At 34.4% G+C, this 144,179-nt stretch overlaps 1 long non-coding RNA gene across 4 annotated transcripts; it reads left to right on the top strand.

Moving 5' to 3' along the window:
• The first annotated feature begins 71,571 nt into the window (after window positions 1-71,571).
• LOC145671209 (uncharacterized) lies at window positions 71,572-135,422 on the top strand. 4 transcript variants are annotated; one of them, XR_014128470.1, is made up of 4 exons: window positions 71,572-71,886; window positions 96,069-96,378; window positions 99,104-99,167; window positions 133,990-135,422. It is a non-coding gene; the product is annotated as an uncharacterized LOC145671209 (long non-coding RNA). The 4 variants fall into 4 exon arrangements; XR_014128469.1 differs by lacking the exon at window positions 133,990-135,422 and having other exon boundaries at window positions 99,104-99,235; XR_014128471.1 differs by lacking the exons at window positions 96,069-96,378; window positions 99,104-99,167.
• Window positions 135,423-144,179: the final 8,757 nt, after the last annotated feature.

Genomic DNA, 144,179 nt, shown 5'->3' with positions numbered 1-144,179 from the left:
CACCACACATACACCGCAGGTGAACAGTCTACCACTGAGCTCCGCGGTCAATGAAGGTTGGAGGTGGCCGCAGAAGCAGGTCCGTATCCAGCGAGTCTAGGGAATCCAGGGAGCCGAGCCCTCCTAAATTTTTACTGCCCCCCCCCCTAAAATTTTCACGGTAAGTTTGCAAATGAACTATAGTATGGTGATGAACTATAATATGGTTGGATCGGGGCCCCCTAGCTTCTACCTCCCCCCATAAATTTTTGGGCTGGCCACCGGGATGCGCAGAAGATACTAACCTCCTTGGCCACCACCTAGCCATAAGCCTGCTCTACAGGTTATTGATGTTCATAGCTAAAGTTATCTACCTTATGAAACTCTTCTTTGGAAGAATAATACAATTTAAGATGTAAAGATAGGTTTACATTACGCCACCTGAACGTCTATTCTATCAAATACTTGAAGTCTGTACGCCATCGTTCAAAAAGGCATTGTACATCTGGGTTTCTTCTGCTTCTAGCCGTGATAGAAATTTACGATACCAGTATATGAATATGTGATGCTCTTAGTTCTAATTATCAAAGAATTTATTCAATTCACCTCCCTAATTTCCATTTCTTCATACACCCTTCTGAACCTCAGTTGTATCAAACGATTCTGAAAATCACACTCTTTTTGATCTAAGATGCTTAATAACATGTTATTTTTCAAACTGTTATCTTAATAAACAGCACAGGACATCTCACTAAACTTTCTGGCTCCCAATTCTTATATTTAATTGAGAAACAAATACGATATTAATGAAATATGAAATTCAGAAGTTTTCGAAGTGCATTATGCTAAGAAAAAATCACTCCAAGATTAAACTACTTCCTGCAGAGTCTTTCATGATTACTAAATTACATCATGTTATAGTGTTATAGAAAAAAATTTTTTTTGAAACATGAACCAAATTGCCTGAGTCATTTTGAAATCACTCAAAATGAACTCACCTCTAAGGTAAACTCTTCCTTCTGAATTTTTAAAAACGACTTATACCTTATTAGCCTACAGGGTTGTCAATAAAATGTTAATTTATGAGCTCCCTCGTGGCTAAGCGGTTAGCGTACTCGCCTTTCACGTGCGAGACCCGCGTTCGAATGTCGGCGGAAGTTCATGTGGTTGGGATTCCACATTAAGCTGTAACACTAAACTGAAAACCAAATCAAATCAAGTACTAGTTTATAAAACATTAAAAAAAACGTTAAAACCGTCTCCGAAAAGTTCATATTTTTTATTTTCAAATTTCAATACACAATTTTAGAGAACAGCATAAAAATTCGAAAAAATATCTGGAAAATCATTTAGAAAACTTATGTTTAAAATTTGGTGAACATGTTGTGCTTTAAAGAGGTATAGCCTCTGTGTATGTGTACATACATTGTGACGAATGAACGAGCAGACAAACAGACATTCAAAAATTACTTTCTCGGAATGAAAGGTCATGAAATACGAGTATATTAATCGACTGAAATTCGATTTTGAATTAAATTTGTTTAAACAATTACGATATTACTTTCTTCTCTGCTGAAGTCACTCAAAAGTAAAATAAATATTCGCAGACTTCCGGCAGCTTATATTTTTATAATGGTGAAGTTTTCTCCTTCTTAAGCACGATGCTAGAACTTTTCATGTGTTTAGTGTTTCACGTCATTTTTCAGCACCGATTTTATCTGAGACTTTAATATACAGTTTAAAGTTGAAATCACATGTACTCACACCGGGAATTGAGGTTGTGTCTCCCGCACAGAAGGCATAATGACGCAAACCATTTAAATATGAAAAAGATTTCACAAAAAAATGACCTTGCTTTGCATTGTATTGTATACACTAACCTCATAGTTGGAGATACTGCCTTCTGACCAGTTTTTGAAAAAAAAGATGGAGAAAGGGGGAGAAAAAAGAAAAACAGTTTAACTCATAGAGCAAGAAAGCATTATCAAAAGAAGAAAAACGAAAGAAAGTAATACTGGAAACAACTTTATGACTCTTTCTTCTTGCATAACAAAAATTTCTTTAGAGGACATTTTCTAAATACTTTCCGTTAAGCTTAGCATATTAAGCATAGAGTCGGAAATGAAGACTTTTCCGAAATATTTCCATATCGCTGAAGACAATATTAATATGGAAATTTTAAGCAAAATAAATGGCCTGGAAAGAGAATGAAAAGAATAGGAAATAAAGAGATGGCTTAATAGGGAAAAAGGATACAGAGGAAGGGGACATCAAAAATCATTTTTCAAAAGTACGATATTCAAAACAACAGTATTTCTCGCTACATTTGTAAGCGATATATATTTAACGTATTAAAGGCAACTGCATATGCATAAATGTATTTTTCCAAAATGTAGCATAATGTGAAAGAAGCAGTTGTTTTGTCAAAGTAAAACAGAAAAATTGGTACAACTAACACGATAGTTAGTACATTACATTAAAACATGTTTTAAGATTCTCGCAAGACACTATTCAGAAAAACACCATTTTCTGCCATATTCAATTCTTGTCGTTTGTCGAGCTGAGTGAAGAGAAACTCTATGGAATCACATTATACGATGCATTGCTAGTTTTATTCGAAATGTGAATGAAATGAAATCTTCAACGTCCCATGGTATATCGTTTAATAGATTAATGGAAAGAGAATGATCATGAAAAAATGCTAAAATGAAAATATGAGAGAAAACGGGGAAATCTCAAGAATACTCCCGGAGTTCACCTCTAACTCACATTTCCTAGGGTCGAACTAGAGGTCCCTCGTACCGGAAATGGGCGCTCTATCACTTTTTAAACGGAGTTTGTTCAATCCTAGACTCTTTCCACTGAAATATTTCTAAACGCATTTCAATTCTAAATTCTACGTAATCCAATCCAACAGGGACATGACACAAAAACTTTGAGGAGCGTTAACTAACCCCACGTTGTCCAGACGGACTCGAACTCTCGATGGGTTTCGCCTTATGATTGTCAGCTTAGCGCCTCAGACCGCTCCCGACCATACCATACCGGCTTACCAGTGAGTCACCGTGCCCCATGATTATAATGATAAAACTGATAGGACCCTTTCCTTCTTTTACCAAGATCGTGAAGATTTATTAGAAGATATAAGATATTTCTAATGAATGGCACATTTTTAATAAAGACATTTCTAATTAGACCTGATATTAAGGATTAGAGGACCAAAACTTCATTTACTTGACACTGAAATAGTATTACTCGTAGTATTTAGTTTTAGAACTTGTCAGTTGATGACTGAAGTTGTGCATAGTGGTGTCAGAGTACAAAGAAATTGTACGAGTAACCATAATCCAATCTGTAGTTGAGAATGGAATGACCAATGAAGAACACTAAAACAGACAATTATCCAATCAAGATGACCGAAACAATTTCCAGAACCTCCCAAAATGTTATTACTCGTATAACTTCCATTTACTCCAGGTAACATGGCAGTCTGTCAAAGTGCGGAAAGTTGTTGATATCAGCTGGAACTACAGAGGTTGATTCAGTTATATTGAGACGAATTCAATGTGAAACTGTACCGCGGATACTCAACCCATCGCTGTGAGGTTACCACGAGACAAGCAACAGTATCTCTTTAGTCACGTACTAGAGCAGTGTGGTTGAGCATAGTCTGATACGGCCGAAACTGAAGGGTTTATTGTGGCCCTTTCTGACGCTATATTCACAGCGTCGCGCATCATAGAAATGTGAGAAGTGCGCAATTTTCGTGTAAGTCTTGCCACTGAGAATCGTATTAAAGGGAAATATGCCGCACAGAGTCCTTGGATCACCACACCGACCCGAGCAGCTAGAAACCTGCCTCCCGTAAAGAGAACCCTGCCGCTATTGTGTGGTTCGGCGTATAGCGACATCCGAAAATCTCCATATACAGCGTGCGATGACCAGCAAATGCCGTACATTGGAGGCAACAATTATCCGCGTCATTCACAAGGATTTACAGTCCTTTACAAGAGCAGCGCGCACGCCCTGAAACCGTTTCATGTGACTGAGCGAAGAAATGAACTGCAAGAGTCTGTGTGAATGTCGGGTGATGTCGGGAAATTTGTTGTTACCCTTGATGAGATTTAGATTTACCTCACAGACTGTAGTAAAGATCGTGCCATTATGTAGAGAATTTCCCAAAAGGGTTCATGACTGTGGACGATTTCTCGTACAAGGGTAAACTGCATCTCCGAAAGAAGGAGCAAAACGTCAAAGCTAATATTGCGTACTACAAGACTCATGTCCTGACTGAAAAGCAATATGAAATCCCAGCATTATACGAACAAGACGTGAACCAGATTGAACTGTACCAAGACAATACATCCAGCCACAAGACCAAAACATCACTGAATTCTATGAACGTATGTAACAAGAAACTGGAATTGCGGCTATGCCCTTCTTTGACATTGCAGTCAAGAGTCCAGATGGTAGCCCCATGAACTATTTGCTTTCGGACTCCTCAAGCGGCGCCTGTCCCATCGTCTAGTCCGCACCGTCTCCGGCCTGTGGAAAGCCTGTAGAGAGGAGTGGGATGTAATACCCACCATCCAGCTGTAACGCAGTATCCTGCAATGGAAACTTCGATGGGAGGCAATAGTCAGTAGAGATGACCTGCAGATCGAACAACAACCAGTGGTGCTAACACGGCATTAACTAAGTGACACATTCAAATTCGGGTCAATATAAGTGTATCAGCCTCTGTATTCTTGTATATTACGATTCAATATTCAGATCTCTAACATTCTTATTCGGCCTCGAATGAGTATAAATGTGATGATTCGCATATGTGACATTCTGTATTAACATTACTTTTTGAATGTATTGCAATTTTCAGTAAATATATGATAATCAACCTAATGCTGTATATTAGTGCGACGATGACTTAAAAGCAATTGCACATAACTAGCTCTTTCTTCATATGGAGCGTTTAGTATACGAAGAAACCAAGTGCATTTTTAGTCATTTTAGATATAGTTCATCTTTAAGATGTCTATATGAAGCTAATTTCAAGCTTAAAAGATCTTATAAATAAGTCTTTATAAAGCAAAAAATAGTGATAATTTTCCCATGTACTTGATCATACCGTACAAACTTTGTCTCCTTTTATGTCACAACTTTCGTATTTGGACTTGACTACCTTGTGCTCTCAAGCTCAACTCTCCATAATAGAAACTCACTAGAGCTTATTGAGCTTAGAAACCATATATTAGTTGTGAAGGCTAAAATAACCTACAGCTTATATCTAGCTATAATTTTTATGCGAAATGCTACAGTAGTATATTGTATTAATAAGTTACTCAAAAACTCATTTATTTTCTTATGTAGACTCTACATGTACAATATTATTGCCAACATTTAGAAATATTGTCAATATTATTAAAAGTAGAACTACGATATCGAGGGATTGACGTGCGATGTTGAAGAAAATCTAGAAATCCTAAAATCCAACTATCAATACTGTGATTTAGGGGGAATATTGACAATAATAGTGGAAGTGAGGTCGCGTCAATATTATTGTTAATACTTGGCTTTCCTTTCAGTTGTTTGCTGTTTTCGCCATGGACAACATGTCTGATGTCAGTGAAGATGCTTTTAGTGAGGAAGTTGGTGAAATTAACAGTGGTTGCGATAAGAAGGAACAGTTAATCAAATTTATAGAGACACAACCAGTGTGTGAATTCAATATTTGTCCCATGGAAGATGAATTTCACCCATATACGCATCCACCATTCTCTCTCTCTCTCTCTCTCTCTCTCTCTCTCTCTCTAATATTCTCTAACATCAAGTATTTCTACAGTATCATTATTATTACTACTACTCCTTTCTTTGTAATACAAATACTGCACATGAATGTTTCTAACTGAAACTAGTTTATCATCCTGATGAACGTGACACTGACGTGGCAAACGAGGTTGATTTTCTAGGAATTGTAGACGTAAACATTTGGTAACTTTCCATCCTCTTCAAGACATTTTAGCTTGCTTCTGGCAAAAAGAAAGTAGTTTCCTTATGAATACATACACATTGAGAAAAAGATTGTATGTGGCGTACGAAAAATCGTATGTTATTTTTGTAAATCCTGTAGTTTTTGGACTTAACGTACAGCAAATGTATAACTGAAAACGCATGTTTTATAATACTTTCTGTACAAGTGTTCCATCTGTACGTACTTTCCGTATGAAACAATATAAGCGGTCAGGATCTCACATACCAATGGACGTATATAACATAGCTGACGAAGGTAATATACATAAATGTATGTAATATAAGGAAGACTGTTAGATATCAGACATCCTGCAACGGCATGATGTAATATCTAAGGGCAGTGCCTTAACCAACGGATAACGTATGCTCCATACTGATTTCTTTACTAAGCAAGAGAATTCCGTATATTTGTACAATATACCGCTGTCCGGAGAACGGATTTTTCTCAGTGCAGCAGCGAATCCAGGATATGATCAAGGGAGGGTCTAAACCATAGTTTGCCGCTTTATCCTGTATAAATAGATTGAAGCCTATTTTATCCAATGTATATCTGAGTGTTAAGGGGAGCTTTAGCCCCTATAGCCCTTCCCTTGGATCCGCGCCTGAATAGATACATATTTCAAGAAACAAAAGTGTGTGATTCTAATAACTACAAGTGGCCAGGCATAGTATGGTCGCTAGCGCGAGCCTTTGGTGCGAGCAGTCCCGGTGGGGACACTCGGTCGGAAAAATGTAAAAGCCTTATCAGGTCAGCCATCCTGAGTGAGTATTTTTTGGGTTTTCCTCATTCACACCAGGCAAATGCCGAGATGGTATGTACTGTTATGTTGTCACTTTACATGAATCTTATACCTGTTATTAAAAAAATCTTAAAACTCTATAATATTTCTCAATGTAAACATAGTCTTGAAAGGGACATACAACATTTTATTTCATCTTGCAAGGAGTCCAACTATGTGCAACTTTCTGGCTTGTCTTGCTTGCTACCTGCTATCGCCCTCCGGCTGACATAAAGGAAAAAACAGTTTCACCGCTTCCGAAACAACGGATTCTTTTGGATAGGGAGAGGAAGCGCGCCAAAATACACGTTTTTAGTGAGGAGGTTCACTATTTGTCCACTAGAGCGCAGTGCTGCATGAGTGGAAGTAGCTTTCTTGCTTTCAGAATGTTGTAATGTATAGACAGTAAATAGAAAGATCGAGTCGCAAGATGTTTTAATGGCAGCTACAAGATTCATGTAAAGTGCAACCTACCTTAAGATAAAGGTCCCAGACCGCTTCTTTTCTTATCCACTTTCCCAGGTAGTGACCGCCAAGGAATGTCATCCCTCATACATGATGGGCTAAAATGGCTATAGATGCTGATAGCCCAGAAATATAATTTCTAATTCCCTAAACTGTTTTCAAAAGTTCAACTACACAGAATAAAAGTATTTTCCTGTTTCTATATTATTTATAACCATTTGAAAAATTCTAGTGGGGGGAAAAGTTATCCATGCCAGAAATGAAAAATTTCTTTTCCAAGACATCAATTTTTGTCAGATGGACATTCTTGGCACACACACACCTCCTCAATTTGGCACACACACCCACTAACTATAACTGTGAGACTGGCTACTAGCACAGACAACAATTAAAATAATAAGTGTTGTCTAGTCAGTCTTTTTTTTTTTTAGCGAATCATAATTTTAATTCCAATTTGTTGTTGGATTTTTTTTGTATTTTATGGTATTAAAATGAAAAAGAACGGCTATTGTGATTACATTTTATAAATTTGATCAATTTTGGTACTAAGCACTCCTGTATTAAATAGAGAATATTGACGAAAATATTGACAGTCTGGATTGTCAATAATGTTGTCAATAATATTGAATGTATAGGGTCTGTGTTACAGTAGTTGGTTGAAGTTAAGCCTCCCGTTCGGCTGAAGGTTATATAGACATGGAAAGTTATATAGAGCCAGGTACACATCCAGAAAGTTTCGTTGGAAGGGGTACGAAGTTTTCTGTGGGGGGGAAGTGGGTTCCAATACTACAAGACACAATCTCTATAGTACTGAACCGGTGTTATTCTGCACCGAAAGAGACGATACTTAAATGTCAAGTACTGGCACCTATATTCTTAGAAATAAATGATAGAAATAATTTTTTCAAAGGTACAATTCGAGTGTTAAGATCAAATCTTTAGGGTACATCATTTCTCTGCTACACAAGAATAGTTTTATGAAGAAGGTGTACAAATGTATGTCGAGTAACTGCAGTTTTAGGAGGATGCGCCCCTGTATACACCTTAAAGTGGGAACCGAATCAAATGAGCTCCCACCGAGAATCGGTCTCCTGTGTCGAAGGTGCAAACGTTACCCACATGGAAGTTCTGTTTATTTATAGACTATTAAAAACTATTCGTTTGTAACAACAATATGCCGTCATTACTTTTAATTTTATAAGACAATACGGCATGTAGTTTGCAGTAGCAACTACGGTATCTCATATTACACTTGAAAACGAGGTTACTGTTCTGTGTTATTTTGTTATAACGAAACTTCTCAATCCTTCGTAATAGCCAAGAAGTAATTAAGAACAACAATTTATCATTCGTTAGAATTAATTTATGTCATTTGTCCTATCTAAAAATATCTTTATTCTTCGTACTTCTGTAACATGTATTCATACTAACACCTCACTATAATATTTTATATATTTTATAATATTCTACTTCTTATTTATACATAATCCTTCTCAAAGAATGTCTTTGGTTCTAAATTTTACTATTTACTTTAAAAATGTAGTTCAATCTAGAATGCATTTCTAGACTCAATATTACCTGGGCTATCTATGATTACTTCACCCTGTATAACATAAAACTTTCTACTACTCTTTAACCTTCTCCTAACAATTACATATTCAACTTTATAATTTCGTATCAAATTTATATTACAAATTAGAATGATACAAATCATGTCACTGCATTTAGTTAAGCCGGCTTCTTCGTGCAACAAGTTTGTTCTCCAGCTTTTTTTTCGGGGGAGGGGGGGAATTGTGGGCTCTTTTTAAACACTTCAATTTTAATAAAGGCGCTCCACCTTTCTTTTTCCATATAGCAAGAAAAAAACATTAGATTATTGTGTCTTGAAAGGAATCAATAGAAAATCATTCGTTCGACAGGAAAGAAAAAGGGCAGTTCTGTACGCACAGTAGATTTTCTTTTTCCAAAAAGTTTAATAGTGTTAGCAGTAACTACAATGTATTTTAAACAACTTTAAGAGGAAACACTTTGCCATATCTCGTATCGCTTGGCAGGTACCTACATCAGTTCATTAATAAGTCAATGAGAGGGTTTCCGCATGCTGCAGCTCAAAAGGAATACCTCTATTGTGGAGCGGCCATCTTGAAAATGTCAAATAGAAACGAGTCGATTTTGCCTGAGTTGAAAGGAGCGCTAAATATTGAACCATGTTCATAGGCAATAATTCATTATAGTTGGTACCATATGGGTGGGTTGTTGAAAAAAAATTAGATGTAATGGGCCTAAAGCAAGACATAGCTACTGTGGTATGCATCAGCAGTTCATGTTGACGTCGAGACATATGGCAAGAAGTGCATGACAAAAGTGAATTCAGAGACAGTGTCGGTTGCAGTGTTTCTTCCGGACATGTTTTTAGGGGGTCCTCTGAGAGTGGCCCCCGGAGGAGACCAAAATAATACGTCTATAATATAATAATAAATAGAATAGTACCAGCAGTGCCCCCGGAATGCGAAGTGTGCCCTCCCCGGAACATAGTTTTTGAAAGAAACATTGGTCGGTTGCTAAACGTTGGCAGGATATTATGAAAAGTAGGGATGCGCTCGAGTCGAGACATGTCTCAAATCTCGACTCGACTCGACTCGAATTCGAGTCGAGACACACTTTGTAAAATTCGAGACGAGTCGAGACAAACGTATTTCTCGACTCGAATTTTCGAGTCGAGACACGAGTCGAGTCGAGACGGCTCTTAAAAATCTCGACTCGACTCGAATGTCTCGAAAATCTTTCTATAATTTTTAATATTATTTTGAAGAAAGTATTCACTCAGAAACAGCCTTGAAACCAATTCCAGCTTTTATTTCTTTAGAAAGGTACAGAACGCATAAAATTAATAGTTAATCTTTAAAGATCAAGATTTAATTTTCAGCTCAATTCAGTTAATTAGAACTAATAGTTAATGTCGTTGTATTTGGTTGTACTGTAAATATAATGATAATAATAATAATAATTGATTATCTAGTTTGTATAAAACTATTATCCGTAGTCTAAATCTAGTTTGTATAAAACTATTGCGATAGAGTGAACTTCATAAATTCTCTGAATGAGCAGTTGGTAGTCTATAGTAATTTAGCATAGTTATAATTATTGTGTTTTCGTTTCCATGAACACAATAGGGTTACGTAACTTCTCGATTATTTGCTTGCCCAACTATTCTCAGGCTTTAATATGTTGCAGCATATCACGAGCTACGGATAATATGAAATGAATGGTGATACTTCCACAGTTGTTGACTTCCAAATACAGCCCCCATGCGAAGAATGGGTATATTAAGCTAGTATTACAATAAATGGACTGCTTGGATGCCAAGAACTAGTACAGATAAGTACCATCCACTTCTATGAATAGGTATTTTTTAAAAGGATTTTTGTAAACACTAAGTTAAAAAACAATGAACTACATACAGTAGTTATGGTTTTGGTTCCCAACATAAAAGAAATAGGGATTGTTCATGAGATATTGAACTTCAACTTTCACTTCTGGAAAATTTCAATTTTGGAGTTAGGCCCCTTGGCATCAAAGCAGTTCACTGTAAGATAAATACATTCCGCACATTAGTAACATAGTTGTTTAGGGGCCTTCGATTTCCATCCTCTCAAATGAAAGCTGAATGATTGCTTGATACATGCTGACTATATAGGAGAAATAGTGTATTAAGTTTTCGAGCTTTGGTGCGTATCCGTATTTACACTCTGATATAACTTTAAGTTCACACTCAAATCGAGCTAATTGTTTAATGCATTTCGAAAGCTTTTGTTTTTATGCAGCTCATTAAGGAAAATCTATTTCATAATCGTAACATTTATGTACTAAGAAACTATGAACGTAAAGTGGACTCGACCTAGCCCCGTGGCCGCTGACTCAGTGGCACAGCTCTCACCTTTGGTGTGTGAGGACTCTGATTCTGTGTGTGTGTGTGTGTGAACTCCGCGGCTAGTGTATGCGTACAGAGTCGGAAGCGGTATGTATTGTTTATACTACTTACAACGTTACCCCCCACATAAAATATAAATTCACCCTTTCTCCCTTCTCTTTTTCGAATACAATGAACCGACTCTTTTGCTGAAGAACGATGCTAAAAGAAAATTGAAACATCTGTGTCTAAACTTTCTTTGAAGCGCAGTCTTTTGTATTTGTAAGGTTTTGCGAGTGTTTTCGAGATAGCCAAATTTTTACCATGGACTCCTGCTGCGAACTGACCGTGAGTAAACACCCGATCTCGCTGTGCTCAATTTCTCTCGCACATGTGAAATGGGTTTGTTGTTTCCAAAATAAATAGGAAGTTACCTTGTGCTTTTGCATTTCTGCACGCACACAGGTACCATTGTTGTTTTAATGATCAGAAGAAATATCAAAACCATCCGATATATATGATACAAAACAGCTAACAGAGGGAGGCAAAGATAAAAGTAGGCCTATACCAAGTTTTCCGCGTAGTACCGTTATGGAGAATAAATATTTGATAAAGTCACGTAGATGCGCTTAAACCTATTCCATCTGTCCTTATAATTTTTCTGGTCTCATCAATTTCTCAGGAGAATACGTACAACATATGCCCAAATTCCATATATACTCTTTCTAAACTAATGAGTAAACTCATTAAGAACACCAACTGATATCAATAAACAGGAAAGAAAACAATACTTTATACTTCTATCATTTGGTACACATCTCTATGAAGCACAGCTTGTTTCTTTTTGAAATAGCTCCTTCGTGTCACAGCTGTGGTTAGTTTTGTTTTGTGTTAGGATGAAAGAGAGAAATGCAACATTTGCTTCGAGGTGAAGTTATACATATTATTAAGATGAGCGGTGATAAGCGAGGTTTAACAAAGAGTGCCTTTCGGATGCACAATTTAACAGGTAGTTGCAGTCCGTGTTGAGAATCGAACCAAAGCTATGTAAGACATGTTAATATTGAGCTCTTTTGTGGTAAAAGTGAACTTCAGAAACACACAAAAGACTTGAAACATCAAGCTAATGTAAAGCAATTGAAAAATAGCCTACCTATCGCTGCATCTTTTCTGTGGCTAGAAACATGCAGTGTGTAGCAACAACATTCCCTTCCACACCATAAAAGACAATATAATGTTTGTTAAAAGAAAGTGCACATAATATTTTTAAATTTTGTTTGTGATCCTATCATGCATAATTATAAATAATGCCTTTCATACTACGAGAATGAGTTCAACTATACGTCATGGCCCCTCTAAAGCGGGGCCGCGGTGGCTCAGTGGTAGATCGTTCACCTCTGGTGCTTGGGGACCCTGGTTCGATCCCAGCTCGTACCAAGTGAACTTTGTGGTGGACAAACACCGTGTGCGTGGGTTTCCTCGGGGTTCTTCCGTTCCTCCCACTTTCTTCATTCCACGATTTCACTAATTTCTCATCATCACCCCTCTCCTTTAGCCTAACCGGCATAACCGTGGGACGTAAAACTCAAAGATTTCACTTCATTTTTTCCCTCGAAAGCGATATCTTTCAAAATTATTTATTGTTAGATATTGTAAATTTACGGTATCTATTTTAGTGGACGGGAAATTTTGCATCTAATCGAATAATTTCATGGCTTCTAACAGGAATTCGCAATTACGAAATTTGCATCACTGTCTTTTGAAAGGATGCCTAGAAAAAAATACTACTAGAAAATAACTGAAAACACAAAATGGATTTGATAGCCAAATTCACGTCATCTTGGTGCGTCATCATTTTTCTTTAAATATTTGTATTTAGTATTAGATTAGAGTTTAGTGTCCCTTTCAGCATCAAGGCTATATGAGACGTGAACTTACAAATTAACGTGGGTTCAGAACCACAGGAGTTCCCATCGGAAATCGAACCTAGGTCTCCCGCACCAAAGACGCGTACGCTAATCATATGGACAAGGGTGTTCAATATTTATTAATGTGTACATAAAGTTGTGAATTTGCGCTTGTATAATGGAATGCAATTCCTTCTACTGACATAAACCTTCACAATACTTAGCTGGACAAAGTATCTTTAAAAAGAAAATGTCACTCTTTATGTTTCAGTTCCTGGTTCGACTGAAGGATGGAACAAATTGCAATGAGCGTTTTTGGATCCTACTTCGTGTAGTTGATTCATCATAAACTTGGTATTTGATACGGATATGAACTATTACACTTATTTGGTGTTTATTTCTAAATAATAAGTCCTAATACAATTTCATAAAGTTGTAATTCTTCTTTAGTTTGTATCACTTTACACAATGACAAATCCAAAAGGTGTGTTGTATCGGTGCAGTACCAGTTTTTCACGTTTTTCAAAATGTTCCAAAACCCAAAGAATAATCTTTAATTTCTGATATTTTAGTCGTCACAAATTACGATTTTATAAAGTAGTCAATATTTATATAATTACTGGGCAGTTGGGCGTTTAAACTAATGACATCATAATAAAGTCAAAACCCTAATTTTGAGTTGAATTGATTCTGATTTTAACGTCCCGTTCAGCAGCGAGGCTATGTGAGACGTGGACCTACTGATTAACGTGGAATCCGAACCTCATGAACTCCCACCGGGAATCAAGCCCAGGTTTCCCACGCCAAAGGCAAGTATGCTAACCGTTAGCCACGAAGGAGCTCCACCATAATTTTAGTAGGCGATAAGAAATATCTCGCCAGTGCTTTTACAATAAATAAAATTTTATAAGTATTAAAGAATAGTGGTAAGAGATTTTATAATAGCTCTTTTATTTATGAGATATAAGTATTAAAAAAAAACAACTAAAGAATAGTTTGGCGGAACCACAAACGACTCGTAAAATAAACTTTCTTATAAATACATACGCACCTTACTCACCTTTTATAATTGCTATGCTTACGTTCTCCATAAAAACAGAAATTCTCTTTTAGTGATACTTTACACAAGATCATGAAGTGGATTCAAATAATTAAAGGCAAAATACAATACAATAATCCACAAATATTGCCTCAAGTGAGTTTAAAGATTTCTAAACACTAGTGCGAAACCGGGCTCTGCCGTTGCGATCGATTTACAGGTCTTGAGACGAAAGTAAGAAGGGTCTTACGCACACAGTAAGTAAAAACAATTAATATGCCGGTAACTTTCCCCCAAATGGGTGTATCTTAAAACTAATCTCACCATTATTTTTCTAATTAAATTCTAGCCCGAAATTATGTATCATATTACCCTATTCCCATTTTGAAAACTTGACCTTAATTCAAAATGGCGGATTTCAAGATGGCTGCCATCAAGGTCATATCTACCATACGACTTCCCCCCAGGACTTATATGTATCCACATGTTTTTTCTTCACTTTTCTTCATTAACGCTCCGTTTACAAAGAGTAGTAAGGGACTTCTGTGGTAATCTCTAATAACCACATCACAACTCTTAAAAGTTATTAAAAAAAATAGAAAACATGCACCATGGCAAAAATTTGTCATCACAAGTAATGATGCATACATGCCTTCTATCAGCAAAAAAAGTTTCATTGAAATTGGAACCGGACATTTGAGTGATGTCCCTTGTGGGATGTGATTGAACGTGACGTCAGAACACATCGCCCCCCTTCCCGGAATTTACGGGAATTAGGTGACTGAGTGAGCACATGTGGTGCCAGCTCTCTCCAGCGACCTATCAAGGATCATTGCGTGTATGCCAAGGCGTGTTGCCGTTTTTATCCATGCCACATACTGACAATTAGGTAGGTAGTAATGATGGTCTGGCTGATGTGTGCGTATATTTTAACTCGTACATTTTGTCTCGACTCGAATTTCGAGACGTCTCGACTCGAATTCGAGTCGAGTCGAGACAGAGACTGTCGAGTCGAGACACGAGTCGAGACAGAAACATATTTTCGAGTCGAGACACGAGTCGAGACAACATTTTCTCGAGACGAGTCGAGACAGGCTTAAATCTCGACTCGACTCGACTCGAATGCATCCCTAATGAAAAGGAAGGGAAATGCACAGACTGGCGCGTTTGTGGATGAAGCAGAGAACTTCGAAGTAACGAAGTTACGGATAAGGGATGGAAGCGTCCAGGAAACTTTACAGCTACCATCCCAGTAATTACTTGGCCTCAATGAGGGAAAAACTGGGAAACCCAGGAGACGAGTTCGAGTGGCTGGGATCAATCCTACCGGTTGACCATCCCAGTGATGTTTGTCCGGGGATTACGCGATCATACCAGACGAATGCTGGGAGGTACCTTGTAAACATTCCGTGGCAAACATCTTCCCCAGGTTGCCCCAGGCTGGGTGGACTTCAGAGGTGCATTGAAACGAAGTTAGAACGAGAAAATTTCCCCTACCCAACGGGAATCGAACCCATACCGCCGAGTTAGCCGGTAGTCAAACACCTTACCGACTACTAACAAGGTAAATTAGGCTGTTTGCAATTCGAATGGTATTTTAAGATTGAATCATTATCGTTGTACTGAGCTTTCAACTGAGAATATGAATAATACAATATAAATTATAATAATACTAAATTTTGTGATCGTGAAAGATATTGAGCCCTGTCTCAAAAATCCAGAAATTGTCTCAGAGATCGAGAGATTTTCAATTCCGGAGAAGATGGCAAGCCTTAACCGTCGTCCTTACTAGGAAGGGAAAAAAGGTGGTCAGGGATTATTTGCTGTGTACGTTTTTTCCTTCCACACGTCTCCTCTCTGTGAGTTCCATATTTGAGCAGCAGAGGGAAGCACCAACTGTGTTATTCCGAAAGAAGCGATTCTGGAGTCCTCTGTACGAGCTTCTGCAAACTACGTCGATATCAAAACTCAACTTCCTCCCCTTCCATGAGTTTTTCTTCAACTTGAAAAGCATAGCAGAGCAATATACCTGTTCCCGCTAGATTGCTATTGTTTTATTGCACGTTTCGCATGTGTCACACTGATAATCTCTACACATAATTCATTCTAGATTTACAATCTTTTTCGTAGTTGTAAATCCAACTTTCTGTGGGGAATTCGTTATTTTTTGCACGAAAGGCACATTTTAAAAGGGAACTTCCCTTTTACAATTTCGCTGATTAGTGAATGAAACCAATAACCCTCATCTACGCACAACTTATTTTCTTGTACATATATATGCATATATTCTTTCTTGACTAAAGCTACCAGAAGAAAGTTAACACATTAAAGGACCTGACTTTAAGTGGAAACCAAAGATGCTTTGGAAAGACAATATAATGCTAAGCATTTCAGAATAAAATAGGATTGGAAAGGATTTAGAAAACTAGCACTAAAAAGGAAAATATAAAGCCGAAGGAGATGAAAAAATAGAGTAATTTATCTTCCTTAATTGCCGTTATTTCGAAAGGTAAAATCTTTTTAGCTACATCTGGACGGGATTCCCTCATTTGAATTTAAAAGAGATTGTCTTCTTTTCTCTCTCTCTCTCTCTCTCTATCTCTTTCTTTCTTTCCTTAAGTTTCTACTTTAATTCTCTCGCCCAACTTTTTTTTCTTGAATTTCTCCTATCTGAAGAATTAAAATGTTATAAGAAAAGTACACGACAAAAAGACACAGGATTATCGCTGAGTAGATTTCAACACTTCACTGCAATCAAACGGTCTACATATGTTGTAGCTTTAAATGGTGTGGAATACCTGCACCGTATTCTTTTAAAATCTATTAATTTACATGAAAACTATTTATCCGTTTTCTGTGAAATGAAATAGAATTTTAATGGAGCCATTTTAATAACTTGTTCTCCAAATATACTTAGATGTTCCGTATTTGTGACAATGGTGCTCACAGGAGTATAGCTACCGGGAGGCTCATCAGGGCCAGGCCACCCTATATGATTCCTGGACCCCCAAATGACCACCTTTTAAAACATCATCGTCAGATTACCCCGCTTCAGTCGTTTAAAAATAACAAAGTTTACATATAATTGTTAATTTACGGTAAATTATTTACCGATCCTTACCGATCGAAAAATAGTACGGCTATGGCATCTCTTCGTGTAAGGAATGACCAAATGCACAGCTTGCTACCACATTCGATTGATCTGGTGCTTCTGTGCGGACCATATGCAATATGAAGCATGAAGGTCTAATCTAAAATAATTGCCAATCTATGTCAATACGAGAATTTGTATCGTGAACGGAAACGTGACCACTGAAGTTACTTTTGAAACAGGGATATACCAAGTTCTTTTGACATGGGAAAACTACTGTTGTTTGCAACAGTGACTTCTCAGTAATCCATGTCGAAAGAGAAAGAAAAAAGCTTTAAAAAACAGTGTTTTTAGTTTTCCGTATGGAAACCAAAATTTTCCGGTCATTTCAGGCCTCGAAATCACTAGCTGTAACACATTATTTCAAAAATGACGGACCTCTTCTAGGCAAGCCTGCTGGCTACACTTTAGGGTGCTCACAAGGAGATTAAATGGCGCGGATTGTGTATATAGATTTTATTTGGAGGGAAGGAACATAATTTTTCATTGAAAAATGACACAATAGCACTTTATTTATATGATAAAGATACTTTTGAGGATTTAGTCTACAAATCAAGGTATCTTGGTTTTCTCAGAACCAACTTCAGTCTCTTCTACCATTTTCTTAAAGGAGAGGGGAAGAACGGTAAAATTGTAGCTTGGAGAGCACTACTCCTTCCCCAAATTAAAATTTGAGTATCCTGCTCACAGTAGTTAAGAAAATATTTCATTGTATTCTTAAACAGAACTGACCAAAGTACCCATTATATTAATAATACTTGTGTGTAACAGTTTCGGCAATGTAGAAATATATTATAATTATTATATATTGGGTGCTTTGGTGGGCAGTTTTGTTTTATTAATAAATTTTTGATATATAATTTTAATATCTAATAATCAAATTTAATTTAAGTTATATTAAATTGATATTGGAAAAGTAAGGAACATTTTACTAGATTTAAAGAAGATATCAGTAAAATAACATCATTAAAAGTCCAGGTTACTTCAAGTACTTTCCCCTATAAATCAATGAGAAATAAAAGTACTGACGGCATTAACTTAGTTGGTCACCACTTCAGCATTCTAGGAGACAACACCATGTTAGTAGGTTTTTTCGGAGTACTCCCGTTTCCTCCGACATTCTCATTCTACCAACTATTCTATCATCATTCACTTGTCTCAATCATCCGTTTCCCTTCGCCAAACGGGCATAAACATGGGACGGCTTAAACGAAAAGATTTCATTTCAATCAATTTGTGATTGCCAAAAGTCACAATGTGCAGTTTTACCAAAACAACACCTTCGGATGAAAGAGACAAACTTCTTAGTCGATGATCAACTTCGACGTCCCTTTTCACACTGTTTAGAGTTGAATCCGAACCACTATTTAGGTTTGTATCCGAGGCAAGTATCACCACGGGGAATCAAACCAGAGTCAGCTAGTCATCTACAAGGACACAGTGGAATACGTGAAAGTTGCAAAGAAAATTTGTTGAAAAGCCGAAAAGAAAAGAGAACCTTCTGTTAGACTGTGAAGGAAATAGGATATTGAAAGTAAAATCATCAGAGGAAACTAAGCTGTAACAATTCTGAATGCACTGGATTAGCATTGAATAAGATTCAACGGTAGGGTTTTGATTCTGCGGCGTTGAATTTGTAATTTCTTAATCTGTAAAGTAAATTTACTTCTAAGGGTACTCAAAAAATATATATTGGAAATTTTTAATTTTAACGTTTCACGATTATACTCTATGGCCACGGAAGACTGTGATGACGATAATGAATTAAATAGTGGAATGAAGAGTGGAAGGAAACGAAAGTACCTTGAAAAAAATCATGCACACGGTGTTTGTCCATCACAGCTCATTTGGGATCGAATCAGAACCCCACGTACCAAAGGTGAGCTCTATTATCATACTACTGCAGCCCCCTATTGGAAATTTAGTATGAACGAAATCATCTTCGTAAATGGAGAGAGTTTTACCATTCAACCTCTTCTAAGAATGAAGTCTAGTTGCATATCCTTGTGCCTATTGTTTAACTTAACAAAACTTATTCTTATATGTTTCAGTTCATTTTTATTTGGTTCTCCAGATTAACCAATGCAACATATTCTTCTCCTAACACAAGCAATAAAAATAATAAATTATGAATATTAAAATAGACACAATGATAAAATAGATGAAGAAATCTACGTTATTCAACGCATTATTATTGTAATAAGTCTATTGGGTTATTTTTCTTGTTTGCTAATCAAATCTTACAACTTAAATTTCAGTGACCTCCATACTATCAGTACTGAAAAGTTGTACAAATGCCCGATGTGAACACAATACTTTCAGACAAGTTTTGGTGTAGCTTACTTTTTCACTGTAAAATTAATTATTTAGAAATAATTTTCAAGCGCCTCTTGCTTATACAACCCAACTCTCAAGGCAGTTTGGTTGGTTGCAGATGACTTCTGTTATCTTCACAACATGTCCCAGATTTCCATTTCCTAGTAAGAGGGCACCTACAATGCCTTTCGCAATGCAATTACAAATATTGAATAAAAACTAAAATAACAGTCTTTACAAACTTTTAAAACAATATTTTTATAAAATGTTCTAAAAAGAAGGAAATAATTTTAATGAGGTAATTTTGTGTTACAGTCTTATTACACTGAAAAAGAAAACTTTCCTTGTGGGATAAAATAAATAAAAAAGATTAAAACTAAAAGCATTGCGTGAGAGCTAATCATTTCCCTACTAGTTAAAAAAAAAAAAATAGTTCTGAACCTTACGAGAAGCACCCAATGATTCTATTCTTAGTTCAAGCTCTTTATTTTACCTTCACTCAAAATATCACTTTCTACTTTTACTGCATTTTTCTAAGTTTTTGATATTAAGCACTAACACTGTATCGCTCCACTTTAAGAAATTTCCTTTTTACTATTTTTTATAAAATGCATTGTTATTAAAAGCTCTTGGGGGATTAATTTCATTTTTAAAAAAGTGAAGGATTGAACGAAAATAAAACATTCCCTTCTAACTGTTGTCGCCCAACACTAAAGTAAGTAAATAGACAGTTGGGCACTTCGTAAATAAAATGCTCTTTCAACAGAAGTTACCATATATACGAATGCCACCAACCTAATCAAGTCTCCTCAGTTTTCGATGAAGCAAACGAAACACCAAGTTGTGCATACAAATTACCATGCGAGATTATAGTAATAGTGGCCAATTTGTAGCAGAATACATACACATTCAAACCGAAAGCGAAGCACAAGTATCGATTTCTCTGTTGAATGGATCTGAAGAGCAGAAAGGGATGAAGAGAGGGAACGTGACATCTTCAAATAAAGCTCATTTGTTAAAGTCCGGAAGTGTAAGCACCGTGGATCTAAATACTACTTTTCCTTTCCCCTCTTCCCGTCTGCTACGAATAGAATGCTTTCTCTATACAAGGAAAATGAAACCAACGTATGCGGCATTCGCATCAGAGACATCCTTTCTCTGTCTCTTATATGTCGAGTAATGTGCACTCACCTGGTAAGACACACACTCTACCTACTCACCCTTTTTCACATACACACGCTCTCAATCACTAACAAATTAGTGAGCACAGAAAAATAAATCTAAGAAAACAAACTATGATTCCTTTGATCCCAACTATTCCTTAAAATAACATTCAGGTTCGAAGTAGATGGACAATAATAGAATATCACTAATTACGATGTTCCTTCTGATCAGTCCTATAAAATAAGTGATTAACAAACAGTTATAACCTAAGATATTTGTACAGTTGTTATTGTCACAATATTGTATTGTATAGAAAAATAAATACTTCTTTTATAGTATTTTATTTATTTATGCATTCATAGACATAATGACAACGACGACGTTTTATGTAACATAGTAGATACAAGTTCCTTAAAAGCCCTCCTAATTAAAAAAAAATAGTTTTACACGCTGCACTGTTTAAGGACAAGATAAAATTTCACGTACGTAAATTCTTACTAATACTTGTGATACAAGCGGTTAGTGTTCTGACAAGTCAGCATATTAGCGTTGCCCACGAGACGACAAGAGATGTATTTTCCTGATGAGAAATCCAAAAACTAGTAGAAACAGATACACTTCTGCGACGAGAAATTACTTTCATCACATCTTTTTGGAACTGGTTAGGGACAACTTTTGTCTCGTAGAAAGTCCAATAGCCTATTTTTAATATGCTGACAAGTATATTATTACATTATAGGTTTTACATACGTTATACGCAATAATTAAGATTATCTTAAAAACATCGAATGTATTTTGATAAAGGAGAAACGTCCCGAACAAAACAACAGTATTACTTCTAGATATATATATATAAAAAATAGCGATTATCAAAAATGAACAAATTTCATATCGCATTCCAGTTCTAGTAAGTTAAAGTAGCTGTATTGTAATATGATGTGCTGGATACTTTTCAGATAGAATGGAGCAAGTAAATTGATGCTTATTTTAAAATAAATACCTTACCTCTTGAAATACCTCTCGTATAAGCTTTTGTATTAAAGGACAATAGTGTTTCAAGCCAGTCGTCGACACAAGAATTAAAAGTTACAGAATATTTGAAAGACAAGATAATTTCTGAAAGGCAAGAAAACCCGTCAGCATCTTGAGGGCCTGTAATAGTAGAATAAATCTCACTAGCGTTTTAATACTGTCGACAATAACCGCTTTCATTTCTTTTACATTTATTTCCTCATTATCTTCTGGGATATAAATAAAACCTCTTTGCCGCTGGTGTTTATACTGATAATGCAAAACTGCCACTTTAATCTCTTCCATCCTTTAACACAAGATGAGGGGATGGCGCCTTTTCCGTAGCACACTAAAATATTCCTCCATTTCCCATCTTTTTCTAAGATTTCGACCCCTTATCATTAGGCTATGTTCTTTTTCTTTTAATGACGTTGGAGAAAGGAAAGGGCGATAAAAATGGAGAGCGTCTTCTCTCTGTACAAGAGGGTAGTTTCTGTTACTTCTTTGCTTCCTCTATTCCAAGACAGTTCCATTTTTTCCCATCTTTGTTTCTTTCATTATTTCTTTCAGCTTTTTGGTGTTTTCTCCATTTTTGCGCCCAAGAGAACAGTTACAAAACGTAATGGAAAAAGAGGTGAAAAAGAAAGAAGTAAAGAAAAGAGTACATGTTTGTTCCTTTAATTTCTTTCTCACATATATGTAAAGTACATAGATCCACACATTCATACGTACAACAATATCTCTAGCTTTTTACGAGGAGTTTTATCACTTTTAAAACTTTACCACTCGTAAGGCAGAGAATTGCCTAAATTCTTGGGGAAAAGAGGGCCTTATCGCATACGATTATTCCTACAGGATACATTACTCAAAGATAGTCGCCCCTCAAAATGATTTCCATCAGCGAAAAGAAGAAAGAGAGGTTTAGAAAGAAAGATAGAAAGAAAAAGAAAAGAAAGAAAGAAAGAAAAAATAAAAACGAAAAGGGCTTCATAAAACAACATGGCTCCTTCTTCTTCTCTGGTTGCTATGGTAACCTGGCCTCCCCCCACACCTTGCCCTCAACTGCCCCCCGTTTTCCATCTCGAGACGGCCTTCTCCGCTCCAATAAAAGCCTCAGGGCTGCGTTTAGCCGGAAGGCTACACTTTTTGACGTAAGCTGAATGTTAATTTGTTCAAACTTTGCAAATTTGAATCTACCAAGAGGTCTTTCCTTATATCTTTTCATCTTTTTCTCCTCAGGTGGACATTGTTGTTTCTTGCAGAACTTGTATTGTTACGTACAGACGTATGAAGCACATGACCCACAAAATGGATTTCAATCCTAGATGGTTATTTTATTACCTCTAATTTCCCTTTTGTTGTTGCCTGAATAAATTACATATATTGAAAGTTTGATACAGCAGTAAAGAGAAATATCCAGCATTACTATTTAGCATTATTTCTACTAGCTCCATTTAATATTAAACTCTTTACAATATCGCCAATAGGAAACATGGGTCCTAGAGGCCTGCACGGGCTTGGTACGAGCCCGCGGGCGTAAGCTCCGCCCGGCCCGTGACCCGAACTCGGGCCGGGCTTGGGCCGTAAATTTTTAAATTTACAACCATATTTCTCGGGCCTTTTCGGGTCTAACTTTAAATAGACTGTACAATAATATTTATGGGAGCGTTCTTTCTGGAAGATTGTTAAAGCACAACTGAAAAATTAAACCTCAAATTGCTGCAAATAAAAATACAATTTTGTGTTAGTTATTAAGTTTCTGTAATTCGGGCTTATTTCGGGCTCATTTGATTATGACACGCGCTCAGGCCGGGCTCGAGCCTAAAGGCTAAAACATATTTCGGACTCGGGTCGCGCTTCACATTATAAATTCACGGGCCGGGACGGGCTCGGGATGAAAATTCCGGCCCGTGCAGACCTCTAATGGGTCTCCAGGAAATATAAATAAATAAATAATATTGACTCCATTCCTAGCTAGCCTCTTACATGTTTTCCTTTTTTCTATTATGGTAACTTATACTTATCTGTACCAATGTGTTTATTATTATTATTATTACTATTATTATTATTATTATTATTATTAGTAGTAGTAGTAGTAGTAGTAGTAGTAGTAGTAGTAGTAGTAGTAGTAGTAATAGTAGTAGCAGTAGTAGTAGTATATGCACAGAAGGAGTTAATTCGATTAGTTACCTCTCAGGTTGGTCGTGTCATTTGGATTTGGTATCGGAGCAATACCGTCCACGACGGGATTTTGTGGAATGCCCCGTTTCTTGCCAATTCTTCGTTACGTCATTTCATTCATCATTACTCACCTGTGTTACTGATTTCTCTACATTTGCTTATACAAACGTTGAATTCTGAAATAAAGTTTCCTTTTCATAATCACAGAATAATATCGTGTACCAAGTAAGAGTGCGTAGATCCAACAGGGGCTATAGTGGCTAAGGCTCCCCCCCTCTGGCGCTCAAGTATAAATCCTGCTTTACACTGGATAAAGCTGCAAACTATGGTTTAGCCCCTTTCTTGATCAAATCCTGGATCCGACACTATATATATATATGTGTGTGTGTGTGTGTGTGTGTGTGTGTTCTGAAAACTGAAATATACGATACCGGAGTATGCTTATATAAATATAGAAGTATATATGTGGAAGGTATACTTCTTAAATTACTATTCAGTTCTTAAAAAAAAACTTTCAGTTATCGCTTCTTATCAATCATTCGCTGATCGCTGTCCTACTCACTTCAAATAAAATATTCATTCATTCTCATTCAATCTAAAAATATTTGTTGTAGCGTCCCATTGCCCAAGTCGAAGTCCTGGGGTTGTGACTGTTGAGAAATACTATTGATCTTTATCTGATATGAAAAGAATTACAATGGAACATAGGTCTGTTCACATTATCATAAACTTCTGCTTACTTTTCATTATAATAATAATAATAATAGTTATTATTATTATTATTATTATTATTATTATTATTATTATTATTATTATTATTATTATTATATTTCAGTATAATATCACTTTTAAGTTTATTGTATGTTAAATGTTACGATTTTGACTACATTTGCAACTTATGTATTGCAATTATAATTTATCTATTTACAAAACATATTCCATGACAATGTTTTGTGAGTTTGATTGCATGTACTGACTATATATAGCATGTATCGCATACTTACTACCCAGTCGCAACTGTGGCTATAAATGCTGTTTCCTGCTTAATAAATAAGTAATTAATATTATTTATTTATTTATTGATATTCAAATATTATATTTCAAACATAGAATAAATTCATCGAACATTTAAAATGAATGTCATCAAATGAGTGGTAATGAACTATTTGAAAATAAAAGAAATGAGGATAATGAAAGATATAAAACGCTATTAAATATTAACCATTTTAATAATAAAAGATATTGACGTGTTACATTATTGTATTTAACCCTATAGAAGAAGGAGGGTAAAAATACTGAAAAGAACAGTTGATTTATTTCCTATTAAAGTAAGAAGCTCCGCATAGATGAGTGTTTTCAAAAGATACACAGATAAACAATTGGGGTGACACTCAAATACCAAAATGATGTCAACATCTATTCATTATTTTTTCAAAACACTGTATGTCAATGGAAAGAAGGCTTCCCTTTTCTACATTGTCCTTCCTGTATATACATGAACCATATTTTATCTGTCTTCATATCGTAAGTTTCTTATATTTTATTCATCAATTCATAAACTTCATTACTTTCAGCAGACATTTAGGAAATACAAAACAAAGACCAGCACATCAGTTTTGCCTTTGGTGTGGAAAAATAAAAGATCTTTGCAAAAGAAATGTGTATTTGGAGAACGAAGAAGAATTATCTAGCATGGAATCTCTTTCCTTTTCAAATTGTCTAAAATATTGATATTTTTAAACAGTTACGTACATCTTTGTTCTTAATATCGTTATATATACTCGAATATAAGCGTCCTCCTAAAAACTTGTCTCGGTTTTGAGGATCAGTTATTATGCAGATACAATCATCTCCTATCAGTTCACTACAGAAAGCTGATGTAACTATCAAACCAGCGTCTTATCACAGGCTGCAAAACCAGTTATTTGTATACGAATCATGTACATTTATCGTAAAAATAAAATGCTAAAACAAACAGTAGGAAGAATAAAACAACCGTAACAAAAGGCAATCAGAAAGCATTTACTACTATTTATATCATTCGTCCAAAAATGTGTTAAGATGAGATCATAAGAGCCCCTCAAGTATTTCAATCCTATACAGTATTTAGAGAAAAAGGAAAAAGGAGGGCGCTCATATTCGAATAAGTACGATATTACAGTTCTGCTTTTAGTCCTTATGCAACACCGAGGTTATAAAGGACAGGATCAACTATTAGCGTGGGCTTCGAACCACAACCCGGGTTTGAATCCGGTGCAGTTGGTACGTGAACAGACCATCATGCAAAATCAATTCTAACAGTATATGTCCTTCCTCACCACACTATTCCACATCCAAGAGAGCTAGATTATATGATCATACATTTTATATTGTCAAGATCTACGTTAAACTTGTAAAAGTTTTGCTTGTGATTGTACTTTTAGTTCATTACTCTTCAATATGATTTGCAAAAAGTAGTGAAGAAAAAGCTTTGGATATTTCAAAACTCATTTTATGATTAACTTAAAATTTCTTTATATGTAAAAAGAAAAACTGCTTTGTAATACAGTCTTTGAATATGTTTCCACGTATCGAAGTCAATTACATTACACGAGCAATCGTGTAAGTTCATGCATTGACAAACACGATGATAGAAGTATATTCTCGTTGGCACTCATACCTCCTATTTCACCACGAGTACAGCAAGTGCATAATCTCAGCATTAGTCAAAAAATAAAATGACTTGGATTTCCTAAGTCGTGGCACTGCGACGGCAAACTCAAAAAAAAAAAAAAAAAAAACTCAGTATCCAACCGTGGATCTGGCCTGACATTATAGTTATACTACAGTGTACCATGGGCCAGTGGTGCCCACCCCCCCTCATGACCATGACGCACCCCCTCAATTGCCTATCCGTAGGTGTTCTTTCATGAAAAAATATCTTTTCGATTATTTTTGACACCCTCTCAAACATATTTATATAGATTTTTAACCCCCCCAAATATTTCAATGACGCAGTTTGCGTCATAGCCCCCCCTAGTGGGCACCCCTGCCATGGGACTTCTATTAGACCAACATCTATAAGTATAAAGTATGTATTCACTCCATGCTTGAATAGTCATGATACGGTGCTTGGAACAATTCAACAGAACAAATAAACATAAATTACACGCATTAAAGGCATTCCCCTGAAACTCTATTTTTTCGTTTCATCATTGGTGTAGAAATTATCGATGTCTACAGTATTAAGAAAAACTTGGTTATTGCTATGACTACAATAGCTCCAGCGTACAGCCCATTATGTTAATCATAGATAACTCATAGTATAAGCGCAATATTATTATTGTTATCATTATTATTATTATTGTTATCATTATTATTATTATTAACAACAACAACGGAAGGAGCCGTCTCCTTTAGCCTAACCGGCATAACCGTGGGACGCAAAACTCAAAAATTTCATTTCAACAACGGAAAAATACAGAAAGTTACATAATACTGAATAGCTGTAAATCGCCAAATATTGACTAGGTGATTAATAAGCTGAAAACGTCTAAAATTTTAAGATGGGCGAGGTTTGTCGCGAGTATAACTGCGCATGTTACCTACGTACTTGTAATTGGAAAAAAAGTGGAAAAGAGATTTTTGGGTAAAGCACGAAGAAGACAAGAAGATAATTTAAGGTACCATGAAATACCATTACATACTATCGCACGAAATAGATGCACCATTACATCATTTTTTTTCTTCTTTCTTCCTTTTTTGTTTTAGAATGTATATTCAACATTCTAAAAATTGCCTAATTTATAAATTTACAAATCAGTACAGCCCATGAATGACACAAGCTGACTGGAATAACACTACAGTTAAACTTTGACTTTTAAATACGTAGGCCTATTTTTGTTACTTTTGCAATATTATAAGACCATAGGTCATAAACAGCAGGAAGTCAGAAGATATGCAGGAAATAGATCCCCAACAAGACATCTCAGTAATTTCCAGATTTTAATTTTAGCGGAATATTTGCTCAAAGAACTGAAGGCAAAGCAATCGGAGGTTTAGTAAATGAAAACTAGATGTATATGTCGCGATTCCTCATTCTTTCCATTTTCTTTCCCTCCTTAGTACTTCATGTTACAAAGTCTGTTTTAAATTTCCGCTTGCGTTTCCCTTATCTCTGGTCTTGCAACCAAAATCTAAAACGAAAATAATTTCCTGTGAAGTAGGTCAAACGGGAAACGTAGCTAACAACATACAACTTTATCAATATTAATTTGTCTAACAACCGATAGAAGCAATAATCAATATCTTAATGTGTCATTTGCTAATCATTCTCGTACTTTCATTTGCAATCTCCAGGCCTCAGGAATGTAAAAATGACGAACGTCATTACAAACAGTCTACTTAGTATTCTCACAGACCAGATGGTTATAGTATGTGGGTGATAAGTGGTCAGCTCTTTGCCTCCCATCATGGTTTCCGCAAATGCCCCACGGTTTTGCATCGGAACAGAAACTCTATGCCTTACCCAATTAATACTACAATATTGAAACAAGAGTTGTGTGCTAACTTTGGTATTTAGCTATGCAGAAATAAAGGTGTCAACAATTTAAATATCAGTGTTTTTTCTTTTCTTTTTTCTTATTTCAAGTTCTAGCTCATCAAGGATGTGTGAGACGTTAGCATAAAATTTAATGTGAAATCCTAATCAAATCTGCTCCCGATTGGAGTCATATACTTAATGCATTTTGAACAAACAAATTATAAAGACTGAAGCATTCAGTTTTTTTATTTGTGGTGTATGTGTGCACACTTAGTTTCATATACTATTATTTCATTACATTCAGTTATATTGTACTAATATTAATCTCACAATGTTGATAGCTACGGATCAAAAGTGATTTCTTTGAAAGAAGAGGGTGAGGAAACAGGCGGATGTTAGTACTCACGTTTTAATTTTGTTTTCTGGAATATGGAGTTAATATCTAAGACAAATTTGAACCACATTTTTTTCATTTCAATAGTTCAGATATACTATTTACTAATACGAATACTAAAAAACATTTCCTGCCTATCTTATTATTGTATGTCAAAACTGTAAAATCAAAAACGAAGATCTCGATACATGGTTCATATGTGAGATGGGGAAAAAGCAGGGTTTGTAACTCATAACCCTGAGCAAGAAGATTATGGATGTATCATAGAGAAAGTGGAAAGAAATCACGATAATAACGACGGGAATGACTTGACAAATGACAAATCCATTTGTTGCTTTGGTTTTGCGGTGGGGAAAAATCTTTCTGTTCGTTAAACCACACAATTAAATAAGACATATTCATTTATTTTCCCATTACCACACACAACACAAAAGCCATTAAGCTGATTTTACTCATCAAACAGATGCATTAATTGACACATAGTTTCGCGTAAAAATCATTTTCTGAATTGATGAAACTGATTTGTGATTTTCTTATTCCGTAGAACCTATCTCAAAATACAACACACGCGTCATTTTAAGTGAACACATTATGAAGGATCTGTTACTTAATAAACAACATTAGTGCACATTACTAGGTATATAACTCGATAGATTTGTATCTATACCTTAAGAACTCAAATTCGAATCTACATAATATCTTTATCGATGAAAAATTCGATTAACCATCTGTACCTATGAGGAATAATATAGGATATTACTTGCGTGTAATGTTTGCAATATTTGTGTGTATCTAGTCAGTGGTGCATGTTGGACTTCATCGGAAGGGATTTCAGGTACTCAATTTCATATACTTTCAGAACAAGTATATGAAATTCGTATATATATCTTCATAGTATATGTTTATTTTTCCATAATATCTTGATCAATGGGGCTATCCCCGAAACCCCCTCTTGCGTACGGCACTGTATCTTGTGATATTAACTTTTATTATGTCAAAGAGACTACTCTCAGACTGACTTGAAACTTCTTGTAATTCAACACAAATTTCCGTTATGCGTACGTTTAAGCTTCTATTTACTTGGCAAAGAACGATCACTCCAGAAGTTAAAAGTTTAAGTTGCGTAATTGGTGGGGGGAATAAGAAATGGAAAAGTAACTTTCTTTGAAAACTATAGTCTCACATTTTTATTCCTTTTTTTATTTATTCTATTTTCTTTATTACTAGCAGAATACCCATTCTTCGCACGGGAAGAATACATTTCATTTTGGACATAAAGGGCTGACTTTGGATTTAAATGGCATTGGAAATATCACTGTTTATCTCAGCGACCTAGAAAACTATGGATTCGGCACTAATATCGGTTATTTTCCTGAGTTGCAGGGCTCAATTTTGATTTAAACGGCATCGAAAGTGTCACTGTTCATCTCAGCGACGCCAAAAACTATAGATTCAATACAAATATCGGTCATTTTTGATCCTTTTAAAATATCTCCCCCTCCTCTAAGTTGCACCGTCAAAGTGAACCTCATCTATATAGCAAATTTGATTGAGAACGGTCGCGTGGTTCAAGAGTTACCAAGTCACAAGCATAGTGACTTTCATTTTTATACGTATAGTCTATATAGATGTAGATGTATTATTCCTTTTTACAATTTTCTAATTTGTTAGATGTAATAGTCAAGTACTTATAAAGCATGATGAAACAAATAATTACCATCTTTCTCTGAGATTGTTTCTTCAACTTCATTGAATTAACACAGTGCATACACACAAGCAGTGTTGGCTCTTATGGGAAGTCATATCGGTAAAAATTAAAATTTTATCGCTAGAAGCTGAAGAAATATGTCTTATCTAATGTTCTAACGGTTCTTGCCTTAGCATGTAGCGATCAATTTAATTGCACTCTACAGCCGTCATGGTACAAATGCTGTATTTTTATGCAATTTTTGCGAGTTCCAATGGTTATTATGCGTGTCCTCGGTACGTGTGACACTTGCGTGGTCTTGGGTTCGATTTCACTGGGGATGCAAAAGTTTTGATGTTCATATCGTGATCAATTAGACAGTTATTTGAATTAAAGGGTATCAATCTTCGCTCTAGAATGCCAGAAATAACGGGGAAGCGATGTAATGATCATAAATCATCCCAAGTAATAGGAGTCTAGTCAGCGAAAGCCCTCGGTGACCTAAAATATCATGCGTTTGGTTTTCTGAGTATTTTAAGAAAGATACTATTTTAAACGTGTGTCACTGGAATCAAAAATTTCATGCATTATTTTAAACGTTTTCAGTGCTTGATATATATAACTAAAGACGCAAATATTATTCCCTGGCTAACTGGTTCATATCAGCTTTGCTATCTTTAATAACTGAACTTAGACATATAAATCACTGAACAAAAAAGCACCGTTTATTTTAAAATAATAACTATGTAACTGTTTCGCCAACTAACTGTACTGATAAAGCCAATTATGTTCAGTTAATTGGTGAAACTGTTAAACACGTATTATTTTAAAATAAACGTTGCTTTGTTCAGTGATTTGTGTTTCTAGTTTATTTCCTGAATGTTTGTATAGGAGAGATACAATGCAAACATTCAGGAAATAAACTAGAAACACAAATCACTGAACAAAGCAACGTTTATTTTAAAATAATAACTATGTAACTGTTTCGCCAACTAACTCTACTGATAAAACCAATTATGTTCAGTTAATTGGCGAAACTGTTACACACTTATTATTTTAAAATAAACGTTGCTTTGTTCAGTGATTTGTGTTTCTAGTTTATTTCCTGAATGTTTGTATAGGAGAGATACATGACACCATTAACCTGTTATCGTATAAAATAATCACCATTGTCACTCATGTGGATTGGTTATCGAATTCAAATTAATTCCTAGGTAAAAACTGTCTATTGTCGATAGCATAGCAGCAATCAGCTTGTCTGGAATTTTTCGGAAGAAATAATTGTATATAGCTAATGATGACAAAATTTATTTATGAAATATTAATGCAATCTTTTTAGATACTTTTTCATATTTTTAGTTTTATTTTTTACTTTCTCTATTTATTTATTTGTTTATTAGGATTATTTAGTCAGACAAATATTGTGTTATTAATACGCCCGTCCATCCCTTACTCCACACGATATCTCTTGAATGAATGCAATTTTTTAGTTCTTGCAATAGATAGTTAATGATTATCTCGGCCAAGTTCGTTAACGGAGTCATTCGTTAACGGATTAACGGATAACGACAGTTTTAAAACGGTGCCTATTTATAATCCGTATCCCATACACGTAAGCGAATTTTTAAGTTCTGTTTTTGGTTACGAATTGCTAGAGCGATTTTCTAGGTCGAGTTCGTTAATAGAATAAATCTCTAACGTATTAATGGATAACAGTAACGTTAACGGCGAGTATCTGTATTCCATATTATATATAAGTAAGCAAATTTTTTAACTTCTTTTTGCAACACATAGATAGATCAATTGCCTCGACCGAGTTCAATCCGTTAATATATTAACGGATAACGGCGACTTTATTGGTGGCTATCTCTAGCCTATATACCGTACATTTAGGAGAACTTATTAATTATACTTTCGCAATAGACAACTAGTGCGATTATATCGGTCAATCTTGTTAGTCAAATCAATTCTTTAAATATTAACGGATAACGAAACTTTAACAGTTGGGGCATGGATAACTAGAGTGATTATCTCGACCGAATTCATTAATGGAGCAAATTCTAACGGATATCGGGACTTTAATGGTGGCACTCTGTAGCCCACATTCCACACATGTAAGCGAATCTTTTATTTCTGTCGTTTTCAACAAATAGCTAGAATTCTTGTATCGGCCTAGTTCCTCAGTGAAGTCAATCCATTAATATTATTGGATAACGGCGACTTTAACGGTGGTTATCTATAGCCTATAACTAAGAATTTCCCAACCTTTTCCACACTGCGGCACCCTTTAAAGTCTACAATACATGTGAAGGATCCCTTGCAATAAATACGTTAGTATTTATATTTCTTCTCCATATATGTTAGATTTGCTGTCATCTGTCTTTTCTCAATGTCTGATGAAGAGGGCGTTAGGTCCTTGAAACTGTAACAAAAATAGTATAGTTATGAAATAATTCATTTTGTTCTGGTCAGAAAAATGTTTTAAAATATATATATATATATATATATATATATATATATATATATATATATATATATATATATATATATATATATGGGGGGGTTGTTTTTCTTTGCAGAGGTAAAATCATGTTAGAATGGTACGAGTATGATGCCTACTCCGTAATCGGGTGGTCCTAGGTTTCAAACCTAAGGCCGGACACCTTAACTAAGATGTTGCAAATAACTTATATAAATAAATCCAGTACGTAAACAAAGCTAAACCACAAGAACGCACCCATCAGATACAGAAAAAGTATAATTTTTCTGAAAAAAAAATAGAATGTAGACAAATGAAAGAATTCCGAAAAATAATTTCTCGTTCCCTCTTCTCTTTTCACCGAGTCACCTATTTTCTCAAAGATTTTTGTTTAAAGATATTTAGAAACACGCATATCAATCTCTACACATTTTTTGACTCTGCCAGGAAAAGAAAATGATTGGAGTATAGGCAAATTCTTGTAGGTCAAATATCACTTCTTACGCACATTGACTTGTCATTATTAATTCGATAATTTAACTTAAAATATTGTATTTCTCACCAAATGGGTGCCTTTCTCAGATTGTCTTGCGCCTCGGACTCCCTGAGATTGTCTTGTGGATCCGTAGGGATCCGCGGACCCCAGGTTGGGAAAGACTGGAATAACCCACACATGTAAGCAAGTTTCTGAAATATATTTTTTGCCATAGATAGCCAGAGCAGTATTTTTGCGAAATTCGTTAATTGATCCAATCCCTTAACATCTTCACGGATAACGGTGACTAATGTTGTCTATCTATATATCATACATAGAAATAAATCGTGTAACCCTCTTTACTGTATTTACAAAGTTTCTCATAATTCGCTTTTATTTAACGGGAAAAGGTTTCTAGTATTGTTTCCGGTTAGTATTTGTAAGTACTTATTCTTCTATCAATTCCTATTTCTTGACGTGATTTGACGTTTCTCTCCTATTCAGTTTGTGTCATAATTATTGCCTATCGACTTGTGATACTTTTATTGTTCCTGGATAGAACATCTTTTGGATTTGTCATTGTGTGTTATATGTGTTTTCTGTAGTGTTTCGTATTTATTACTTGCTCTCGTATTTTTTCCATGAAGCCTTCTGTTTCTGGATATGAATCCCCCATTCCCATCAACTGAAATGTTGAGTTTCTGTCCACTATTATTATTATTATTTCTTTGAAGACAAAGAAAGTGAGATCGAGTCGATACTTCTAAACGCATGATAAAAAGAAGTGTGTGTGTGTGTGTGTGTGTGTTGTATATGCATGTGTATATGTTCTATAAAATGTTCTACGATCTGATCCTCCCTTCCATTAGGTGAAACCGGTTCTAATATGCTGTACATGACCAAGGGTTAGCTTGATAACCTTTTACTTACTACTTTTCAAGTACAGACAACCGACCCTCCGATCCTTTTCTTTTCTTCTATCTCGGAAGAAGAAAACAAAACAACCCCTTCACTAAACCCCTCTGGTCATATAGGAAACAAAAAGCAATTTTCCAAATGGCACACTCACACATATATGTTCTATAGAGAGAAAAAAGAAAGAAGAAAAGAGATCTTATAGAGTAGGTCATTTTAATGTTGTGGACGCAAAAGACCATTTGGCACGTTGATACTCACCTTTTGGTGGATGCATATGATGTATGACTATGACTGTGTAGAATATTGTATAAAAGGAAAAATCGCGGGATTAAAGAATGTAATGAAAAAAACTTTAGGTGCGTACACACAACAGCCGGTAAACGACATAACATCTTGCTTTTTGTTTTTCGTTTACTACACCCACCTAGAAACTCTGTCACGTAATTAAAGGAATAACCACAGATGCAGTGGAGTTCAACTAATACAAAAAAATCTCCTGATCTGTCTGACACACAGACATTTCTAAATTCTAATGGCAGCACCAGCATGATGTCTTACAAATTGTTTCTGTACCTCTTCAAGATGTTCACGGTGTATATATTTTTTTTCGCTGCAACTGCTTCTTCTATACTAGTTTTAAGACTTCACAACAAAAGAGTAGTTTTTTGCTACATTAGTTTGGTCAAAATACCTCAGCCAAAAAAGTCAAAATTGTGGCGACCCATTTGTTCCATTCATTATGCACAACGTAATTGATACCAACGAAAGGTTTGAAAAGCAACTGAAGAACAAAAAATACATGGATATTTCCCGTCATCAAACATTCTTCAATATAGCCATATCCCCCTCCACCTTTTCTAAAAATTATATTTCACACGGTTTTCACTTAGAGGTGCTAGTTGTGATGAAAAATAGTCTTATGTAGCGCCTACCTCCATTATTTGTTATATATATCCGACCTTTTCAAAAAGCGGAAAATATAATATACTGTTCGATATGGAGAAAAATGTGACAAAGAATTCTATTCTTGGAGGAGTTCAAACCCAACCACCTACCAATATAAGGAAACAAGCACTTTTCCATGGAGGTAAAAAATGAAAGAAATAACCTGAAGCAAAAGGTTCCATGTGTATTTGTTACAAGAGAAAATTGGTTTACATCATGTGTCACACATATAAGAAAAAAATCTATCAATCATCATCACAAAAGATTCTGAAGGCACAAAAAAAACATGGATCAGGTCGTAGCTGTCTCAAGTTATGAACCTAATAAATTTCGCATTACAGAAAAAACGACATAAAACTTATGGCATAACGAACTCACGCAATATTACACTTTTTTTATTTTTTTCTATCCTCGTTAGACATGTTCGTATTGAGAATATTTTTATCTTACTAGTTCTGTGTAACTTAACAAAAATGCTCAACCCGCCAAAATACACTAATTTTGATCTGTTAAACAATATTTTTTTTCTGTTTCCTTCTGTAGAAAACGAATACGTAATAATGTATAAATTTGTTTATCGAATGCGGAACTGACTTGGGCAAATTGTGATGGAAATGATTAAAATCTACTGAACGTAAGATTTTTTTATACCCATTACTAGTATACAATATTTTAGTTGATTGATTTGAAGTTTTCGGTCATATTCAGCAGCGAGGTTGTAAGACGTAGACCTACCGCTTAAGGTGAATCCGAATTACATGAGTACTCACTGGAAATCGTAATATACGAACTTCTATGAAGGAATACTTTGGTACTCTGCAAAATATAGGTTTAATATAATGCCTCGATCCCGTCAATATTTGAGAGTTATATTTATTGTAAATTTTAAATTTTGCTATTTTTCTTACCAAGTAAAGCGACAAGAATTGCATAGAAATTTACGACGACAACTATAGTAAATAGACATGAGAGGAACTGACCAAACGAAAGCATTGATTAAACCATAATTTTTAACTGTGCATATGAAGGAGAAATGAATGCTACACAGAAGGAAGGAAAGAAAACAGAAAGTTTTCGAAATGTGGATGTGGACAGGAGCGAATTAAGTTAGGTCGAGTGGAAAACGAATGAAAAAGTATTGCCAACCGAACAATTTTAAATAAGTATAAAAATAGGAAAAGAAGCTTTTGTGATTCCGACTGAGAAGCTATGTGAGGTATGTGAGATAAAATAGGAAAACTCCGAATGAACCCGAGCAGGGTCTCTATATTTAGAAGTACCATGTCACCACTCTCCTAATTGGACTGAGAAAAATCCTCAGTCAAGGTGGCTGGTTGCGAGCCTGGTTTTCCAATTACTAACCGTTCTTCTCCTTGCTAAATATATATTAATAGTTACCTAGTATGATTTTTATATTAATATTACTACGTGACTGTAGGCCAGTGATTAACAATCTTGTTTTGCAATCGTAAGGTCCTTGGTCGAAATCTGGTGACTGGCCACCCTGACTGAGGTTTCTCCAGGCTTATTCCTAATTTCACAAGGCAAATGACGGGATGGCTCCTCAAAATGTAGGCTCTGACCGACTTCCTTTCATGTCTTTTCTCACTGTTGTAATTGTCAATGATTGGAGTGGTTTTAAAGGTTCTAGTTGGAAATATGATAAATAAATAAATAAAAATACTTTGCCTCATACAAGTAGTCAATAAATGTAAATAATGTATCATTTATAGTTCGAATCTCTCTCCTAATGGTCAATACCTTAAAACTTTAAAAAATCATCTGATTTTATACTTTTTTGATGAACGCTTTTAAATTTGTTCTTTCTAAGTGTTTCTGGTGCTTTTATAAAAGGGGGCCAGACTCGATCAAAGTTGTATTCCCTGACCGGTATCCTAGCAACCATTTGAATGAGCCGGAGCAAAGAATTACCATCTTCTTCCTCCTATCGACATTTCCAACAGTTCCTGTAAGGAGAGCTTGCCTTTTTCCCTTATCTCCATCCTTTCCCTTTTTAAAGAGGCTTCTTTTCTGCTTTTTCTTTACCAACCGTCTTCCACTCCTTCTTATTTGAAATTCGCTTTTATTTTGCTTAATGTTTCTTTAGCTGTGCTCTATGAAATATGGAGAAAAGTGGTTCATTTGATCATTTCCGTCCGTTTTATGTATGCAAAAAAGATGAAAGCTTTCTCAGAAACAAACGTACTATTTTCTATTCTATTAAAAATTAAAGAAATGATGAGATTTCTTGTGAAATAAAGAATCAGAAACAATATTCTTTGCAGAATACTAACATTAAGTCGATCTTCAATTTTTTCGAAAATAAATAAATAAAAATCAATGCAAGAACTATTCGCAAGTGGTACGAATTACAACAACTCGAATTAATTTGCAGTATAAAACCCTGTTGATCTCAGGAAAGTACAGGAAAGTACAAATGGTAGGTGTCATAGGCAGGTTTTTCACAATTAAAGACACTCTTCGATTACATCTGGAGAAATCATGATAACAATTCTGAAATTTTGGTTTAACTACGACAAAAGCTAAATTAACCTAACTATATAGACTTCTCTCGGTTCTCTGAGTCCGAAAAAGTACAGTAAGACCTATTAGCTGACCAACGTGCATAACTTGGCCTCATTGTATATAGCTCTATTTATATAATTTTCCTATATTTTCCCCATAAATTTATACATTATTTATTACTCTCTAAGTTAGCCACCTGCAAATCTTGGACTTGGTCCCATTGAAATAACCCTATTTCAATTCCGAAAGTTCAATGGACCGAAGAAGAAAAGAAGGGAGCTTTAATATTAAGAGTAACCTACGCGAAAATCCAAAAGGAATCGGCGCTCTTTATTGCTTTTTAAGCGTTCTGTCAAAATGTACGAACAGATCGCTGACACTCATATTCTACAGCAATTTCAGAATATTCGTTAGTTCAGTCCAGATGGATTTCAGTAAGTTATGTATGTTCTTAGTTTTCGAAGTACAGTATTGTCTCCGAAATCCGGACAATTAGAACTCGGACAACTTGGAATACGTAATTTTATCTCGGATTACGAACGCTACTTTGGAATCCGAACGCCCAGCACGTATTTCTGTGTACGTTTCCCCTGAACACCAAAGCGTTTTGTACTTCAGTTCGTTGCTTTAATAGAAAATGATGTTTGGCATTTCCAAGTGATCAGTTCAACTCGGTGGACTGACGGATTTAATGATTTTCCGTTAAACTGCACTATAGATCATGACATGTTAAACCTAATTAATATAGTGAAGGGATAGGGGGAAGGGAAGGTGAAACTATGATTCCGTCAATATCTTGGTAAAATTACATCCAAAATGGCTTTGTAATTTATATTTAATCATCAAGCATATAGACCAATATCAGCCTCTAAGGCGAGATTTTATGTTGTGTTTAGAAAAAGCTTGTCCTCGCTTTAGCAGCTAAATTCTTAACCCTTAGGAGATCTTGGCTTTTTGGGCTATTTTTGAGACTTTCAGTCAAGCAGCTACTGCATCATCACTATTTATCCTAGGATCATGGTACATACCTCATTCTCTTCAGAATAGAGCTGGCTTTCAAATGGTTCCACTTGCATGCTCATACCATATACCAGAAGCGGGAAAAAATGTCAAAGTGAAAATTTCGGAGGGGAAATTTTTTTTCTCGAACTTTGCCCCCCCCCCCCTGTTTTAGCACTGACATCGGAACAAAAAATCTGGTAAATACTACTCGGTGGACTGAATGTTTGTGCAAAATTTAAATCTTCTACGTTCAAAAATAAGCCCGCCAAAAAATATATATACCGACAATGAACCCATTTTTCCCTATATAGAAGTATATTTTTCAAAAAATCCCTGAGACATCCCTAATTACCCTAGAATAATAATTCAACCGTCATTCTCTTTAGAATGGAACGGCCTTTCAGACGGTATGACTCACGTGGTCCTATCATGTATGTGAAGCGGGAAAATGACGACAAACGGGATTTTGGGGGTAAAAATATCCCTTTGTTTACCCATTTGCCCCTCTGGTCCCCCCCTGTTTTAGCACTGACATCGGAACAAAAAATCTGGTAAATACTACTCGGTAGACTGAATGTTTGTGCAAAATTTCAATCTTCTACGTTCAAAAATAAGCCCGCCAAAAAAAAATGAACATAGGCTTAAAAAGGGAAAAAATACATTTTAAGATTATGACGTCATCACCTCCCATGTCTGGATGCAGGACGGTCTGAAACCATACGTAATGTCTTCTACAATGTCTCTGGACTTGAAAAACAAAAACAAAAAAAACCGGACGAAAAAGCTCAAATAGAAGAGAAATAACGCAATGTACCATGAAAAACGCGTATGGTACAAAATGTACCATAAGATCCCCTTAAAAAACATTTCACATTCAGACTTCATTTTCATTCGCTTCGCTCAAATGTATAGTCAGAAATATATCGTTCACAGAGCTACTTGACTGTGTCTCTAATTGGTTTAACTTACACTAGGAATGAGAGCTAGAATAGTTACTTCAAAGAGATAAAACACTGAGTTCATTAGAATCTGAAACATTTTGTTTTGTTCATAGTTTATATTCATGTATAACTTGTATTCAGTTGTAACTTGCATTCAACTTTCCTAATTTGTTTATTTTTAGTATGTCTGTGTCTAATTTTGTAATCAAGTTTCATCCTTTGTCAAATAATAATACAAAGGAAATTACTATATTTACTGTATCATTCTACTTAGGTATAAATGGCTGGTTCCAGTGAGTAACCGGCGAAGTCGGGAAAAAGCAAATTTTACAGGAGAGCAGTTTAAAGGTAAATTTTACAGCAGTTACCTGGTTAATTTTGACATAACTAGTTATGCAAAATGCTGTAACTTCCTCAATTTTATGAATTCGCCTTAGCTGCTTCTACACAATGTAGAACTCATCAAAAGAAGTTTATACAGTGAAACCTCAGAATAACGGAAATCAATGTAACATGAATTTTTGTCCGTTATTGAGAGGTGTCCGTTACAGAGAGTTACAGAAATTTAATTTCTCACAACGGTAATTGTGTGCTGTAATATACAGTAAATACATTGTGTATGAACGTAAGTACGTAAAATTCAATATGAAAATACTCTGTTTAGTACGTATTTGAATTACTGGGAGGGATGAAGGAGAAATTAATTTCTGTTAAATAATATTATTGATGGGGGATGTGTTAATATATTCGTATACCGATACTGCAAAAGATAATGCGTGTATGTTAATTTTCTTAAGTACATGTCGTCACCCTGTAAGCGTTTCTCATTTATTTCAAATTCTCAGAACTTTCTCAAAAGATGCGTTAGGAACCAACTAATCGGCTGAACTCTTCTGTTTAGCGAAAAAGGCATACTTTTTCGTGTACAAGGGTAATAAGACTCATTAGCAAGTGTCCTCTGATATTCCTCAGTACGGTTGCGGAAGAAACATGTGTGTATGTGTGTGTGTGTGTGTTTGTGTACTCGCGCGGTATCTTCGTTGGCGGAATGGATGAAAAGGCATTTGGGGGTGCATATTGTTTATTGACCAGTTTCAGAATCCTAAGGTACTTCTGCAACAAGTTTTATAGAGGTAGTTGGGAATACTTCAAATTATATGCCTGTAGCCAAACTCCCTCTATAAAAATTGCTTCGTGAGTACCTTAGGATTCTGAAACTTGGATATTTGGATAGGGCACATATGAGTTCCTATGTGAAGTCTTGACCCGACTTCGGTAGATCCCATAGGTTTGGAGCTATGGACCTTTAAAGTTCAGTTTTTCATGTTTTCGGCAGTCAATAACTCCAAAAGGAAGCATTTGTGTACCCAGGATCTCGGTGTCAGGAATCACCTCCCAAACGTTGTCAGTGTTGTTTCGAAACACCCTGTATATATAAAATGAACCAAAATGACCGATATTAATGTTGAGTCCATAGTTTTCGGGACCACTGAGACGAACAGTGACACTTTCGATGCCCTTTAAATCCAAATTCATCCCTTTTAGTCCAAAATGAAACTTATTCTCCCAGTATGAAGAATGCATATTCTGCTAGCATTATACCGGCATACTTTTACAATCAAATAATTGGTCAGTTGTTGATACCTCCCTTATATTTCCTTTCAGTGAAACGCCGTTGTTAATAATATTCTAAAAATTTCTAAAAAGCATTTCTACTTTGTTTAAAAAAACACACAGGAAAACGAATCTTTTCAAGACAGTAGCTATCTAAGGGTTTTTTCTCTAAAAAGTTGCTGATGGCAGTTGAGTGCTAGTAAAGTTAGGGAGACGGATGAAAAAAAGAGAGAAAAGGAATAAGAAGGGAAAGGAAGAACAAGAATCCGAAAGGGGGTGAAATGAGTGGAAGAAGAGTTTCGGGAGGTGAAAGAGAAAGGGAAGGGAAGTCGCCGATAATTGGCAAACAAATCCTCGCGGTGTCTGCACCAGCCGACATGGTGGAGATCACAGAGAAAAGAAGAGGCGAGTTTTTGGTTGCTGTTTTCTGCATTCTTTGCGGTCTGACGGAATCTAAACAACGATTTAAATATCACACCACACTAAAGACTTTACGTGAAATGATATTGAATAATAAGGAAAATTATTCAACGCGACGAAGAAGAAAAGAAAGAAAATGAAATTTCGTGATCTGCGTTTTATGTATGTTCTCTTGTTAAGTGACTCTTGCCTATTGCACTGAACAATATATAAGTTCAAAAGTTAGAAAATAAAATAAAAAGAGAATTAACGCAAACGCAAATAGCCCCCTCGTTTAAAACTTCGAAAACTCACAGATGAAAATATTGTGATTTAAAATACAGCTGACAAAGGTACTATAAACTACATAAGGCTCTTGAAGTCAGTAATGATTTCATTGAGTGGTATGAGGAAAATCCTCCCTTGGGGCATATCTGCGACTATGCTCAACGTGGATTACCAGTATCTTCGCATGTACTACTTACACTTCCAGTGTATTGAAAGTCCCCTCCTTGGAGGAAATCTGAAATCATCACTATTTTCACTATTCTTGCACTCAACTAACCAAATGTTCTGCATTCATAAATTTGAGAAATTGCAGCCCATGCAGAGTCCTAATCAGCCGTTCAACTGTGTCGTGGGTCAGTGTATTGATTTCCATCATTATTATTTCTGGGTTTATTTGATTTAAATACTTCATATTATTTACATAGAAATTGTTTTATTTTGTAATATTTGTATCTAAATTCATGCTAGTTTAATTCACTAAGGGAAAATTTATTATTATTATTATTATTATTATTATTATTAGTAGTAGTAGTAGTAGTAGTAGTAGTAGTAGTAGTAGTAGTAGTAGCAGTTGTTGTTTTTGTTGTTTTAATAGTAGTAGTAGTAGTAGCAGTTGTTGTTGTTATTTTAATAGTAGTAGTAGTAGTAGTAGTAATTTAATTGCACTGAATTGTCAAGTTCGTTCGTTCTACTTAATAATTTTACGCTCTTGAAATCCTGAACAGTGGTATGTTAACTTTATAAGTATATTGGTATTCCTGGTATTTATTACCTATTAATAACACACACAATTAGAACCTTCCGAGCTGACAATTCAATAATTAAAGTAATCAATTAACGCATGGTAGTATAGTGGTAGAGCAAATAGGATCAACACCTCAATAACCATTGTTATCCATATCTGTCACTCTTTTGGTTACCACTCTCATTCTCCTATTCTCGATTTCTGGGCTTTCCTAGACAAAAAAGGTTGTATTCTGGGATGTTCTTCCAGGAAGTCCGCCTTTCACCGCCGTAACAAAATATGTGTGATAAACGTGTATTTCATCACACACTTGTTTCTACTTTCGGCTTTAACTGATGCCTTTTCATTAACATGTTTACACTTTGTAAAAATAGTTTTCTCCTGTTGCTTCCGTGAATATGCTGATGAAATCTTTGAAAGTAAATTGTGATGTTAACTCCACTAAAAAATTTTGATCGAGTTTAGCCTACAGTTCGCGTAATTTTTAGCTATATCAACACGATCAAATTGCATTAAATAAGACGCACCACCTTGTATCACTATTACCTTTTATTATCCTCAAAACTTCATTAATAATACTTTTCTTTTTCGGTAGTTTTCATAGCAACTCTTAACCCTTTCACTGTGGAAGGTGACGGAAAAAAAAATTCCTAACCTGCGAATGTCGATTATAGTCGACGTGTTAGAATTTGTCTGTATCTTGGTTTTGTCGATTGTAGTCGCCAAAGGTTTTCTGTGTGATTTCTATTGTTTATCGAAAACAATAGAACACACAAAAAAAATGAACGGTACAGCTTTGGCGACTACTCTCGACAAAGCCAAGATACGGACAAACAAATTTTAACACGTCGACTATAGTCGACATTCACATGTTAAGGAAATTTTGTTTCTGTCGACAAAAGTCGACTTCCTCTGTGAAAGGGTTAAATAAAAAAAAACTATTTGCTGTTATGGTAACTAAGAGTGCAGATTATACATATAAAATCAATATATAACTTGAGGCACTAAGATTAAATCTTTTTTCCTATTTAGAATCAACAATATATAAATTATTTTCTTTTGCTTCTTCTACACAACAGATTGTGTACTTTTATGCACCGTTGCCCAAAAAAAAATATATAAAAATAGAAGAAATTACAAAATAGATATACAATATCGTTGTTTATATGGCTCCCGGACGATGACTTCTTGAATTGGTTACAATTTAAGAAAGAATCCTGGACCGTTACCTATTTTTACATATATGGTTACTTTACTTTCCGAATAGCTCTCATATATATATATATATAAATTATAATACATATATATTAATTTTATTTTATCTCATTCTTATATTCATTTAACAATTAATTCCAGTTTATTTCTATAAACTTACTAACAAAGAGGATATATTTAAAACGCGATTAACTTATTTAATTATTCAGGTCCTAAGGCATATTCTTTAGTTCAATATCATTGGAGCTTATTGACGAATCAACTCAGTATATGTTGACATACTATATAACTTATTTCTTCCATTTGAGCAAAAGTACAATACTAATAATCAATATTTGTATCGATGCATACATGTAAATAGCATAGAATTCAGAAGAAGTACGAATTACAAAGAAATTATAACAATGCACTAAACGAAACAAAATAATCAATGTCATAACAAGGATTAATACAAGTAAAGAAATTATCATATTAAGAATCAGTAAAGTTTATGTGGGTTAGGATATGTTTTAATATGTTTTATTTATTTGTGTTAGTCTTGATTCTTTAAAAAAAATGGTACGCCAGGGTAATCTCAGGATTCTTTACTCCAGATAGTGCCAATACTAAGTGAAAGTTGAACGACGTAATGATAATTCTACCCAAAGCATTTCAGTCAGCACGGAATAGTCATTGGGACAACATCGTGCTCTTATCATACAGGAATTTTTCAAAGCAATGAATTTGTTATTGCTTACGGCGACACTTCAGTTTCATCATAATTGGAAAGAAGAAGAAATCTTCGTACATGTTTAGTAAAAATTGTGAAAGACGATGTCTTATGTCATATTCTTGTGACAGACGAAGCATTCTTTTTCTGTATATCAATACACCAAACTGCTCTGTCAGCTGCTTCAGTCCAAAACTTATCGTGTGGTGTAGTGTGGTACGGTGCGGTGTTCCTGGGTTTGATATTATTGATCCATATTTTCTGAACACATTCAGGGTAACCTTCTAACGGTAAATTGTGAACGATACACTAACATGTTAACCAAGTTTGTCAAACCTAATTTGCTCCGACATGATTATGATCTTAGATAATTTATATTCAAGATGGGGCAACGGTCCAAACGTCTATTCAATCCATGACACTACTTCACAGCAAGTCCCCAAATAATGTAATCTCACAACGAGAAGAAATTAAATAGCTCTCAAAATCCCTTGATTTGAACTGTGACTTCTTTTTCTGGAGTTTTTAAACCAGTCTGACAGACATCACACATTGAAAGAAGCCATGCAAAAAACAGAATCTGGGATTCCTCAGGCAATTCTACGCAGCTTTAAACACAACTTTCAAAGCCATCTTCAGGAATGTGTTCGCAGCGATTTTCAAAAGATGAAAACTTCTGTTTAATGACAAACTCCTGCCAAGACGTGGGTGCAAAGACCTGCAATGCTATGTTTCTAAAATGCTTTGAGCTGTAATACAGCATATATTAAATTCGGTTCCTCGTATTTATTATTATTATTATTATTATTTACGTTGAAAAATCATCAGATTTCCCTGCCGCACCCTGTATAGTCCCTAGATTATTCCAATGGCTCCTTAAAATAGACAAAAGTATTAAACAAGGAAACATGTGTATCAAATAGCTTGAGTCAAATGGAGAGTCAAGGAGAAGAACCATGGAAATCTAAAATATTTGAGCTGACAAAACTCATTTTGAAGTTGAAACTCTTTACTATTTGAACTTTTTCAAAGAAAATATCTACAAACATCGTTCCCTTTTGCAATCTCCCTCATTGCTTTAGATTTCCAATATGCATTAATTACCTTACAGACAAACTTACAATATGCACCACAATCGGACGAATTTTGTTCACACAAAAGTAAATAATGGTTACTATTCGTTCCTGTTAGTTCCTTCTCGTGGTAAAGTGCATCAATGTACGAGTATTTGAAGATAGCATTAACTGCCTGGCTAAATAATGAAGCCTTTTGACTCATCACTTATAGGCTATCAGATGTTCGCAGTAGTGATGGTGGCGAAATTGAACATATGAAGAAACTGTGCATACCTATTTATATATTATACTTCTATCTTCCTGTACAGTTTTAACTCGTTTTTGAAATTTGATTTAGAATTTCTCTCTTCAGCCGTATGGCACATAAAGTACCAAATTAATAAAAAAAATAAATAAATAAATAAAATAAACATCTTCGACTCCTACTTCTCTACGAATTCACTCGAAGGAACGGTTCAAATCTCGATATATAAATGCCACATGCACTCAATGAAAGACACAAAATCTTAGCGCACCAATGTCGCCACCAGTTTGCTCGCTAGCGCTTCTTCAACAACATAACACTCGCCTACATGTCATTAATCTTGACCAAAACCGCTATTCAAGAGATCGGTTGAGAAATTCTACCGCGCTCCCGGTATTTTCTGATTTAGCGCCATGAAAAATATAATCATCCTTTCCAGTCGCTATTTAAAAATCTGCGAAGTGTGTTATTTAACGACAATATAGATCTGAAAAACGAAACTCGATGAATTCTTCAATTCAAGACTACGTAATTTCTATCTTCGAGGTATTGACATGGTCTCGAATACTAGAGAAGCAAGAAGTCGTGAAGATTGAAGGAGAATACATTACGTCTGTTTGATTAAAAGTTAAACATCCGAATGAACTTACGTGAGAATCCGATGAGAAATCAAAAATATAAATTGAAAAACAGATTTATTCCAATTAAGCATTTTAAATGATTATTGAAGTTGAAATGAAATGAAATCTGTCAGTTTTACGTCCCACGATTATGCCGGTTAGGCTAAAGGGGACGGTGATGATGAGAAATGAATGAAATGACGAAAGTGGGAGAACCCCGAAAAAACCCACGAGCACGGTGTTTGTCCACCACAAAGTCCACGCGGCGCGAGCTGGGATCAAACCAGGGACCCCAAGCACCGGAGGTGTACGCTCTACCACTGAGCCACCACGTCCCCTTAATTAGTGAAGTTGATAAACAGAATTGTATTTCAGCTCATAAATAGTTCAAAGTAAACCTAATTTGAAGCAGGGCTTTTGTAATTTTCCTTTTCTTCATAAGAAAAAAATTACAGTATTTTAAAGTTGATATTATAGTAATATGCATACCTCGTTTGAAACCTGAATGTGTGATTGTCTGAATCTGGGAGTACGATTTTCCGCGACAGGTGCTGTTCTGATGCACTGAAGGAGCAATATTTTTTATCCTAATAGTACAGTATTACGACATTAATCTTTTAGCTTAGAAAAATTTCTAGTTTTCTGTCTCACCATTATGCCCTTTAAAGTAAACGGATAATTAATGAAAATAAATTGTCACGAAACAAAAAGTGGCATAAGAACGTGGAAGGAAACAGGGAACCCTGAGAAAACAAGCGGACACGATGTTGTCTACAACAAATTCACTTGGCCTGAGATCAAACCGGAGGACTCTAGCATCAGAGATGAGTGCTCTGCGACTGAGCCACTCTGGCACCTTTCTCAGAATAATTAATAATAGCTTGAGAAAACGAATAGTTGTCTTTAATTTGATGGAATTCAAATACTTTATTATTTATTTATTATTTACAAACAATGAAGTTATTTGAATATATCATAAACTGGTACGACACGATCACAGCAAATTGCACAGTGCTTCGGTACATCGCTCACTTCTTGTGTGTAGGATCCGACTCGAGGTAAGGCCATGTAAGTTTGTGGTGACCAACATGATGTATTTGAATGGTGTCCTCCCATCTTGCCTAATCCCATCTCGCCTAAAATGGCAGTAAGATGCAAGAAGGAAATTTCTGCACTAAAGAGGGAATTCCTGTACTAGCATTTTAACCACCAACACTAAGAAATAGTGAAATCATACCCACATTTCAGAAAAGAAATACTCTATGTATTACTTTTTCGTACATAAGAAAATCAATAACCCAGTTTCAGTAAATTTCAATCAATATTGGAAATCTCTGTTATCTATTCTGTTAACTTCCCACCGCGTATACTCTGAAAGTAAGTCACAGCCATGTTTAGAACAATCTGCTACGCTCATATAAATTTTATCAGAAGCACAATTCATTAAAAGTATACAGGATGTTTCGAAACAACACCGACAATGTTGGGAAGCTGATTCCTGACACTAAGATAAGATAAAAATATAGACCAACCTGAGTGCACAAACAGGGGCGTCATTTAGGGGGGCAAGGAGGGGCAAATGCCCCGCTGAGTTTGAGATTTATATAGATTTTATCAATAGAATAGTAGTAAATCAGTGAAAAACGCGAAATTTTACTTATATCAAGGAGCCTTGCCCCCTCAACCACGCAAAATATGAAATCACGCTCCTGGTCACAAATGCTTCCTTTTGCCACTATGACCAGCCGAAAATCTGTTGGAAAAATTTAAAACCAGCCATAACTCGAGAACAAAATTTCGAATCGAACTCTAGTAAAAGGAAAAGTTCATTCTTTCTAGTCGTAGATTCAATTAATGCACATTTCGATGTGGTGCAATAACGAACAAAAATCTTTCTACAATGTCCAAGTTAGAAGAACGCTTTTAGAATTCATAAAGGGAAGAGATACACATATTTGATTAACCTAGTTTGCCTTAGAGCACAAAAAAAAAAATCCGAGAGGGAACTGCCCTTCCGATAGACATATTCCCTGAGTGTATGACTTATCCTTTTTGGAAAATACTGACATATGTATGTTGCATGAGAGAGCGCAGCTTTTGTAAATGTAATTATTAAGAATGCATTGTGCTTTATAACCAATCCATTACTTTAATCTCTCTCCCATCTTTCTTCCTTTTTTCTTTTTCTTTCATTTTTTAAAATTTTAGAATACATCCTTAATGTGTTTACATTCCTTACCTAATTCACTATTGAGCTTACTATCATATGAACTTCTAACTTTATTATATAACTTTATTATGTTACCTGATTGTATTTTTAATCTTACTCCATAAGTTTTCCTAGTAGAAGTTTCATATACACATTTCGTTTGCGACGCCCTTCCACTCTCTATGCCCTAATATGTCTGCGATGCCTCGAATTATGTAAAAAATTAAGAATCAGTGAAACACCAGAGGGGAATATGAGGACTAACGTCCGTCCCCGGTGACGACGCCTGCACCCCGCAAATTGTATTATGATATAGGTGAAGTAATATAAAATTATCCTTTTCGTATACAACAATTTGCTGTCTCCCAATTTTTTCTGTCTCTCCGCTTACCCCCATCTAATTAGAAAAAAACTTGCGTCGCGACTGTTAAGAATCTTTCAGTGAGTTTCTGTATCACTTTCAACGGAATTTAAAATAGTTTTCACTAAATATTTTATAGGTTAAGAAATAGTTACTCAATGAAGCAATCGATGCAATTTAGTTCACTATTGTTGACTACGTAGGTCTTGTAGAAATGACCTTGAAACGCCTATTTAATCGTAAGATGAAATATCCTAATATGAAAGGTGCTCAATACTTAGCCTCACATATTAATGTCTAGACTTTATCAAATATGAATTGAAGTGACCTGTGCTATTTTTTTGGCGCACTAGCCTGCCACTACGTTTTTTTTTTTTTTTTTTCACGTGGTTATGAGCCTCTTAACTCAGTCATTGTAGAATTATTTACCCCGTTCCTCCATCAATAGAGAATTGTCTGAACTATTTATTATCCATAATACAACTAATAATGCTAAAAGACTCACAAATCGAATTTAGTTCGTACCGTTAGCATTTCTTGCAATCAACCTACAACTGTAGTTCTGAGCCTTTCGAAAATTATGAGCCCGATACACTCCTTATTCCTTACAAATAATAGCAACAGTAATACAACATATTAAAAACTATCTTAACGGTGACCCATTAGCAAACTGTAAGCAACCTCTGAAAAATGAAATGAAATATTTCAGTTAAACGATCCATGACTATGCTCTTTAGGCTAAGGGAAACATGATTAAGGCAAGTGAATGATGATGGAAGATATGGTAGAATAACAATGTGAAAAGAAATGGAGTATCCCGAGAAAACCCACAGACACGACACGATGGAGTCCACCACAAAGTTACTTGGCTGGGGATCGAATAAGGGACACCACTTACAAGAGGCAAGCTGTTTACCACTGAATCACCGTGCCCCCCATTCCTGAGAGACATGGGCAACCAGTTAAATATAACTGACGTAGAAAAAGCGTACTTGCCGTTTCCGAATAAAGGAAACTCTACGAATTCCACATTCTGACCGTTTGTACATCTTGTATATTCGTTTATCACACACAATATTTACTAGACAGATACACCTGTCAGAATCATAGTGCTGCCTCCAAAATAGGGACACAGTAGCTTAGTGATAGAACGCTTACTTTTGCTGCGGAATGAACCTCATTCGATCCCAGACTATAAACGTTCGCGGTGGATACCATCGTACCCGTGAGTTTTCTTGGAATTATCCTGTTTTCTTCTACATCCTCATTTCACGAATTATTTCCCAATAATTAGCTTCCATTTGTTATCTGTCTTGGATCGGATTTGAGTTCAGCACCTTTTCGCTAGAAAGTTAAATGAGACATGGAGGTAAGGATTAACGTGAGATCAGATCCGCTTGCGCTCTCGCCGGGAATCAGAGCCGGGTCTCCTATGCCAAAGTCTCGTACGCTACCCACATAGCCATGAGTGATCTCTCTGCCTTCATTAGCCTAAAATACAATATATTAAAACATCATGGATTTCATATAATTTCAGTTCTTCCTCAATAGCCAATTCTGTACTGAAACAACGTAGATCAATCAAATATGTGTATCTCCCCTTTTTCGAATTCTAACGATATTCCTGTGACTTGGACCACATTCTAATACTTTTGTTAGTTGAAATATCGTATTTAATTGTAGTTAATTTGCCTCAGTCAACATTTGATAAAATATTCCAGGAATTCTTCAATTTCGTTAGGGTGGCCCTTGTGCCGCCCCTGTACCACATCGAGTTGTGCATTAATGGAAGCTACGGATAAAAATAATAAACATTCTCTTTCCCCCGACTTCGATCCGACATTTTGTTCTCGAGTTATGGCTTCTTTTTGCATTTTCCCGACAGATTTTCGGTTGGTCATAGTGCTGAAACAAATCATTTGTGCACTCAGTTTGGTCTATACTTTTTGTCTTATCTTGGTGTCACCAATCAGCTCGCAAACTTTGTCGGTGTTGTTTAGAAATTCACTGTATATTTCCATTCTTTTTCTGATCAGCTCTTGTCTGCCAATCACCTTCCAGTATTCCCAGAACAAACCAAAATTGAACTAAATTCACTAAATCGCCTTCCGCCCTGTGCTTTCTTGTTATGTAGTACTTAGACCCTATTATATATTTATATTGTAGTTGACAGAGATAGCCAATATTGATTGAAATATCTGGTTAAAATGCTAGTAGAAGAATTCCCTCTTTAGTGTAAAAGTTCCCTCCTTGCATCATACCGCCTGGCTGACATTCTTATCTTGGAGAAATCAGTGGCTGATAAATCGTTAGGTGAGGTGGGATTAGGCGAGATGGCATGGAATCATTTGAATTTTCACGGGATTTTCTTGTTTCTGTTCACATTCTCAGTCTACTAATTACTGCATAATCATTCACTTCTTATTTACGTTCATCATTTCCTCTTTGAGCTTACTACAAGGGCATAACTTATGAGATTTTTAAAATAAAGACTTCACCTCATATTACTATCAAGCCCACACATCAATTACATATCTAAAACATATCCAAAAATAGTACACAGTAAGAATAATACAGCGCAGAGCATCTTTGAAATTTTCAATTCCCAGTTACAATCAAAGCATAGGCCTATTTCACAAAACTCAATATCTGCATAATTTCCTGACATCCACTTTTAGCTACATATCAACCTGGATACTATTATGAAAGCATATATATCAGAATATGTTATGAAATTATACAAAAGACAGCTCTTTAACCTGAAAAATAAAACCAAAGAAATTGAACAAAAATTCATTTTTTTGTACAGTCCGCAGCAAAAAACCTGCAACATGAGCATGTAAATTTGTTGTGAAACGACAAAGTCTTTTGCTCCGAAATAAGTTTGCAGATGAGGACGCCGAGGTTTCTCCTGGCGTGATTCATGCCACTTAGACGTTATGTTGATTCCTTGCGCTGTTAGCTGTAGTTTCACAATAAATTTACATGCTCATGTTGCAGGTTTTTTGCTGCGGACTATACATTATTGCTACCAGAAATTTCTAAAAACGTGATTGTATCAAACCTGCTATTAAAACAAGCTAAATAATAAATGGACAAAATTACCAATGACAATCATTACCGCCTATAAGAAAAAAATGTCATTACCACCCATAAACTTAGAGCATATTAAACATTAAACTTTTATACGCAATTGTAATATAGGAGAGCGCTGAGCTTACTAAATTCATGTAATTAAAAACAAAAATAACCTTCTTGAACAGGAAGACATTAAATTTTTCTCCCCTTCAAAGTCAGTTCAAATAAATCTTCTTCTAAAAAGGAAGATGCTCTTCTTAAAACTCCTACCCTTAGCAATATTTTTCTCCCCCACTACTGCTGATGCTGTGTGGCGGCGGCCATGATATAGATTTTTTTCTGTACTGCTGTCTGATTGGAGGGGTAGAAAGAAAAGGGGAGATTTTTGCCAAAAGAGAGGGAAGGTGGGAGTACAGAAAGAATTCACTTCTTTAAATTTCATGTCATTCAATTTTCGCGAAAAGGCCTTTTTTACTTCCTTATTTCATTTATTTAGAGACTTAAAACCACGAAAGTATTTTCCTACAGTTGTTAGTCATGTGTTGTTTACATCTCAACATAAAGTACTTTTCAATGGCACTTAGCATTTACATCGTATACACAGTGACAGCCCGAATAAACAAGAGCAAAAGAAAACTGATGAAAAATGAGAGCTCGATGCCTTGAAGAACACAATGTATATAAAAGCACCTATTGACCCATTGGCGTCTTTCTCTCTTTCTCTCTCAGCGTCTATTAGCGTCGAGAGGATGCGCGCGCATTCAACGAATAAAAGTGTCCGCTCCGGTCCACTCGCTCAACTGAAAAATTATAAAAGAGAAAACCCGTGAAATACAATTCTTCACATGGCACGCTTTTGTTACTTATATTTCTTTCTCTGTCCATGTTAGAAAAAAAAAACTCAGAATACATTTAAAACATGTACAAAAAGTTTTTTTTTTCTGATTTTCAAACACTGCACTAATTGTTCCTTTCAAAAGATATATTTATTTCATCGTCAAGATTTTGTCTTCGGAAGTGAGTTATTTCAGTTATTAAATCTGTCTTACTGTTACAGAACATACAATGTAGAAAGCACACTCTTTATTTGATTGTCATTTTTCTAAATGACATGACAACAAAAACTTGATTTGTAACGATCACTATATTAACACTTCAGGTGTTCCGCAAACAGGTCAAGGAAGTTTTTATCCTGCTCTTCAAAAGGTTTTTTCAAAAGCATTGGTTCTTTTAACTTCTAATATTTTTGCAAAAGTCATATTTGAAAACCATATGTTGTCGCTGATAACCTATTACATTTTCTTCTTGACTAGAACCAGAGTCTAATATGAATAACATATAGTTATTCTCCTCTCAGTTAGTCGTTTTGATTAGTCGTAAATTTATATTAGAGATGATACTGAAACTTCTAACTTATAAACGTACTTTCTGCCTTTTATATAATCTAATTTGTAAAGAAAAAAATAGAAAGTACCGAGATTACACTTATTCGATTATTTTTTGTTAATAGTGCCAAACTAGTTCCAAAATCTACTTAAATGGCCCAATTAAAAATAATACACCTGCAATCTTTGGATCAAATCATTTAGTGCATTGTAAGAATATGATTAGACTTATATGAATTCTGTATTGTTAAGATGATAGATTTTTAGTTTATACTATGAAATCCTTATAGTTTGTTTCTTTTTAAAAAGAATCAAAGACGTATTATATATAAGAACATGGTACCCAATACCTTATTCAGTAAAATACCTATTGATAAACGTTGAATCGTTGTAATCTGATAAATACTTTTAAAACAGTGTGGAATCAAATAGATAACTTTATTTAAACACACACACACGTACATACAAACAACATACATACATACATAAGGACATATGCTATTAGAGCAATACCACGAACAAACCTCGTAACATCTATCCAATATTAATATGAAAACTATGCAATCAATTGTCGCAAAGAACTGAGTCTTTTGCGCACAAAATGGTGTTAGGGTTCCAAATCTCACGGTATGTGAGTCGTAGCATATCAAGCCTAACGTCATGCAATTAATAGCAAACCGTTGAAGCTAGTATATGAGTAAAAACTGTTGGAATTCTTGAAATTAGTCATAAGGTATTCATGGAATTCATGGAATCAGACATGAAGATGAGTGAAACTTCCGCAAAAATGTACATTTTACAATTTTATTTCGATAAAGATGCAAGTGCTGTGCAGGCTCGTAAAGAAATCTTTGCTGTTTATGAACAAGATACATTATCAAAAAAAAAACAACCAAAAAAATTACTCAGTTGGTTTCGTTCTAGTAATTTTGTTGTGCAAGATCCTTGCAATAGGCGACCAACCACTCCAAAAGTGGATTATATTCTGGAAAAATCGAGTAAGACCAGCAATCGAGTAAGACCACCATGTAAGCAATCACGACATCACCAATGATCTAAACATCCATCTCCAAGCCATTTGTAGAAGAAAACTGTAAAAAGAACCTCGATGTTTGGGCGCCACAAGATCTGGTTCGAAAATTTCCTCGACCAAATTTCTATCTTTGAATCTCTATTGAAACGAAACAAACTTGAACCATTACTGAAGCGGTTGATCATGAATGATAAAAAGTGGATAACCTGTGAAAACAGTGTGCAAAAAGGAGACGCTCAACAGTCTATGGCAAAATCCACACTGATGCCGAGAGAAGTTATGCTGTGCATTTGGTGGCTTGGAAGGATATCGTGTGTCATGAGCTGCTACTGCAGGGCAAAACGATAAACTTAGACCTGTACTGTAGACAACTAGCGCGAATACACCTAGCAATTCAAATACACCAAGGAATCAAAAGAAATGACCGGAACTGGCCAACAAAAATGGTGTCGTATACCACGCAGACAACATCACACCGCATACATCTTTACTGACCAGCCAGATATTGAAAGAACTTATGTGGGAGATTTTATATTTGCGCCGTATATATAGCCTCGCACCGTCTGACCACCATTTGTCTCGATCTCTGCAGATCTCTCTGGATGGTGTTAAGTTAGTTTCAAAAGAGGCTTGTAGAAACCATATCGTCGCTGCGCCTCGAAAAATCACTATGTGCTAAAACCATAACTTTTCAGGAGAAGCGAAAAACATTCCGAACTTAAAATTTTGCCAAATATACACGCAAACACTTGAAAAATGTAATAATATTGGTTCTACAAATATTATGCAGTGGATATTGTTGTAGCTTGCTTCAACAATATTATATTACTATTTTTGTGTTTAAGTAGCACCTTTTGCGCCTTTATAAGCACATAGAGGATTTGTATACATTAATCAATACGTACGTGATGAGAATCTTAAGCCATAATTTCAGTCTATAATTTTTCATTGTTGTGACGAAACAATTGAATATTCACCTGTCACATTATAAGTTACGCTGTCTGACAGCTTTCAGGTTTATTTGCACGGCATAACTCATTTTCGGCAAAAATGTCACATAGTGGTTCTTCGAGGCGTAGCGCCGATATGTCAGATCTTGTGACAGTCGTTCTATAGCGACAGTATTATGGTTTTGCCGGAAAGTAGGGATGCGCACGAGACAAGACTTGAGACTGTCTCGTCTCGAAAATGCGCTGTAAAAGTGATGTCTCGACTCGAAAAATGTATTCTTCTCTATTGGAATAGCTGTGTCTCGACTCGAATTTTGTCAAGAAAATTCTGTCTCGACTCGTCTCGTGCGCATCCCTACCGGAAAGATGGCAGAAGGTCATCGAAGAAAACGATACATAAAGGGTTTCACAATATTATTTGCAAATAGTAATGAATGCATTCTCAATTTTGACCTCCAAACCGTCAATATTTTTTTTTTTTTTAGATAACCTGATACTATGTTCTTTTTAAGATAATCTGATATTATACACATCATATCATACATATCAAACATGTTTATATTATTGCATTTATGAAAAGAAATATGAATAAATAAACAAGAACTTTACGTACATAAATTATCGATCCGAAGCCATATGTTTATTGCGGACAATATTTCTAGCTCTTGTAACTTAAAGGGGAAAAAGCAATAAAACAACACTCTTCGAAAAAGGAACTAAATCCAAAAACATAGGTTATATTATTATCTTTATTTTAACAAAGCTATATCTGATGGCAAATATATTTTACTGTTGTTAATCTCTTGTAACCTAAAGATTTTCAACACATCTTTGTGTTTCACCGCACGAATAATATTAATTTGAATATTCACTACATAATTCGATTGCACTTTATTAGTGATGATATGAAGTATGAATGTGAAATAAAAGCAAAGATAGGAATGGCGGAAGAAGCCTTTAGGAGGAACAAAATACTATTTTGTTGAGAAAAAGACTCATAAAGTGTTTCTATTGGAGTATTGTGCTGTAAAGGGGTCAGAAACATTAATATTACGCAAAATGATGGAAAACGACTGGAAGCTTTCGAAATGTGGATGTGGAGAAGAATGGGGAAAATTACCTGGTCGAGCGGAAAACGAATGAGAGAGTGTTAGAAATGGTGAGGAAAAAAAACAATTTTAGATATTATTACGAAGAGGAAGATACACTAGTTGGGACATTGGATAACAAGAAACTATATCATGAGGGACGTTTTAGAGGGTATGGTGGCAGTAAAGAGACGGTGAGGGCGAAGACGAAGAGGTTAGCGGAAAACTGTGGAGCATGGAAACTAGGGATGGGCACGAGCGAGTTCGAGAGAGTTTTCTTTAAAACTCGACTCGACTCGAAACAGTCATCTTTGAGCTCGACTCGAGAACTCAGCTCGAAAAATTTCCTCCAACTCGACTCGAATTCGGGTCGTGTTTCGAGTCGAGTCGAGCCAAAACGAGCTAATTCGAGCTAAATCCTATGTGTAGTTCCACGTACTCTCTCCAAGTATCCTACATAGACAATATAATTATCGATGATACTACTACTACTACTACTAAACTTTATTATTATTATTATTATTATTATTATTATTATTATTATTATTATTATTATTATTATTATTATTATTATTATTATTATTACTATTATTATTATTATTATTATTATTATTATTATTATTATTATTATTATTATTATTATTATTATTATTATTATTATTATTATTATTATTATAACAACAACACCGTGTATAACCATGAAAGGTAGGCGGTTTTTATCTGAATACTGAAAACTAATTGATTGTCGATCTCGGTCGTTCGAGCCATCGAATCAGTTGAGCTGCGTCGAACAGAGCCGATGAACTTGTCTCAATGGAGGTGGCTCGAGCCGATGGCTCATATAAGCCGAGTCGGTGGCTCATTCCAACCAAGTAGGATCGAGCCATCGGCTCAATTGATCCGAGTTGATGGTTTGTCCCAAGCGAGCCGATGGTTCATCCCAATCGAGCCGGCTAGAGCAGTTCGCCCCGTTGAACCGAGCCGTGCCGCTTGACATTACTACCCTGGTTGGGCCCAAAAATTCGACCTGCAAGTCTCAGTCTTGATGGTAAGAACTACATTGGTATATACTTGTATTAGTGCTCACGATATTTGAGGCTGTCTCATAAAAATGTATTGTCATCTCGTTATCTAGACGAGACGAGACACATTAAAAGTACCCCACACGATGCAATAAAAGTACGAGACGAGATGCACCCTTGTTGTGAGCAACACTAAAAGTATTCGACATTACTGCTTACATTTCTCATGGTTTTCGCTTTCCAGTCTAATCAGACCATTATTTCAAAACGAGTTAAAACGAACTGAACGAGCGAGCCATTTAACTCAATTCGACTCGACTCGAAACTCGACCTCAAAACAGTGACTCGACTCGAGTCGAATTCAACTCGAGTTTCGCGAGTTTTAGCTCGACTTGTGCCAATTCCTAATGGAAAGTTCTCAATTGTAGCAAGTGACCTACGAGATGATGATGATGATATTATCATTATCATTATTATTATTATTATTATTATTATTATTATTATTATTATTATTATTATTATTATTATTATTATTATTATTATTATTAAAATTTACAGCTCTTACTTTATTCTAAAGTTGTCGTTTGTCGTGTCCGAGTAAAGTTGTTGCCGGTAAACTTCCAATAGTCTAACATGGGTGAGCTTCATTTAAGAGTAAACCTTATGGTTATTGTATAGTATTAGAAGACTTACGTAAAACAATGAATGGAACGATGGATCTGAATGGCAAAAATATAACTACCAAATTTCTCAATGCTGATTTACTTCTTATTTTATAAGTAGTAAACAATACTATAATGGCATTTAAAATTTGTCTTCGTTTACAGTGGTAAGAGATTGCTTGTTTTAATAAAGGCTATATCTTCACAAACGAACAAAATTTCACCACCATATATATTTTATTTCCTTAGATTTATGTTACAGTGAGTTAATATGGGAATTCTAATACTATAATATGTAACGTATGGACATGTAATTATCGTGTCAAAAAGGCAAATTACCCTTTGGTTGTAATATTTTAATCTTATTTTTTACATTGTTACATCATTTACAAGGATTTCACATATGTAATGCTCATCTTTGGTTTCCTTACTAGTTCCAATTGCCAAGATATAATAACAGAAAAGAAGGAGAATTTCAATAGAAGACACTAATGATTCAGAAATCTCCATAGCATTATAGAAAACAGAAGTCTGATTTTTTTTCCCTTCGTATACTTGGCTATGTCCAACAACTAAAGTAGTTCCAGGCGCTTACGAAAATCACATTATGTATTCTCTAGGGTTTAATCATGCACTCGTAGCCCCTTGCAACAATTAACTATACTCTTGCAACGGAAAGCTTTCGTAGGAATAGGGAATGGTGATGGTAAGAGGGGCAAAAGAAGAGGGAAAAGACCAAGGGCGGAGTGAGAGGGTGAAGGAATAAGATTTTTTCCTTTTCTGCATACGAGGAAAACTAGGAACCTCGGGCGCTGCTCCCGAATACCCAAACCCTTTTATAAAAGAGTATTTGCTCCTCGAAGCTTATTGCGAAGTACAGAAGGAACGTCGACCAAGCAAACTATCTTCAGCATACTAATGACCCATTCTTGATGCACCCTCTTTTTCCTTTTAAGCCGTTTCCTAATTTCGATTCTCCCTACCACAATAACGAAATATATATTTATACAGAATACAACACAGAATGGAAGAGTTGTCTTTTTTTACATTCTTTTGACCTCTTTCTCTCTCTCTCTCTCTCTCTCTCTCTCTCTCTCTCTCTCTCTCTCTCTCTCGTTCACTATATGTTCCTCTATTCTTTACGGGTGGACAAAGAATGGACGTCGATACTACCAGTTTTAAGCATGCGCCTCGGCAATTTTAATTTTGTTTCTTGTCCTTTTCTCTCTTTATTACTATGTGTTTTATTTCAGTTTTCGGTATCCTTTTGCTTTCCTTCTTTTTTGTATTGTTTGCAATTCTCCAGTCTTTTTTATCATTGCTCCTCCTTCTTCGCTCTTCCTCAGCCTGCTTCACATCTTGCCTGTTCACAATCTCCCCACAACTGCACGCAAATTCATAACGAATTTTCGTCGAAAAAGGCTATCTTAACCAAAGAAACCCATTGGATCTATTATTCATGCTTTACAATGAGATTGTGTTGTTTCTTTTCTTATAGTTTGCTTTATCCGTGTGTACTTTATTTTTACCGCTTACTATTCAGAAATATCACAAATGAAATAAAGAATACATTGTAGTTTTAATTATACACATCGCTATATTCTTTCATTGAATTATTACTTTGTGAATTTCTTCCCAGGCTAAATTCACTTGATTCCACGAAAATAATATGTTATTCAATATTTTCTAAGAGACACACTTGACAAGAATCGTACTCATATTAGACCCTATTTATTATGTGAATAAGTAATGTTATAATATGACAGTTGCGACCGTGTTGTCGGTAAGGTGTTAATTTCGGTAACTGAATGGTCCGGGTACAATCTTCGGTGAGCGAAGGAAATTGTTTTCATTCTACGCACATTCCAATCCTGGTCTGAGATTAATCCATTCTTTAAAATGAGTATCTACGCAAGTAAGGGGACTAAGCCGTGATGATTACATCATCTCCGTGAGTGTCGAAATTGACAAAGTGTGGGTCGTCCAGAAAGGAAAGAGGGTCAACCTTTGCTTTAATGTTATAATATGCAGTTTACGTTAAATATAGAGGTGCCAAACAGACACATTAGGAGCCTTGCATGGATTGTTGTTTGTTTCTTGAAGCTTAACGTCCCATTTCAGTCCCTAGATTATATGAGACGTGGATTCAGTTTAGTAGATCCACGTTTAAGGTGGAATCCGAACTATCGTAATGCTTTCATTTAATGCTCATCCATCGGGGATCGAGCCCGAAACCCCGTGCACCAAGAGCTTTGCGTGGAGGACGTGGGTCTAGCTCTCAGAATTGATCAGAAACCATATCACTTTGAAGAACAAACAGGAGAAGAATACTGAGCATACCATAAATATCAGAAAGGAGAAATAACATAAGTAAACATGATAGAGAAAAGAAGGAATAGCATTTATTTCTAATTTAATTGGTCATTCGGATTAGATCTGAAAGGAAAGATAAAGAAAATAGCTGATTTAGGAAAGAAAATAAGAAGTGTGTGTCTAATATAAAAAAGGACGACCAAATTAAGGATCTTCCTTCAGTCTCATCAGAAAAATGCTAAATGGTTTCTGCATATTGGGCAATGAAAACCAGTGAATTTAGGCTAAAGATTCTAGCCAAATTATTTGCAAATATTTCTTCCCACCTTTCACTTACTCTGATTCCTAGTGTAAAATTTTCCACACTTCCGTAAAGAAATAAATCTAATACTATGGATTAGGAAACACGAAGGTTTATTCTCACAGAAACAAAACAAGAAGTCAATAAATCTCATTTTGCATCAAGTCAAACCTTGATGTTAAGTCCCATATTAAGTCCTAAGACCCATCTTGATATTAAGTTTGTTCGAAAAATCACTCAATTTACCACATTACCTGACAAAGTTATTCAGCGCTTTCCTGTATTTATGGCACATTTTAAAATATAAATACTTCGAAAGTAAAAAAATTGCCAGCCACTATAAAGTAGGGGTTCAAGTTTTATACGGCACTAATCTCTCTTATTTTGCGTCTGTTTGTTTAAAATTTAGAAAATACTAATAATTTTTGTGCTGGCGTAAACTATGCACCATTATATTTTAACTCTTGACTACTTAACATTCAAAAAACTGATCAAAAACAGTTTTCAGGTAGGTTTCTACTTTTTTTCTTGCTTTTAAGAATAGCTTTGTGAATTTACAGTGTGCCGTGTAAAATGAGCATTCACACTTCAGTTTCGATACACGATCTGGGTGGACTCTCTACTTCTTTTCAGTAGTGAGCAAGGAAATTATTCTGCTTACTCTACTGATAAAGAGTTTGCTATTAACATAGACAATCAACTTCTCGTAAAGAAGACTTCGTATCACTAAAATCTTTTGAAAATACGGGAAAAGTTGGCAACTAGACGACTAAGTTGTTCCAAGTCAAAGCAACTTTTGGACAACCCACTTCTCTCTTCGTTCACCTTTATCACCTACTCTTCGTACACTTCCTTATAAGATCTTTCCTTTCTCTCTTACACATTTTTTCTCGGTCTCTTCTCTAAGTTTTCTATCAACCGCACCCCTTCTTTCTTCTCATCACTCTGGGTGGCAGGGAGGATGCTTAGTCTGAAACAGAGAAGAGGGCTAGTTTTCTTAACACCTATGCTGTCCCGTTCTTCACACTGTACCTTAACTTCCTCTATACATCTTATATCGTTGAGCTGAAGAGAAAATCAACGGCTTTGGAACGCTAGAGAACGCTTCATGACAATTAGCCCCCTTAATTCGTTACTGGGATGGGGGAAAGGGGTGAGGCGGGGCTACTCCCCTCTCCTTAAAGTTTTTCTCCTAAATGAGACTGAAGTATAGAGTTTCCAACACCTCCAGGAGGCTGTCGGGATTAATTAAAGCGAAGAGCGAATAATTAGAAGAGCCTTTGTAACATTTTACTGCTGCAACGTTTTCAGTTTGAAATTTCAACCCACCCATTCCCTCCTCCCGATTCGCCATACCACCCTTCCTTCAAGTATCTTCGCATCTTGTCAGTTTATTTCGCTCACATACGCCAACTGAGTATAGGAAAAAAAGTGAGAAATATTTTCAAAAAGGGGTAAATTGTGTTTTATCTCTTCCTTCTTGTTACACGCTCACACAAACATTCAAACTTAGTGTCAAATTCTTTTTTTCTTTTTTTTTTTTTTTAATCATATTGGCATTGTTATTAGTTTGAAAGGAGCATAAGATCTCATTAAGAAGACAAAGAAAGTGCACCAAACTTCCGAAGAATGAAACTTAACAGAATTCTCAAGAAAGTGACAATATATGTAAAGTACACTGAGATTGAGGCATTAAATGCATGGTACATGAAGCACGCAGAACAAGTTGTAACATAGATCTTTCTGTGAACTTTGCTAAAATTGTATTAGTACATAATTCTCAAAATGACCACCACGATATCTCACGTGCTACTGCTTTCAAATTCTACAATCTTAGGTCTATTAGTGTACGAGGGGGGAGGGGAGTCCAAATTAGATATATACCAAACCATAGACCTCATTTAGCTGAATGGATGTATCTAAATGCGTAGTTTTCGAGAAAACTATTCTTTTAAACATCGAAATCAGAAGTATAGTAAATTTCTACCACTTTTTGGTTTTAGTTGAGATATTAGAGTAAAGATATAATATATTCTTGAGACGTTTAATTGGTTGTAGAAGTGTGTGTTTCTCACGAGAGAGACATAAGATTGGTAGTGTCCTTTTCTACAGGATAATTAGTAGGAAGTTTCAGCTTCAGAACGTTATCCGGCTTTGGACCGTGATAGAGTGAGAATTGGCAAGCGTAAAGATCAGTTCGTAAATCGCGTCGGGGGTAAAGATATAGCGTTTAGCGAATGCAGGCTACGTGATCAAATTGTGCGACTAATTTTAAAAAATGGGTGTTGAGACATGCCATATGATTAAGAAAAACTTTGGGAAAGAAGCCATGTCGCAAGTATTAGAGTGGCACAAGATATTCCAAGAAGATCAAGTGAATATCGAGAATAATCAGTACGTTGGACGTCCGTCAACAACATAAAACTAATGAAAACGTGGAAAAAACGAGAGAGATGTTGAACTTGGGTAGATGTCTCAGTGTCAGAATGATAGTACATGCATCCAATCTCGATTCGTGTACGGAAATTCCTCGCAAATCACAGCATGGCAACACTGTCTCACCCACCGTAGAGCTCGGACTTATCATCGCAGGATCTTTTTCTTTCTTTGTATGTTTGTTTCCAAGAATCAAGAGGACTTTCAAGATACACAACTTTGAAATAGTGGAAGAGCTCAAAGTGGCTTCAACGCGCTATTTGAAGGAAGTTCCCATTGCCGAATTCCAGAAGGGGTACCGACAGTGGAAGCAAAGCTGGAAAACCACGTGTCGATCCAGAAGAGTGCTATTTGAAGAATTTTAGTAGTTTGTGTTTTGATCTGTATAAATCCTCTTTTCTGATTCTCTTTCTCAATACTTTTGGGATAGACCATGAATTATTATTTTTACTTTACAGCGACCAACATTAAAACTAGAAGTGGCTTATTTCTGCCACTTCCAGTTTAAATAGACGGTTAAGAAAGAATATGGTGCCTATTCTTAGAACGCTAAATCGATTTAAAACAAATACTTCTCGCTATCTGTTACCGTTTTTGTTCTACGTAATTGAAACCAGAAGTTGTAGTTAATTTCTATCACTCTCGGTTTTAGTAGAGTTAAGGATGGAAGCGAAATGTATTTATGGGGTGCTTAATCAGTTGTAGGATACCGTTTCTCGCTATCTATTACCGATTTTGCTTTGTACTGAAAACCAGAAATGGTTGATTTCTACAATTTCCGTTAGATGAATTACCTTTATCAACGAACTTGTATCCTAATATTTGATCCTCTACATCGTGGCGAAAGTTGATGAGAATCATTGAAGTAGTTTTTGAGACTTTTTGTCTACCGCACTGAGAATAATCCGTTATCCGGAAAGCTGTATATTGTACAAATATACGGAATCCATATGTTAAGTACGGAAATCTGTACGGAGCATGTGTTATCCATATGCTAAATAGGTACTGCCTGTTTCCCCTTTAGATGTTACATTATGCCGCTGCAGAATGCCTGGCGTCTAACAGTATTCCGTATATTACATACGTCAGCTATATGTTATATACGTCCATCTGTATGTGAGATCCTTATCGCTTATATACAGTTCTTTCTTTCATACGGAAAGTACGTATAGGTCTAGATGGATCATTTATACGGAAAATATTATAAAACATACGCTTTCAGTTATACGTTTACTACAGAATGTTATAGTCGTATGTCAAGTCCAAAAGCTACAGGATTTACGCACATAACTTACGTTTTTACGTACACCACATATGTTTTTCTCTGTGCGGACGAACGGACGCTCGGACAGAGTAAATATGAGGGAGAATTGGTAAGCCAAACTCCTTAAATATTGATGCTGTACGATAACCACACCACCTATTAACATGAAACTCAAGTAAACGGTACAGTACTAATACGGTTGTCCAAAATTACGATTAGCTCTTTAAAGTTTTATTTTTGTTTAATTATAATATTGCTCAGTGATAAGATGTAAATCAATAAATTACAGCGAACTGAACATAATGAGATGCTCGAAAATAAATTTTCATGCATAACTTATGAGAAAATAGAGAAAAACGAATTTTTATTGTACTAAAAGTGTCGTTAGTTATCAAGAACAACATTGGTATTTTGTACTCTATTGGAACAGATTGTTTATGTATTTATGTTGCATATCTAAAAAACACACTGCTAAGAGGATGTTGTATCTGTTGTTTGTCTTCTTCGAAAAGTGACAAACATATAGTTCTAAGAGTGATACACAATATCCTACCAATGACGCAACTTTTATTTGTATTATTAATTTTTTGTTGGTAGATCTCGTAATATGGTATAATAATAATGTAGCAAATTCACATGCTGTTTCTCTTTAATATAGCAATATATGTTTTTAAGTTATATAATAAATTGTGAAACTCTCGATTATCATACGGAGACTGAATAGAGTCGAAGCTCAATAGCCAGGCGAAGAGTTGGGTTAATTTGATACAATGTAAATTATTAAAAAAAAAAAAAAAAAAATTGATGTCGCGTTTTAGTAATTATACATAACAAACAATGTTTACATGTAACTATGAATGAATTATCTTAGTTTTAGTATGTCTCCTTACCCGAAATTAATTGCATTAAAAAAAACTATTTGAGTTTCATAAAAATTTAACAAATAAAAATGTATAAAAATGTTTAAGAGTTTTCGAATACCATATTTTGAGGCAAAGATATAGGATATAGTTGGTGCAAAAATAGATATTTGATAAAGAAATTGATTGCTGCAGAAAGTTACCTAACACTGAGCTACATTACGCACAGATCACATGTCATATGGACAATTGAATCGAGAGGTCTAAGATGTGCAACACTGATAGCACGGGTCACCATTTTTGTTCGAGTCACTGGGTTCGGTCGCTTCCAGATCCGGTTTGACCAGGTTATCCGAACAAATTTGATGATTCGAAGCTACCAAATCCATAACAGCTCCACAGCGTTATTGCAAATTTTTATAGTGGATTAATAATGTCCATAAGTTAACCATGAGGTTAGTAATTAGGAATTATAGTTCTGGGCTTTCAGCGTCTATGGCCATTTTAGCCCGTTATGTATGAGGGATGACGTTCCTCGGCGATCATACTATCCGAGGAAAGGAAAGGAAGGAAGCGGCGTAAGACCTGTATGTTGGATACCATCCCGGCATTTGCCTGGTGTGACAGAGGAAACCCCAAGAAAACCTCATTCAAAATGGCTGGCCTGAAAAAGCTTTTACACTTTTTCGACTAAATGTCCCCACCGGGAATTGAACCCAGGACTCCTCGCACCAAAGTCGAGAGAGTTAGCAACTATGTAGCGCGAAACCACATTAGTCGACCTCGAATAATCATATGTTCGGTTTCCGACGTAACTTTAGTTCTAATTAAAATGTCTTGTATATTTCAAATATAATTTCTTCTTACTGTGGAAAATAAAACAGCGATTTTGAACATAGAATAAACAAGAACGCTTAATGAACTCCTTCGTGGCCAAGCGGTTAGCGTACATGCCTTTGGTGTGAGAGACACAGGTTCAATTCCTGGTAGGAGCTCAGTGGTTCGGATTCTACCTTAATCAGTAGGTCCATGTCTCAAATAGCCTCAATGTTGAAAGGGACGTTGAAATCAAAATCAACTCAAGAAAGCTTAACGAAACATGTTTAAGCTCAGCAAAATCGTTCATATTCTGCACAACAAGGTTTTCTTTGTTTCGTTAGCTTTAGACGTTTGCTTCCTTAGATTTTGTCATCCCTCATAATAAAAATGTATGTTTAGTTTTCTGTAATTTTCACCCATTTGTATTCTGATAACCCTTGTATTTACCTTTCAGTCTAGTTGTTTGACGCTAATGTTGTCCACGAGACAAAATATGAAACTTGCTCCAAAAGGGTGTTCTGAAAGTGTAATGTCGTTTCAAAATGTGTATGTTTTTCTCCTGGAAAGTTCTATCTTGTTTCGTATCACGGCACGAAAGTACTATCTAGCCTCGTCTTGTGACACCTACGTACGTAAAAAAGAAAAGAAATGAAATAGCTAGTTTTTCTTTTCTGTAGCTGTAATTTTGCCTTTGCATTGCAATGTATTTAGATTTTGCACGGAATTGAAATTGTCCGTAGATACATTATTGTGGTTATTTTTCATCGCAAATACTTAAATACGCATAGGAAAAGTAAAAATTACTTGAATAGTGAAAGCTGGAATGAGTCCGAGCTATTTATTTTCAGTAGTGATTTTGTATTACATCATTTGTTTCAGAACTAGTTTGCAAAAATTAAAATTAGTTTAGCTTACACACAAAAAGTAACTGTTCGATTACGTTTATACGTTTCTCCTTACGAGACGACATCGTACATAAATTCAGAACCGGTTCCGGAACCGGATCTCAGGAACTGGTTCTAGACTCGGATCCGAAAACCCGGTTCCATAACCGGATCTTAGGAACCGGTTCCAGACCTGGGTCCGAAAACCCAGTTCCAGACCTGGATCCGGTTCCGGTCATTCCTACATTAGAATAACAAATAAACTCATCTAAAGCCAGTAAATAGAATTACGCAAAATCTACATCTATGGGGTATAGATAGTTGTCGTTAAAGTCACTGTCACCCATTAAAATATAACGAATTTATTCAATTAGCGAACTCAGCCGAGATAGTCGTTCTAGATATCAATTACAAAAAATTGAATTTGCTTTCGTTCAAGTTATCATATGGAATAACAGACGTACTAGCAGGGTTGCTCGAAAAGTTTCTGCAAAATACTACTAACAGTGGTGATAGTGTTCCATTATTATAAAATTCACAAAAATAAACGTGTGTACATTTAAATTGGCTTTGGTCGTTTGTTGAAGCCTATTCGTTCATTTTTCACAGTAGTTTGAAGAAAAATGAAATATTTGAGTTTTATGTCCCACAGTTACGTCGGCTAGGTTAAAGGAGACAGTGATGAGAAACGAATGAAAAGGTGGAATGAAGAAAGTGGGAGGAAACGGGAGAACCCTGAGGAAACCCACGCACACGATGTTTGTCCACCACAAAGTTCACTTGGCGCGAGCTGGGATCAGTAGTAGTTTGAAGTAGTTGTGTCTGAAAAATGGATTTTTTTCGTGATCACTTTCGGACAATAGTTATTTTATGATTTCAAATGTAGTTTATCACCGAAACAACGCGACTTCATTGGCTTTTGGGAGTGAAGCACCATCCAATGGGACTGTGTGCAGTTGGTTTACCGAATTTCAACGTGGTCGCACATTTCTCAGAATAAATTTCGTGGAGGTCATCCTACAGCATCTGTTGTTTGTTGCCAGTAATGTTAATGCTGTACGAGAAATGATTGAGAGAGATCGGTGTGTGACATACCATGAGCTTCAGATATCCTTGAGCATTGACATTAAAGCAATACATACGATTTTGCGTGGTCAGTTGAACGTACGGAAATTTCAAGCCGTTGGATCCTACATAACTTCACCAAAGCTCAAAAATAGGCTCGTGTCTATTGGTATAAAGAAATGCTCAAAAAATTCAATCAAGATAAATCAAATTTTCTGTACTACATTGCCACATGGGACGAAATTTCGATCTATTCATACGAGAGATAAGTAATCCACTGTTTGGGTATTTCAAAGTGAGCCAAAACCAATAAAAATTATACGTTGCTTGTTTCTTTGGTTATACCGGACAGTTTAAACCATTGCTTTTGAAGATCGAAGGATTGTAAATTCTGAGCGCTGAGTGGTATACCTAGGTACAACAATTTGTTTACCAGAGGTCATCAATGAATTGGCATGTCGTAAAACAAATCCAAATCGTCGCATTATTCTTTACCACGACAACACCAGTTCCCACTCAGCACACCTTGCTGTTCAGTTTTTATTCACTAAAAATCTCTACTCATTGTCTGTACTAACCTGATTGATAATTTGATGACTTTATTTTGTTCCCACACGTAAAAAACAAGATATGTTATGAGTAACTTTTGTCGCCTGAAGCAGATGTTGAATTTCGAACAGCGGTCTCTGAAGTAGCAGCCTCAGAGTAGATAGAATGCTTTCAGAATTGGTTTAAGCGCATGCAAAAATGTATGAACCTTAAAGGTGAATAATTTGAAAGATAACAAAGCCATTTCTACAACTTCACGACTTTTTTTTCATGTTCTTTGCAAAAACTTTACCAGCAGCCCTCGTAACTCCACAAGCGTAATCTTAATAAGCAACGGGTGAATAGAGTTATAAGTGCGAATCCTGTGGGAGGGAGATTTTGGATAAAACAGGTAAAAGTCGGAGGATTTACAGAGATCTTATGGAGGTGAGTAACAACAATATCGAATTGATTGGATTGGCAGGGATAGGATCCAATAACGGAAATTTGGCTTTTAAGGCAAAGAATTTTGTGATTCTTATGACAGTTACGTAGTTAGTGATGAATCGAAAAGAACACAACTAGTCACACGTTAAACACCAAGAAAATATCCCAGTGTTTCCTATGTAAATATCAACACAACCCTCACATAGAAAATGTTTTTGACCTCATGCATACGTTCCTCAAAAATGTATGCACTGAAAATATTTCATGGAAGAATTACAAAGTATAACCTCAAACAACTGGGAATGTAGTCACAAGATTACTTTTACTACATTTTTCATAAAGTAATAAATGTGCTTCATTGAGTGATTAATGCAATACTTATTTTATTTTGCATGTATATTTCCGGGCATCACTTCCTAGTCTCCTGCTGTATGTCGCTAGATTCAAAGCTAAAAGGTATATTTTACACAACGAGATGTATCTATTCACACTTATTACTACATTAGATCTTATTTGATGCACCTTGTGATTTATAGTACTTGTGTTAGCACGAAAGTATCAGTAACTATTTTATTCGATTCCTTCGTTAAATCAAGACACGGAACAAACCCAGGTACAACGAATATATGACGCCTTATGACCCTAACCAGAAATCTTACTACAGTACTGAAATTTCGAGAAAGAAATCTGGCTATTTCCTTAACAAATTATTCACTTTTCTTGAGACTATTGTTTAGAACCTCATACTTGAGCATATACGAGGCAATTTTGCAGTAGAAATATTAAAGATGAAAACAAAGAAGACCTTTTTTTTGGGGGGGTGGAAGGAGTCACTTGGCCCTATAATTTCTATTATGCAATTCGCCTGGTGAAACTAAGTAAAAACAAAAGAAAAATGGAAAAACTCGTTTAAATTCGCCGGTTTTGTTGGCATCAGTGCAATTTCGTATGCCGATAAACTGTCACACGTATGTACCCTATAGTTTGCCTTTGTTCCGTGTTTGAGTTGTGGTATAGGCCGGTAATTATTAGTATTAGTACAGGATCATAAGGCAATTGAGTAACTACTTGTATTAATAGACAACGAACTCGGTCTAGAAAGGTACAAAAACAGTGATCTGAGCTGCACGTATACTCTGATCGGAGCTGCACGGAAACTACATACCACCTAACTAAAAGCCATTTGGTCGATCATAACCTTGTATGGACTGTAACGCTATGTTCCAAGCGTGCCATGCAAAGCTATATACTTTTCGCAACTGCCATAATGAAAAGAGAAATGCTGGGAACTATAAATAAATGAACTATCCTGATCACAGTAGCCTTACTCCTTCTAGCCGAACGTTTTCGATGTAGTGCAAAGATTGTTCATTTTCCTGTGTCGTACTTTGAATGCATTGTGTTGGCATGAAGTACCATCTGGCACGTCTGGAGATTACTTTGTGCAATTACCTATAAGAGAAGCGTGAAAGAAAGCGGCATCTGGTGGTAGTCTTGATGCCTTTAGTATAAAGAGCTGACCCTTTCGTATCTCGACTAACAACTTTTTCGTTTTGTTTTGTTTTCTTTCTTTTTTTTATTTCATACATCACATCCTCTTTGCACTTCTTTTCACAGCGCGTCTCCTTTTAAGTTAGGTGTCCACAGTATCCGGCCGACAGACCAAGAGTAAAAACCATTGCCAATTGGCCAACACGGTTTCCACCACGTACGTCGTCCATCTGGATTTTTTTTATATGTATACATAACCATCATACTTCCTCATATTCAAACAGTATATGCGTACACACTGTCCCTTTCCCCTACCATCCCTTACATGAATTTCTTTTCCCTTTATATACATATATATTTCTTTCTCTTCCAACGGTAGATTTTAATCTTTTTTTCTTTTTTACTGGTCATCACTCTTAAGCACTAACAACCCCTTTTGCAGAACCCCTTCACATCTTCTGTACCTAGATCTTGTTTGTCCGGTTATTCAACCAGCTCTCATGCCACCCCTCGCTAACCATCGCCATACCTTGACAAGACCAAGGTCCAGTTTTTGTGTCCATAGTTTCCCTTTCCCCCTTCGCGCACCTTTTTAGTACAACTGGACAAAAACAGCTCTTCAGAGAAAAAGAGAGAAATAACACGTATTGCGTAGATAGAAGAAAGGGAGGAAAGACATAAGAGACTATGATAATTATGACCATAACCATCATTGAATTGTAACTACCTTAAGCATGTAGGTACCCAGATGCGTATGCGTGAGAAACAGCTTTTCCTTCTTCCTTTTTCCTACTTTTTTAAGTCATGACCGGAGGCTAGTTCAAGAGAAGGTGATGTGAAGTTGATATTCAGTCTGGAGAGCCAGTATCCTTTTCTCTTTCGCACTGGGGTCATTCTTACAGCAACATTAGCATTGAGCGCTGGAGTAGTTCTGTCATACTAATCGCCCATAGGAGAAACAGGTAAGACTGTTTTCTAGGTCATAAATATTAAAATAACTAAAAAATAATCTATTAATAACGGAGTAGTTATAGGTAAATATCGATGAGCACATTTTCTAATTAGCAGCATTGCGCTTTTACGATAATATCATTGTACTATGTACATAAGAAATGAATTTAGTTTATTATAAAACATCATTATTCGTTGTTAATGCCGTTACTACTACAGTGTTTTATTTTCCAATTCTATAGAAGTCATTGGTATTAACCGGGTAAGCACTTAAGACTTGTTCTTTTTTTAAGATTTAATTTGAAATTTTCATAGAAGTGTTTTAAGTTTTATTACGTTTCTTGTTCTCAATCATTATCATCTTATATTATTATTATTATTTTATATTTTCTTCAGTCCTTATCTGACCAAGCGGTATAATAATAAATGCGTCGTCTAAGTACACGTATATTACTGTTTTTCTGCTTTTCCCTTTATTCTGGAGTTTCCAGTAATATTATTATTATTTTACAACTTTGCACATATTCAATACACTTTTCAGTATTGTCTATATGACTTCGTTCTTCAATTATTATTATCACATTTTTGGATTTTAATTGTTCTTGTACAGTACTTTTGGGGTAGGTATTTACTCTATTTTCTCTATATATGCTTTCTTCAGGTTTGCTATGTTTGATATTGTCATGTCTATTAAGTGAATCTCATTTTTATTTCTTATTAGAGTGATATTCTGTATATTATTATTATTATTATTATTATTATTATTATTATTATTATTATTATTCAGTAGCGTCATTTCAGGTGTTGCCGAAGGGGGGAATATTGCTCGCCGACATAAAAATTTCACGTTTTTTATTGGTATATTATTATATAATTTATTAAAAAGCATGCGTTTCTCAATCTCAGGGGGATAATTGCCCTCCTGCAGTCCCAAATGATGGCTCTGTTTTTATTATTATTATTATTATTATTATTATTATTATTATTATTATTATTATTATTATTATTATAGTAGTAGTAGTAGTAGTAGTAGTAATAGTATTGTGCTTTCATATAGAAGAATACTTAACAGTCCTGATTTTATTCTTGTTGGGTGAGAGAATTTCTGGTATGAACTTCATTGTAAGGTAATTCAGAAGTTACTTGGATTGCAAAGCAACAAACTCCTGCCTAGAAAGGAGGATAATGGCATTGTAGACTGATGCGTTGTTCACGCCGTACTCAGTTGAAAGTGAGTCAACAAACAATTGTGCTTGCACAACACTCATTCTAGCAACCGTTTGGTGCAATTCTGTTCTTTAAATACGTACTTTTTTATCACTATTGAAAGCAGGACCAAAGAGAATAAAATAGAGGTAGAACAAAGGGTTATTGAATTTATGTTTAATAGTACAAGGTAGTTGTATTACTGTACTATATTAAATGATTCTCAAATTTAGTAACATTATTGATCAACACCTTTCTAAAAGTACAAATTTAGGTAAACAATTGAGATAAGAAGAGTTAGCAGCTTTGTCTTTGATCAATGTATCCTCGCTTTGAATCCTGGTGGAGTACAGATTTTTTTGTTGCTGAATTAACGTTAAGAGCAAATTGGAAAGTTGCTAAGTTAAGAGATAGAGGAACGTGACCTAGAAAGTCAAAATGTGTATAATCGAAGCAGACAAGTCTGCAATGAGCCGGGCACATTACAAGTAACTCAGGTTCTTGCAGTCAGAACTCCTCTCACGGACTTATAACAACAATAATAATTCATGTACTTGTATTCTAAAATAAATGTCAAACACTTCGTATCGAACCTACTATATCGGATATTTTTTTCTTACTATTAAATCTAAATTTTGTAGTCTCAAGACACTGCTTTATCTGAAGCACTTTTTTAATACAAAATTTAGAGAATGAGTTTTTCACCAAAAAATATATTAACATTACATAATAATAGATCTGGTGACACACTAATGAGTAAAATCAAAATTGTCATTAGGAAAATCGTGGTTTGAACGGACAACGTACAACCCTCCAAATCCTCACTTCATACATTTTTGCTCTGTATTTGAAATTTTTTCAAGGAATACTTTTTCAAACTGAAAAAGCTAAGGATATTTTCAGTGAGGAAATAAATGTTCTTTATAAACTTCCAATGAAAACAAAATTTACGATGATTAGTTCGTTAAGCTAAGTCCCTACTTTTTCAAAAAATCCTATAGCTACTACAATTTAATTTCGTTAGATTTACTTCTTTAAAAAAAAAAAATGCTATTTAGTAAAGCAACGTATAATGCTTCCTATTGTCAAGAAATATATTTCCCAATTCATCAACACTTAGAAAACAAACTGCCCAAACAAGAAGGACGTATTAGAAATGCATTATATTCCTTCCGATTTTTTACTGTCAAGGTGATCAAATGGAGTATTAAAACAACCAAACTTCTTTAGAAATTATAATCGAAATTTTGACGATAATCCTTCTTTTAAGCTTTAAAATTTGTGCCGAACTTCTCAAGACCTCTTCACAGAAAACAGATCAAAAAATATCATGTAAAGATTTTGGAGCACTATATTCGTCCAAATTCCCTATTGACTCTTGACTTTACGCATGTTAAGGTGACACTGCAGATATGTCCTTTTAAAAAAATGTGACTCTACGTCAACGTTCAGTGTTTGTTTCCAGGTCAAATGGCTTCTCATCCATAACTGAAACTTTCTTAAATCAATAAACGATTTAAATAATATTATTTGCTTTATAAAATTTCAAGAAAATACACGTATTTCAGAGTAAAATTTCATAATGTAGTTATTAAAATATATTTTTTAAAGTTTGAGAATAGGTTTAAAGAAAACGTTGAAAATCAATTGAAGTGATCATAAAAGTATACATTATCCGGAATGTGATTAATAGCTCTATACTCTAGCAAAATATAGGCGAATCGTGAGTTTCTTATGGTTTATAAATCATTAATCATTATATATATATATATATATATATATATATATATATATATATATATATATATATATATATACGAAGTTATTTATTTATTCGTTTGGATGGATTGAAATTTAGCATCCATTCAGCAGCGAGGCTACCAGACGTAGACCTACAGCTCAACGCGGAATCCGAATCACTTGAGCTCCCGCTGGGAATCGAATTCAAGTCTCCGCGCCGAACATGCGCACAATAATCATACAGCCAAGAGGGAGCTCTATTGTTCAATTATGGTATTATATTCAATCAACGTATTCCTTAAGTTACAGTTTCAGTTACCATGAGTACTTTTGTGTAAGAAATTATAATAGCATAAGGCGAGAGGGGAAATCAGAAGGAATTCGGTCAAAATCTACATATTTAAGGATATTTTTAAGTCTGCTTGTTTGCGCTGAATAGGGTTCCCCACAAGACGAGATGAGACAATTTTCGTGACGAGATACGTGACGAGACAGAGTCCTTTCAATAGAAACAGATACACTTTCCGAGACAAAACAGCCTCAACCCTTTTCTTATACACAACCCCAGAAATGAGAAAATTTCTGTAAAATATCAACCAGAATGGCTCTTTGTGAGGTTCAAATGCGAGAATTCTGAATGACAATGAAACTACCCGGATTCGTTTCCCGGCAGGAGCTCATGTGGTTCGGATTCCACGTTAATCAGTAGGTCCACGTCTCATATAGCCTCGCTGCTGAAAGGGACGCTAAACTAAAATCAACTTAACTCATGTTTAGTTAATTTCATGCATTTGTTCATTTTAGGCCTAACAAGAAAATACCTGACTCTGAAAACTCCGAAAACATGATCAATATCTTTGTTGGGAGGAAAAAAGAGAGGGAAGTAGGCGGAAGACGAACCATATTTATATATTTTTTTTGAAACGTTGTTATGTTTGATTTTAATTTTGATTAGAAAAAAGTAAATCGTACTGTCGATTTTCAGGACATATTCTGTATTTTCCAAGTGTTTCGAGTTAATGATAAGTAGTTAAAATATATTTTAGCGTAAATGAATGGAACGCCTTGTAGTCAGAAGATCTAGGGTATACAATCGCAGCGATGGGCATGGTGATTGGGAATTCTGAGCCCCACCAAGTGAATACATGATCTGTTACGTTAATATAATTCTTTTCCACCTCTCGTAACTGCTGTTTCCAGTGCTAAATGCACTAGACCCACTGGTTTTATCTGCACTGATAAAATGATTTATTCAAAAATCTAACCTAAACACAGATGTTGAGCACAGAAACTTAAGCAAACATTGAGAAATTGAGCAAAAACTACCTCAAATATTAATAACGTTTTATTTATTTTATTTATTTATTTTTTGGATGTGTGTGAGTGTGTGAACAAAAAGAGTGCAAGTACATTTCACATTAGGAGCAGTGTTTCAAATTTCTAGTAACTCTGTAAGTAAAAATACACTTCTATGTTCTTTCAGTCTGTCTACAAAGTATCTGTAATGCTTTTTACTTCGAGAAAGGAAAAAGCTATTAACAAGTGGTCTTTCGATTCACAATCATTACTGTCGAAAAGCCTGGCTGTTTCAATGACGTGACCTGTCTGCCAGTGACGTTGCATGGAATCTATTTGGGGGGAAGAAAGGAGAACTCGAGTGTATTTCGAGAACGAAAATGTTATTGAAACACAAACTTCGAATTCGGAACTAGCATCCTCGATTTACCCGTCAAATTTCAATGTTATGACCTGTCTGTTAATGGCGCCACAAGAAATCTGTTCTGGGGAAGTCTTCAATTAGAGATGATTAACTGCGGTCACCTTTCTGCATATACCTAGGTATATAGGATATGTATATATATATATATATATATATATATATATATATATATATATATATATGTCCGTCTGTAGCCAAACCCATGCTCTGTACTGATGAATTGTGGACGGACGCGGCACCTTTTACCTACAAACTTTAATTATGTATTATTTTATTTTCTCTCATTTTCGAAACGTTTAACCTCAAATTATTACCAGTTGTTTTTTACATACACTTTCCCCTACTTCCTCTAAATACCAATTAGGTCTTTTTTTTTCCCAAAATTTAACGAAGTTCAGATTCCAATTTGATGGTTCATAAGTCGACAATCAAATACATAAACAGAGAAATATGTCAGTCAGATACTAGCAAGTTAAGATCTATCTTCATGTCAAGTTTAGTCAAGATCGCGTACGTTCTTTTAATATATATTCATCTATTTATTTTACATTTTACAAAACTTATTTTGCTTATTTCAAGGTGTCAACATTAAGAGTGTAAAAAACAAACTTGATTTTTCTAAAATTAGGGAAGTGGACAAGAGATGTTTTGGATTTGACCAACTGATATAACTTTATTGGTAACCAACTCATACAACCCAACATCTTAATGAGCTTAAAGAAAAGTGGACGGTGTTATGCATCAATTGACCAAGCGCCAAAATATGGTTCTGAGATATTAAAGGAAATTAAAAAAAAAGTTCACATTATGAACCAGTACTTGGCGCTTGGTCGAATAGTTTTTCCTGAATATTTAAATAAATAGTATGGTTTCAAACCATTCTTTTAAAACATTATTTACATTGTTTGCTTCTCACTGATGTAAAAATCTCGAAAATCGCAAAATGGCACTTGGTCAATTGATGTATAACACCGTCCAATTCTGAATAGGATGTGTTATTACATGAAAAATTTATATGCATTATATTTTAATACATTGAATGGCAATTACTTTTCAGCTCTTTAAAACGGATTTATTAGAATAGAAGTACAATATATATATATATATATATATATATATATATATATATATATATATATATATATATATATATAGTTCTTGTATTTATTAGTAAAATCATCAAATGATAAAAGAAATTGCTGGACGTATATATTGATTGGCAATTCATCAACACTTTAAAAAAATGGAATCATTTATAACATATTGTACTGTGTATTACTTCTATTCTAACAAATACGTTTTAAAGAACTGAAAAGTATTTAAATGTATTGAAATAAAAGGATATAGATTTTCATGTAGACTAATAAAGTTACCCTACTCAGAATCTTTCACATCATTAATAAGTTGGGTTGTCTCCTTCGCCAATAAGGTTAATATGAATTGCCAAATTCAAAATATCTTTTGTCCTAGGGTAATCTAGTTTTCGTTTGTACAATCTTAATTTCGAAACCTTGAAATAAGCAAGAAGTTCTTTTTTTTTTTGTAAAATGTAAAATAATTGGATGAACATATTAAGTTAAATAAATTAGCTGAAATTATATATAGGCATTAACAAATCACAAATAATGAAAAAGCACATTTTAAAAAATGTAGGAGAGACGTTTTGGAATTGGGTGACTCATATAAGACATGGACTAACAGCTTAACGTGAAATCAGAAACACATTCCACAAGGAGTCAAACGACGAGAAACATTGATTTCGAACTTCATTTTTTCTTTAAGTTTGACCAATTATTATATATTCCAAAACTACGTGCGCACTCGTACGATTGCGTGTCGTTTTTAAGAGATCTTTATTTACGTGGTAATTGAAAAATTAAATAATATTCCCACTGCATATATTTTCAGCAACTTAATCATGAAATTAATGTGAATTCAAACAGGATCGTAAATTATAATTGAATACACAAACTTCAAATTCTTTAATTAAGACGTTGCATTTTATTTTGTTCTTGTAACGAATTTTTTATGCAAAAACAAAATGATAAAATTAACGTGATATTTATTTAATGCAATTTTCTTCCCTTTTTAATGATGACCCTTCTCGAACATAAACCATCATATTCCATTACTTTTTTAAAAAACGCTACCTCTCTTGTAAACAAATATAGCTCTCAAAACACACTTTTAAACTTAATTTACTGTCTGGCTATATGGGTTATAACTTTCCCTCTCATAACTGAGACATGCTGCGGCACAGATGACACACGCAAAAGCATAAAAGCAATTTTAATCTCTACAGCGTTTTAAAGAGGACGTACTTGTTCGTACTGCACAAAGTAGCATTTTGAGATGCGTTCAGTAAGCGCTGTTTTCTTTCTCTCTCTTTTTGTGTTTCGGCCCAGTTACGGAAGAAATTGAGGAGGCTTCCCACAGCTAAAGATTAGTTGCAAAAATCTATTACATAAAACGGAAGAAGAAAATTTACGCATTGTTTGCAACGTTTATCATGCATTTTCATAAGTAAACAGTGTTCCACTTGCCAGATAAAAAGTAGAATTAATGAGCAGAGGCCCTTGGGACTTTTAAATTGACAGGAATGCCAGTCATGACTCTTAATACTTGTAGGATAGAGAAAGTAAAACTTTCAATCTTTCCTTGAAATGGAAAAATGAAGATATTTTCTAGCTTCCACAACTTAAAACGGATGCATTAAATAGTGTGATAATTATGAAATATGAAAACTCAAATTTTGTTTACAATAGCACTCACAGTGCATACACAGTACTACATAAATGAATAAGTCGATTATTGTGATTGTTGTTGCCACAAAACATACCACAGTAATCGAATCGGCGATGATCGGGGAAAACATGTTAACATTTTAAACATATTAAGTAAAAATACATATTCATTTAGAGTTTCTTTAATATATATATATATATATATGGATTTTCTACCTCATTTGTATTACTGCTTGTCGGATAAAAACGAAGTGCTACAAGAGCGCTACCTAAAGACTGAAGTCTCAAACTAAATGCAATTTTGGTTGCAGATTTCGCAGCTATATCTCTCAACTACAAAAGTTCGAATTTGAAGCATAACAATTGGAATGTTGATATGACAAATTGCGATAAATCAGGAAACGCGATAATCAAAGTCACTATCAAGCAATATCATTTGTTAGATATGTAATTCTAATATTTGATGCAACCTCTCCCAGTAGCAATTGTACTACCAGGTTTTTTAATTTTACTAAGTTCAGAAAGTGATATTCTATGTCTAGGACGATAAATATCTTGTAATACATCGACTCATGCAAACGATCTTTAAAAGAAATATTCTAACATGAATTATACACTGGTATCACCAGTTGACAGTAAAAGAGCAAATTAACAGCTCTTAAAATAATTTGAGTAACTATTTAAATATTGGTATAATACTTCATTATTCAAATATATTGTTCCGACAATTATTCTAATAATTATTTTGTTCCAATAGCTAATATTTAAAATAATAACTAATATTTATCTTTAGAACAAATGGACCAATCTGAATACAAATAATTGCCTTGTACTACCAGGTTTTTTAATTTTACTAAGTTCAGAAAGTGATATTCTATGTCTAGGACGAAAAAATTCTATGTCTAGGACGATAAAGAAAACAAGAAAATAATCGACTTGTATGGTTGAATATAAATGATATGAGTATATAGTGAAGCTCTAAATAATTACTCAATTTTTGCATACGTGCTACCTACATATCCTAATGCATAACCTACTCCCTCATTTCAGTTCTGGTCTTCCATATATCTTTCCCTACTACCATTGCTCTACTGGCCTACTGACCTCATTTAGCTATTTTGTGATAAGTGGGCACCGAACTGACTTTGGTCAATCATTCAGTTAAACATGAAAGATATTCGGTTCATTCGTTTCAATGCGATTCACAACCTGTTATATGTAAGAGGCAATAAGAAATTTTCTTGAAAATCCTTTATTTTTCTTCATTATCAACATTTTAAAATGCAACATTACATTAATAAATATACGTATTTTTCCACTATGAAAAGGTTAAATTATACATCTATTGTGCACTAATTCTTGAGTTCTAACGGTGAAAATGCAGATCTTTTTCTGAAAATTCTATGTTAAACAGAAGAAATCCATGATTGTTTTGGTTCATTACCTACTACTATATTTGAAAATGAAAAATTAATATACCTATTTGAAAATACGTACAATTTTAACTATAAATATTTCATATTAAAGTTTTACATTATCACAAGTAAAAGCTAGAGATTATAAATAGTGAACATTTACAACTAAGTAGTGCATTCTTTTGCAGTATTACTTTATTTTTAAAGGTGAAGAGAGGTACAAATGAACAAGAACACACACTTATTAGCAAACATTCGTCCAAGCTTTATTTCACATATGTTCTATTCCCCCTTGCGTTCGTTCAAATTAAAAGTGAAGTTTTACACAATGGAAAGGTATGTAAAAAGAGGAAGAGAGCGAATACTACAAACCTCAACATTTAAATATACAAAAAAATGTGGAAAAGAGGGAAAGAAAAGTAGTGGTGATTGCGGTTGAATGCAGTGTTGTAGCTATAGTGCAGAAGGGAAGGGACAAGAGATAAAATAAGCAGCTATATGAGTCTAGTGCACTAGAAACTTGCTGTAATTACCTGGATAAAAACCAACAACGCAAGATAAACAAAATTCCTAAAGAGTCAACATGGAATTAAAGTGCCATATAACAAGAAATGAAAGTCCATATTAAGAAACGTTACGGCTTTTAGCCTTCTTAATATTTAAAGGTGAATCCATTGGAGGTAACATGGAAAAGAACTTAGCTTTCCCATTTGCTTGAAATTAATATTTCTTCTCGGCTAAGTAGCCGACATCTAAAAAGGGAACAGCTTCAACAGTCAAGTTAAAAGAAAAAGCAGCAATGAGCAAAAGAAAGATTAAAAGAAAAGAAAAACGAAAAGGCAGAAAGAGATACGGAAAATAAAAATTAAAATTAAAAAAGTAAGAAGAGAGACTTAAGTACCTTTACGTAGAATAAATCACAAGACACCTGAAGATACTTCTTTATCCGCTCTTTTTGTCTTAAAATGGCAAATGAATAATTCTTTCCTTTATCTTTTTCAAAAACAAGATGTCGGTCTTCATAGGACAGGAAAAGAGAATATGTTTTCAACTTTTTCCTTTTTTTTTTTTTTTTTTGTTTTTTCCTCTTTTCTTTAGTGAAATTTTCTTAAATTACTATTTCTTTACGCAAAAAATAAAAATGCTTCTCTACGTTCCTTTGTGCGAAAATTGGAGATCTTACAGAATATTTCTTTTCTTCTTTCGAATAACGACTAAGAATTCCGTACTGTTTTCAAACAAATGTCAAATACAGTAAAATCTCTGAACTTAGATCTTCTTGGATGTTATATACTTCTTTAGCTAATACATCTTTTTTATTATTGAAGTTAAAATAAAAACAATTATAAAAAACTCAAACTTTTATTTTGAGCTTCTACAAGGAGGCACGGTAGCTCAGTAGTAGAGCGTCCACTTCTGATGCGAGGGTCTCTGGTTAAATTCTAGGTCATGCGAGTTTGCGAGGACAACATCGTATATACGGGTTTTCTCTGGGTTTTCTCATTCCCTCCCACATTCTCATTCCACAAATTATTTCACAATCATTTATTTTCATTAATCATCAGTCTCCTTTAGCATTAATCATTAATTATCAGCATTAATGATTAGCATTATTCATTAATCATCATTAAATGTCAGATATACTACTAATTTCGTCCGCAAATTGAGAGGTTTTTTTACGTTATGAACTTCAGTTAACTGCTTTGCCTTACTTTACAGTCAAGCATTTAATATCGTCCAATAACTGTAGTATTTTTCACTGAATCCCCTAAATACTTTCCATTACATTTTCTAACGTGTATCTCACATATTCTAACTTCTTCCCAAAATTCTTATAAGATTTTTGCTTCCTTGGAACAATCCTTACCTTACCACATCACAAATTTGTTCTTTACGTTTCCGGAGAAGAAAGAAGTTTTCTTCGATGAATAATGATTAGTATAGTGTCCGTACAATACTCTTAAAAATATCGGGCGTCAATGTATAGCTCATTATGAATTGTAGAAACAAATCATGATTTCTAGTAACTTTCATAGTTAAGTGGAGTTGAATGTATAAAGATTATTTCATTTCTGATTTTGCCATTTAGGATTTTAAAGAAAAGAATTGTTAGACTTAACTTTGGGACATTATTATTATTATTATTATTATTATTATTATTATTATTATTATTATTATTATTATTATTATTATTATTATTATTGTGGTGGATACATTAATAATTGGCAGGTCAAATAGTATAAGTGTATAAGGACATCGACTTAAGAATCTCTTGAGTTGCTTAAAAACCAGACTTCCGTGTATACGCACATTGCTCTATAGACGTCGCAACCAGGAAATATGGTAAAAATTCAGAGTCAGATATAAGGAAGTCTTGCTACAAGGAAGTCACCTACGAGGTAATTGCATTGATAGGAATTCAGAGGATTGCAAGAAATACGGAAGGTAGTTTTCGACCTGCAGGTAGAGCTCGAGGAGGACAGTCTCGACTAAACTCCGTTTCGGAAAGATCCCGCGATTCGACATCCAAGTCTGTATATTCTTAGTGATTATAATCTGGACACTTCCATACCAAGACCGAAGTACTTCAACAGCAACCAGGTTAGTAGTTTCTCTTGAGATGTCTAAGTTAAGCAATTAATAATAAAACCGAACGATCTTTAGCTTCAACTAAAGCCAATTAAATTAACTTAAGCTTAAACTATAAATCCAACACTTTACGAATGAAATAGGAAGATAGATAGTAGAAACACTGCCCATGCAAAGCCCTAAGTTGTTTACTAATCTAATTGTCACGATAATCGAGAATAAACTATTTAATGATATATGCTAAGTGTATTTATTTAGCTGGTTGTCTGGTTCGCTATCATCGAACCCAGATTGACCGAATTACGGTAATGCTAGCATTGAATGATTAATTACGATCATAAATCATTAACACCGAACCAGACGCCACATTATTATTATTATTATTATTATTATTATTATTATTATTATTAATAATAATAATAATAATAATAATAATAATAATAATAATAATAATAATAATAATAATAGACTATTAATTTTTAGTTCCTTTAAGATGACTTGCTTCGAAAGGAATCGTAAGAGGGAATTTTGACAGATTTTACTATATTCTTAATAGAGAATGCACATATAAGAATGTACAGAATACACTCATTTATGTTCTCGTAGAATATCCAAAACTATTGTTACGCAAAATATACTAAATATCTCTCAAACGCTCTTTTTTTAAAATAAAATTTCCTCAAAAGGTTAAAGAAATAGTACCTAGTTTTTCTTACAATTTTCAAAATTTCGGCTTAATCAGAAACAGCCTCGAAAATTGAGTATCACTACCTTAATGCGCTATATATATATATATATATATATATATATATATATATATATATATATATATATATATATATATATATAAGAAGTAAATGTCTTTCAGTAAACCCTCTTTGAATATCGTCATAATTGATGAGTCGTCAAATTAGGCTATATAGCAAAAAAATTAAATTAAATTAAATTAAATTAAAAAAATAAAAATAAAAACGAAGATAATGGATCATTTTATTCTGTAATTCTTTTCGAACGCTAGGCATATTGAAAATTTTGTTTGATATTATTGTATGTTTTGCCGTTAGTTCGAAAAGACACAATTAAAAAAATCTTAACTGCGTCTTCTTAAAATATGTATTTTAAAGCATGGTAATAGTTGAACTATAATTGATGTAATGTGTATATGCATTACGTAACCTGCACTTCGAATTACAAAAAATAATAAGATAAAAGTAAGATTTTCACCAGTTTTATTTCTTTTTTTCATCGCTAGGCAGAAAGCAAATGTGGTCGAAAGACGAAGGTTTAGATCGTGGTTCAAAAACTTTAATCTAAATCTATGTTTTTAGCATGCAACTTAACATTAATGCTCCCTCCGCTTCTCGTTCCCATCGTAAGAGAGAATATTTCAAGTAAAATAAGTAAATAATACATAAAAGCTAAACACATATAATAATAGGTTTTGTACATAGAAATTATTCAAAAGCAATAGCTTAAGAATTGTTTTAAGATCTTAAATCCCACATACTTACGTAAACTACCAAAAATTTCAATACAACGGACAAAATTCGCCAACAACACTAGATGCGATCTTATTTGCATAAATAAGACTTTCTAGAGTGTAAATAGTATATCAGTGTATTTATAGATCATAAACTGGAATCGATTAAGTTTGATTAATAATTGCTAGTTTAAAAACAAACTAAATTTATCACTATTTTTTAAGTTCTTAATGATTGAAAAAAATACAAATACACAAAGAAACTAACTAAATGTGCATTTAAAAAAAGAAAAGTTAAGTGTCTCGTAATAGGTTGACGGGACAGCAAATGTCAAACGTTGAGGCTGTAATGTAATGAAGTTTATCATTACAAATACTAAAACATCGAAAGAAATTATACAGAGCTCGGAAGCGGATTCAATAAACAAATATGCAGTTTATTATATTACTGAAATATTGCGAGAAATTTTTAAATAATATAATTAGAACCACCAAATTTGGGACTATAATTTAAAGAGATCTGAGATTATAAATTTTAAAACGTGGAAACAGATTATACAAAACTTTCAAATTACCTAAATAATAAAAGAAAAATATAATTTGATTAGGCTTATTAAATTAAATCACGAGAAGATTTTTTGGCATAGTATTTTTCATTCTTCGAATAACAAAATAACTTTAAAATACTAATTTTGAAACAAAAAAAAACGGAACTATGCTTTTCTTTTAACCTTGCAGTGGGCGCCATATTGGAAAAAAGATCACCGACTACTATTGAAAAGAAGTGCTGAAGAAGATGCGGGATTCGGTGTTTGACGGACTCCCTCCTCCCTCCACTTTCGTTCATTTCTGTTTCCCCCCTCCTATTCTAGCCGCCCTCATTCTCCAGCTCACTCACCCTCCTTTTCTCCCTCCTACTTTCGTTGCCCGTCCAAATCGAAATCTTTTTATTGATTCATGCCCAGCAAAGCTTTTAAGTTCTTACTCCGCTCCCTAGGTGGTAGCACCTACTATACCAAAATTTTTAAGATTGTGAGAGATCACGAAAAAGAAAAGTATGAAGAATCAAAACTAAAAACAAATAGAAGACCGACAAGGAACAGAATCAATGAAACTCTGTTTAAAAAAAAGAAAGAAAGAAAAAGAAATCTTATTAGCATTTACTGCTGTGGTCAGTAGTGTCTTAAGCAATTTAATTTGACATGGTAATATAAGAAAAAAAAGAAGTCCTGCAACGAATTCCAGACTCTGAGAGAAAATTAAACTATTTACAGAATATCGTATTAATTAAACAGAACTAATTTATTATTAGACAGAAATAATAATAATAATAATAATAATAATAATAATAATAATAATAATAATAATAATAATAATAATAATAATAATAAACCCGCGGTGGGCTATGGCTGGCTAGACTGTCTTCCTTGAGTGGTATGTGGTCAGTACATAGGTTTATTAAGCTACTTCTGGCTTTGGTTCGCTATTTCGTAATTGAAGTAGCTTCCCAATTGTCTCAAGTTACTTGATCAACACTGAAAATTCTGTGTACCTTTCAGAAATCGAATCCGTAACCACGCAAAGAAAAGATAGGTAATAGTGTTGTCCATGAGAAGAGATGTATATTTTCAAATTCGAGTGAAGATTAGAAGAGTAACAATTTCTGTCTTGTTTTCGAGACAAAGATCGAGACAAGATTCGAAATGGCTCTTGAGTCTCGTGGGCAACACTAGTTCACGGAAATCTCAAATATCAAACAATGTTTTAGTGTCACATGATTCATAGTATAAAAATGTATAAATTTATAAAGTGATTATACAAGTATAATGAAGAGCATTTGTCAACGTTTAAATAAACACAAGTCATTACACAATATATGGCTTAAATGTTGTTATATCACATCCTTCCTGGACCTCTCGTGATGCGGAAGGATTACGATAGTTTTAGATGAAATTAGGGGGGGGGGGGACTAGGCAAACTTTATACACAAATTTACAAAATAAACGAGAGAGGAAGGCTTTCTCAGAATAGAGAGCAAACTAGAATGAATTCTTCGAAAATCGAGACGGGACTTCCACAAAATTTATGAAACCGAGACGCGAAAATCTTATTTCTCGTCTAGGGACAACACCAGTATGTAGGATAACCATTGTTCTACATGGAAACAGAATAACACTAATAAAATAATAACAAATGTATGATTATGTTGATTTTGTAAAAAATGTAATTCTATGTCGCTTAGTTAGGTAGCTATTCTACAAGATAACAGTCGAGATTAGTAATAAAAATTGGCTAATTATTTAGAGCAGTGATGGTCATTGTATAATGAACTGAGGGTGAATGAGAGCAAGGGCAAAATAAAAACTCCATTTGGAGCCCGGGAAAATTAAAACAAATAGATACATGAAAAATAAACATTCAACGATGAGAACTTAAGAACAAATTATTACTCACAAGGAACGAACCTGTTATCCGGACATCCGAATCAAACCTAGTCTATTCGATACACGTAACAAAGATATGTTCATTAAAATAAAATTAGGTGTCATGGACAATGGAGTAAGTCCCTGGAGCCCATTAACCCTGTTAGTATAAAGAAAATCGTAGACTCACAATGAAATAGCTATTGCATCAACACTGTTCATTGAAAAGTCATGGTTTATAGTTCATTCTCTTCAGTATAAAACAAGCTTTCCAGAGGTGATATATATTGGGGCCTATAACGTACTTGAACAGGGAAAATTGGGAAAATTTGTCTCCATATATATTCTGAGAGCCTTATATTGAAAAATGAAATGAAATCTTTAAGTTTTACGTCCCACGGTTATGCCGGTTAGGCTAAAGAAGACGGTGATGATCAGAGATGAATAAAATGGTGGAATGAAGAAAGTGGGAGGAAACGGGAGAACCCCGAGAAAACCCACGAGCACGGTGTTTGTCCACCACAAAGTCCACACGGCGCGATCTGGGATCGAACCAGGGACCCCAAGCACCGGAAGTGAACGCTTTACCACTGAGCCGCCGCGCCCCCTAGCCTTATATTGAGAATAAGTAACAAATGGTATAATTCATAAGGTGAATTTAATATCGTTTTCAGTAAAAAAATAAGTTTGTGGTGTACAACATCGTACCCGTGGGTTCTATCGAGATCCTCCGATTCCTTCTCACATTCTCACTCCACCAATCCTTTCATAATCATTCACTGTCATTAATCACTCGGTATTCTTCGGCCTTATAAGTCATAATCGTAGGACGCAAAACTAGAGATTTCCCTGTAATCATCGTCCAACAAATGTTTAATTGTTAATTTGATTGTGATGAAATCTAATCGTCAATGACATTTGGGTACAGAAATTATCTATCAAATTTTAGAGGGAGGAAAAGGAACTGATTAGGACATTGTCTAAGAAGAAGATATCTTTCTAGGAGTTTAATAGAAAGTATAACAGAAGGAAAAAGAGGAAGCGAAATATTATAAGTCATGAACGACTTTAAAGAAAGTGACTCTTACGTTGAAGAAAAAGAGATTAAATGATGCTTACGGAAATCTCGAATTTGTAATGAAGCTTGGAAGTGAATTCAAGAACAATAGTGAGCTATGAAGTTTTATGTGCAACACATGCACATTCGAAATTACAGAATCAAACTTTCTGAAATTTTAGTGCACAAAAATTCGTACACCAATTAGTGTCAATTCAATCCAAAATTCATACGTTATATAACATAATATATGGATAAAGGAATCTATCCTCCATATGAAAAATACGTTGCACTTATAAAGAATTATTTACTGCATTCTCTTAAAACAACGATCTTATTTTTCTTTTGTTATTTTTTTATTATCTACTTTTTTTAAATAATCTTATACACAATGCGATAGATTCACCAATATTACTTCTATCTGAACTCTTCCAACATGTTCCAAATAAGAAAATATGCTCGCGGTTACTAATATTTCGTGAACTCAGTGCATATATATATATTAAGTTTATCGCCTATTCAAAGAATGTCCACTGTGTATAATACTGTCCAAATATGTAGGTATGAATATCTGATGCACATGTAAAATAATAATTTAAGTATACTTAGGTATAATTTAACACATAAAAGAATATTTATGAATTATGACCATATATGTGTACTGCTGAACATTATCAATAGGTGCCCTCACCGCTGATCTAGTGGCTAGCGCGTGCACCTTTAGCACACGAAGTTCCGAGTTTGATTCCCTGTAAAGTATCCTTAAACATTTTGAGCGCATTATGGTGGTCCGTATTTCACCTTAAACTCTTTACGTACCCAGAGGGACGCTCAATTCCAACTCAACTAACCCATTATCAATAGCTGTTTACCTGTTGTGTTCGATATCTATCTATATACATAAAAATGAAAGTGACTAAGTTTGTGACTTAAAAATTTTTGAACCACGTGACCAATCTCGATCAAATTTTCAACATAGATGAGGTTCGGGTCTGGAATGGTTTTTATCATTTCATTTTGATGGTGCAAGTTATAGGAGGAGGAAGATATATAAAAATGATCGAAAATGGCCGATATTAGTGCCGAATCCATAGTTTTTGAGGTCGCTAAGAAGAACAGTGACCCTTCCGATGCCGTTTAATTTCAAATTCAACCCCGCAATTTGGGGAGGAAGAGGGATCTATATAAAAATTATCGAAAATGACCGACATCAGAAAGCGCTTCAGTATTAGTAAAAAGTGGCTGACCAACGGAACATCTATTACTAATTTTCTTATTTTAACGCAGCAAAGGGGGTAATTGACGCTAGAACAAAATAAATCGTAGGCTGTAGTACATGCATGTGACTAAATTTGCGAGAAGTGGCCAATTAATAATTACCGAATACTTGTTATGATGATAGTACCAAGCAAATCAAAATTCGGAAGAGGAGGGGATATCACAGCGTCATCCTTGGGGAGAACAGAAATAAGTATATAAGAACAGACATAGTGCTATAACTATAAATTTTAGAAAGAAAATATTGTTAATTTAGATTTATTACTATAATGTATATATATATATATATATATATATATATATATATATATATATATATATATATATATATATATATATATATATATATATCTTCATGTACAGCATCCTTTTGAAACAAAAACATAAGCTTTAGAATTACCGGTATTAATCGCCCTAATTCACTGTTTCTGCTGAGATCACTTTTATGTGCACATAGTACTCTCTTCTTTATTAACATAATTATTTTTGCTTGTATAACAGGGGCCATGGAAATGTGATTTTTTTTAGTTTTAAAAAATAGAAAGAATGTAAAATTTCGCGTCCAATTACGAGAAAACGGTAACTTTGAAGACGGTAAATGTCCTTAGAGAATCTTAAAAGAAATTAATTAGTTCTCTTTTTCTCCGTAGAGTGTTCTTTGGTAAGTAGAGGGGCGGAAAGGAGACGGGTAGAAGAGTTAAACTATACCCATTTCACTTGCTTCTTCTTTTAGTAATTTCAAAGCCCTTTTTCTTATTTTTCCCACGACGAGTGTGTAAATGCTAATCTTTGCGCAAAAGTTTTCCGCTTCTTGAAAATTCTACGCCTGATGGAAACAGTCCCACTAAAGCATAAAGAAAGAAGAAAAAAATATACAAAGGCGAAGATTTTCTAAATGTAAAAAAATTGTATATTCATTCGAAAATATTCAGTAATACCAAAAATATAACAACTAAGTTCTATTCCTTTTCATTGCAGAGGAAAATATTTATAAAATACGGTGAAAGGAAGTTATAAATTGAGCCATTGAGCCATTAAATTTAATTCAAGTTTATGTTCACATACACACACACACACACATATATATATATATATATATATATATATATATATATATATATATATATATATATATATATATATATATAGCAAAAATCAAGTAAAAAGTCAGCTTAGTTGACCTGCAGCCCAGAAAGAAAGAGTAATGCCAGTCTTGTTCAGATGTCAAAGAGAATTGAGCTTTCATGAGGATTTCCTTGGTTCTAAACTCAAGCCAAAGTTCAAAATAAAGATAATGTTTATATTGCCTTATTAGAATAATATTTAATAATATAGAATAATATTTACAGAGATAATAGCAGTTTGTTATTTGCATCCCAAAATATTCAAGTAATAATTACTAGTAACCATCTGCAAATGACTACCATCTGACATATGCTCAAACTGATTGATGCGGACAGCGCATTAACTCTGAACTTAATTACTTCTGACATTCTCAACCCATATAGTAGTTTCCCCACTTGTCATCACGACAAAAAACATAAATACAACAAAAACGTTTAAGACACCATCAGGAATCGAAAGCGGATCGTAGGCACCATAACCAAACAGCTCCACGAGAGCTCTGAAATAAACAAGTAGGCCCATGTATCATTATTAGAATTTTAATAGGAGTTAGTGTGTTTAAACAATGTCAATCTCTTCCTCTTTCCTATAAACCCTATATATACACCTAGGGTATACTGCCGGTAAAAAGTTTGCGGACAGGCGCTTGAACTTACATTTAAATATACTAATCAATAAATTTTCGCTAGGGAAAACTACCAATTCGGAATAATATTTTTGTGTAAGGCTCTGTAATATCTCTGGAGAATACTTCATGTCCTTCGCTTTTGTAATTGATATTTACGTCTAGTAGAAAAGAAAGATTATTGAAATATTGTATTTAAATAAAAATAGCATGATCATGAAATAACTTTGCTTGATCTAAATAACTAATTATTTTTAACAGAATATAATTGTCGTACGTGTGCCTTATTAGTGAATAGTATTATAAGACACACTGCGGTGACGTCTTGCACAGTGTTTGTTATATATATTGTAACCTTTTCTGAACCTTTGTTACTGTGATTGTTAGAAACCATGGGCAGAGCTAAAATCTTAAATATAAAGACACGCGCTGGAGTCATTGCGCTTCATAAAGCCGGCTTTTCTATTCGCCAAATAGTTTCCAAACTGAAATTCACTCCACTAAACGTTTTCAGCAAACAGCAAACAACGCGGACAGAAGTCGAACTGGAAAACATAGTATTACGTCAGAGCAAAATATCATACCTACTTCATATAGCATGCTAATGTCAGTACACACTTGCTTATTCCAAGTTTTCTTAATACATGAATGAAGATCACCAACTACTTTTTTGGACTTAACTGACACTCATAATAATTAAGTTCTATGTAATTTTAAAATTTTGTTTCTTCAGGTCATTTTTGACTAGTAGGACAACAATTTTCATAGGACTGCTTATTTTGATACAAATCGGTAAGCCATGGTATTTCTTGCCTATAATCACTGTTGTTGGGAAATATGATGGACGAATAACATGGCAACGGGCTATAGTGGTTTTCTGAATAATGCATACTTTAATCATATTGCTCTCAACGTTAGTCTAGTGCAGTCTTTCCCAACTGAATGCTCCGTGATGTCACAGTTTGCTGCTCGGGTTCTCATTAAACCACCCACAGAGAGCAAGGAGAGGACAACATGCATAACACTGATAGAAGACAATAGTGACAAACAAGTAAAATGTAGTCGATCGTTTTATAAATATACTACTCGCGGATTCTTGACTAACTGAACACTGCCAACACTTGTTTTATTTCATTTTATCAAACTCGCTCCCTTCTCTTCTTTCCTCTATGTGTTATCTCTTTCTCTCTCCTAGCATTGATGGTAAAAGTTCTTTCCTACGTCATACTCCGCCGATGGTATAGATTCTACTTTAAACCGTAGGTCTTGTTGTATAGTCAGCGACAAAAGTTCTTTCTGTTTGGTAAAATTTATTTTGGGAATAACGGTGGCAGGGTTGGAACCTATAGAAAATTATTTTCTTTTTAATTTACTGAAAACTGTACTCAAATTGTCCTTCCATTCTGAAGTTATTTACGAAACTAATTTCATCAGACGGGAAGAAAATTTGTCGCTGACTATACGCTCGTTGGAAGGACAGGATAATAACGATCCTTAAAAAAACTGTTGAACACAAAAAATGAAATGAAATCTTTGAGTGTTACGTCCCACGGTTATGCCGGTTAGGTTAAAGCAGACGGTGATGATGAATAATTAATGAAGAAAATGGGAGGAAACGGGAGAACACCGAGGAAACCCACGCACACGGTGTTTGTCCACCACAAATTTCACTTAGCGGTGGTTGGGACTGAACCCGGGACCCAAAGCACCAGAGGTGAACGCTATACCACTGAGCCACCGCGGCTCCAACTGTTGAACACAATTTTACAATTATATTTCGAAGTTTATAAGTTTAAATGACGATATCCAATACAATAAGTTATTCGGCAATTACGTTAAAATTCGAAGCTAGATTAAGAAAAATACAAATTTGCCTTGACATTTCATTATTAACAGAAACAAATTACTGCTCAGTTTAAAATACATAAAGACAATCATATACAGCAAGAGTGCAAGTCCTTACCTGTCGAATGTTGAATGACAGCTCCCAATTCAACGTATATATTCAAAGTTACTAACAACACAATATAATAACAAATTAGATAAATTAGTACGTACCTTACTCTTATCTATTTATTGGAAGATTATATTTAGAATCACTTACCTGAAAATAGAAAACACAAAATGTTAAGAAATACAACGAAAATTACTCTTATGGATATCAATTAAAATTAAGCATCGAGTACACAAACCACCGTTAAAGGCAGTATGAAATATTAAACGCACACAGAAAATGACATTTTCAGCATAATGTTTAAGTGATAATCAAACCCGGAAACACAAGAGTTAAATATTTGACCACAAAGGGGTTCATACTATATAATTTTTCGTGCCAAATCGACAATAATAATAATAATAATAATAATAATAATAATAATAATAATAATAATAAAGTTCTAACAACAGACAGAAAACTAAGAACAGTATCTTTTGGGTTAAAGCTTGAAATGGCTCAGAGATATCAAACGGCGAGTAGGTCTATCCTTCGGAAGTAAATATTAATAGAAATGAAAGAAAATTCCATTTAATTATTTGTAGATAATATAAATATAAGTTGTAATAATGTACTCAAGCAGAATCCGAATCTTTATTCTTACAGGTAGTAGACTATGATTATCAGATATTACATCACTATCTGTATTTTAAACATTCTGTTTTACCACTTCATAACGTGACGGTTTAGATTTATAATAGTTTTACCATGGCTGAATAAGTGGTGTTGACTAAGAGAAAGTAGAATTACAAAGTTAAAACGAGAGGAATTTCTAGTGGTTTTTATTTTTTTAAATAATACAAATGTAGAAGGTAGCGTACGTATTTATATTGACATGATTGAAAGTAAAATGCCTAATATTTTACAGACAGATTGATCTATGCAAAAAATATTCTGCAAGATAGTAATAGCATTATATAATACTATCCATTACAGAATTTCCATAACTAACTTTTAGCTATAAAACTTCCATTTTCTCTTCTTCACTTACAAAAGTAAATGCTTTCTTGTAATATTTACTACCATGGCACAATACCTAAAAATTTAAGAATAAAAATAATGGCCTTACAATTTTTATATTCTTTTGAAATTACAAAAACAAATAAACAAAACTCTACGAAAAGCGTGCTAAATTCCGAAAGAGTATTATTATTATTATTATTATTATTATTATTATTATTATTATTATTATTATTATTATTATTATTATTATTATTATTATTATTATTATTATTATTATATTATTACTTCACTGAAGCAAAATGACAAACACGCCTGCCTTCTGTGTGTGTGGTTTCGTTTCGAGTCTCCGAGAAAAAAAAAAATTTTGAAGTTGGCACAAACTCATAAGGCAAATGGGACACTACTTCAACTAAAAGTTAACAAACTCCAGTCTAGAAAATTAGAAATAATGATACTGGAAGCCAATGGGCTGACCATGCATCACTCAGTGACATATGTAGTACCAGGATACCCATAGTTGTTCGTAAGCTGGAGTATCTGCGAGTTCATCGTTATTATAATTGTTATAACGTAATAATAATAATAATAAAACTAACAGGCTTTCCAATTAGAAAATTTATCTTAATCATATTTCAATAAATAAAGCTTCATATTTCTTTCATGAGTTAATTGTGTCCCTGCAACCTCCAATCGTATTAATGGTGATATGATTGAAAACTTCTGGTCGCTTGTACCTATATCTTGTTTGAACTTATAAATAGGGTTTTCACCTATATGTTTTGCTGAGGTTTTTGAACATGTACACCTCTATCTTTGTACGCACATTTAATCTTTTTACGCACCCTCTCTTTTGATTTTGTACACTACAATGTTTATTCTTTCTTTTTATCAGGACTTCTTGGACGCCTCTACAACTATTCTTTGGGAACAAAGCAAATTATGTAGTATTATAAAATAATTTGTAGAGTGCAAATTCTTATGTTTATTATTTTTCACAAATATTAGATACTACTGAACCCCTTACCGCATGCCGTGCCATATATGGCACATACACTTTTTTTCACTTTAGCTTTTTTGTGATTTATCAAAGGCATCAAATGACTGTTTTGTCTCCTGTGAGATATTGATGTGTATGAAAAAGAGATTTTGGCGTCATCTGGCATGTTCTTTGTGAGTTGTAAGTATGTCATATATGACACTTACTTACTTCTCGTCGGAATTAAGTTAAAAATCTAAAATTCAAGTTTTAATTCATTTTTCAAGTTCCCAATATGAGGATTTCCAATACCGATTTTCTTTTTTCGTTAAAAGAAAAAATCATGCAGAAAGGGGTTACGAACATAAAATATTGTATAATGTTACACATATTGTTATGTAATTCAACAGATCAGAGTATACATTTTTATATTTAAGAACGTGAAATGTAGCACAATAGTACAGGAATCCAATAACGTTGAATACATATACATATACAGCACAATATGAACTCTGATCGAACCAGGGACCCTTTGTAATTAATATTTTATAGGTAAGACAAGGAATATGTAATCAAAATACATCGATTTAAAGTTAGAGCTGAAGAAGTAATACTGTTATTATTGCTAAAGGTTCTAGTTCAAAAAAAAAGCCAGAAATTTGTTACAGAAAAATGCTAAGTGTGATTTAAGATATCACAAACATAATAATAATAATAATAATAATAATAATAATAATAATAATAATAATAATAATAATAATAATAATAATAATAATAATAATAATAATAATAATAATAAGAGAACACCTTATATTCGAGCATGTTTTATTTTCTATTTTTTCATTTTGAATTTTAAAAGAGCAGCGTATTTTCGAAACAACTAAATTCATGACGCAACAATCAGTGGAACCAGAATCTATCAGCCAGCTTGTGGTAATCACGCCTTTGGAATGATGTATGGTCAGTTCAACAACTCTCCTCGTCGTTAATGTTGGTTTTCTGGACCAGGGTTCGCTACTTCTTTCTTTCAAGTAGCTCCCCATTTGCCTTCACGACGCTGGGTGAACGTAGCAATGCCAACACCAGATCCGGCGCTGCTTGACTTCGCTGATCTAATAGAAGAGCTATTCCAGTATGGTAAGGGCGTTGGCCATTTTATGGTTAACACGGTAAGTTATCTGACCTTACTCAAAGAGATTGCAGTCAGAAATATATAATACATTTCAGAATATGCGTAAAATCAGAGCTTACGCAATGAAAGCAATTCATACGACACAAAACAATGATTCAAATATCGCCGATATTGGAAACAAGTGAAAAGTAGTTTTTTAGTATCTAATATGGTTTATGTAATAACCTAGGAAAAATTCGTTTCATTAATGAATTTCATTCGCGTTTTTTTACTTATAGCTTCAAAACTTTCAGCATTTGGTTCTATCTAACTCAACAGTCGTAACTGAAATCAAGATTGAAGCGTTTGTTTCTGGTAGCAAAGGATATTTAATAAATGTTTAGAATCTATATGTTTTCGACAAAATTTCATTTTGCGTTCTGTATGTTCAATATGGTGCTCTGTATTCATGAATTCATAATTCGTCCTTTGAAGACGCATTATGAGTTCATGAATAGTAATGATATAATATAATATAATATAGTGTAATAATGATAATACTAAAATTTATAGCATAATAAAGAACAATTATAAAGCGAAATGTTGTTAGTCAGGGTGCGAAATCATCACAATGAGGTTTGACGGGGAGAGGGGGCGGAAGGCAAGAGGAAGGAATGTAAAAATACTCTTTCCAGTGGAATGCCGTCGACATAAAGGGTACATATATTTGAATATCCATAATTATTAAACTATGTGGAATTAGGGATGCAAAGCTACAAGATCATAATTAACTTTAATTATTTTCTGTTTCTCTCCATATCACTAGTTCACCCGTTAATTACATTTGAAATACATGTTAATTAGATATGTAATAAATTTGGTAACTTATAATTGTAGTGTCATTTTATTTACCCCCCATGTAGTCACTTATCTGTGGGGAACATTATTCCAAAAATATTAAGTGAGAGACCTATTAGTAGGGGAACTTTATCAAAAATAGTTCCACATGTTCAATTCCTCGTCATTTGGATTAGGGATTAGAATTAGGAATTAGATTTATGGGCTTTCAGCAACTATATCCTGTCACGTGTGAGGGATCACGTCCCGTCATACTGTCCGTGGAATGGGGTAGAAAGAAAGGAATGGGGAAGGAAGGAAGCTGTCTGGGAACATTACGTTAGGTATCATGCCGACATTTGTTTGATGTAAATGTGGAAAGTCCAGGAAAACTCACTTAGGATTGCAGGCTTGAAATACTGTTACATTTTTCGACTGAGTGTCCTCGCCAGGAATCTCATCATGTAGTAATTATGGAGATACTTGAATCAAAAAGTAACGAGTTTCGGTCAAGAAAGGCTAAAACTGATGCTGGAAGTAGATAATGTTGACTAGGCATCACCTAGCTCAACGCACATCTGGTTAGCATTCTTATCGACATTGTAAAACTGAAAAGTGTAGAGTGGCCGCGGTGACTCAGTGGTAGAGTGTTCACCTCGGGTGCATGGAGCCCTTAGTTCGATCCCAGCTCGCGCCAAGTAAGCTTTGTAGTGGACAAACACCGTGTTCGAGGGTTCTCTAGGGGTTCTCTCGTTTCCTCCCGCTCTCTTCATTCCACCATTTTCATTCATTTCTCATCATCACCGTCTGCTTTAGCCTAACCTGCATTAAACGTGGGACGTAAAACTTAAAGATTTCATTTCATTTCATTTATGAAAAATGAAAGTGATTTTAGTTATTTTACGATTCTCTAGTATGTTCTGGATTTTATTCAATATTTTTCTAAATGGCATCGAGAAAGATCTAGTCGAACAGATTTTAATTACCACAACTTATTGTGTGGGGCTACCCATAATGGTGACATTGCCGTCATTGCTATGATGTTCCCTTTCGATAACCATAATAGTGTGTTCAGGGCCGGATCCAGGATTTCTTGAAGGGGGGTGCACCAATAACTACCATTACATTTGATTTAAATTTTTAAGTTTTTAAATGCCTTTAGGCATCTGTGGTGTGAATGGGGAATATTACTTTGTTCTGTGAATCTTCTTCCTTCAACCTTCAGAAAATCGACTCAAGCTATTGCTTTTGCAAAACTAAACTTACTTTTAAGCCTCAAACGGATACATGACAGCAGAAAGTTTCGAAAAATGTTGCTTTTTTACTGCTAGGTTCTCATTTTAGATAGTATATATTTTCGGTGAAGGGGGCGCATATGCTCCGGTGCAACCCCTCTAAATCCGGCCCTGGGTGCATTCCAATATGCTGGTAGAACGAAGTCTCTCACACAAATTTATTTTGGATTCTGTCCTTCTAACTTCGACATCGCACAAGAACACAACGTAACATTAGAAAAATAGTGCACTTAGCGAAATAGGGTTTAGCCATTTCGAACAAATTACCAAAATGAAATGAATTGAAATATTCAGTAAACGTTTATCTGTTATGATTTGCAGATTACAGGAGACGGATAATAATTGAATGACTATGATGGAAGCAAATACTTGTGAAAAAGTTGATAGAATAAAGATGGCAGAAGGAAACGAAGAAGCTCTGAGAAGACCTATGGATACGCATGTTCATTTTTGAATAATACCTTGTTCAATGGGAGTTAAACCTCACTAACACCGTTGGGTAGACCACTGTAGTTACATATGAATAGATGTCTAAAATAACATTAAATAATAATAATAATCTGTTAATGGAAATGAATCTTAATACAACTGTATTTACTCAACTGCTGTTTCTAACTGTGTCTTACTAATATCTGTTAATTTCTCTTCCAGGCTAGTGCTTCTACTGGTCCAGTGTTGCTGTACAATGAACACATTATTCAAACAAATAACCTTGGTATTTACCTTTCAGTGGCACTCTTAGGCTAATCAATATGATTTATGAATTTGTCAGATGTAAATCTTTTTTTTTTTTTTTTTAAAAAAAACATATATTTAACTCTTCATGTATTCTGTATAAAGTTGTCTTTAATGTTTCCATTTTTTTTTTAAGCATTGATAAACAAACAGAAAAAGTTAGTTTTCATAGAAAGACGTAGGCTATAACCTTTCACCTTCATCAGCAAGGCATTATATTCGTTCTTTAAAATTCGATTTAGAAAGATAGAGGGGGACAAAGTAAGGGGGATATCGTACCTCTACAAAAAGAAAAAAGGAAATGCTTTCTATAAATTGCACAACGTCTTTCAGGGGAGACAAGCGAAGATCGAAAGCGAAAAATTAATGGAAGAAATAGGTTGCTAGGCAACGATTTTTTAACCCTTCAAATAAAAAGAAGAAAAATGTAGCTGATTGGAGAAAACTCCGTACGGGGACTGATGAAGCTTTTCAGTTATCTTGGGACTTTTCCTCTCTTTCCTAAGGGACACAAGGAAACGCGTTGAATGATCTTCGCCGAAGTGAGAGAGAGAAAGAGAGAGAGGGAGTGAAATCAAGGCTTCTACTACAAGAGGGTGGTAAAACAGGAGGAAAAAGGGGGTAGCCTAGTTAATTGTACTTCTTCGATCTGTATTCACCATCAGCCTGTCTGCTGGACGAGCTGGCCCTCTTGCGCGCATGTGCAGTAATTCTCTCGCAACGCAAATCACGTCGGTTTGAGAAAAAAAGGAGTCTCAGGGGTTGTGTGGATGGGGGATGCAATTAAAACTCCAAGAATCGCCTGGTCGTCGCAGAAGTAAGTCAAAGATGGGAGGGGGAAGAGAAGGATTTTATTTTCTTTCGATTTTTTTTAGAATTCTCCTTTTTTCCTTCTTTCCCGTCTTGTTTCGTTGCAGTAGAGAAGGAAGGGACTTAGAGCTGCCACTAACAAGTAGGGGTTGCTGGAGTGGACGGGCAAATTGGAGGAATTCAGATGAAAGTACACGAGAAAAATGTATCTTTAAAAAAAATACGAAGGGGGAAGAAAAATCAAAAAGAAAAGCGGAAAGATGAGACCCGACGCAACGAAGCTAACAACAGAGAGAAGACAAGAAAACGATCTTAGGTCTTGTTAAATACCTGAAAACAGCAGAAAAGAAGCAAAAGAGAGAACTTTCGTCCTGTAAAGAGTAATCGTTTGAAATTTTCTTTGAAGGAAAGCCAAATAATGTAACATTGTAAAATGAAAATTGTTCATCGTGAAGAGTTAAGTACAATTACATTCAATACAGTAGAAATAGTAAAGCTGCCTTTTGCCATTAATTTTTAATTTTTAAAATAATAATTACCTATTTTTACAAAAGAAATATCTTACACAAGCAATACAGTTTAGTAAAAATTAAATTAATCATTTAGTATAACGTCCGCTATAGATATACTCTTAACGTGAAAGAAGACTGCTAATAATAGACACAAATGAATGCAGATACAAGAATTGGAGGAATAAAGACAGTCAAAAGAAATGAAGGAACTCCGAATGCGGCGTTGTTCCTACTACCACAAACTCGCATAGTCTGAGGCCTGAGAATGGGTTACTTCGCAACAGAGCCCAGTCTCTACAACTTAAATGCGGGTACGTGGCTCAGTGGTAGACCGCTCTACTTTGGGGTGAGGGACGCTTGGTTAAATACCCGACCACGCGAGTGTATAATGTACAACATCGTGTTCATGGGTTTTCTCGTGGTTCTCCCGTTTCCTCTCACAATGTCATTCCACCAATGATATCATAATCATTCACTTTAACTACATACCTCTCCATGCGATAACCATGAGATGTTAAACTAGAAATTTCGCTTAATTTCATTTCCACAGCTTAAACAACCTTCCTACCATTTTCCCTCTTATTTTTAATTTTGCTATGGCTTCATTTTTGCACAGCAGACAGTTAAAAATACTTAAGTAATGCTCAAACGTTTAAACTTTGCTAAAATCAATTCGCATATAGTGTGGTTGCTAACCCAGAAATAATACTGTATCCTTCTATTCAATGAATATTTGAGCGTTAAACACTTTTTAGAAACAAGTTTTGGTCTATTTTTAACACGTCCAAAAATCTCGTAAAGTGTTATTACGTCAAAAATGATCTTCAAACAGTGATAGGACACTTTATACATCACCACCTATACATTTTTTTCCCACATACTCATCGTTCACATCAGAAGCTCAAATACATTTTGAGCGCTCTTAGGAAAGTTTCTTTTAAACTCTGTTAAAACGCATTCTACATATTTTTTGTTTACTCACATAAAACTTCAGGACACTTTTGTACACCATAAACAATGACTAAAATTGGTTTCTTAAAAAAAATGTCCAAACTATGTTCAAAGACTAATTTATTTCTCGCAGTGATATTTTCACGATCCTTATAATCTAACCTTTTGACTAAAATCACTCCTTATATCAGTCCTTTAATCTTAGTCCTCTTTTATAATATTTTTCTCACTTTTTCTATTGTCCTACCTTCGAATTTAAACATAACTTTTTCTAACAATAGTACTAACTACAGTATTTCTTTCTTAACCTCAACTGAAGTTATCTTTAGGTGCAGACATAGATCCCAGTGGCCTATATCACTAAGTTTTGTTATTAATAATTGTTTTGCAATCTCTTCATTTGAAGAAGTACTTTTTAATATAGTGCAGTTCTACTAATCGTTCTAGAAATAACTTATTTAAACTTTACTATTTTCTTAATCATTTTTGCATCTTTTTACAGGTTTTGAACAAGGTGTAGATTTTAATTCTTGTTGTCTATATTCTTAATAATGTATTACATTTTTAAGTATTTTACTATATTTTTTAAATGGAGAAGTACTGTTTCTTAAGCTATATAGTCTTATTTTTAATTGTTTCTTATTACGCATCATTCACGTTACATATAAAGCTGCCATAGGAGTAAATATTTGTTAATACTCAAAAACGTTCACATAATATTTTATGTTTTAAAGTAATAATGTTGTTTTTAATTATTATTTGTTTATAATCAATTTTCTACAACTTAAGTAATAGACTTTATACACATAACTACGTCTACTGAATGGTAAACATTATTTGCCACTTTCAGCTTACTCAAGAATGACACGTTAACTAAACTTGACTACATTTAACCATTTATTTTCGGAAAACGAGTTACAAACATTCAGTTAGTTAAACGTTTTCCTGATAAAATTTAAACAAAAACATCTATAATCTTAAACATGTTGGAAACTCCATCGTTACACCCTCCGGTTGCAAAGGACTGATTAAGTTAAGAAAGTTAGCAAACGATTAAGCGTTTAAAGCTGAGTAAAAATATTTTTAAAAAATAAGAAAACGTTTGATCATAAAATGATATTAAAAAACATTTAATTGCAAAACGTTTCGGATCCCGTACCCAAGTTGAAAACATCAATGTCTCGGTGGCACTCTACCTGTGACAGACATTAGAGTATTGCCTCAGACCACAAGCAGTAGGCAACCAGGTACCACTGAGGAACAATATTAGTAACATGGTCTCGCTCATCAGTAATAACTGTCCCACAATTACAGATAAACCATTGCAGTAGGATTATCAGACTTACCAGTTTCTACTGTACTACCGTAACTGACATTAACAGGATATCAATGTCCATTATATCACCTTAAGATCCGAGTTACCAACCCGAGTCCTTAAGGCCCTACCTTTTAGCACATTTTAAGATTATTGAAAAATTATTTATCTCTACATAGTAGGCATTATGACCAATTACATTATAAAAAAAATTGACCAATTTATTATTTACAGTTATATACGTATTAATAATAACTTTTGTTAGTTTCTGCAACTTAACATCACCTTCATCAGATATACAATGAGGGTACATTCTAAGAATATTAGTTAATTATCTCCACAGCTGGATCATGGCCATATGGTTTGTATATCTATATACGTGTCTTCGGAACGATAAATTCGAGTTTAATTGTGAATTTCGTTGGAAGATCATGTAGTTCGGATCTCATGTTAAGCTGCATGAACTGGCACAAATCCCAGGGGAAGTCCCCTCCAATCTTGGAACTCGGGGGGGGGGGACTGTTTCCTCCAATAATCCGATATGAAATGTGTTTTTTTGGGGGGGAATGTGAAGATTTGTGTCCGATTCCACAAAGGAAAGTGAGATGAAATTGATGTCCCCCAGAATAAGCCTCAAATCTGCCCGCCTCCCAATGTTGAAGACAACTCTGCTCCCTGATCCTCCACAGGATTGTGTTTCAACTTTACAAATATTTTGAGCATCACTTAACAAAAAAAAAGAAAGAAAGAAAAACAAAAAAGAAAGAAAGAAAAAGAAAAAAGAAAGAAAGAAAGAAAACGGTCTTACTTGTCCCCCAATGTTGAAGACAGATTTGCGCCGCTGGCTGTATGTCTATATTTCTCGGTACTGATAAATGCCGCCCACTTCCAAATCAACCAACTTACATATCTTCAATAATTAAAGGAGATCACGCCGATTTATAAACAACCAATTAGCATCTTCTATCTTATCACAAAAAAATTTTAATTAGATGCAAATTTTAAACAATGACTTTTCTATGGTTGTGTTAAGGTGTATACTTAGAATGTATCTCCCTAAGTGTCTGATGAAGGCAATGACAAATTGCCAAATGTGTAGAACGAATTATTATTACCATCAGTATAAGTTATGGTCAGATTGTTATTTTTCCTCAGTAACAGGTAGATCCAAGCTAATATGAATCGTATTTAAGAGTACTACTAAGAAAAAAGAAAAAGAAAAGGATGAAAAACCATCTGTTTAGTTCGCCATACATGTTAAGTACGCACAAATATAAGGAACATACATTACGTGATCAATTTTTCTCTTCAAAATTAATTTTATCTGTGTTGTTAAGGTATCATGCCAAATTTTGTGATAATGGGGGTAATCAAATAATGAATTCATTAGATCAATGTTTCTCAAAGTGTGGGTCGCGGGCCATTTCTTTGGTAGGTCGAGAGTTTTTCCTTTTAATTGTGACAATTTTATTTTGATGTAAACGTATGTTGTAAAGTAAGTACCATTCAGGAATTGAAAATTAAAGAGCGTTTGTTAATGAGGTGAAGAGTAAGTGGTTATCCAGAGCCCTGTTCTGTTGTACAGTCAGTAGAGATGCTAGGTTAGGATGGAAAGAGAATGGGTGAGTCAAAATCTGTCACGGGGTAGGGCATTGCGTTGAGAATAGTGTGAGCTCTGTGTTACCTTTATATGGAAAAATTAGAATTATGATTTACAAAATTGAAATACCACCATTACGTAGAATGACAATGTGTATTTGAATAAAAGTAGGTGGGCCACAAAGTACTTTTTAATATTTAATGTGGGTCGCGGTAACAACAAGTTTGAGAACCACTGCATTAGATCATTAATCATTAGATCATTAACCAAATTATATTGTTCTCATTGTGAGATTCAGACTAAAGATTTTTTGGGTGGTGATATGGAACTTGTTTATTTAAGATTATTTATTTTCGTTTTCCTATGAACATTAGCTTAGCATCTATAGAATTTCTTAATAGTGATGTAATCTATAGATTACACCACTTTTCCATTACTTTAAATAAGCCATAAAAACCTTCATAACCAAAGAAACTTGCTGACTAAATATTTCTTATAAAATTATAAATTTAAAAACATGTCTGAATATCAACATTAAGTATTAAAAACATATTTCAGTTACATAAATGATATTACGTTTTCCTTCCTCAACAGCTTAAAGTGTATTTTTCTTTCTTTCTTTTTTCTTTTCTTTTTTTTTTTTTTTTACACAAGTATTTTCTTGAAGAGAAGAAACGGTACATTATTTATCACTTCATTCAAATGATAATAAAAGATGATTCGCAGTAAGGGGTAGGATTTGTGATGCAGAATGTACAGATGCAACTCGAAGGTTACTTGAACTAAACATGTTGTTACATAGCCTACGAAGAACTCAGACCAACCAAAATGACTTATCATCACATTGCTCGCATTGATGTTATTCTTCTGAACCGGAATTCTTCATATCTTAATTTAACAAACTTCCTCAAAATGTTAGACTAACAAAATACTCGAAGCTCTACTGTTTATAATGGTTTGAAGACCTATGAAATTTATATAGCTAATTGGTCCAATCATATGTTTAGCATTTTCAAACTACAGAGGAGATAGACTACTCGACATAATCACTCAAGCAATAGCAACCGATTCGCTTATAGTTTCGCGCGAAATATACCATAAAATTACATTCCGACACTTACATTTTATTCTACTTACTGTGCGCTCTAAGTATATATATATATATATACAGTAAGTATATATATATATATATATATATATATATATATATATATATATATATATATATATATATATATATATATATATATATACAGTTCAGAATATATATTACAGTTCATTTCTTCTGAACAACACTTTAACGAAATCTCTTGTTTCCTATTTAGATCTCAAGTCCTTTTTTAAAAACAGAAATCCTTTATGTTGGATACAGTTCAGTATGTCAAATGATTGACAGTATCTTAGTGGATTGTATTTAGTGTTATTTTTACTTGTTTGTTTGACTCTGTTATGTTGTTATTTTTGTTCCCATTGTTCTTTAAATATAATTTAAAGTGGTACATGTTGTATCTGGATATTTTGAAATAAATAAATAAATCTTTGAAAAAAAGTGTTCAGTGTTATTTCCGGCGAAACCAAGCCAATTTAATTTATCAATGCACAAAACCAGAATCTCGTATATAAGTTGAAGCCTCCACAAATATTACACCTCCCAACTCCTCTTTCAAATGTTGATTTTGACTCTATACTATATAAAGTCTCAAAACTTAAATGAATTGTGAATCAATTTTTCAAATAAGAAAATTATGCTATTTTCCACGTAGTTTTAAAATGTGATAATTTTCTTATCCCTTTTTTAAAGAATAATGTGAAAGAAGGTATTGTCCAGTATCTTAAGGACTGTATTTTTGTGCTATGGTTTTATACAAAAAAAAAAAAAAAAGAAAAAAAAGAAAGAAAGAAAGAGAGAGAGAGAGAAACCTTTCTTCAGTTCGCTTTTACTTAGTACATTATTAAGTACCCAAAGTCCAGTATTATATTTTTGTTAAGGGTCTCTAATCAATCCATGAAATTAACGATTTCAGATCAAATTCTCCGGAAGAGAAATAAAATACAAGGAGGAGTCGATAGAAAAATTCTTTCCCAGGGGATTTGAAGTCATCACAGTAAGGCATAACAAGTGAATCTGAAAGTTTTAAAGGATAGTAAAGGAGTAAATTTCGTTTCAAAATATATGTAACCAATGTTTTCGTTAACTGAGTTGCCCAGGCACAACAGCTACAATATGTTATGGGTCAGTCTATGACTATGAGGTTTCAATGGCTCAACGTCTACCACAAAAAAAGAAAGTGTGCTTTGTCTTGACAATCAACCAACTGGTAAAGTACAGAATAGTTAGCGCATTGACGCAGTAAGACTGAGATCCGAGTTTAATCACTGGCTCAGTCTCACTTTCAATTTAGTACAATTCGCAGCTATAGAGCACATGATGGTTTAGTTTATTTCCTCCGCCTGTAATTCATAAATAGTAATAGGGGCCCATATAGCTGTTTGGAGATAAATATTGCAACACTAACCATGTCGATTATAAACTGTGACATATACATGTTAAGAAATATAGATCGTAAGATTGACTGATAAGTAATGATTTTGATTATTAGTATTTGTATATTTTATTTCCCATTAAAAGTATAAGATTGGCAAATATGAAGTTAAAATGAGTAACAACAAAAGAATCATTTGCACATTTTTTGTACTAAACTGAATTTTTGTAAAACACTTATGTGAGAAATTTCTGTTAAGATTAGTGAAAGATCGCTTTCCTTTCATAAGTTATACTATATTGCTGATTTACCATATGTGTTGACTTTTAACAAGTTCAGATTCATATGTATCTCAGTAGCATTGATACACTAGGTGTTCATACGTTTAGTTCATTTTAGCTTCAGATAGCTCAATTTTGACATTTGATTTGTCATTCAAATAAAATTTATACTTAACAATAATGTATTTCTTAGTTGTTTACTTTTCTTTTCTCTATCTCTCTCTCTCTCTCTTGAACAAAGTATATTAGTACAGTATAACTATGATTCAAACTGTACAATCCTTCTCCCTCTCTTTCGTGTTTAGTAAAATGCGATTTTTTTTTTTTTGAAATAATAGCATGCTCCCCTCCAAATACTCCTGATGGGTGAGCACAAAAGAATTAATTTCACAACCATTCACTTTCATCAGTCATCCGTCTCCTTTAGCCTAAAGGCATAACATGGAACGTCAAACTAGAAAAAAAAAATATATATATTTAATTTTTCCAAGTCAACGCTTAACACACACATATTTCTCATGCAGTAATTAAGGTACTAGTTTAATTTAGTTAGATCAAGAATCGATGGGGTGGTTCTATAAACTAGTTATCTCGGAGACGAGATAGTGTAATGGGGACGGCCTCTACGGTTAAAGTTGGCCTTGCACTATAGTCTGTACACCTGTCAACTGTACTGAACTGCAAACACTGGCCGTGGTTTGAAGCCCATGTTACTAACAAGTCGTATCTTTCATTACTTCATGTTGTATACGGACTCAATACACAAACACTTAATTGAATTCGGTTAGAGAACTTTTTCTAGAGATAGAGAAAATGACGTTGCTACACGATGTCAGATGCCGTCCAAACACCATTCAGTTGAACATGCATTAAATATTCGACAACACCTTTTTTATGAGTTGTAACATTAGAAATACCTTTTTTAAAATTTTTAATAATGCTGTAATAATACGAAAAGTGATCTTAAGCTTTCTAATCCCAAAATTTTTACTTGTGGTTTTCGAAAAATGCTCAATATCTAAGTTTCAGCTGAATCTTCAGCTATAATAATATTTTGCAATAGTTGGAAAAGAGAACTTCTACACATGTAGAGTATTGAATTGACAATTCAAAGTCCAAGATTCGATTCTTTTGCAGCTCAACTCAGCTATCAAGTTTTCCCCTTTTCTTTTTTTTAAAAAAGAATTTGGCATATACTTCTTCTCTTCAGAATTATTGTAAAATAAAATTTTGGAAAAGACGCTGCACTAAAATTAAAAATTCATGAGTAAAGTGCATAAGTTCATTCAGAAAGAATAGAGAGAAAACTGAATAACAAATGAAGAGCAGAAACAAATGTATCTAAGTACGTACAACACAAAGTATATAACATCCAAAGCTTCCACTATCACGATTGTATTACTCATTAAACTAAAATTTAACATAAGTTACATCCTGGATGAACAAAAAGTTTGCAGCAAATATATGAAACACATTTACCTGCTGCATTTATTAGAACACAACGTTACAAAAGTTACAGTATTGTATTCTAATAATTACCAAAAATCTTTTTAAAGTATATTTACATTAATTTTGATTCATGTTTTCAATTAATCAAACATTAAAGTTTAAATGTTAATTTCAAAACATTGAAACACAAACAAGTGAAATTGTACTTATCACATACAAAGAACTCAAACCGTATCAATTATTAAAAATCACGGCACATTTTAAAAAATGTATATAGCTGTAAATAGTATTATATACCAAGGTATGTGATTCTGTGTATAAATTTGACTCCAGCCTTTTCACGACAAAATAACTGAACTCTTCGAAATATTAAAAAAGAAAAAAAAACAGTTGGATTGAGCTAAATTGTATCAATTCACTTTGATAATCAATTATCCACAAATTGAAATAATTGTCCATCAAAGTGTTCATTGGATACGATGATCCCTGAATACGAAAATCCCTGAGGGAATACGAAAATCCCTGAAATGTTAGATAATCCACACGACATAACTGTAATAATTGGTTGCAGACTCCAAGGCATATTTTGTTCACCTTTATATACAACCTACTTTCTCCTTTCATTTATTTCTCCCATAAAACTTATTCTTCCTTTGTGAAGAATGACGATTCTGTTATAAAATTCTTAAAATATTTGCTGAAATAAGTCTATCTGAAACATGTACGTCCAGTCCAAACAAAACTTGACTTTAAGTAAGGAAAACCTAATGCACTCTAGTGAGAACAATAATGGAGAGATATATGCTAGGAATAATTACGAAAGAAACAATGGCCTCTATTTCATAGACACAAGATGTTTATAACGACTCCAGACAAAATGAAATAGAGATGGAACGTTCATAAACCTTAAGAAACTGATGGAAGATGGATGATGTGTATGGATTATTTGAGACAAGAATCGAATTGAAAGACTCTCTTTCATAAGCAACGATTTATCTAGTACGCACTAACGTACATTTGGGTTTCCTGACTTGAAGTTTGTTCAACAAATACTGCTGTTAAGAAACTCAGAACCAAAAAACTCATAGCAGTGCCATTTCATTATGCCTTGCAAACATAAACTTATGGCAATATAGGCTGCATCATTGTATTTCTCTTAAAATTCTAGCCCAGTTTGTATGATCCCTTTCCTATCTAAAACAGTCTAGCGAGATGCAAGATTGCCGACTTCAAGATGGCGACCCATGGCAAGCCTACCCTCTAATAGATGTCTACTTCCTCCCAATATCTATTAATGTGATTTTGTTTTCCATTCCTCTACTCGTTTTACAAATACCCTGAAATTTTCAGACTTGAAACACGGTATTCTGAGCTATTCTAATCAATCAGGTTTTTGGCTACTGCACTCGTCTTTATGGACTGAAGACTTTAAGTTTTGCTTTCGCTCGTTTCTTGATATCCCTCACTTCGCTGCTAGGATTGGTCAACAAAGTCGATTTCGACCTCGCCAGGTTTACTTGTGGGAGCTCCTTTGATTGAACACCTGGTCTTCGCAAACACCTCACCACTTTCTAGAACACTCGGTCTCTGAGAGGTACCTACACACACTCCTTGGTCGCAAGAACCTTGGATCCTCTCACCTTAGGACGCTTGGTTTCTGGATTCCTACAAACTCACCAACAAGCCACCAAATATCTAAGAGAACTTAATATTTGAACTGTAATGATCTATTACTGTACATAAAGGATTTTTTGTAATAAAAGATGATTGGGAAAGTCCAAAATTCCCGTGTATAATTTTATCTCTACCTTAAAGGAACAATTTTACAATAAGAATGGAGAAAAACTAGTAGGAAGAAATGAAAATGAAGTCTTTAGTTTAACATCTCTAGATTATTCTGTAGGTTAAAAGAGACAGAACCTAGTCATTAAATGAATGTAAGTGAAAGACGAGGAAAATTGGTATAATCAATCATCGCAAAAGAAAAGGAATCCCTTTGCACGTTTCTAAGCCAATATGATTACAGAATTGCAAAAGGGTATGTAACTTCAATATGTGATGAAAAATATTATACTAAACTGAACTTCATATAGTTACAGTCAATGAAGGACTATGGCCGACTTTCGCTTGAGTAATAAGTGATCAGCACATATCACCTCTAGTTGGCGTTATTCTACCTTTCTAGACGGAAGGTCTCTACCTTTTCACTCAGGTTGTCTCATCACGGAAAGGTGTGTGGAAATGATGTCTAGTTTTGGACAGTATTCTATATCAGATTTGCCTCGTCTCGCATATCGTCACGAAAATTTTGTATTATCTCATCCCGTCTCGTGTGTAATCCTAAAAATAAATCCAAATGCTGGGTCAAAACTACAAATTTTATTTCCGCCGGGAAACAAACTGAAGACGTAAAAAAGGAAATAACTATCGGAAGAAATAGTCATCTTGAAAGGAAATAATTAAAAATAAGCAACTTTTAGTTACGACCGATACCTAATGTTGAATGATCTCTAGACAAATGGCAAGCAGCATGTGTATCTTTAGTACACATTCCTCTGTTTTGATTGCACATAGGTATATATATATATATATATATATATATATATATATATATATATATATATATATATATATATATATATATATATATATATATATATATATATATATATATATAGTGTGTGTGTGTGTGTATTGAATGCGAAGCAAGTATGAAAGGCACGTCCCCAAAATTAAGAAATAAAGGAATACAAAAAGAAACATGGAAAATGCAAGTGAAAGAAATGTTGGAGACGTGAGATCAAGTAAAGAAACTGGCAACTGAGAGAAATGCCTGGAGGTCTCTCTCTAATATATCGTCACCAGAAGAAAGAAGAGGGAAAGACTAAGAACCAAAAACCGTGTATAATGTGGTCGATGATGATACAATCATTTTGCTGCATATTTTGATTATTATACAGATTAATGATCTACTGGATATTTTTTCCCCTGTGCGCTCATTCTAACATTAAAACAAGTCAGTTTCGTTTCACAGTGTGAAACTGCAGACTTCCAAACTGTGTGAATTCAACACTCAAATTTAAAATAGTACATCTGTAACTGCTAGTTCAGTAAAGAAATAAGACTAAAAGCGGAACCTCTTCCTCGGACCCTTAATCCATATCAAAAAGTAGTTACTCTCTACCTCTTACTGTTTTTCTGCTATGAAGATTAATATTGAAACCGGAAGTGCTAATTTATATCTTTCACTTCTCGTTGCAATAGATGAATAGATTCAGAGGTGGAGCATATTCTTTGCGATACTGAATGCACTATCAATTTACGTTTTATCCATTATGCAAAAATTGGTTATAACAGGAAATCGTAGATTTTCTCCTCTTTCGGTTTGAACAGATAAATATTAAGACAAAACTCATTTTTCGAACCCATTTTTCGACAAGAAACCGCTAACCAATATTTCTCACCATTCCTACTCTATGGAAAACAGTATTGGAACTAGAAGTACTAATAAATCTCAACCACTTCTGGTTTTGTTAAAGTATTGCGTGTTGACGGTATACTTTCTTGAGATGCTGAATCGATTGAAAAAACTGCTTTTTGCAATCTATTACCGCTTTCGTCCTATGGCGATGAACATTGAAACTAGAGGAGATGGACGTTGAACCTATTCTTAAAACACTGAATCGATTGCAAAGAAACTCTTTCAACACCTATTACAGTTTTTCCTAATGAAAATCAACATTGAAACGGGAAGTACTAGAAATTTCAGCCACTTCCGCTTTCTGTAGAGTGTTGCATGTAGTGACTGTATGTTGTCTTGATAGGCTGAATCGATTACAAAAAACTGCTGGTCGCTATCTATTACTGTTCCTGTTCTATCACAAGCAACGTTGAAACCGGAAATTGTTGATTCACTTCCGGTCTGAATAGGAAGTTAATGGGAAAGATGAAAGCTATCCTGAAGATGCTGAATCGGGTGCAGAAAACAGCTTCTCAATGTATCTTACCATCGTTGCTCAACACAGTAGAAATCAATATTGAAACATGAAGTACTAGTAACTTTTAAATACTTCCGGTTTCGTTATAGTGTTGAGGGTGAAGATTATACTGTATCTTTTCTTAAGGCGCAGATTCGATTGCAAAAATGCTTGTTATTACCTTTACCGTTTTTGTTCTCTGACGATAAACGTTGAAATAGGAAACTGTTGATTTTTACTACTTACGGTTTGAATTGAGGGTTAACTTAGGAGATTAAAGGTATTCTTCGGATGCTGAATCGATTGTAAATAAACGCTTCTCTATACCTCCTACCATTTTTGCTCTGATACTTGTCGACAGACGGACGAATGTAACCGTTTTATAAGACTACCGACATTTATACACAGCATTGGTTTCAGCATTTGAATTTCGATTATTAAGAAAAATTTAAAGCGAAGAAAATTTCAAATTTTTACTGAAGAAATTAATGAAGTACTAAATAATCCCCTGATTTATAATTGAAAAAATCTTTTTGACTTCGGCTTACAAATTCGCCTGTTTTCTTCAGTCTGGAGTAAAATGCCATAAAATCGTTAAAATACTAATATAAGCAATGTTAGTTTATCAGAAATCGATTACTAGTATTCTACTATGCATTATATTATTCGAGTAAGTGTGGCTGCAAAAGACAAGAAAGTTGTTCCACAGAACTGCCGCTCACGTGGGTAGTGACTAATAGGAAGCAGGTTCTCACATCGGAAGTACTCTGCTACACACGGGAGACTTCTAGACAGAAGAATCCTTTTAACCACTTGAACTACCAGGATAGTGCCCGCCAGTACTTCAAAAGTTCATGAACACTATACAATCTATTTAGAGGCAGATTCATGTTTCTGTGTTTCTTTCATACGATTACTCCTGATCCCTAGTTATCGTCAAGAACGCTGTTAGGAGAAACTTTAGTGGCAAAGTGAATGGAAAGAGGTTTAATGATAATAGTGGTCATGAAATGAAATGAAATCTTTGAGTTTTAAGTCCAACGGTTATGCCGGTTAGGCTAAAGGAGACGGTGATGATGAGTAATGAAGGAGATGGTGAAATGAAGAAAGTGGGAGGAAACGGGAGAACCCCGAGAAAACCCACGCACACGGTGCTTGTCCACCACAAAGTTCACTTGGCGGGGTCTGGGATCGAACCCGGGACCCCAAGCACCAGAGGTGAACGCTCTACCACTGAGTCACCGCGGCCCTCTAATTGTGGTCATGTGCGTGTTCGTAGACATGCAGGTGAGCGGGACAATCCAGCGTGTGCTCGCCTTAGTCATACAGAACCCCAACTTGGGATTGTGGTATGTGAGCTAAAACCTACATATCCCACTCACCTCTGTTCTTAGTTCACGAATGTAATGACTTTATTCACTCCTGTCTTATATGTGGAATTTTGTACGTTCATGACGTCGTTAATCATATCTGACTTTATTTGGATAATTTGAGAGATATTCCAGCAGGATAACACGTGTTCCCACACAACAAACTTAATCAAGGACACGCTACTCGTTTGCCTTCTAGGGCCGCGGTGGCTCAGTGGTAGAGTGTCCACCTCTGGTGCATGTGGTCCCTGGTTCAATCCCAGTTTGCACCAAATGAACTTTGTGATGGACAAAAACCGTGTGAGTCGGTTTTCTCGGGTTTCCCCAGTTTCCTCCCTCTTTCTTCATTGCACCATTTTCAATCATTTCTCATTATCACCGTCTCCTTTAACCTAGCCGGCATAAATATGGGACGTAAAACTGATTTTTTTTCATTTTTCGTTCGCCTTGTAAATCTCGAACACACACTATCAAGCACGTGTGAGGCATGGTGGAACGACAGCAAATTACGAACAGTCCAACAATGATTATTGCCCAGTTATGCCAAAAGATATGTGAACTAGGATATCATACCCCAGATAAACGCTCAGCATCTTCACGACCAAGCAGCCTACTTGCTCAAGCAGCTGCTTGTATGATCTCTCGTGGAGGTAACATGTGCTAGCTATAGTATTAAGTAGTTATGTTTTTTGAACATCGTGTATACGTAATATGTTCGGGGTGTCCTACGAATGATATGTTGGGATGAGATGAGAACAACCTGACCTGATCAGATTACAGTAGGATAGGATGCAATTAAGAACCTTGAATTCTGTGCGTCAGATTTCAGTTTCTTAAGCAATCGAGTTGTGTGTATGGAAGAAAAGTAAATGAATGTTCGTCAGCAAAAGAAAACAATAATCAAGAATATATTTTGAAATAACTAGCAGTGTCACACGTAAACCTCGTAAACAAGTATGTTTGAATGACGTGATATTTTCTCTATATTGAGACTGGAAGGGGTAGTAGATATTAGCCACTTCTGGTTTTAGTAGAGAGGTGAGAGTGGAGATGCAATGTATTCTTACTTAGGACACTTAATAGATTGAGAAAACCGCTTTTTGTTACCTATTGAGGTCTTTGCTCTATAATGATCAACGTTACAATCGGAAGTGTTTTATCTACCACTTCCGGTTTGAATAGAGGATTAAAAGAGATGGTATGTATTCTTGGAACGCTAAATCAATTCCAATCAATATTGAAACCGAAAGTTATAGTGGATTTCTATCGCTTCCTGTTTTAGTAGAAATTTAAGGATGGAGATCAAATTTATTTTTGGAACGCTTTATCGATTGCAGGAAACCACTTCTCGAAATCTATTACCGTTTATGGTCTATAATGATTACCCTAGAAAACGGAAGTGGTTGATTTCTACCTCTATTGGTTTGAATAACATCTCTATCAATGAACTCGATTCCAGACTTTGACTTTCTATATCCTTTCCAAACTAGATGATGATTCATTAAGTACGTAGTCCTTGAGACTTTTGTCTCCCGGACAGATGGATACACAGAGAGTAAGTATATAGAAAGGAGTTTCGATAAACCTTCTCCTTTTTAAAAAAAATCTACATACAATATATGAAAATGAAAGTTATTATGTTTATGACATCGCACCTCTTCAACCACCAGGCCGATCTCGATCAGCTTTCAACATAGATGAGGTTCGATGAGGTTTTATCATTTTGCTTTGACGGTGCAACTTAGAGGAGAAGGAGGAGGGAGATATAAAAATGATCGAAAATGACCAACATTAGTGCCGAATCCATAGTTTTCGGGGTCGCTGAGTTTAACAATACACTTCCGATGCTGTTTAAATCCAAATTCAGCCCTTTATGTCCAAAATAAAATGTATTCAGCCCGTGCGAAGAACGGGTATTTTGCTAGTCTCATATAAATTATTGAGTAAAATATTGCTTAAGTATAACGATCTTCGTTATTTAAAAAAATAGTAAAACACGAGGAAGAAATTGTTTCAATTAAGCTATAATTTTAGAAATAAAATGAAATACTCTTTCAATGTGCATATTTAAACCCGAAACAGCTTCTTTGTAAGATCACATAATCGTCACTTTTTACGGTTCGGTACTTACAGTTTTGATACTAACTTCTCAGCCTTTAGCGCTATTTGTGTGCAAATAGTTCATCCATAGATGGCTGCACATACCACGCTGAGAAACCTCAGCGCCACATAGTGTGATGTCCGTTGAACTACATGGTGAGCAATATGAAAGAAGAGGACAATTCCTAAACTTGCAAAGAAATTACAGTAGTTCGTATTTATATTGTAATTTCAGAGGCAAAATGTCATTTCAGAAATAATAAGTCATAATATTACATGCCCAGGGGCATCGGAACCAGGGGAGCAAGGGGGCAGCTGGCCCCCCTGAAATTTTCATTCAGGGCAAGATACTAGTTTCGCTCTTCCACTTTGAGAGTGAAAAAACATGACACAAGAGTGATTATGAACTAAATTTCGTTTCATTATGGTAATGTGAAAAAAATCTATTGCAGATTCATGTTTCTCCTTGAGACATGAGACCGGGCGCTTTTTCTGACCCCGTGTTAGACAGAAAGATATAGGAAAAAGAATTGAAAATTTATTTAATTTCCATTAAGAATTATTGTTTAAGTAATCGTAGGTCTGCAATACGAAACGAGTTGTTGAGCGAGTTTTAAAGTTGAAAAAAGATTGTAGTTAAATGTGTAACAGGACATTTAAATATATTTTCTATAAATTTTATATTATTCGTACAAACAATATGCAGAGTGTAGTATATTTTATGGAAAGGAGGAAAAATATATCCCTTGTGAACACTAACGACTGACAGTACTTAGCACGTTCTTGCTTGAAGCGGGGACACGTTCACAAACGTCAGCAAGGACACTTCCGACTGGGATGTATGGGGGAGGTGGCTCCTGGGGGTCCTGACATCCCCCGAAATCCCGACTTTTCTGTATATTTAATTAATAATGATCTATCCTCTTGTTGGATTTTCACCCTCGAAAAGATTTGGACACCTTCCGAAATAAATTCCTGCATACGTGCTTAATTTCCGAAGAGAATTTACAGCGAAAAAGCTTGATTCCTTGAAAGGGGCAGGAGGGGTTTCGCGTGTTCCAAGTTCCGTTTTCCTGTATAAATATTTACTGTCAACATTATGTTAACATCGATTTATTGGTAATGTTTTTTGAATAATTATTAAACATTTTTATATTAAAAATGCAAGTATGAGGTGAAACTTACGCCTATGATATATGACTTTCGTACAAAGAAAGAGTAAAATAAATGTGCAGAACTGGATATAATTATTTTCAGAAAAATGTTCTATATTCAGAGCACCTATATTCATTCTTAGTAAAGTAGCAACAGTCTATTGTAGCGTGTGTGCAAAGAACTGTATTTAAGCAGTAATTGTTACCTTTATGTCCTAATTATGTCCGAAAAGTACGTAAAAATATCAGAATCAATATTTTTCATGATCATTGGGTAACGCTAATGGAATAATTAGAATAACCATGCCCAGCGGCGCAAGTCTGTCTTTAATATTGGGGGGGAGGGGGGTAAGACTTTTTTTTTTGTGATGTTCAAAAATTTATAAAGTTGAAAAACAATACTGTGGAGGATCAGGGGAGCAGATTTGTCTTCAACATTGGGAGGCGGATAGATTTGAGGCTTATTCTGTGGGGGACATCAATTTCATTTCACTTTCCTTTATGGCAATCGGACACAAATCATCACATTTCTGCCCAAAAAACAATTTCAAATCGGATTATTGGGGGGACAGTCCTCCAAGATTGGACGGGACATGTCCCCATCATCCCCTCGGAATTTGCGCCAGTGATCATCCAGAGTTCAAGAGTACTGGGTTTTTTTTCTTCCCTTTTTTTAAAGCAAAACTCTATAGCATTCTTGAAGAAAAGGAAACAAGAGGGTAGGAATCTGAAATTGACATTGCATAAATATATACTGTACAGATGTTGTTAAAAAAATATTGTAACATTTATAAACTATATAGTACACTTGTTCGTAGTTGAGTTAGTGCATCAACCTCGTTGGTGTAATAATACTGTTTGTTTTAGTATCTCCCTTTTATGATTTTTGTTCTCCTCTTGTTTGTGTCCCTTTTTTATGCATATACGGTACAATGTTTTGCGGCACAGTGTGTTCTATATCTAACAATCAATTTATTTTCTTCATATTACCCAAGATACACTAAATCAACTTTTTTTTTTCAGATGCGACGACAGCTCTTCTAAATTCTAGAGCAGGGTAGAAACATTTCCTTTATATTTAATTTCTTGGATTAAAAGTCAAAAGATAGGTATTTCCCGAAATAATTTTCTGTTTGCTGTAAACCCGATGATTTGTGATTATAGAATATTGTAAGCATAATTATTATTATTAGTTTATCTGCCCTACAAAGTCGATAACGAGCAACGGTGCCGCAGTGGTAGCGATACGGCTTCGCATTCGGGAGATTCGGGGTTCGATCCCAGAGGCCGGCCATCGTGATTAAGGTTATTTCACAGTTTCCCTCAGGTAAATGCTGGGATGGTACGTTCTTTAGGGGCCGTGACTTCCTCTTCTAATTACTTCTTTCTTTCCTCCCTCTGTTCCTTTCACGGGTGTTGCGTTCGCCGAGGGACATCATCCCTCAGTCACGTGAAGAAGCTATATAGCCAAATTTGCTGAAGGGCCCATAAAAATTCAAATCCTATCCATCTACAAAGTCGATGATCTAATTAGTAGTTGGCGAACCTTAGAAACAATTTTTCTGCGCACAATTATTATTCACCTAGTTGAAATTTTGGTACATGTGATATTTATGTTTGAGTTCTTTTATCGTTGTTTTACCAGCACAACAGAAAGCAAAGTGAACACTGATTAAATTCTCGGAAGGAGCACTCAGTTTACACATTAATGAACGCCTGAACCCACTTAGGTCTTGTAGGACAGAGTGCTAAAACCTGTAAATCTGTCTGACATTGAATTAAAGAGTTAACTTTGAGTTACTAAATCGTTTGCTGTTTATGTAGAGATGCGAGGAAATGCATATGTTGCACATGTGTTCTTTACTTTATTTCTTACTTTATGTCTGACCGAAAAAGAACCCTTCTTCACACATGGTTAACCTCATTCGAAAAATGCAAGTCTTTCTGGTGTTTATGAAAAAACTTCACACCAACGACCAATGCCAGCATTGGTACAGAAAGTCCACAACAAAATGCATCTCAGAATTCTCTGCTATGTGCCTCACTTGAAGTACAGGATTCCACGAGCACCTCCAATCAGCAAATTGAGCAAAGCGTCACGCAAATTGCGACAAATTCTTCCATACTTCCAGACATCACTTGCCTAAAGAATTTGATGAAAAATCTTGTGTGACGGATCACGGGAAAAAGTATGAAATTCCTGTTTTAGAAAATAAAACTTAGCCGAATAAGGGTTTCAATTTTTCACGAACTGCACGCCGATCTTGTCGTGTGGAATGGTTTCATACATTCCCTGGTTACATTGATACAGTCAGAGATTATGTTTTGTGTTTTGATTCTACAACGCATTTCATTTGACAGGTAAAATGCTGATGAAAGGACCTGAATTGACTTTTCTCGTCATAGGGTTCAAGAACTGGAAAAACGCCACAAATTCAGAGTACATTAGAGAAGCGAACTCCATTGTCCGAATAATGTCCATATGGGCATTTCCAACACAGTTAAAAACATGTATATAAAATGGTAAAAATTGTAGTTACAAACAACCATTTTTTCTAAGTAGTACAAATTTTACTATCTTATATGTTTTTAATTGTGATTTAAGTGGTTGAAAATTTCTGCACGATACCAAAATCCAGCACAAAACTGGCAGTGAATTAATTAATCTTAAAGATGTAAACCAAGATGCTTCTCGTAGATGGAAATTTTACCCTCATGAAACTGTTTACAGCTGTCTTATATAATAATTAATAATAATAATAATAATAATAATAATAATAATAATAATTATTATTATTATTATTATTATTATTATTATTATTATTATTATTATTATTATTATTATTATTATTATTATTATTATTATTATTATCCAACCAAATCTAATTATTGTTACATTATGAACATATATTCGTATTATCTTACTATGTTACATTCCCGCGTCCATTTTTAAGACAGTATTTCAAAATCAGTTTGTCCCCCAGCTGAAAAATACTTCCGACGCCACTGTACCTGTCTTTACTTCTTTTTTATTAGTTTTATTTTTTAAAATTTTAAAACACAAACGTTCGTTGAACATGAATTTGATAAGAAAATAGTTTATTATGTACTTTCTTATGTATCGATCTTGTCTTTGGTGTGCGTTATCCACCGGTGTATTCACGGGGAGAGGGGACAAATACACGCCCGTCATCCCCAAATGATTTCCTGGCCCCTCGAAATGGAATTCGATTTTATATGTTTATTTAATTCGTTTTATGCACCAAATAAAGAATGTTTATATTCGTAATAGAATATGAAAGGAAAACACAAATAAATAAAGCACACAACACATTAGAAAAATAAACACACTGCTGAACAAGACTGCACTTATTTAATATAAGAAATACCTTTACACGTGACGTTTGCACTTATTTAATTTTTTTTTTTAAAGCACATTGACGTTTCGATCTTCTAGCCAAGATTCTCATCAGACGTACACTCACACGACAAGAGTGTACGTCTGATGAGGATTTTGGATTTTGGTAAATGTGTTTTTTATATTAAATAAGTGCAGTCTTGTTCAGCAGTGTGTTTATTTTTCTGATTTTATTTGCAAGACGTATGACTATGATTGTGCAACACATTAAAATAATTAGAACAATTTAAATTATTCACCTACTTTGTTACTCTCATTTACCTAACTTTACATATATTTTTATAAAAACTGTTTATACTCATATAAACGAGAAGTCGAACAAATTGATTTCCACAAACAATTTTTGTTTACTTATGAGTAGTTTAATGGTATATTTTCTACAGGCTGTGATTCTAATCACATGCACTGTCAAGATACGTTTCGCTAAAGTAATGTAATAATAATAATAATAATAATAATAATAATAATAATAATAATAATAATAATAATAATAATAATAATAATAATAATAAAGTATGCTGTATGATAGAATGATTTAACATTCTTAAAGAAAAGATTCTTTGTTTACTTATGTAAAAAGTACGTCCCAGAACAACTTGCTGGCTACGCCGCTGGTGTTGTCTCTGTTACTAATGCTACTGGAAACTTGTTTTTTTGTTTTTGTTGACCTACCATTGTAAAGCAATTGGTGAGCAAGTCTGAGAAAAAAATACCAATTAAAAATTCAAAGAAGTGACGATGACTAATATTCCCAGCAGTAGTGGTTGTAAGAAAGGAAAAGCAATTGGTGCGTAAAGTACGTTAATTGGTACACTAACAAAAAAAACTACTCCTTGAGAAGTTTCCTTCGATAAACCTCTGTATGTCGCGCTAATGGGCCTGTCCCATTACCCTTCTTCGAAAATTGATTTATGTCCGAAACAGGTATCATTTGAACGAGCAATCACTATACATTTACAGATCTGTAGGTCGGTCTATAGGTATAAAGCTTTAAGGAAAGCAACTGCCCATCCACCACAGAGAATAAGTGTGGTAGACATTTCTTCAGCATATCACCGTCTTGGTTCCCCCAATTTTGCATTAGTGTCACACAGCTCCGTTCCCAGTGGGATATAATGGAGTAATTGTTTTTTAGAAGTTGGATTGGAGTTCAGCGTTCCATTCAGTATCAATACTATGTCAGACGTGGACGCACAGCTTAACATGGAATCTGAACCGCATGAGCTCCTGCCCGGAATCAACGTAGGACTCCCGCGCCAAAGATGCGTACGCTAAACCATATAGCCACAAGGAAGTTCTATTTTATTTATTTATTTTCATTTATTGAAGGTAAATGAATTATAAGTAGAAGTAACTCCTATAATGGCAATTTCTTTCTTTTTCATAGAAGTAAGTTTAGACATTCTTCCAGGGAAGAGAGGACAATCCTATTCCGAAATGGGACGATTGCGAAATTCACTGGTTCTGGTGATTCCGGTAGTATCTTAGCCTTAATCTGAGTAAGCAGGGCTGAGATTTTAGCCGCTCCCTGGTTTCAAGCGGGATTCCAGGTAATAGGTTAAATTTCGCCAAGTTGGGGTTATTTTGTAGGATTCGGTACCTTGCGATGTGAAGACGCCTTCTAGCTTCAAAAGGAGCGTGTGAGCTTACCTCGAAACGCTTCGGTGCCAACACTGGAGATGTTGGTAGACTCCCAATTGCTAGAGAAGTTCCCTTCATAAGTAGGAATAAGTGGGAGATGGACTTCAGTCCATCATTGTTGATCTGATAAGAAAGGAACCTTCTCTTCTATATGGGGAAGGGAAAGTGCACTATACTTTGAAGGCGAGATGTAATCGAGGGAATATGGGAGTATACGCCATATACCCACCTAACTTTTTTTTATAATCCAGCGTGTGCGAGCGGTCCCGAGTTCGATTCCCGGTGGGGACATTCTGTCGAAAAAGTATAAAAGCTTTTCCGGCCAGCCATCCTAAGTGAGGTTTTCCTGAATTTTCCGCATTCACACCAGGCAAATGCCGGAATGGTACCTCACAGGGCCCTTTCCTACCCAATTATTACATCCTTTCCTTTCCTCGGATGGTGTGATCGCCGAAGGATGTCATCCTTCACATGTGACTGGCTAACATGGCTACAGATACCGAAAGCCCAGAAATCTAATTCCTAATTCCTCAACAGTCCAGCGTTTACTAACTTCAAAATTTACACTGTATGTAGCCATACGTTGAAAGCTGAATACATACTCTCCTTATTTGCTTTGTGTTTAATGTTGATTTCCTGAAATTAAATTCTTACATGTAGCACTTCCCAAGTGTAACACTCCGATTTTGATAAAATTTGGCAGGTAGATACTACACATGAAATAAACGAATACATGTTTTTAATTTTCTGCGAAAAACGGTTTAGGGGAGGAAAGCCTCAGGGATAGGCCTGTATGAATTGCGCCCCTGGACAAATGCCCCGAATTGATCTTCCTGCATCTAGCTTAATGTAGGATTCCAACTACTACTATGTTACATAACACTCCAATCGGAAATCGAACATGTGCACCAGCAGCTAGCCTGCGGACTACTTGGTCAACCAAGTTCATGGATCATTTCAGCTTATGTGCTGTGTTTTGGTACTATTCTGACATTTTCCTTTATCAAAAATGCTTCGACACTGTGCTTCGTCCGTTATTTTTGTACTTCAGTGATTATATTCTTGATTGTGGTCTCATATTTTGATTTTAAGTAGTTCGAATCGTCTACTGTATGTATTCTTCATCATCCGAGATTCACATAGGAATTCATATAGGCTTATCTTCAACTGTTGGCAACACTGTACATCACGCCTTCATAGGTATGGTTCTATTCATAATTAGATTTGCTAGATGTTTTATGTTCCGAGCCATTTAACAAAACTTCATTTTGTGCTCAGTTTGCAACTGCATTACATATGATGTTACTGAGCATGTCTGTGGGTACGCTTGTTTGCTTTCTGTACTGTTGTGTAAAATGTCATTCTGTGTCAGTGTATCTTTTGCGTTGCTATCTTCACATGATTCTAGATCCTTCTTCCCTCTGTATCTTCTGTGTTTCTAGGTGTCGGCCCGTAAACCTTTGGATTTCTCACTTTTCTTCACTCCTCTATCGATTGCGCATTGTTTGATTGGGAAATGCTACTATCAATGTAAGATGTCTTGCGTGGGAGAAATCACATGGATGGCAAGTGATAGTCACAGTCTATGTCCGCCCCTAGGCACATGCCTGACATGTACCTGCGGAACGTACCTACTACTATCTAGGTATGTTATCCATGCCGTAAGCGTCAAGAACCACCAAATTACCCTAACAGCACAATTACATAGCAGGCATATGTCTATCATGTTTCCTCAGGTACATGGGAATGTATCCAGTATGTGCATTATATACTTCTGAGAAAGAAATCATATGGATGACAAGTGATAGTCACAGTCTATGTCCGCCCCTAGGCACATGCCTAACATGTACCTGGGGAACATGCCTAGGTATGTTCCCCATGCCGTAAGCATCAATGAACCACAAAATTACTCCCCCAAAATATGTTAAATCGCCTAGATGCGTAATGTGTTTACATTAAGGTGAGTCTAAACAACACTTTAAACAAGTAAAAATAAAATAAATAAAGGGCTACCTTAGGATGGGCGCGAACTACCAACCTTTGGATTACTAAACCGCGTGCTCTTCCGACTTCCTTACGGAGGGGATGAAGAGAACGTCGCTTGTAGAGGAATAAATTGTTGAGGTCTTTTGAATTTGGCTAATCAGAATGCTCCTTTAACCGCGTATATTAGACGAAAACCGTTTGGGATCAGATAAAATCTGCTCGCCATGTAATTTTATAACAAAATGACGAGTGTCTATTTACTTTATTTCATGGTTCTTCCATATTCACTCTCAAATGACCGACCACAGTTGCCATCTAATAAAGTTGATGCGTTTGTTGCTTTTAGTACACAATCTCTTAGAAAAAGAAGCAACAAATGCATCAAATGTGTAAGATGAATTTAGAGCACCTAAATGGCGAATGCCTAGCACATCTTGTGCTGTTAGGGTATCTGAAACAGTATGTACCTAAAGGACATATCTAGAACATGACAGATATATGTCGCAAGTGACGACATAAAAACAAATGACTGTTAGAGTGCGAAACTGAGCCAGATATATAAATGCTATATTTGTGATACATAGTTGAAAATATCAATTAGGTGTAACAAGTACCTAAAACTGTAGGTAGCTGAAGTACATACTTAGCACATGAATATCATGTGTGTCAAGTATCGGGTACCTAAAAAGTAGCTGGGACACCCAAATGGCACATGCGTAGCACATCTTGTGCTGTTAGGGAGCCGGCATAAGTATAGGACGTAAAACGTAAAGATTACATTTAAATAATACGTCCACTTTTCATATAACTTTCTCACTGAAAACGACGTTAAATTTTAGGTAAAACAAACAAACCATATACTACTGTGTACATTATTACACTGAAAAATTTATATCTGGATAGAGTAAAAATAACACTATTGGGCTACAATATTAATTCTATAAAATAATATTTATTTACCAAGTTATAGAAAAACACGCAAGTGTGTATAATTGAAAGAAAGCTCTTTTTTTTCTTTAATAAAGAGATGTTGGCTTAATTCTTGGTAGAATATGATTGATACTTTATGCCCTTACTAGCCAAATAAGGAAGTTTTAAAAAAAAGTTAAGAACTAAACAAAAGAAGAATGGGCAAAATATCCCGTTATCAGTATAATCAGTAACTACTCTTGTGAAAAGAATCAATAACCATTAATGCTTCATTCTGAAAAATAATTTAAAAGGCACATATATTGCTATTTAAATTGATTATAGTTAATCAATTTAAATAGCAATATTTGTGCCTTTTAAATTATTTTTCAAAATGAAGCATTAATGGTTATTGATTCTTTTCACAAAAGTAGTTACTGATTATACTGATTAATATTACTTTTACTAATATTAACACACAGTAATACTAGCAGTATGTCAACGCCATAGCCGCACTGGAATGCCGCTTCTCGTGAAATTGGCGAAGTCAAGCAGTGTCAGATATGGGTCAAACGAAAGATGGATGGCTGTTTGTACTCGGCTGATGGTGTTGTTGGCATTGTGGCGTCCTTCCAGCGTCGCTAGGACAATTATGGAGCTACTTCAAAGAATGAAATATTAAATCTGGTTTAGAAAGCCAGTATTAACGACGCGGAGTTGACCACACATCACGCCAAAGGCATGAGTGCTACAAGCCGGTTGGTAGGAAATGTCCCTTAAGGCTATTGCGCCAAGAATTTCCTTTTATTTTAGTACTACCAGTATCACAACACTATATTAGTAGTAACGGTGATGGTAGTAGCAAAATAGAATAAAAAAATATTTTGTTTAAGATAGTCTGGTTTGTTCTAATGATAGAGTTTGGCAAGATTTTTATGTCCTATACTCGAATTTTCCGTAACTCGAAATATTTTGTATTTTCCAAAAGTACTTCAAGGTATATCCAATACACAGTAAACTTCCATTTTTTTGTTATATATACACATTTAAACATATTCGCAAAAAGTGAAGAAAAATATTAAAATTATGTCTCTGAAAATGGAAGTATTGTATTTCAAAACTGAATGCTAAAACTCACATTTGCGATATCGTAGCACTATCATTGTGCCGTGTTATTTGGAAGCGATAGTAATGTTGATGGGTGTTTTAGTTCTGTAAGAATGTAATACCCAGAAATAACGTGTCATTTTCTCCTCCCTGGAAGATTAATTCGTCATAGTTTCGAAAGGTTTCAACGTGTTGCCTCTAAACGTCCACATTTTATTACAGGAGTTGTTATTTTTTGTTCCTTAATTCCCTTGAGCACACATTTGTACGGTAGATATTTTCAATTAGATATCTAGAAGCATCATTGGAATCATTTTGATACTGTTGCATTGTGTAGAAATTTTAATCCACTTCTTTAATAGAAGGTCGGTGAAAATCAGCATCTCGTGCTGCTGCTCAATGCATTTGGAAAAAAGCCTGGTAAATCATGATTGTTGAAAGAACTACACGCAGTAAGTGAATTGTTTATGAATGTGATGATGGCAGTAAGAACAAAACAAATGACAATATTTGTTGGATCACATAATTAATTAAATGGCTCGGGGGAAGACAATGGTAAGCGCCACTTACGGCGAAATTGAGTTATTTAGTGGAATGGGTTGGGATTAGATCACAGAACAATATGTTGGTAGTGTACGTTCGACATTGTTCGTTCATACGGCAGGGGAAGTCTGTTTCGTGTCATTGCATTGAATTGTATAAGAACGTTGTTTTCTTTCATGGTTAACTCGAAAATTAGAAAAAGGACACTTCCCATTGTCTTTCTCCGAGTCCCTCAATTAGAGTTAACATACTTAACTATTATATTACTTCCATCAGGACCAACCTTTAGTCAATCGGACCGATTGCTCCCAATTGGAATCTGCGCCTGAGGGGCCCACGCTGGAGTGTGATCTGATCTCAGCTCGTCATGTACAGACAACAACATACGTATTTCCATGTAACACATTTCATGTATTACATAGACTAGCAGTAATTATTGTAATAATACAACACAACGCAAGTTATAATTTTAGGACACTGAATGCAACCAGTTTTTAAGTGAATTGTTTTTTAACCTATAAGTATAATAATGATACAAAATTTAGTATTAAAACTGTGGGTAGATATAAATTTATTATGCGCCACTATTACTTGTAATATCGATAGTTTTTAATTGAGGAAAAATAGGGTTTGCTTTTGATGTCCCGCTTCATATCTACTTCACTAACCTTACTAAGAAACAAAAATAATCGAAAGGGGCGTTCTCCTAAGGCTGGTCCTGAATTCCATCTGTTAAGTAATATAGCATCATGGCATTTTTCTTAGTTGTTTCAACTATACTTTGACCCTAAAATTAGCTTTTTAACCATATATAATTAACAAAATTTTGTATCATGCTCTTTATTCTCAAAGGACGCGTGAATTTACAGTTTCATGATTAAGCAACAATTTCCAGACAAATCAAACAATGATAACAATGATACTTATTGGGTTCAAATGACTAATTAGCACTAATCCAGTTACCTATTATACTAACTCCATTTTATCACATAATAAGGTATCGTGATGTTTTTCTTAAATGTTTATTTCTGACTTTTTTCAAGTATACTTTTACTCTAAAACTAGTTTTAATCACTTATTATTACCAATCATTTGGATCATGTTCTTTATTGTCAATTGTCCAAGAAACACTTATAACATTACATTTGCACTATTAAGCAACAACTTCATATATGAACTTGCCATAATATCCTTTAAACTTGTGTACCACATTTCAAAAATACATATCTATAAAAATACATTCTTCTAAAATCTTACGTTTTTTGTATACAAATATAAATTCCATATCAACATAAAACAGATAAATATAAATAATCACACAGATTAAAATGATCAAACGGAGAAAGTTATTATGTAAGTGATGAAAAATTTAGTAAAAGTGGTAGCGATAATGAAATGATAATTAGGTGAGTACAACTATGAAAACAACACGAGATCGTCCAGTTTGATTGTAGTTAATTTGATTATTAAATGTTTAAATAAAACAATATTTATATAGTATTATTCAAAGCATGGTATTTTCAGATTTCGAAAATACAGAAAAAAAAACCTTGAAAAGTAAAATTTCGTGTTTTATACAAATAATCATTAATGATGTTTAATTTCTAGATCTACCATATTACGTTAAGGAAAACAGAAAATGTTACGCGAAGATCTAGTATCGTATAATTAAAACAGATATAATGAATCAATAAGTAATAAAGCTAACAAATACTAAATATTAAACAAATAAGTTTCGTTTCACAGTGTAAAACTAAGACTTTCAAACTATTCGAATTCACTATTCAAAGTGCCTGCAACTACTGGTTGCAATAGAGTAATAAGATCAGATAGAACGTGTTCCTCGCAGGGATGAATTCAGGGGGTAGCCCCGGGGGAATCTCTCCCCCGAAGAAAATTCATTCCCCCCCGGAGAAACTCTCAAAATTTCAATCACAAAATGTAAAAATTACTTCACCCAAACTCCCCTCCCCCGAGGAGTTCATATTCCCCCCGGGTGAAAATGTCTGAATTCAACACTGGTTCCTCGGATGCTGAATCCATCTCAAAAAGCCATTATTCGCTATCTCTTACTGTTTTTGTTCTAAGGTAATGAAGGCTACAATCAAAAATCGTTTATTTCAACCACTTCCGGTTTGAGTTGAGTTGAATTTTTTGCGTTTAACGTCCCTTTCAGCAGCGAGGCTATATGAGACAGGACTTACTGATTAACGTGGAATCTATACCACATGAGCTCCCGCCACTTCCAGCTTGAATAGAGGGCTAAGAGAAAAAAATGAAGCTAACCTTGGGACATTGAATCGATTGCAAAAAGATGCTTCTTGATAAATTTTACCGTTTTTGTTGTACAGAAATCAGTATTGATCCTGGAAATAATAGTAAATTTTTTAGTACGTCCGGTATTGGTAGAGTCTGGTGGACAGTCATGATATGTTGTCTTGAGATGCTGAATCGTTAGCAGAAAATAGCTTCTCGCTATCTGTTACCGTTTTTGTCCTATAGTGATAAACGTTGAAACTGGTATTGAAAATTGCAAGTAATAATAAATTTGAACCACTTCCGGTTTTCATAGAGTGTTGTGGAAGTCATGATATGTTTTCTTGAGATGCTGATTTATTTTTATTTTTTTATTTTTATTTTTTATTTTTTAAATTTTATTTATTTATTTATTTATTTGCATAAAGCCACTTCAGGCTATCTGTTACCGTTTCGTTCTATGGCATTAAACGTTGAAACCGGAAATGATTAATTTGAACCACTTCTGGTTTGAACAGAAAGTTAATGGATGAAACGGAAGCTATCCTTTGGACGCTGAATCGATTGTAAAAAAACACATTTCGATATTTTTTTAAACCATTTTTGCTCTGATCCTGTCGCTAGACGGACGGACGAGCAAAGCCGTTCTATAACACTTCCGACACTTACGTACAGCATAGTTTGGAGGTCTTAAAACGGTGCTATTAGGGACAAAGTTAAGTAGATAAAATTATTGAACGTTGTATATCAAATGATATCGGCGTATATTATATTGGTGCTTCAAATTTTCGTTTGATGCACTTCCTTTGCTCCTGACATTGTTTTATCCAATCCCCTCGGTTTTGAGGGGAAATCTAAATTTCTAAGTGAAGTTCATTAAACACGTGGAAAGTAACCATGCACCTCATGCAATCCATACCTTTATATATGGTAAGTGTGGGTGATTAGGGCCACTCTAAGAAAATTCAATCTGGCAACGCTGGACAGCAGTGCAGAATGTAAAACGCCACATGGATGGAGAGCTTAGAATGTGAGGAGTGTTAGTGGAACAGATGGATGGGCGTTGGTTGTACAGTTTTCATTGTATGAAGAATTGAAGTTACGTCCTTGAAGTTGTTAGAATTTGATACAAGTTAAAATTCAGTGTTGTGAATATTGTGTATCATATAGCATGTAGTTTTTCTAACAATGAAATGTTTCTTTTATAACGAAATACTTTAGTTTGTATAATATTTACCTGTACCGTGGGCAAAAAGTGCTCATAAATATGTAATATACTTAGTAGAATGTTCATTTTAAATTAACAGAAAAGAAGAATGTTTTTAATATATGTAAGAGATTATTATGGGATAGTTATGGCTATGTACATGTTATGTGTTGACCTAGTCAAGTAAATTTATGTATTTTACGGTCTTAAAAACAATATTTAAGACATATCAAGCAATAAAGGTGAGACTAATAATCTTTGAATATCTGAGTTGATTTGTGCATAAAGAAAAGTTATTATCGTTTCGTAACTTATATTTTACCAGACGGACCAGGTTGACGACGCTTTTCTATAGAGTCGTTATAAAAATTTGGTTTACCAAACCCGGGATTTTTGAAAATTCAGTTCCCGAAGAAGGAAAGTAGGGCTGAATTTACTTGGATATTACCATTTATGAATACGAACTTAACCGTATTACGAAGCGGTAAGGTCATCAAACGAAAAATGGATAGTGAAATAGTGCAAAAGGAATCTAATACCAGTAATCCAGGTGAAATTAGTGCAACACCAAGTTTGTCATCTGAGGATCGACTTTTGTTAGCTCTTCAGCAGATGACCACCGACATGAAACAAACCATGGAACAGAAGCTCAATCAATTTAACACAACCATGGAACAGAAGTTCTATGAAGCTAACCAGACCATGGAACAGAAGATAGAACAGAAATTTAATGAAGCTAACCAGACCATGGAACAGAAGATAGAACAGAAATTTAATGAAGCTAACCAGACCGTGGAACAGAAGATGGAATTGAAATTTAACGAAGCTAACAAGCTATATGAAGAGTTGAGCCGACGGATAGAACTAAAATCAGACGATACGAAACAAACAATCGTACAGGTGATGAACGACATATCTTCACAGTTTGAAGAAAAGTTACAAAGGATATCTGATGAGTGTCAAGAAAAGCACGATCATCAAAATCATGAAATCTGTGCTGTAAAAAAGGATTTAACGTTAATAGAATCTTCCGTTAAACATCAAAAGATCCAGTTGGCTACTATGCAGGAAGAAATTAAAACGTTACAGGCTAGAGATAACATTTATCGCAATAATCTGGGCAGTGATCGCTTCGAGTTTCCCCAATCACCGGATATAAATACGCCTTCACCGGAATCTGAGGAGGATATTATATTAGAGGAAAATTGTCCGAAGATCACTGATGAACGAAATATAAATGGTATCATGACACAGCACGCTACGGACCGGAACAATCACACCACAAGAACAAGGAGTGAGAAAAGAAAGGTAAAGTTAAGTGTCAAGATGAGCGAAATCAAAGCCATGAGTAAATTTAGTGGTAAGTGCAATGAAAATGCTAGTTCTTTCTTAGAGAAGTTCCAAGACGAATGCAGTATAATGTCTATCGACCGATCACAATACATGAAATTAATACCCCATGTATTACTCCCACCTTGTTCCTTATGGTTTAAGGCAATACGTGATCACATTAGTACATATGAGGAATTTAAAGCGGCATTGATCGCGAATTACGAAAATGACTTTTTGCTGGCAAACAGAGATGCCACTCTTAGAAATCAACATTTCAATCCTCGATTGCACAAATCTATTGTAGAGTTTGTTATAAATGTCTATAATGAATTAAAGGTCGTTAATCCCTTGCAATCGGAATCAAGAATAATTGCATCGATTCGCAATTTGCTTCCATTTAAATTACAGCAGATCTTATTTTCCACACAGTGTATGAGTTTCAGTCATTTATTAATGCTTGTACAATGCTACGAAACTCAATACCATGCTATGAATCTAACACAATCAGGAATGGGTAAAAATAAGAATAATTCAGATCATTTGGTCCCTGTTCGGAATTTGAATATCCGAAGTGTGAATAATAATGAACCGAACCTAAGACGAGTATACTCTAGCAATCAAAATGAACAAAATAGACAAGGTTATGTAGGGAATCCGCCTAACCTAATTAATCGTAATAATTCCTATGTTAGACCATATAGTCAAAATAGATTTAAAAATAGACGAAATGTATGGAGAAATTCCACCAACGCAGCGAACTACGTGGATAGAAGTAATGGAAGGATAAGAGATGGCACTTCACATCAAGATCCAGGTATTGAAGTAATTTCTGTACAAAACAATAATACAGGACATAATCATGATTGTGCTGTACAGTGTACCCTATTGGAACCCTACTCGAGTATGAATTTAAACTAATTGCGGCTGATATGGTAGGGGTTAAACCCATGTCAGCTGTAGGTTCTCATGAGCATTTGTCTAAAAATTTAAGCGATAATTTCTATGAACATTTATCTTCCAATTTACCGGTTCATGCTAATTATGAAAATGATCTTTCCTATGACGTTTCTGTAAAATAAATTTATTTACTTCCATTTGATTATACAAACGTAGGTTATGTTTAATTTTTATTCTTTCTTATTAATGTGAAGAATCATAATTCAATTTATAATTAGTTAAAGGCAAAAATTATTTTATATCAGATTGATTTGTGTTTAATTATCAAAGATTATGTTAAGAATAAGATCCATTCTATAAAATCAATTATTCAATGACTACCTTGAGTGAAATTCTTCTTTATTTTGGACATCTTAGTGCTACTATGTATACATTACAATTGCAACATCTAACTTATTTGTTATACAATGCGCCCGAAAAGAACAAATATTATTTATCACATCATCGTTTGTAATAATGATCGAAACTAGTAATCTTGATAATTTGTGTTTCACCCTCGTTAATTATATTTCTAAGCGACGATGTTTTTAATGATAAAGAATAAATAATAATGTAATAAAAGAGAAATATTAATGAAATCAAAGATTTATTGTAAATGTATTTATGTGAATGATAATAACTAATATTTTATATATATATGAGGGTTAAACAAAAAAAATAATGAAGATATATACGAGGTGTGATCAAAATATAAAGAACATATGTAATGTACGAACATTAATCTAATCAGACCAGTGGTTCTTGAATATAAAAGCCAAGCCTACTCATGACTTTTATATTCAGTCCCTTTGTCAGGCGACATTTTCTATAACGAAATACTTTAGTTTGTATAATATTTACCTGTACCGTGGGCAAAAAGTGCTCATAAATATGTAATATACTTAGTAGAATGTTCATTTTAAATTAACAGAAAAGAAGAATGTTTTTAATATATGTAAGAGATTATTATGGGATAGTTATGGCTATGTACATGTTATGTGTTGACCTAGTCAAGTAAATTTATGTATTTTACGGTCTTAAAAACAATATTTAAGACATATCAAGCAATAAAGGTGAGACTAATAATCTTTGAATATCTGAGTTGATTTGTGCATAAAGAAAAGTTATTATCGTTTCGTAACTTATATTTTACCAGACGGACCAGGTTGACGACGCTTTTCTATAGAGTCGTTATACTTTCTGTAAGAGCGATAGTTATGGGGCAACATACAAACACTTGTTCAATGTCAGTCAGTGCATGGAAGTAGGGTTGCCATCCAATGATATGAAAATATGTGTAAATTGGGTGAATAGGGTCTAGTCATTTGGGGCGAATAAAGCCACCATACTTGTAACATATTTTATAGATTTTTATACTTTAAATGATTGTAGACATGTTTTGAAGATGTCTTCACATATTTAGGTGCCTTTAAGAAAAAATATTAATTACTTTGTTTAATTTCAGATGACCAGACACAAAAGGAAAACTGAAGTCTAATGAACTGAAGAAGTTGTTCGGGTGGCACTGTAGGCAGTTAGAGTCAAAGACAAGCAGCAAGGGTGTATGGTGTTCCCAGAACGTGCTTGCACAGAAGAATTGAAACTAAGGCAGGTTTCAAAGCAGTTAAAAAGGAAAGAGGATAAACATACTTTACAAATTAACAAGAGCAGGAGTTGGAACATTGACTAGTAAAAATGTCACCGGAATTCATCGATCGATCACGAACGAAACTTTTCAAGACCAATCATCAACCATGCTGTGCTACACACCCTGGATCTTCTACTGGAAAATCGAAAGGAAGATAACAACAAATAACAAAGTTGATAACAATATTTGTACATATTGTTGTATTTCGTATTACCACTCCAAATCTTTACTTTCGGCGATTGGATATCTTGTGGAAATGTAAAGCTTCGTTCCATGCACTATGCGTAGGGCAGAGAAGAAAATTGACATGCGAACGATGCTTGATTGCCCCTACTTCTTAAATCAAGAGTAACTTCAGACTCAAATGTAACTATTGAGTCACGAGTTATTTTATTATTATTATTATTTCATGCAAGCAATATCATTTCATATGATATTATCTTGTAATGTGCTGTATTCCGAGTAACCTAGTAATGTTTCTGTGCTTACTCTGAATTCTGAAAGAAAACTTTTTTAAAACAATATTGTTCTTTGATAACTCATTATTTCATGAATACTTCGTAATCCAATGTATTACAGTGGGAGTAACAATATTTTTGTATTTACATTATTCATTAAAAATAATTGTTCTTTTTTTCGCATTATTGTTCTTTTTACGCACTATTGATAGCATATATATTTGCTGTCTTGATAAAAAAAAATATTTTTTCCAAATATATTCATTCAGTGATAAGTAATGGTGAATAGGGCCGCTCGTAATACTTTATCTTTTTTTAATTTTCTCTCCAACCTTTGAGGATGTGTAAACATTTCTGGATAGAATCAATGGCTAATGGATGTAGGAAGTATATTTACTAGAAATTCGGAAGATATAATAAACAATGAAGGAGCAGTAGGTATTTTTTAAGTGGCCCTAATCACCCACAATTACCATATTATGTGCAAATAAAACATCTATACACTTTCAGAGAACTGTATCTCTTTTTCACTACTACACATTAATTTTTAACTATTGAAATATAAACTTTCTCCATAAACAAGAATTATTACTAATAATATTTTGATCAGATAAAGATTCATATTTATTCAATTATCCAATAAATATTCGCATTTATTAGGATGAGAACTTTCGGCTCTCGTCCTACTGTTAGAATATGCGCAACTATTGTTTTTATTCTTACCTAATGTTCAAGGGATAATTTCCAAATCGTACTGTGTATCACTTAATGCAAGTATTTGTCGAAATAAATTTCAATATGTATAAAATTACATACAAATGATATTTCAATATGTATAAAATTAAACCCTCCCATTATCAGCCTTTGGAACGTCTTTTTGCTTTTCAATTTTATCTAAAACATTGTTAATAATAATAATAAAAATCTTATATCATTGATTCGGTTAAGACGAGAACTCCACTTGTTAGTGATACTAAAGTGTAAATACTGCACACACACACACATATACACACACACATGCCACAAATACAGGTTAGTCTAAAGGAAGTTTTTGCAGTTTTTTATTAAGTTCTGTGGAGTTGTTTATCTATATTTGCATTAGTTATATTCCCTACAATTACTCTTATAGAAAAGAAATAAGTAAAATAAAGGTCTACAATCCAGTAAATTTTCCTGACATTGATATTCATTGTCTGAATATCATTAATCGTCGTTGATATATACGTATGTCGCATAAGTCTGTTGTAGTTGTACTATTTTGTAAAAACACTTAACTGGAGCACCTTCCTTCAGATAGCGAAAACAGTGAAAGTTCCGATCGCACGCGGAGATCTGTAGACTCATCGGCCATCATACTTAGAACAGTACTTGCTCTATACATTCTAATATTTGACAACAATTCATCCGTTGCTTTTAAAAACTCGACGACTAGTGGCAAAGGCCACATGTGAGTTTCTTCCAGGGGCGGATCCAGGACGGACTTCTGGGAGGGGCGGTAAGTTGTAATACTGTTACTTAGAGCTACTTTTAAGAGTACCAAACTCTGGGATGGGTTTTATATATAAAATAAGAAAGTTTACTCTTGGGGGGGGGCAATCGCCCCCCCCCTGGATCCGCTCCTGGTTTCTCCCTCTCTAAATACGACATAGTATCATCAACGTTCTAGTCGATTAAATTTCGGATACTTCAAATAACTCTATTATAAAGAAATATAACACTCCAAGCATTACACCTCAAAAAGCACAAATATACCACATTGAAACCTGATCAACACATTTTTTTTTTCTGTCGTAGCTTCGTGCTGATACATTTATTGCTTAGTGTTAAGCCTCTCGGATAAAAGCGAATTTTGCAGGGAATTTTAGCATGCGTTTTCTCAAAATGACAAAGAAAGTGGGAAATATAAAAATTGTATCATTAAAAAAATGTGACTTTTTTGGAATATGATAAAGACATCGACTGATTGGAAATTTAAAAAACATAACCCGCATGTTAAATTGGAAACTAGAAAAAAGAAATCTTTAAGATTTGCGTCCCATGGTTATGACGGCCAGGTTAAAGAAGGTGATGATGAGAAATTAAGGAAATGGTGGAATGAAGAAAGTGAGATGAAACGGGAGAACCCCGAGAAAACCCACGTACACGGTGTTTATCCACCACAAAGTTCACTTGGCGTGAGCTAGGATCGAATCAGAGACCCCATGCACCAGAAGTGAACGCTCTACTACTGAGCCACCGCGGCCCAAAAATTTGACACCAGAAATATATATAAATGCACTGAGAAAAATCAGTTATCCGGACAGCGGTATATTGTACCAGTATACGGAATCCTTATGTTTACTACAGAAATCAGTATGGAGCAAACGCTATCCATATGCTAAATACGCATTGCCGTTAGATGTTACATCATGCCGTTGCAGGATGTCTGACATCTAACAGTCTTTCATATATTGCAAAAGTATTACATATACCCTATGTCAGCTATATGTTACATACGCCTATGTGTATGTGTGATTCAGACTACCTATATACAGTTGTTTCGTTCGTACAGAAAGTATGTTTATTCGGAACACTTATACGGAAAGCACGTATAAAATTTATTTTTTCAGTTACTCGTTTGTTGTATGTTAAGTCCAAAAACAATATGATTAACACATGTAACCTATATTTTACGTACGCCTCATACGTTTTCTTTTTCTCTGTGTGGCTATACCAATATCTTCAAACATTTGTGGAGTGGGTTTCTACAACTTTGGGTGGGAAATTTTCCCCTCCTAAGATACCCGGATTAAACATCTGTTTTCTGAGATGTGGCTTCTAATGGTTCTGAACCCTCTGCATCTAAATTATCTTTCGTTGTGACATCCTTCGAGGAAATTAATTGCACCGGTATATATAATTATAATATCTTTCCTGTAATAATTTCATTAATAGCACACACACATACACCCAAGTCTACAGACAAAATAAAATAATAAAGATTCGAAAAGAAAAAAAGAAACACGACACATTTCATTCACCTTTTACACGTTTTTGTTGAATGCTGGCGAATCAAGAGCACCAATGTTCTGAAAATATTTTCCTGTTAGACTTTTATTAGTCATTCACTTGACTATGCTCTCGACAAGTATAGTCCAGTATGATTCAAGACTCTAGATCTTTATATGAAAAATAAAATATTTACCCGTTCCGCAGACATTTCGATACAGCAAAGAAAAAAAAATACCAGATGAGAGAGAAACTCCATTAACTCAAGGATGTTTGAGTTTCCAACATAAAATTTAAGGGCCATAGTCTAACCAATGACTGAAAGACATAGTTTTGTGCTATATAAAGTAAGTAATGAGAAAAAAATAACTTCGATCGCAAAGATGTTATATTAAATAATACTTTTTTTTTTCTTTTCCAGGACATAATTATAAAACCACAGACTCTTGAGGAGAGAACTTACCATCAGCATGTATATATACTTGTACACACATTCGTGAACGAAAGAAGTGAGATATTTAGTTTTCAGAGAGCATTAGAATGAAGATAAAAGACCGTATTAGTAATTTGAAGAGAGCACTTCATAGTACTTTATAAAATTCAACCAAATAGACACGACAATGTGAATTGTACTTTTTGTTCTTTTTAGTAAATGTGTTTCTACGTGAAGAAAGGAAAAGGAGAGTAACACGTATTTCTCTATACAGAACGAAGACTTGACTGAATTAAACAAAAAATGTTCCTGGCAGCAAATCGTTTGGTATATTTCTTTTTTCATTAAGACAACTTAGTTTGTTCAATCTAATTTGGTTATTAACCCAGTGGACTTCCATTTTTAAAAAAAAAACTCATTGCAGGATTCCATGAGGTTTAATTAGGCCCCATGGAAAATATCTGAAACTGGAAAACTTGAAACTAGACATTATATATATATATATATATATATATATATATATATAGTAAATGGTTGAAGACAATTGGAGTGTTCAGAGCACAAGGAATTAAAGCCAATTACCAAAGTTGTGCGAGAGAGAGAGAGATTTAGTTTCTACAAGATGCTTAAATATATGGGAAAAGTTAATTGTACTGCTTTTAAACTTCAAGAGTTATTTATAATATCCGAACACGAATCTTTTAAACTCTGCTACAGATAGAGATCTTAAAGATGAAATATGTCAAAAATGACCAAAAAAGTTACAACGATAACGTATAATTCTTATGTACTTTTAAGTATTATTTGTATTTACGGGCAAAATGAGCTATTTAAAAAAGGCACAAGCTATCAAGAAGAAGAAGAAATTATATAAAGAAATAATTTAAATACTTTGTATTATATTGAGATTCTGTTATCGTTGCTATGACGATTTGTTTACTTGTTTTAATATCGTTGCTATAGTAACTAGAAAGATATAGATGTAACGAGGAACCATCTTGTGTAATCTGAATGTACAATATTTTAAGGTGTCGTACAAGATATACGTTGAAGAATAACAATATATATATATGAAGTGCATTAATGTGTTGAATTATTCCAGATAATCTCGTGTATTGCCTAAACATTTAAAATCATTGCATATGTAACATAGTTCACGACAGAATTAACGTTACATATTATATGGTGCAGGAACCGTGGACTTTGGAGATCAGTTAGAAGTAAAAGTTAACTATCTCTCATCACCACGGATTATTTATTGCTTCGTAATAAAATAAAAATTTACAGAAGACCCATAATAAATGTGAATACCGGAATTGAAAAAGTTGATGTTCCTGGAAGTGAAACTTCGTCAGATGTAGTTAAACTTTTACAACAGCTAGGCCAACAAATGAATTCCATGTCACAACAGATGGATACTAGGTTGGAGCAAGTGACACAAAACATTGATTCCAAATTGAACACCAGATTGGAACAAATGGATTCTAAATTAGGTACAAGGTTGGAACAAGTGACACTACAAATAGGATATGAGTTGGATGCCAGATTGGAACAAATGGATTGCAAATTAGACGCCAGGTTGGAACAAGTGACACGATAAATAGGACATGAATTGGATTTCAGATCGGAACAGTTAAATACCAAATTGGAAGTAACTCACAACAGGACGGAACAGATTGTTCATAGCTTTGCATTGATGAAAAGTAATGTTGACGTAGTTGAAACTCAAGTCAACGAACTGCTAATCAAATTCGAAGATTGCAGGAAGAAACCCATATTATTAAAGAGAAGATCAGTGCGGTCAACAGTACTCCTGATCCTGTCTTCAATGCTGTGCGTAATGAATATACGAGACCTGAACCAAGACACGGCGAAAATCACAACAATTCATCCGAAATCTGTTCTGACAAGGAAGACACCATCTCAAATACAGAGAATGAAGAAAGGAGGACACCTCGTAGGAAGCATATGCACAGAAAACGACATCTAAAGGTGGAATTCAGTGAAATAAGGTCACTAACCAAATTCAGTGGCAGATCAGAAGATATTCCTGCAAGTATGTTTCTAGAAAAAATTGAGCAAGAGTGCGAATTAACAGGCATAGATAAAAAGGCCAATTTTCTTAAGATAATACCGCATAATTTGTTACCACCCTGTTCTGTATGGTTTAAGACAATTGGCGGTAATTTACGTAACTATTCTGATTTCAAAAATGCCTTGCTAGCTAATTTCGAAAATGATCTTATGTTAGCAGACAGGGATGCTCAGATCCGGAATCGAAGTTTTGATCCAAAAGTCGATAAAAGCCTTACCGATTTTGTGATCGCCGGGTATAATGATTTGAAAAAAAATCAATCCCTACCAACAGGAGTCGCGTATTATCGCCTCAGTACGAATATTACTACCGTTTAAGCTTCAGCAAGTATTAATCTCGTCACGATGTATAAATTTCAATCATTTAATTAAGATCGTTCAAAATTATGAGAGCCAGGTTAGATTGCAAAGTAATAGTAATAGTAATCAAGCTAATTATATTCCTGTTCGAAATACACATGTTAGAGAGAACTGTAATCCTAGTACAAGAGATAATGTTAGATTTACTCGTAACGATAATACGACAGAACCTAACTTCAGAAGAAACAGAAATAATAATAGTACTGTTTCTATAGAAATAATCTAAATAATCGAGTTAATTACTCACGTACTACCAGATTTCGTAATAATTAGCTAGGTGGCAGATATTTAAAAAAATTAAAAACCAAACAATTAGTGAAGTAAACAACACACAGGACCGTAAACAAGATTGTGCTATTCAATGTAACCTAATTGAATCTTTTAGTGATGTCACTTAACCTAAATGTAGTTGAAGTGGATTGGATTAAAACCACCTTAACAATGGATTCGCAAGAATATAAAAACAGCAATTTAAACTTAAATGACAAGTTATTCTTTTTGTGATATTAATTGTTTTTTGTTTTGTTTCACTTTGAACATTGTTCTGATTTCATTGTAATTCTACTTCGCTCATATTCTATGAATTGCATCTATGCATCGATACAAATATTGTGTATCAAATTTATGCTAACTATGCCCGAATAAATGAAATAGGTTAAGTTGTATTTTAACGTACACCAAATTTATTGTTAATATGTATAAATGACATCGAATTAAAGAATTTATTTAGAACCTAAAAATAACCAACAAACGTACCACATTTTGAATATCTCCTTATCGTCGGTAATTTTACAGACTTAAAATAAAATTGATTATGAAATAAATCTAAAAATGATATTGGGATAAAATGAAAATGAAATGTTATTTTATGAATTGTAATTTTATATATACGAGGGTTATTCAAAAACTAAGGTAACTATCGTATACGAAATGTCTAACGGTCTAGGATTCTTTATTTAATTGTGATCAATGTAAAGAAGTCTCAGTAATTCGGGAGCCATTATACAACGATAATGTATAATTCTTATGTACTTTTAAGTATTATTTGTATTTACGGGCAAAATGAGCTATTTAAAAAGGCACAAGCTATCAAGAAGAAGAAGAAGAAGAAGAAATTATATAAAGAAATAATTTAAATATTTGTATTATATTGAGATTCTGTTATCGTTGCTATGACGATTTGTTTACTTGTTTTAATATCGTTGCTATAGTAACTAGAAAGATAGATGTAACGAGGAACCATCTTGTGTAATCTGAATGTATATACAATATTTTAAGGTGTCGAACAAGATATACGTTGAAGAATTATATATATATATATATATATATATATATATATATATATATATATATATATATATATATATATATATATATATATGAAGTGCATTAATGTGTTGAATTATTCCAGATAATCTCGTGTATTGGCTAAACATTTAGAATCAGGGCATATGTAACATAGTTCACGACAGAATTAACGTTACAAAGTGAACTTGATTCTCTACTGCACTGAGCATGCCAATCATGCTTTAATCATTATGTTGTCTAAAATGTCTCAATAGCTCCCACAACTGCAGGTAGTGAATAAAATCGTACATGCATGCATTTAGTAGGTACATTATGACATGAGTTTTAAAATTATTTTTCAGCCAAAGTCGCAAGAATAAACTCGAAAATAACATTCAAAAATTATATATTGTATATATTACATTATATATATTACATTTAAAATGCGCAGGAGATATTAATGTATTAATATCCTGGAGCCCATTTGAACATCAGGAATGTAACTTCCGCTCTCTATCGAATAGAGTTGAGTTGATTTTGAGTTTAACGTTCCGTTCAGCAGCGAGGCTATATGAGACGTGGACCTACTGATTAACGTGGAATCCAAACCACGTGAGCTTCCGCCGGGAAACCCTATCGAATAGAATCAAAGAAAATTTTTAAAGGGCAGTTATATCAGCAAATACTATAGAGAAAATGCACGCTCCATTGAAATTTGAGTACGTTTGAAGTTCTGAAGTTTTTGAGATCCTGAAAATGACTCTAACACATGCATGTCGAACTCAAGGTCGCGGGCCACATGTGGACCTTGATTTAGTTTTCTGTAGCTTCTAGTTCACCTCGAGAAAATAAAATATATTTAACAAAAACAAACCAACAGAATGTTTGAGAGGATTTTATAGGACGTTGACAAAACAAAGATGCCTCGGTAATTATTACATTCAGTTTAATTCCCTTTCTTGTGAATTGAAACAATGATTAATTCTTTCCTTTCTTGTGACAATTTTTCCTTGTTCCATATGACAAGAATGAGTTTGTGTATATCGCTCTACAATTCTACCTTCTCCAGCTAAAATTATTTTAGTGGGAATTTCGTCTATACCTGAAAATTTGTGTTTCTTTAACTTCTTTATCGCAATGTCTATTTCTTCTTGGTTAGGTTCTGAAATATACGGTTCTGCATTGCACTTTCTAAATGAACATTATTTTTTGTCGTGTTTAACAATGTCATAGAAATACTTAAACCTATTCAAAATACTATCTCTGTCCGTGAAAAATGTTTCGTCAGCTTTCTTTAATATATAAACGGGAGGTTGATAGCCTACCACAAATTCGTTGATGCCTTTATACATGTTCCCAATATATTTTTTATAACTTCCATGCTAGCATTAATAATAATAGGGGCCGCGGTGGCTCAGTGGTAGAGCGCTCACCTCTGCTGCATGGGGTGCATTTTGAACAACTCTGCTCCCGCCAAGTGGACTTTGTGGTGGACAAATACCGTGTGTGTGTGGGTTTCCTCGGTTCTCCTGTTTCCTCCCACTTTCTTCATTCCACCATTTCATTCATTTCTCATAATCCCCGTCTCCTTTAGCCTAGCAGGCACATTCGTTGGACGTAAAACTCAAAGATTTCATTTCATTTCATTAATAATAATAATAATAATAATAATAATAATAATAATAATAATAATAATAATAATAATAATAATAATAATAATAATAAACAACTAAACACATTACATTTACAAACTACATAAAGAAGGCAATATTTTCATATAGCTAAAATAAGCATATCTCAAATATTTTAAAACTAATTCTAGTTGCAGTGATAAATTCCAGTGAACGTATTAATTAACGTTACTAGCTGTATAATACCAACTTACATTATTAGAAGCTTATTGCCTGCGGTTGAAATTGGTCAAGGATAAGTGAGTACGACTTCTAAACTTCCAAGTTTCCTTCTTTAAATACGTAATGTAAGACATAAATTTTCCTCCATATCTTTCACCAATATTATTCTACTTTGATGCAATATGGTGTATATTTTTCTCGGTCTTTTCAATAATCTCCATTTCTCCGTTTTAACATTTGTCAAGAATGAACGGGGAATAACTCTCCCCGATAATTAATACCCACCGCCTTGCTCGATAATTTTCGTAAAAATCTATATTTGACTTTGAATTCAAAGGTGCATATTTGTTTTGATGCTTCCTGATGATCCTCACTGCATGAAGTAAAGTCAGTGGAGAATAAAGGGGTGGATTTACTTTTCGCCAACTATTAAAATTATGTTCCTCGATGACTTGCGTGAACAAAATGTTCATTTTTAAAATGTGACATATTTTTCTGAGGCTTTCTGAGGCTCATTGTTTGGGTTTAAAATCA

This window comes from Thermobia domestica, chromosome 15, assembly GCF_964235325.1.
Source record: "Thermobia domestica chromosome 15, izTheDome1.hap1.1, whole genome shotgun sequence".
NCBI lineage: Eukaryota > Metazoa > Arthropoda > Insecta > Zygentoma > Lepismatidae > Thermobia > Thermobia domestica.
Note: the sequence above shows the minus strand (reverse complement) of the source record. Positions and strands in the feature narration are given on the sequence as shown.